At 36.5% G+C, this 144,179-nt stretch overlaps 4 protein-coding genes, 1 long non-coding RNA gene and 1 pseudogene across 25 annotated transcripts; 3 read left to right on the top strand and 3 right to left on the bottom strand.

Moving 5' to 3' along the window:
• The first annotated feature begins 8,554 nt into the window (after positions 1-8,554).
• LOC127088341 (uncharacterized) lies at positions 8,555-12,326 on the top strand. Its single transcript, XM_051029294.1, has 4 exons — positions 8,555-8,877; positions 8,965-9,036; positions 9,136-9,205; positions 12,048-12,326. Exons 1-3 carry the CDS (start codon positions 8,713-8,715, stop codon positions 9,193-9,195), a joined length of 297 nt encoding a protein of 98 aa, XP_050885251.1. The 5' UTR covers positions 8,555-8,712; the 3' UTR covers positions 9,196-9,205; positions 12,048-12,326.
• Positions 12,327-27,080: 14,754 nt separating this feature from the next.
• On the top strand, positions 27,081-114,227 carry LOC127088336 (BURP domain-containing protein 9). 4 transcript variants are annotated; one of them, XM_051029275.1, is made up of 4 exons: positions 27,081-27,243; positions 27,893-29,047; positions 112,419-112,487; positions 112,764-114,227. In XM_051029275.1, exons 1-4 carry the CDS (start codon positions 27,190-27,192, stop codon positions 113,892-113,894), a joined length of 2,409 nt encoding a protein of 802 aa, XP_050885232.1. In that variant the 5' UTR covers positions 27,081-27,189; the 3' UTR covers positions 113,895-114,227. The 4 variants fall into 4 exon arrangements, with proteins under 4 accessions (XP_050885232.1, XP_050885231.1, XP_050885233.1 ...); XM_051029274.1 differs by having other exon boundaries at positions 27,893-28,771; positions 112,419-114,227; XM_051029276.1 differs by lacking the exon at positions 112,419-112,487.
• On the bottom strand, positions 86,252-86,351 carry LOC127088942 (uncharacterized; annotated as a pseudogene).
• Positions 105,162-108,558, bottom strand: LOC127088340 (uncharacterized). Of its 4 annotated transcripts, none has more exons than XR_007790192.1 (3): positions 108,358-108,548; positions 106,105-108,139; positions 105,162-106,010 (listed from the first exon to the last, which is right to left on the bottom strand). It is a non-coding gene; the product is annotated as an uncharacterized LOC127088340 (long non-coding RNA). The 4 variants fall into 4 exon arrangements; XR_007790193.1 differs by having other exon boundaries at positions 106,105-106,581; positions 106,650-108,536; XR_007790190.1 differs by having other exon boundaries at positions 106,105-106,581; positions 107,367-108,535.
• Positions 114,228-119,086: 4,859 nt separating the features above from the next.
• LOC127088338 (BURP domain-containing protein 9) lies at positions 119,087-122,500 on the top strand. 15 transcript variants are annotated; one of them, XM_051029288.1, is made up of 4 exons: positions 119,087-119,254; positions 119,853-120,386; positions 120,456-120,524; positions 120,756-122,500. In XM_051029288.1, exons 1-4 carry the CDS (start codon positions 119,201-119,203, stop codon positions 122,160-122,162), a joined length of 2,064 nt encoding a protein of 687 aa, XP_050885245.1. In that variant the 5' UTR covers positions 119,087-119,200; the 3' UTR covers positions 122,163-122,500. The 15 variants fall into 15 exon arrangements, with proteins under 15 accessions (XP_050885245.1, XP_050885240.1, XP_050885246.1 ...); XM_051029283.1 differs by having other exon boundaries at positions 120,594-122,500; XM_051029289.1 differs by having other exon boundaries at positions 119,853-120,110; positions 120,456-122,500.
• A 1,610-nt stretch (positions 122,501-124,110) lies between these two features.
• On the bottom strand, positions 124,111-125,051 carry LOC127088335 (mediator of RNA polymerase II transcription subunit 32). The gene is made up of 2 exons (XM_051029272.1): positions 124,887-125,051; positions 124,111-124,757 (listed from the first exon to the last, which is right to left on the bottom strand). The coding sequence occupies exon 2, from the start codon at positions 124,750-124,752 to the stop codon at positions 124,330-124,332; it is 423 nt and encodes a 140-aa protein (XP_050885229.1). The 5' UTR covers positions 124,753-124,757; positions 124,887-125,051; the 3' UTR covers positions 124,111-124,329.
• Between the last annotated feature and the right edge of the window lie 19,128 nt (positions 125,052-144,179).

The raw sequence follows: 144,179 nt of genomic DNA, 5'->3' as shown, positions 1-144,179 counted from the left end.
GCGTATTGTGCAATACTTTATGTTTTGAGTTAAATAATGAGCATGACTAAATATTATGACGAATGGTGTGAAGTGATTGTGTGACACCCTTAATTGCATGATTACTCTGATTGATATGTTGTTATTTTAATTAAATATTTGGGGTATTTTAGAAGGGTGTTACAATGTACGCTGTGAGACCTTTCCATTGATATAAGGTTTGTGTGATTTGGTGACAAAAAGTTCTTGAGTGATGAAGGTGATGAACGCGTATGAACACGTGAAATATTTTCCAGATTTCCTCTTTTGATCTTCAGTAGCGCTACTGTACATGAATTATGGTGTTTGCGCACGCTGGATTTTGAATCGGACACGCTTCGATTCCGTGTTGTATCATTTCCACTTTTTTTGCTTTAGCCTTTATTTCAATCATGCTTCATATATTACACATGCTTCCATTTCATTTTTTTTTTCTCAACATGAAAAATCATAACTCCCAAACCACTTGTCCAAATTGAATGAAATTTTTTTCACCATGATCCTTGTAACCTGTAGTATTTTTTGGTGATTTTTAATAAAATTGTGCATGTGTGGATTTCGGGATGGCCTAGGGTTTGTATGAACATATGTTTGCTTGCACATTGCTTGGTGTTTGGCTTGTGAAATGATGATGCTTAATTAGAAATTCCTGAAATTTTGTATGCACATTCTAGACACCTTAAGGAGCATTTTGGTATGTGGTTTGTGATTTTTGAGTTTCTGGATTGTGAGATATGCTATGATCATTAGAGGTGTGACAATTTGTGTCACACCATTTCTTGTGCAACTTCATGATTTTCATTACCATGCCATATAAACATGAATTGCTCTGGATTTTTGCATATTGATAATTATGGATATCTAGTTTGCTTGTGATTTTTCCTAGAATTTTTGAATGCATTTTATATTTGTTTGAGAATTTTCCCTCTGTTTGACCAAAATGTGAACTTCCTGTGAGACATGATTTTATTTGATTTGTGAAATCCTTGTGGTTAATTGGATGGACTTGAAATTTGGCATGTGTATTATAGACATCTTGAAGTTTGCCATGGCTTTAATTTCATTCATTTATCATGTTTGGTTCCTGTTTTATGATTGCTTGAAGTGGATGCATAATTTGGTGCCTTGTATGAGCTTGCTTGAACATGCTTTGAGTTGTTGATTTTAATTGACCTACTTCCACTTATCCAATTGACATGAGTTTTAGTGTGTTGCTCATTGAATGTGTTCTGTTTAAGCATGATTTTTCTTAGAATTTTTTGAGCCATTTTGGTATTGATATGCTTGTGTTCATTCTGTTTACATCAATGTGATTCCAACTTGCCTAGTTTGACATGATTTGCTTAAGAAATGCAATTGGTGAAAGCTTTTGATGTGAGACCAATTAGACTTTGTTCTTGATTGATAAATCTTGATTTTGTTTAAGTTTCATGTTCTGTTTTAGTTTTTTTCCTTATTTTTGACCCTAGGCTTTGGCCTAAGGGTTCACTTCTCACATTTGAGTTTGATTTTCAGGTTGAAGAAGCAATTGCTTTAAGGAGATTAATTCAAGTTGATTGAGTTTGGTTTACTTGGTTGTTATGGACTAACTTAATTTGTTTTGTAGGATGCTAGCTCATTTCATTTGAGTGTGTGATTTGCACATGTGATTGATTGTGTTGACTGTTGGTTCTTATCTTGTCTGTTTTGACTTTGTGATTGGTGTACTGATTATATTTGATTGATTTCAGGTGCATTAAGTTGCTATAGTTCATCTTGAACTTGCTTGCTTTGCTTGATAGCATTAGCATTGAGGTAGAATCTCTTGTCTCCATGTAGTCTGGAAGACCTGGCCTGTTACTTGGCCAGGCACCTGTCTGAAGTCCTCCTTAAGAGGCAATGTTTGTGCTTGTTTATTTTTGTCCCCAAGCAGGAAAAGACCTTTGTTAAGGCAATTGGCAGACACAAGAGGTGTGTAGTCCACCTCCTGCTATTCTGTTGAGTCGTCCCTTGGCTCACATCACATGTTGATGCCTTGTGGACATTAACCCAAGATCAGTTGAGTCAGTGTCATAAGTGTAGAAGGGTTCCCACTTTCTGAACCCACACTTCTTTGTCTAAAGCTCTCCCAGGCCAGGGATAAGAGCTGTGAAGTCTCATCTTCACTCATCTTTCTCAGCTTCACCTTGACTCTCAATGTCAAGGTTAAGAGCTAACCTCACCTTGATACAGAGGCTTGTTTGTCGAGGTTGACATGACCCCTCGACTAAAGCCTAGCCTTGATGTTTGAGCCCCTTGTTGGTGTGTTTACTTCATGCTGTATGTGTTTGTGTGGTGTGATTGTATCCCCTAGGTTTGCTAGACTCCGCGTAGTCTCGTTTGCATGTCAATTAAGGTAGCACGGTTCCTTCGTATAGGACTTCCTTTCTTGCGTGAGCTTTCAATAAAACACAAACAAACATATTCCCCTCTTAAGGATACGTCAACTCCTTCTACTACAGGTGAGTATGTCTCCAAAGGTCGAGCATCCGGTAGATTACGTAGTGACGTCGTCCACTTAAAAAACACAAACCAACAAGATTAGTTTAGCCGAACTACGACAACTCTGATTCTCATGTTCAAATGAGATACGTAGGCACGAGATGCGATGTCTTGTCGAGTTTGACTAACGACTAACACTAACTTCTTTTCTCTCGCCCTCGTTGCGATTGAGACCTTCCTTTTCTCTTACCCTAGTTGCAATCGAGACCCTTCTTCTTCCAGTGTTGGTGTTAGGAGATGGATGTAAGCCCAGCGAGTGACATCTGGTTTCCAGTGTGGGTGTGTTTGGTTCGGAATCTGATGTAAGTCCAGCGATTGGCATTCGGATTCCACGTTTGCCTTTGTGTGGTTTTGTTTGTGTGCGTGAGCCGAGCTACGAATGCTCTGATTCTTCTTCGTCCAAGAAGATACGTATGCAGAGGACGCGACATCCTCGCGAGCATGTTTTTCCCCCAGTCCGAACTACTTCGACTCTGATGTCTATGCCTGATAGACTAAGTAGGCCCAGGATGCGATATCCTGCCGAGTCAGTCTTGTTTGTTTTCTTGTGTCTCTTTCAGCCTGTGTAGATGTTTATTTGAGCAGTGTTTTAGCAACCATTTTCCTTCCTTTAGTGCGTGGATCCCGTCGAGTACGACGGATCCGTAGGGGTGCTAATACCTTCCCTTCGCATAACCGACTCCCGATCCCATTCTCTTTGGTCGCGAGACCATGTCTTTTCCAGGTTTACTCTGAGCGTTTCCTTTCCCTCTTTTGGGATAAATAACGCACGGTGGCGGCTCTGTTGTTCTTGTTTCCCGCCAGTTTTTCGCGTAATGCTACACAACTTAGAAATCTTTCATCTCATAAAAATTGAGCAAGTTATGGCCTTGGGAAGTTGACTTTCAAATTAGGGTTTAGACAAAATGACTTATAATGTTTCAACATAGAAAATGATTTTCCAAGCAAAACTAGCTATAGGTCTCAACATGAAAGTTTTTTGGAATGTTATTTAGAGTAAGTTTCATCTTGGAATCATTTACATATGGTGAAAAGTTTAGGAGATAGGGTCTAGGGAGACCCAATTTTGATTAGATGAATTCATCTGGCCAACCACCATCTGCCAACTTGCTAATTTCCAATTCTCTTGACTTTCTTGGCTCATGGTAGACCATATATGCATGAGATAATGAAATTTGAAGTGTCCCTTGAGAAATTTGATCAATTTTTGAGATAGCTTGTTGGAGAAGTTACTCAAGATACCCAGTCAAACTAGGGTTTCCAAGGCAAATCACCCTCAAACTCTTGAAGCAAACTTGAACAATATAACATGTAGAGAACATTAGGACTCATATATGATGTTCATAACCATTCTTAAATCAATTCTTGGCTGTGCTCTTTGTTCATGAGGGTCTCAAACCCTAGATCTGATCAATGAATCAAGGAGATCATGCCATTCCTACAAAAGAGTTAGATAGATACAAAGACATATTTTTTGATATTTTGGTTAGTAAAATGATAATATACAAGTATGGTATAATAACAAAGTGCTTGGTGATCTCTCCCAAAACAAACCCAATGAAAGAGGGATAAGGAGGATGCCAAGGTATGATCCCAATGTTTATGCTTATGATGGAATTACATGAGGGATCTTAAGGTCAAAATTGGGGTCTTACAACTTCCTCAACAAGTTTCTTTATCATTTGATTAAATATTTCAAGGTATGCTTCATATTACATCATTTTACACATATATGATCCTCCATGAGTCCCAAAAATCAAGAGAATGTCAAGCCAGCAAGTTGGTTCATGGTGGTTGACCAGAGAAAGTCAACTAGTCAAAACTGGGGTTCCTTAGACCCTATATCCTACAATTTTTATCAGATGAAAATTATTCCAAGATAAATGTTACTGAAAATGACATTCCAAACAACTTTCATGTTGAAGTCTAGAGCTATTTTTGCTTGTAAAGTCACTTTTTATGGTGAAAGATTATAGGTCATTTTGTCTGAACCCTAGTTAGGAGGTCAACTTTCCAAGACTATAACTTGATCATTTTTTATGAGATGAAATCCATTAAAATTCCATGATCAAATTAAAGATGTTCTTTTCAACTTTTATATTTGGAAGAAGTTCAGATTCAACTTGCAAACACATGTGCCAAGAGGAAACATTATAGGTCATTTTGGACCATTACCATTGAACAAGTGATTTTCCTCAACTTCTAAAATGCATAACTCCTTCATGAAAAATCTAAATTAGGTCAAATATGTGACCAAATTTAGTAGGTTTTAAAGAGATACAACTTTAATGAAGTAAGTTTTTCCATTTGAAGTCCATAACAAAAGTTATTCCAGGTGGAAGAAGTGAACATTTGACTTGGTACTTGGAAAATTTTCATTTATGTTTGATTTTCCAAACTTCCACCTCAAAATTCATCATGATACAAGATTCAAATGGAAACGTGTTCAACATTAAAGTTGTTCCCCTTGATCTCACCTTTCCAAAAAGTCCAAAATCATCTCATTTGGATCAATATTTAAGGACTTGCATATGGGTGTAATGCATGGTACCATTTGGAAGATTCTTATGATCAAATTCATTTCAACATTGCATGGCTTAATGCATTGCTTTCAGCATGACTTGTGCATGATTTTGGACCTTTTCCAATCATTCTTTGGGCTTTGTACACACCCATGCAAGCTCGTGATGCAAATTACTATTTTTGGATTTCCAATGGAAGTGTGCAAAGAGCATTTGATTTGGCTATAAATACAAGTGCTATGAGCTCAAAACTTCATAAACACCTTGCTCAAGCTTTGCCAGAACAATCCAAACCCTTCATTCTATAGAATTCTTGAAGATTTTAATTGAAATCGAGTTTGAATTTCACCTTCTGTTTTGAAATTCAAACTCCAAGAATTCATTGCCCTTTTCATCTCAATTGATCACTGCAAGCAAGAGGAAGAGGAATCAAGTAAATCCAGATCAAGATCAAGTGAATTTGAAGCAACTTAAAGGTGAAATTTTAGAAACTTTATCTCTTCGATTCTCTCTCAATTCTACACTATTCTTTGTGATTGTTGGTTTGCTGAAGTCCTACCAATGTAGGCAACAAGATTGAGTTGCTTTGAGGTCAAATCGAAGCAACTCAGATCATGAACCTCAAATTTCAAATCCATGTATCTTTCAATATACTTGGAATTGGAAGAAATTGAGGTCTGATTCGTGCTCCTGAGCATTTTTTCTTCAAATTAGTGTATTCATTTTCCATTTTTCATGAAGTTGAGCTTGAACCAGACCGGTGGTGATCACCGAAGAAGATGACCGGAGCTAGGGCTCTGGTGGTGCGTTGGCGAAGCCCAAGCCATCTGATCTGATTCAAATGTTTTAATCTTAAGCGTTTATTGTGATTACCACACGTACAATGCATTGACCAAGGAGCATAATGGAACGCGCGCGTGTGGCCATCAGATATGCCACCTCAATTAAATGACGGAGATCTGATGGCCCTTATTTTTTGAATTTCTTTTAAATTTCTGATTTTATGTTTAATCCATTTATTTTGTTTAATTCATATTAATTTTATTTTTAATCCAAAAAATATGGGACATTCACCAAAAATCTTCAAATATTTTTCTCTTTCATTTTCTGAATTAAAATTATTTTTTGGATTAACTTTGATATTTTTCATGAATTATATGTTTTTGTGCATATTTTTAATTTTTAAAAATACTTCTGAATTTTCAAAAATCATAATTTTTTTTGTCTAAGGTCTTTTGACATTGTTTGACCTAGGATAAATCTCTTGGCCACTTATTTGGTGTTTTGAAGAGATTTTAGGTTTTGACCAAATTAAATTGAATTTAAATGCATTTTTAATTTGATTTTTTATTGATTAATTGTGTAAAAATTATGTTAAGCCATTTTTATGGTCTTATGATGTTTGACTATTTGTTTGGGTCTTAGTCAAGGTTGATTTGACTTTTATTGGATTAAAATCATTGGATTTAGGGGATTTATGAAATGGACATTTCATCTCCCAAAATGAATGAATGATTTTAATTTGATAAAATTCCTCCCATGACCAATTTGTGTTTCTCTTATCTCCCATTCCTCTTCATCTTTATTCCCATTCTTTCCCATCCCTTTCACTGACCAATGAAATCTCAATATCCTAAAGCTAATTGGTTCATTAATGACTTTGTGTCAGATGAACCAATACAAGTATGGATGAGATATGTCCATTCCTTTTGATCTTTTCTTTTAGTGTGTGGTATGTTTTAGGAGTTTGGTTCATTATACCAAATCTCTAACATGCATTAGCACCTAAATTTTTATTGCCCGACCTCAGATAGTTGTGACTTCTACATAAGTCCAATTACGATTGCTTAACATAAAGCTAAATTTGACCCTAAAGGCCTAACATTCTAGTAAGTGAGATTGTAAGTCTCCTATCTTTCATGGTATTGTGTGGAAACTTGACCTTTTTTCTTTTCTTTGGAATATGTCGTGGTTCAAGGATCCATGCTTGTGAATAAATGGTTGAGTGTTCTCCAAAGAATGACTTAATCAACTGAAAAGCAAAACACCACTAACATATAGTTAACCTTGACTAACATTTGACTAATTCTTATTAATATTGCTTTACTTTCAAGTCATTTATTTTATGCAATTTAATTCCAAGTTATTTACCATTCATTTGTCATTTACATATCATTTAACTTGTTTATGTTTATACCATTTTCACTTTGTTCATTTGAGCCATATATTGTGATTGTATATATTTGTTTGTGTACTTTATTTGTGTTTGGGGTCTTAGGACCTTAAAATACCTAATAAACAACAAAAACCCTAAAAAATGTTTGTGTGGACTGTTGGGTTTGATCTGAACTTTTGGACTTAAGATTAGGCAACATTCCCTATGCAAAAGGACTTGGCTAATACCAACATTTTGAGACCAAGTTATTGTGATTTAAGCTTTCATCTGATGCAAGTATTGAGATCTACTTGAACTTATCTGCTACATGGTCTTGATACAATTGTTATTTTGATCTTGTGTGGAGAAAAACCCAAATATGAGTAGTCCAAGTCTTTCCCCAATCGGGTGTAGGAGTGTTCGTGGTGCGGTTTAGGCGGTCTTGACGCTAAAAGTAATATTAACCGCAATATAAAAAAATGCGGTTTGATTTGATTCAGTTGTCTTTTAGAAATAAAATCAAACAAAACCAAACCAAATAAATGCGGTTTGGTTCGTTTTTTTATAATTTTTTTATCAAGTCATACATACACATATAAATGATAACACAACGTTGTATTTAGTCATTCTTATGTTATCAAATAACAAAAAAACTCATTATATTTAGACAACAACTTCCCATTTAATATGTAAAAATCATATTAGACAAAAGTGAAATAAGAAACATAAACAAATATAAAAAATATTATAATAAAAATAAAAATAAAAATTGAGGAAATGAGATAAGTGAAGAAACAAAAGAAATAAGATATTACATAAGAGATGCGATAAAAACGAAATTGAAAGAGATAACATTAATATAAAAATGAGAAGATGAAAAGAAAATAATAGATATTAAAGAAGATGAGTAAAAATCTATCTAACAAAAAAGATGGGATAATGTTAGGAGAGATTTGAGAAAGGTGAAACTGAAACCTTAATGTGAGGAGGAGAAAATCGTTCGTAATTATAAAGCTACAACATAATATATTTATGTTTGAGTTAAATGTGAGTTAAGTGAAATTTGAATTATAAAATCACGCAGTTTGATTCAGTTTGCAAAATACAAACCACGGACTTATCAAATGCATTTTTTTTTTCATTTTATGTAATTCGATTTGCAATTTTTTATTGAATTGGTTCGATTTAACCATCCTTAATTAAACGTGGATTTAACACACTCCTCTTTGTATACACACGTCCACAAAGAACTAGACCCATTGATAGTTTTTTTTAATCAAAAAATAAAAAATAAAAAAAAATTAAAATCTGAGATAAATTTTGATAATACTTTACCCCTTTACCCTTCCCCGGCACACCGATTTTCCTTGTGTTTTACGGATAGTTCTTTGTCCAAAGGTTCTAAACTGAATCCCTCTTACTCCTACTCTCAATCTCAATCCCCAACTTCCTGAAATCTCTGCAACGAAATCGTTACGATTCGATTCGCTTTTCAAAATGTCGAGTAGCTGGAGAAGAACGTTAGGGAACGCAAGATCCTTCGTTAACAATTCAATGGGCGGTCTCAGAGGAGGAAGTAACCTCGCTTCTTGGGTTGTCGCCGGAACCCTAGCTTACTTCCTTTGGATTAAACCCTCCCAAGACCTCAAACGTGAACAACAGGTTCTTCCTTTTCTCTTTTTTGTTTCTTATTTTCAACTATTGCAACGGTGATTCATTGAATTTTTGTGTTGTGTCAATTTTCCGTAGGAAAAAGCGGCTCTTGCTTCCTCTGATTCATATCGATATGTTGAGACTCGAAAACCTGTTCCTGATCCTCAAGTTCGTTTTTTTAACCACTTTTGCTTCTTATCTATTATAGACTCTATAGTTACTTTTGCTATTGTTTTATAAATTTGAATATTTCAATTTTGATTTCAGGTTACAGGTTTGATATATGGAAACAACAACAAAGACAATTCAAATAGGACACAGGATTAGCTTATAGCTTGTAAGTTTCTGGCCTTCTTACTTAATTACTTGTAGTAGTTCTATATAAATTTGTAAAGAATTAACTGAGTTGAGTTATTTGGTTAAGGTTTTGAAAATATTATTGAGTTTAATTCGAATGGATTCTCCCCACTGGAATATCTCGGGTGAAATCTCCACCATCAAAGTCCCATGCAGTGTTGTCGTTGGCCGATGGCGGTCCATGGTGGAGAGCCAAAACCCCACTATTCCAGCCGTTTTGCGGCGCCGTTATAGCGGATTATGGTTGAAAATCGCTGTGTCTATCTGCCATATGGTGCCGCCATGGCGGATATTTGATAACACTGGTGGTTCCATGTACATACTTTTCCTAGTTATTGATTTTAATTATGGTCTGGGGTTCTTACTAAATGAAAATGTCACATGAGAGAATCCTAATTCGAGTTTAGTAATTGTACACTGACTATATGTATAGTCCAATCATGTTTCACGAACTTGACACGTTGCAAAGATGATATTTTGAAAGTAATATTATTACGTGACAAAATAGTGAAACTCTATCGGGTGTACATCATGTAAACCTAATTTACGTTGTTGGTAATATAGTTATTAAATTACTTTATATATTGTGCGGCGATATGCTAATGTTATGGTGATGCACTGATATGTCAATAACCTAATATGGGTATTTTAACAATACTGGGCGTACTTGTATCAGTCATGTTTCACCAACTCGGCACGTAGTAGATGTTCTTCTGAAAGTAATATTATGACGTGACAAAATAGTGGAACTCGATCATGCATACTTGCAGTGTTGTCCATGGTGGATTGCGATCCATGGCAGAGACTCCAAATCCCGCCATAGCGGCGCCGCTATAGCGGATTATGGTTGAAAAACCTGCAATATTGGCCAATATATACCATTGCGGCGAACCCAAAAACCGCCATGTATATCCACCATAGTGGCCATGGTGCCGCTATTTAATAACACTGCGTACTTTTAAACTAAATTTATATTATTGGTAATATAGTTATTATATTACTTTCTAGGCGAAATGCTAACGCAATGGTGCACCAATTTGTCAATACACTGATATGGAAATTTTAAAATTTATGATATGATAGACCTGGGGTATGTGTTTGAATATGCTTAAAAAAGTTCATTGAGTATAACAATTACTGTTTGGATATCTACTTCCTAGATCTTACCTCTTAAAACTAGTACATGGTTTTGGTTGTATGCTGTAGGGTTTGGACTTTGGACTAGGAGAAATACATAAATAAAAGAAAATACAAGTATTGCAACAAACATAATTGCTAAAGAACAAAAACATTCTGCAATCTTTTAAAAGCACACACATACAACAACCTGAAAATTGAGAGTCATGTGTTAAAATCGACCTATGAAACCCAAATGCTTGATACAATACGGGTATGATGATACGACATGAATACGGGAAATTCTTAAGAAACAATAAACAATATACGGTAGATATATTGACACATATTTATTAAAAGTATGCATACTTTACATAATCTGGATAATATTTGTAAAGAGACATGGGTATTTTCCATTAATACACAACTATTTATGCAGATGATAATCACAACTTAGTAAATAATATGTTTAATCAATGTGGTCAAACACGGGATCTTAAGTAAGATCATTAGGCCGGCGTAAGATCGTAACACGACACATTCAATCCTACTGACGGGCAAAATTGTAGTTTCATACACACACACACACACAAAAGCATAAAAATTATAATACGTGGACAAAATAATCAACAAAACCCAACATTCAACCAATTTAATTAATAGTTCATAAGCATCATACCAGAGAACAGAGGGGGAAAGGAAGCTGTCGCGTTTTAGGGTTTAGGAAAGGAAGGGAACTCAGCTTTCAATTCCAAGTAAACCTTTTTTTAAAATCATAACCCAACCCAGTTAAGAAAGGCCCAACCATTGTTATTGAATATCAGCAATAGCGGTGCCATGGCAGAAATCAGTGGCGGTTTTTGGGCTAGCCGCAATGCTAAATATTCCTCTATGATGGCGCCACAAAGCGGCCGGTATAGCGGGATTTTGGCTCTCCGCCATGGACTGCCATATGCCATAGACAACATTGGGCCCAACATGAATCAGAAATCCAACATGGTTTTCCATTAGGGTCGTTCCTGAAGATCTCAATCTTGACCTCGAGGGCGCTAGAAAAAGATCTTGCTCTTATGGTAGCATATTCCGGTAGCTGTGGCACGTAGGATCGTTGATACAATAGTAGGCATAGTTGATACAGTATTGGATGTTGAAACAAAACCATACTTCAACAATTTAGTTTATATGGGCTTCATAAATATTGACTTAAGCAAACAACAAAGTTATGCGTTAGATGGACTTAGTTAAAGAAAAAAAATAGATATCGACACTAGCATATTGTTTGATTTATGGGAAAGCAAAGAAAGGAAATTAGGAAAAACGGTAATGTGAGTGTCCCCTTGTTTGACGGAAAGAGGGAGAATTATACCTGTGGACCCAACCAAAAAATGTTATTGCCCGGTTTGCCCCAATTGACACGACAACAATAGTATATGGTAAAAACAATTCCAATGTCATATTTGTCAATTTCCTTTTCTTCGTTCTCTAATGTCATATATTGGCCATGAAGCACTGATACATGCAATATATGGATACATGAAGAGATTGCATGGATCAGTGCTTTATATATAATGCTCTGAATTTAGAGTTCATTGTTTTTTGTATTTCTGTTTGTGATAGCTTTATTATTGATAGCTTGATTATTTGGGTTTAATGCTCTGGTTCACAAGAATATTGATTTATTGATTCATTTGTGATGATCTTGGCAGGAAACAAACTGCAGCGAGACTTATACTATTTTTGGATACAGGGCCAGTTTCAACTTGCTGTGGCTCTCCCTTAGTTTATCTCTAATAAAGGTTACAATTTGTTGTATAAATGTTGCTGGAAAAAAAACTGTATTAAGGATATATAGTAAGTAAAATTGTCTGTTTTACATATCAGCAGTGCTCTGCTCTTCACTTCAAACTTTACAGTGTAATTTCTTGAGTTTTGAGGATGAATGTTGATAATAGTAAAGTATTAAATATGAAGAAATGTTTGGGATAGGTTCATGGTAATTGTTGAGTTACACACACACACACAAAAAAAAAAAAAACAGTTTCAAGCTAACAAGAGTCCGAAGAGCTCTAGTTAAAGGGGGAAAAATAATATTTATATATTTATTTCATTTCGTTGACAAATGTACTGAGAACTATCTTTAGCACTTTCTCAAAAAATTGTATTATTAGCTCTGCTTCATTATAATTTACAATCACAAAAGCTTTAAACTATACTCCCTTGTCATCTATTATAAAACAAGGAAAACTTTTAAATACAAAAATCTATAATACGTAGTAAAACACACAATACGTAGTTATACATAGTCAACATAATTTTTTATTAATTAATTTTTTTTTTCTCTTTCATATCACAATCATCTTATGTTTCAATTAAAAAAATTAATTTAATAAATTTCAATTTTTTAATGTTATTAAAAATATGGATTTAGGTGTGTTTTCAATGCAAACATTTTTTTAAAACAAATATTCTATTTTAAAATTAATTAAATGAAAAATGGATATTTGTTTATGTTAATTGGAAATCCATGACCCTAACATTTGATGGCAATTATTCTCATGGGGAGAGAAGGTTTCCGAAAATAAATTTGATATTTTTTACAAGAATAATTTTATATAAAATAATAAAAGAGCATTTGTCATTACTATATTTTTAATTTTCAAAATACAATTATAAAATATATTCAATTTTTTTATATAAGTCCTATAAAACCATCATTCAATATAAATTTTAAGTTCTCATAAATGAGAGGATTTTGGTGTTATGGATGAAAGCAAACATTCTAAAATCCTCTTAACCAAAAATCCTTCGATTCTTTCTACTCAATCCTTTTTTCTTTAAGTCATCATCTTCCTTCTCCTCAAACTCTCAAACAAACTCTTAGGATATTATTTAAACATCTAAAAAAAATTTTTATTAAAAAGATTTATATACAATTTTGATCCCCTATTTTGTTATTTTTTAGTTTTGATCCCCTTATTTTAAAAATCATATTTTTTATCCATTTTCAAGTTTTATTTTAGATTTTAATCTCCTGACCGATTTGAAAATAATTTTTAATGATATGACACATGTACAAGTTTACGTCATATTAATTAATGACATGACACAATATTCTAACTAGTAATATTAATTAATTAATAACATGACACAATATTACAATTAGTAATATTAATTATTTCTTTTAGAAATTAAAATATTTAAAAATCAAACTTTTGAGCTAGGCGTAAGACCATTTTCTTTCTACAATAGTCCACTGCGTAAGATGACATTATCTTGTATGGTTGAACTATATAAACACTCATGTTGCTTTTAAGGTAGACAATGTGAAAATTTATTCTATTGTCAATCTCCACTCAATCACAACATCAGAAATTGGTACGGGTGTTAGCTGATCATGGCTTCCTCTACCTACACCTACTTTTAATTCATGAAACATTAGGAAAGAGATAAGGGGATCATTATCTCAAAGATATGGATGTGAACAATGAGTGAAATCTACGTGCTTGAAGGTGATAATTTCCTTCTGGCAAGTTTATCCGTCAAGTCATTACCTAAATAATCTTCCCTTCATGTAATAAGAAAATAAGCTTTTGTGTAGACTAAAATAAAAAATAAAAAATATTTCAAAAGCTAAAAACAGAGTATAGAAATTGATAATGAAGACCAAGCTTACCTTTAGATGGAATAACAAGAGAAATATAATAATGAATAGTGTTAATGTCTCCCATGTTAGAGCAAAAAGACATTAGAAAATATCATTGTCATATTATGACACATATAGTAAGACCCATGTATGTAGCACATGTCTTTAAAGTATAATCAAGGTAACAATTGATTAAAAGCAATTTACATCCACGTCTTGTTGAGAAGAAGTCCTTATCCATATATCTTTGTGTTGTGAAAATGATGCCGGAATTATAAAATATAATTGGTTTATTGATCGGTAAGAAATCCATAAGGGTAGAAAAGAAAAAAAAACAATAAAAACACAATAAAATTGATTATAAACTGTTATTATTTATTTTCTCTTTGAAACAAGATTACAAGTGTTACAAAATAGCAAATAACCTCTCTCACCCTAATTAGGATTTGCATTGTACAATGATGAGAGACTAGTATGTTATTTATAAGAAAACTACTAATGAGCTTTTACACACAAGTACATTACATAAGTTAACTTAGAGAACAAGTTAACTTAAATAATTGGACATAACAAACAAGCCCAATTCGACATGCTAACAATCCTAGCATACTTCGACTACAACATGTGAACAGATTTCGACGACATGCTAAGGTCCTGTTGAATTGTCGAACCAAGAAGCTACCATTCGACCATACTAGAGTTCGATCCAATATCTCACACTTTGAGATAATGATCCCCTTATTTATTTCCTAATGTTCCATGAATTAAGAGCATGTGAAGGTGGAAGAAGCCACGTTCAGCTAACACTAGTTTCAGTTTTTGATGTTGTGATTGAGTGGTGATTGACACTGGAATAAAGTCCCACATTGTTTAGCTTAAAAGCAACATGAGTGTTTATATAATTCAACCACACAGAAGGTAATGTCATCTTATGCATTAGACTATTGTAGAAAGAAAATGGTCTTAGGCCCAACTCAAAAGTTTGGTTTTGAAATATTTTAATTTCTTAATTTCTGAATTAATTCAATTAATATTACTAATTGCAATATTGTGCTATGTCATTAATTAATATTACTAATTGCAATATTGTGTCATGTTATTAGTTAATATGACGTGGAAATAACATGAGACAACTTGGATCTGCCACGTTATTAGTACATGTGCCATTGTAGCGGTGCATTCATGACCATCGAGCTATGGATAAACCCGACATCAATTGAAAAATCAGAATCGTCACAACACTTTATTTGTTTCCAAAGGAAAAGGGAAAAGTACGAACAAAACCCAAAGATAAGAATTTTTCAAATCAAAACTAATAAAATGCCAGAGATTACAGGTAAGGGGGTTGGTTACACAAAGGAAATGTATTAGCACCCAAAGTGTCATAGGGAGCCCTTTTTTGTGTGCAAGTGTTTTTGTTGAAAAGATGTTTGATAAAAATGGAATGAGGAGATGAGAAAAGAATTCATTTATTATATTTTTGTGTTTGACAAGACCTTCGGTCTTATGCCTACGTACCAACATAAAAATGAGGGATCAAAACTCCGTACTTCGTGATAAAAATTTCAAAGAAGTTGGTGGATTGATTTTAGCAAAGGTTTAGAAGAAGAAGGTACAAAAAAGCCAAAAGATTTGAATGATGTTCTTAATTCTTTTTTTTGTCTTTTGAAATTAAAGTCAATATGGTTAAGTTTATTCACAAGTTTGATTGAGAAAAGGTTTGAAAATTCATTGGCATAAGACCAAAGTTTCTACTCATTAAAACATGTCTAAGTTGAAAACATAAACAAAGAAGGTTTTTGAAAATAGGGAGAGATTTTCAAATTTAAGAAGTGGAAGGAGATGAAGGGACTACCCTAGACAAAAAATTAAAAGTTAAGAGTTGAAAAGATCTGACCAGTGAGATGCAATCCACAAGACAAGAATGTCATATAGAAACTCATTTCCTTTGGACTTTTAAGCAAAACAATAAGCATAAGCAACGTCCAAGCAAATAATATGAAGATCAAGGCATCAAATAAAGATAGCCATAATATCCAAGCAAGCACTCCAATAGCAAGTAGTCTTCAATGTCTTCAAATGTATCAGATGAAATATTTCCTTGGCAAACTCACAGAAACAATCATCAAACATCAAATCAGAATAATAGCATAACAATTAAGCACAAAGACAAAGTAACAGATAAATCCCAAGTGGAAATCCCAAGGCTTGCATTAGATGAAAGACACTGTCAAAGATGGTTCAGTCTCAAAATAATGGCATTGGCCAAGTCTTTCAGAGCATAGAGAATGTTGCTTATTCTAAGTCCAAAAGCTCAGATCAAGTCCAACAGAGGTCCAACAGTCCACCAACATATTTTTTTAGGATTTTTGTTGTTGTTAAGTATCTTAAGGTCCTTGGACCACAAACAAAACAAAATTTCAAGCACGCAATATATACAAGCACAAATGATATGGCTCAAGTGAGCAAAAATAAAAATGACTAAAACATAAACATCTTGTATGAAATGTAAATGGCAATGAATGATAAAAGTACTTGAATTTAAATTGCATTAAGTAAATGACTTGAAAGTAAAGTAATGTTAATGAAATGTTAGTCAGATGTTAGTGAAGAGTTTAAGTGTTTAAGTCATTCTTTGGAGAACACTCAATAATCCATTCACAAGTATGAAGACATGAACCAAGACATCATCTGTAAGAAGGGCTCCAACTTGGATAAATCAACAAGTATGCCACTAGATCTCACAAACGGAAAAAGGTCAAGTCTTCACACAATGCCATGAAGAATGGGAGACTTACAATCTCACTTACAAGAATGCTATGCCTTTTGGGACAGATTTAACTCTACGTTAAGCAATCATAATTGGACTTATGTAGAAGTCACAACTATCTGAGACCGGAAAATAATAATATGGGTGTTAATGCATGTTAGAGACATGGTAAAAAGAATAAAGCTCCTAAAACATACCACACACAAAAATAAAAAAAGGAGGGACCTACCTCAGTCAAGCTCATGTTGATTCATCTGACACAAGGTCATTGATGAATCAACTAGCATTTAGACATGTGAGAAGTCATTGGTCAATGAATGGATTGGGGAAGAATAAGGATGAATATGAAGAGGGGAGGGGAAATAGAAACCCAAATTCATCAGAAAAGGAATTTCACCTGGTCAATACTATCCATTCATCTTGGGGGATGAAATGTACATTTCATCAACCCTCTAAATCCAATAGTATTGATCAAATAAAATTTCAAATCAACCATGACCAAGACCAAACAGAAAGTCAAACATCACAAAGTCAATCAAATGGCTCAACAATATTTTTAAACAATTAGACAATTAAAAATCAAATTTAAAATGAATTAAAATTCATTTTTAAATGGAGAAAACCTCAAATCCCTTCAAATCACCAAATAAATGGCCAAGTGATTTATCCTTGGTCAAACAAGGTCAAAGGACCTTAGACAAAAGAAAAATTAGAATTTTTCGAAAGTCAGAAGTATTTTAAAATATTTAAAAACAAGTCCAAAATCATTTAATTCACAAAAAATATCAAAATTAATCCAAAAAATGATTTTAATTCAAATATGGAAGAGAAAAATATTTAAAGATTTTTGGCGAAAGTCCCATATTTTTTGGATTAAAAATGAATTTAATATGAATTAAACAAAATAAAGGGATTAAACATAAAATAAGAAATAAAATAAAAAATAAAATAGAAAACAAGGGCCGTGAGATCTCCCTTATTAATTGAGGTGGTAGATCTGATGGCCATGTGTGTGCAGCCTACCAAAGACCTTAGTCAATGCATTGGAACATGAGTAATCAAAAGCAACATATGTGATTAGAACGTGGAGAGATGATCTGATGGATATGACCTTGCCACCATACCATCGGAGCTAGGGCTCCAGTCATCTTCTCCGGTGGACCTCATCGGACTGATCCACCACCAACTTGCATGAAAATAAAAGATGCATACACTATTTTAAAGAGAAAATTGCCAAGAATCCAAATTTGCCCTTAAAATTCTCAAATTCTCATTATATTGAAAGATACATTGAATTGAAAATTGAGGAGTATGAACTGAGTTGCTTCGATTTGACCTCAAAGCAACTCAATTTTGTTGCCTACATTGGTAGGTCTTTAGACAACCAAAGATCAAGCAAAATGGTGGAAAATTAAGGGAGAATCGAAGAGGAAGAAAATCTAAAAATTCACCTTCGATTTGCTTCACTTGAGCTTGATCTTGCTTCCAATTTGGCTTGGCTTTCTTCTATACACTTGCAGGAGATGAAATGAATGACCAAAGGGCTTGGATTCTTGGAGTTTCAATCTCAAAACAGAAATGAAATTGAAACTCGATTTCAATTGAAATCTTCAAGTTTATCCTTTAATGGAGGTTAGGGAAGATGCAATGCAAAGCTTGGGCAAGAGGATCCCTCTTCTGAGCTCAAGGATCATGTATTTATAGCATGAGGATTGCTTTTCACACACTTCCATTCAAAATCCAAAAATAGCAATGCTCCCATGCATGCTTGCATGGGCGTGTACAAAGCCCAACCAATGATGTCAAAAGGTCCAAACACAATTCCAAATGATGCTGAAACAAAATCATGGGACCATGCAACGTTGAAATGAAAATTGATCACAAATATTTCCAAATAGGGTCATGCATTACACCCATGCACAATTCACTAAAAAATGCTCCAAAATGCCATGATCTTGGATGCTTTAGAAAGGTAACATGAAGGGGAGCAACTTTTCTGTTGAAACTTTTTCCATTTGGAGCTTGGATCATGATAAATTTTGAGGTGGAAGTTGGATAAATCAAACATGGTTGAAAATGTTTCTAAGTTAAAAGTCGAATGACCACTTTTTCCACCTCGAATAACGTTTGCTATGAGCTTCAAATGAAAATGGTTCTTTCATAAAAGTTGTATCTATTTCAATCCTCTTCAATTTGGTCACAAATTTGACACCATTTGAATCTTGCATGAGGGGATTATGGATTTTAGAAGTTGAGGAAAATTGCTTGTTCAATGATGATGGCCGAAAATGACCTATAATATTTCCTCTTGGTACATGCCCTTGCAAGTAGATTTTGAATTTTCTCAAAGAAGAAACATTAGATAAGACATCTTGAAATTAATAATTAAACTTGGATGGTTTTTATATCATAAAAATTGAGCAAGTTGTGGTTCTTGTAAGTTGACCTTCTATCTAGGGCACAAACAAAATGACCTATAATCTTTTACCATAAAAAATGACTTTCCAAGAAAAATTAACTATTTATGCCAACATGAAAGTTGTTTGGAATGTCATGAAGAGTAACTTTGTTCTTGGAATAATTTTCATATGACAAAAATTGTAGGATATAGGGTCTAGGGAACCCCAGATTTGACTAGTTGACTTTCTCCGGTCAACCTCTTTAAACCATCTTGCAAACTTGAAGATATTTTGACCTTTTTTCGTGTAGAATCATATATGCATAATATGATGTATAATATAGTATCCCTTGATATCTTTGAACAATTGTTGAAGAAAATTGCTAAGGAAGTCACACAAGATACCTAGATGAATTAGGGATTCCAAGGCAAACAAGATTCAAACTCTTGATGAACTCTTGATCAAATTGAAAAATAAAGCACATGGGGATCCATATGTGATGCTTAGAATCATTATGAACCTTTTATAACTTAATTCCTTGCACTGAGGGTCTCAAACCCTAGATGTGAGCTTGATAAGGCACACGTGGATACACACACTACCTACAAAAGAAACAAAGTTATACTAGACATATTTTTTTTGGAATTTTGGTTAGTAAACAAACAAAAACAAAGTATGATACAATCAAATGTTCTTGGTGATCTCTTCCAATGCAAACTCGATGAATGAGGGGTGAGGAGGTTACCAAGGTGTGATCCCAAAGCCAATGCAAATGATGAGATAACATGAGGGATCTTAGGGTCAAAATTGGGGTCTTACAGCCACATCATCAAACATTATTTCCAAATTGTTTAGGGGACTAAAACCCAAAGTAAAACATGAAAAAGAGCAAAAAGTTTGGTTTTTAAAATAAATGAATCAAAACTTTGTGGTTTATATCAAACATCAATATTTTACACATTGGCAGAATTAGAATAATACTTATGAAGCATGATTAAATACCTTTCTCTTCAGTGCATTAGGATCATGTTCTTTGCTCTGACATTTCCTTGAAATGTGGCCAAATTTGTCACACTATGTGTATCTATATGCTACACCGGTCCTCCTAATCCTAGACCCAAATTCGTTATGCTCTCTAAACCTCAATTTCTTAGGTCTACATGGACCCTTCTTATACTGAGGTGGCAACATGTCCTCAACATCCACATTTGGCCACATCTTAATACTATTGATTGGAATGACATTGTTTCATAACAGTTTTTATAAGCCTCCCTCATTCCCATGCCTTCTTGTCTAGTTGCTTCAACTCAACCATCTTTTTTTTCAAGCCTAAAAATAAGTAGCTTTGGCATCCCTCATCAATAGGTCCCTTATTGCAGATCCACCACCAAACTTCTTCTTGAAATTGGCATACAAGTGTCTTATATATATTCTATGCTCAATTTGTTCAAACATCTTTTCAAATACACTCACAAGTCCATGAGAACATAAATAAACAAACAATAAAAAAATGAATAAACAAACAGTTAAACAAACTAACAGTCATAACATTATGTACCTTTTACTGATATGAGATAAAAACATATTTTATTTCTTCACCAATGTCTTCCATAAGTAACGGTAAAAACCATTTCCAACTATCCTTTGTTTCAGTCTCCACTACAGCAAAAGCCAGAGCATAGTACTGGTCATTTGGATCCCTAGCTACAACCACCAATAACTGCCCACCATACTTTTTCTTAAGGTGACAACCATATACTCCAATAAAAGGTCTACTTGCCTTAGTAAATCCTTTTTTACAACCATAAAAAAACATAGAACATCCCAAATCTTGGCGCGAGAGTTGGCAATGGACTCTCAGTATCAATCTTCATAATATTCCCATTACACTGCTTCTTCAACTCAATTGCATAACTCCACAACATGTTGTATTGTTTTGTTGCATCTCCTTCAATAATTTCATCTGATATAGATCTAGCTCTCCATGCCTTCCCTTTAGTTATACCAACAGAGCACTTCATCCTTAGTTCAAACATTATCTCAGACACTTTAACTTACCTTATGACTTTCTTTTTTAACCACTAACTTAGATACCCACTTGGCATTGACATATTTGTTATTAATACCCTTGCACATGTGTGGGTCCCCACTCATGTCTTTAAATGGTAGGTGCGTCTGTCACCCAGTTTACTACACAATGCTAGAAACCCACATTTACCCTTACACTCTAACCTAACCATATAACTTTCATTCTTAACAAATGTTATTTCTCTGTCATTTAAAACATACCACTCCCTAATTGCGTATTTAAATTCATACAAATAATTAAATTCCATACCTAGTTTAAATTGGAAGTCCTTGTTCAACATCTATGCTCTAAACTTCTCATACTTAGGCTTAGGCTATTTTTCATTGTCACTATCATCAGGGTCAGAGCTTTCCAAGTCTTCACTATCATAGTCCACATCTTAACTTTCAACATTATTGATATTCCTCTTTGAATTAGCTACCAAAACACTTGTAGGAACAAACATATTCACCTTTCTTGGGTATTTCATCTCTTTTTGACCTTTGGAGCCCATAACCTTGAATATAAGAGACTTCCCATTAACCTCAACTCTATTACCATCAATTGATCTTTCCATTTCAACTTGAAAAAATTATTCCTCTCTTTCACAAGTTCTTTCTTCTTCACTATCATCAAACCTTATTCCCCCATCATCAGTGTTATCATCATCACGACATTCACTGAATTGATCAACATTTGGATTCAACACCATGTTCTACCCCGATATGCCCATTAACATTACTACCAAGGTTGTGATTAACAATTTCTTTAACTTATACATCATCATGAAGTGAATAAACCATTTATCAAGTCCTGGTATCTTTCTCCAAAGTCTAAATCCATCATAACCCCGGTCTTTAACTAAGCTAACTGCCTCGAAAAAAACTCCACTTATCAAAGTCTTGCCCTTCTATAATGGTTTCACTCACCCCTCTATAAAACATGTGCTTGTCATGAACAAAGTTTCCCCCATGATGAAAAATCACACTGAATAACCCCATTTCTGCAATTACAAATATTCCCACAAGTTAAAATAGGATTAACAAGTTTAACATTCATAATTCAAATAAATGACAATGATTTACCCAGACAATGAAAACCTAAATTTGGAATACTAAAAGTTACTGCAACATGCATTGGGACCACTTCAAATTCCATTAACTTATTACTGTCGTACCTTTTTTTCCGCACTTCAGGACCTCTGCAAACAGATAACACGTGAAATATATGAAATAAGTTGTTCGTTGAATGCTTAAATGTGTTTCAATGATAGACATGGAAGAACGATGAAGACGAAAGAGAAGGAATGAAATGTTAGGGTTTTTTGGTAAACTGGGGGATTACTCTCTCTCAACTCTCTAAATATTTTGTTTTAACATTAGGGGCATTTATGTAATCTTACACACCATAATATACATGTGGAGATTAACTTTAATGAGAAAAAAATTGTGTTACATCAGCTTTTTTGATGAGTTAGCCTGACGAAGGCAAAAAGTGAGAAAATCTTCAAATGTTAAGGGAATTCATCAAACTTTTTTTTATAATGGGGTTTTTCGACAATGACTCATATGTCAGGGGACAAAATAGATATTAATCCTTGATTTCTTTTTTAAATGCCACATATGAATTGTGTGTGGTGTTTAAAAAGTAATTAACTAATTAACTCAATAAATTAGAGAAAAAATAATTTTCACATAGCTTCACCTCAAACATTGAAAAAAATATAATATGAAAGACTATAGTAAAGTTATAGATGTTAATTGATGTAATACATAAGAATATAATTCATAATGCTTAAAGATATATGGTGATTTTATTTTTCACCTTTAAACTTCTAAAAAAAAATTAAAATTGACAAAAATATTCTTCAAATTCAAATTCTATAATCTAAAAAAACCCATTATCCATATAAAGATCCTTCTTTCCCTCATTTTCTTAAGTTTACAATTTTTTAATTTTATAATCCAAATTGAATTTGGATTTTATATCTCGAACAAACAAAGACATGTATTATTATTGATATCAAAAACTAATTGAAGAGAATTATTCAATATATTTTCTTTAATTAATAATTAAAATTTATTCTTTATAAAAAATATAAGGCTTAAATAGTTTTTTAATTTTCGTAAATTTATGTTTTTTTTAATATTTTATCCTGTATTATATTTTTTTTGAGAAATAATTTTTGAATATTAAAATTTAATATTTAATAATTTTATTCAAAAAAATTTCATAGACAAAAAAACAAAAATACGTTGATTTATAAGGATTAAAAGAGTATTTAAATCTGAAAGTAATAATGAGAATTGGTTTTCTTGTATAGTTCAAAATTCAATTTGGATGGTAGAATTAAAAATTGTCAACTTAAATAAAAAAACGATGAGAACAAGGTTTTGTTGTTAGAGGAATGTGTTTTAAGAGTTTGAGTTCTAAAATCTGAATAATATTTTTGATAATTATGAGAATGTCTAAAAATGAGAAAAGAATTAAAAAAGAAAATCATAATATATTACTCACGAATCACATATATTTTGGCGTGTCTTCAAATTTATTACCACCTCTGTTTCAAAAAAAAATATATCTTTTCTTTATTTTAAAATAAATATTTCTTTACATGATCAATATAATATTTATTATTTTTTATTATACTTATTCAACTATTATATTAATTATAGTTAAAAATATATATAAATAATATTAATTTATCATTAATATTTAATAAATTTAATTATTTTTTAAAAAACTGCATATATTTTAAATAAAAAATATTTTGAGACATACACTTGTTTATTTTATTTGAAGGGTTTATGTTTCCTTAACCTTTTGACTTGTAAAATTTATTTATCATAAAATTTGAAAATTTAACATTAAACCAAAAAAACTGTAACTTTTTTTTTACTCATTAATGTAAAAACTTTTACTTTATAGGCAAAAGCAAAAATTTAAGTTATCATGTAATCTTACTTTAGGAAGCTATACATGCAAGTCCTTGCATGTGATTGTGTCAGCAAAAATCTAAGTTATCATGTAAACTTGTCACATTAACTTCTTAAGCATGCAAAGTTTGCACACTATTTTAAGAGTTTCATGTGAGACTATTTTGTCTTAAAGCCTGAATTCATTGTTTCCTATGTTGTAAATTTCTAGGACTTGTTAATGGAAGCTTAAGATTTACCAGATGACATAGGATAAGATTTGGCAGATTTGGCCTAGTCTCATGCACAAAATCCAGAAACATAGAATTTCCAAAGTTTCTTAGTGAAGCTATATATGATTGGATTGTTTTTGGATTGAAGGTTGAAAAAAATTATAATAGGAAAGACCATAATAAAGTTATAGTATTAGATGTTAATTGACTAATGCTTAAGAATATATGGTGATTTCGATTAAGCTTCTAAACAAAATTAAAATTGAGAAAATTATTCTTTAAAAGATCCTTCTTTCCGTCATTTTCTTTAAGTTTACAATTTTTTGATTTTTTTAAATCTAAATTGAATTTGGATTTTAAAACGCGAACAAACAAAAAAACATATTATTATAATTATAGATATAAAAAACAAATTGAAGAGAATTGTTCACTATATTTTCCTCAATTAATGATTAAATTTTAGTCTTTATAATAAAAATAATTCTGAGAAGTGTTTTTCTTGTTTGGATTAGAGTTTAAAATTTAATTTAGATTGTTGAATTTAAAATTGTCAACTTAAAAGAAAAATGAGAACAAGAAAGATTTTGCTAAAAGAATGTGTTTTAAGAGTTTGAGTTCTAAAACTTGGATAACATTTTCGTTGATTATGAGAATTTTTAAGAATAATAAAAAAAGAATTAGAAAAGAAAATCACAAAATATATTAACAAACCACTTTAAAATGTCACATATATTTTCTTTATTTTAAAATAGTTATTCTTTTTTATATTATCAATATAATATTTATTATTTTTATTATACTTATTCAATTATTATAATAATTATAATTAAAAAATATTTTAATAATATTGATTTATCATCAATATCTAATAAATATGATTATTTTTGAAAAAACTGCATATATTTTAAATAAAAAAATATTGAGATATATTATTGTTAACTTTATTTGAAGGTGTTGGATTTTCCATCTTGCAGTCACCTAGTCGTCTTAATTGCACCATTTAACTTGCCTTCGTTGCAGTTCTAACACCTACATTATGTTAAATTTAATCTCAGATTACCTTAGTCTTTTTTGTTGAATCTTTTCAATCTTAAATGTATGTATTTCAAACATTTCAAACTTTTGTCTTATAAAATTTATTTATAATAAAATTTGAAAATTTAACATTAAACCAAAATAAAAAACTGTAACTTCTTTTTTCTTTATGTAAAAACTTTTAGTACTTTATAGATAGTAAACAAATATTTAACCTATCATGTCAACTTCTTTAAGAAGCTATGCATGCAAGTCCTTACATTTGATTGTGTCAATTTAACTACGCAAGCAAGTAAGTCTTACATGTAAACTCTACACACTATTTTAAGACTCAGACAACTTATTACAATAACCAAATCATGAGTCATATTCATGATGTATACTATTCTGCTCTAAGTAGACAAAATCCAGAAACATAGAATAAGGTTTTCCCATAGAGACTATTAGTGTGATTTTGTTACAATTTCATGATACTTATTTATTTTATTTGGAGGGTTTATGTTTCCTTAACTTTTTTTTGAGTCTTACGGAGTTTGTTTGTCATATGTTTCATCGTTTTTACTAGAATCAAACCTTTCAAGCTTTTGGCATCTAAATATTTATTTACAATAAAAAATGCTGCTTTATTTAATACAACTATTTAACTTATTATGTGAGCTTAGTTAAGAACATGCAAGTTCTGCATGTGATTGATTGTGTCAGCTTAATTTGTCACATTAACTTCTTAAGCATGCAAACTCTACACACTATTTTAGACACTATTTTGTCTTAAAGCCTGGATCTATGATGTTGTAAATTCCTAGGATTTGGTAGCAGAAGATCATGCAAAACATGAGTCATACTAACAAACATAGCACAAGGTTTCCCTCCTACTACCAAACACCTACTAACATAACACAGGTGAATTCGTAGTTATGTGCAAGAGTTTAACGTGATACTGGTTATTTTTTCTATAGACTAAAAAGATTATACTAAAAACCGAAAATAATGACCATTTTTTACTCGGGCTTACTAGTACACAAATTTAACAACTCTATTTTTATATCAACAAAATATTGACACTATGTATTTGTTTGCTAAATATATATATATATATATATATATATATATATATATATATATATATATATATATATATATATATATATATATATATATGTTTGATTAATGTAATTTTTGAATTAAGATAATAAAGATACAATTAAGAGAAGAATCAAATTATATGTGATTATTTTTATGTCCTCTACTTTTTACAAGCAATTTTAAAAATACATGCAAGATCACATAAACAACGGATAAAGACGTGGACTTGTATTAATGTTTCATACTAGTGTTTATGTCTAAACATCATTTCTATAAGATTAGGTTTTTTTTTATTAAAAAAATTACTCTAGTTATTGCATATGACTAATAAGGTAGTTGTTTAAATTTATAAAACTAATGTAGCTTAAGAATATTAAATGTCACAAAAAATATATGTTTAATTCTTTTTTTATATTTCAATTAAGATTACAGTGATAAGAGTTGAAAGAAAAAAGAAAGTAAATTATAAACTAGAAATAACCGATCAAAATAAGCTATAAATGGATAACAATGAGCTATAAGCACATGACAAATATAAAAAATGAACTAAAAACTTAAAAAATGATTTTGCCAAACAAAGTATTACTTTCCTGATTATTTGTACTTTCTCTTCTTACTTGCCTATAAATAGCTCATCTCACTTACACTCTAATGCATATTTCATAATAAAACAGTTTTCTCATTGAAATATAATAGAAAGAAATGACACACAGAGTTGTTATGTTTCTCCTTCCTTTTCTCTTGCTCTTGTTGATTGTGAGTTATTAGCTTTCCATGCATGCTTCTATCTTTTACACTTCCATTTTTCATCATCTATTTATCATAATAATCTATCATTTTAATCTTTTATCTTTTACACTTACATTTCTTATCATCTATTTATCATAATAATCTATCATTTTCATCTTTATTTGCAATTGTGTATGCATGTTAAATTTCATAAAATTCAACATATTCATAATCTATCATTTTCATCTCTATTTGCAATTGTACATGCATGCTAAATTAAGTGCATGCTTCTAAAATCATTCTCTTTAGTTGTTTTTCATGCATTCAACACATCCAGAATCAAATTTTTCTATATGATTTAACTAAATTATGCATGCCTCTAAGACCATTCTCCTTAGTTATTTTCCGTGCATTCAACACACTCATAGTCGAGTTTTTCTATATGATTTAACTATATTATGATCTTTTTTGCTGTTTGCAATTAAAAATATTCTACTTCCTATTTTTTATGTTTCAAATTATGTATCTATCTCCTGTACACACATAATGAAGATTTCTTCCCTATATAACAAAATGTGTCTCATAACACACTTGTGTTTTTTTAGTCATATATACCATCCAAAACATGTAATTAGTTTGTCACTCATTAATATCCCTTTATTCAATTGTATTGTAGAATGACCATGGAAGCTTTGCAAGAGAAATGAACCAAATTGATCAGCCTTATCTTGATGGGTGGCTCAAAAACACTTCATTGAAGAACCAAAAACCCTCCCCTAACTCCGACCAAGTTTACCTTGATGGATGGTTGAAAGATACTCGAGGTGAGAAAGCAAAAACCAACCCTGACTCCAACCAAGTTTACCTTGATGGATGGTTGAAAGATACCCGAACCGGGAAAGCAAAAGTAAACCCTGACTCAAATCAAGTTTATCTTGATGGATGGTTGAAAGATACCCGGGCCGAGAAAGAAAAAGCCAACCCTGACTCCAACCAAGTTTACCTTGATGGATGGTTGAAAGATACTCGAGGTGAGAATGAAAAATCCAACCCTGAATCCAACCAAGTTTACCTTGACGGATGGCTAAAGGATACCCGAACCGAGAAAGAAAAATCCAATCCTGACTCTAACCAAGTTTACCTTGATGGATGGTTGAAAGATACCAGAGCTGAGAAAGCCAAAACCAACCCTAATTCAAACCAAGTTTACCTTGATGGATGGTTGAAAGATACCAGAGTTGCGAAAGAAAAATCCAATCCTGACTCTAACCAAGTTTACCTTGATGGATGGTTGAAAGATACCCGAGTTGAAAAGGAGAAACCCTCCCCTGAATCTAAGCAAGTTTACCTTGATGGGTGGTTGAAAGATACCAGAGCTGAGAAAGCCAAAGCCAACCCTGATTCAAACCAAGTTTACCTTGATGGGTGGTTAAAAGATACTCGATCTGAGAAAGGAAAATTCAACCTTGACTCTGACCAAGTTTATCTTGATGGATGGCTGAAAGACACCCGAGCTGAGAAAGCAAAATCCAATCCTGACTCCAACCAAGTTTACCTTGATGGATGGTTGAAAGACACCAGAGTTGAAAAGGAGAAATCCTCCCCTGACTCTAAACAAGTTTACCTTGATGGGTGGTTGAAAGATACCCAAGTTGAAAAGGAGAAATCTGCCCCTAACTCTAAGCAAGTTTATCTTGATGGATGGCTGAAAGATATTCGAGATGAGAAAGCAAAATCCACCCCTGACTCCAACCAAGTTTACGTTGATGGATGGTTGAAAGATACCCGAGCTGAGAAAACAAAATTGAACTCTGACTCTAACCAAGTTTACCTTGATGGATGGTTGAAAGATAGCCGAGCTGAGAAAGCAAAAGCCAGCCTTGACTCCAACGAAGTTTACCTTGATGGATGGTTGAAAGATACCCGAGTCGAAAAATTAAATTCTAACCCTAACTCCAACCAAGTCTACCTTGATGGATGGTTGAAAGATACTCAGACATTGAATCCAAAACCGACCCTTGACTCCAACCAAGTTTACCTTGATGGATGGTTGAAAGATACACGAGCAGAGAAAGATAGTTCCTCCCCTAACTCTAACCGAGTTTACCTTGACGGATGGTTGAAAGATAGTCATGTTGAGATTGCAAAATCCATCCCGAATTCCAAGCAAGCTTACCTTGATGGTTGGTTGAAAGACTCGCATGCAGAGAACAACGTGAAAAATGGACAACACTTGGAAGAATCGAACGGAAAACTATCTTCAAAAGTTGACCATACAGAAGCATTCAAGGTAGCTTTTTTCAGCCTAGATGATCTTTATGTGGGAAATGTAATGACCTTGCAATTTCCTATTAGAGAATATGCCCCGTTCTTGCCAAGAAAACTAGCTGACGAAATTCCTGTCTCCAAATCACAAAGTCCAAGCCTTCTTCAACTATTCTCACTCACAAAAGATTCTCCTCAAGGTGAAGACATGATAGATGTAATGAATCAATGTGAGTCTGAACCCAATAAAGGGGAGACCAAGGCTTGTCCTACTTCTTTAGAGTCCATGCTTGAATTTGTTCATGGTGTTATTGGTGCCGAGACTAATTATAACATTCACTCGACTAGCTATCCCACAACATCAGGTGCACCTTTGCAGAACTACACTGTTTTGGATATCTCAAAGGATATATATGCTCCTAAATGGGTAGCATGTCACCCCAGGCCTTACCCATACGCTCTTTACTATTGCCATTACCTAGACATAGGAAGTAAGATCTTCAAAGTTCTTCTAAAGGGTGAATATGGAGACATAATGGATGCTTTGGGAATTTGCCACCTAGACACATCTGCCATGAATCCTAACCATTTTATATTTGACCTACTTGGAATGAAGCCTGGGGAAGGTCCATTGTGCCATTTCTTCCCTGTTAAGCATGTCTTATGGGTGCCAAGCCCCCCACATGCCACCAAATGAATAAAAGGAAACTAGTTCATATTAGCTAGGTGTCTGTCCCAAAACTTTTCATGTTGTTTCTGTGCTTTTAATTTCTGTAATTTTTGTGTACTGTAAGGTCTTGTTTGTGCCCTAAGTAAGGTCTTGTTTCTAGGAACTAGGTAATTGTGTTTTAAAATAAATCTCAATTTAATATGTTAAAGATTGAGTTGGCGTCAGTTTAGTCTTTCAAACTTAGGTAGTTTGTTAGACCTCTTAGTAAGGAGTTTAGAACAATTATCCTAGTGTTATTATGTGTGTTATCCTCCGTATTGTAATTTTGTTTGTATTAATGAATATGAGAAATTTCCTTAATTCTATTATGTAAATAACCAATATCTATCATTTTTCAATCATGAAAATGCGAGTCAAATAATAGGTTCAATATAAACAAAGACTATGGAAAGACTAAGTATATATTATATTCTATTAGGTTAAATTGAAACCAGCTTAATTGATATATTCATTTGAATAATCAATCTAATTACATATTGTGGTTTTTTCTGTCACAATGTGTGACTAAAATGAGAGTCCAAATGTTCAAATATATCAATGAAGCTCTATTGTGAAGAGTTTCAAGGCCTTTATACTTAGTAGGTTGAATGAGAATCACACTCAAACAATTCAGAAAAAAACCAAACCAATAAATTAGCAAAATTTAACCAAATCTAAAGATAGCATGCAATGCTGGTGCATTATAGTCCAATCATAATATATTGAGAAATGGAAAAGAAATAATGATTTTTTGATAGTCCAATCATAATATATTAAGGTCTTGTTTCTAGGAACTAGGTAATTGTGTTTTAAAATAAATCTTAATTTAATATGTTAAAAATTGAGTTGGCGTCAGTTTAGTCTTTCAAACTTAGGTAGTTTTGTAGACCTCTTTGTAAGGAGTTTAGAACAATTATCCTAGTGTTATTATGTGTGTTATCCCCCGTATTGTAGTTTTGTTTGTATTAATGAATATGATAAATTGTCTTAATTCTATTATGTAAAGAACCAATATCTATCACTTTTCAATCATGAAAATGTGAGTATTATAATAGGTTCAATATAAACAAAGATTATGGAGAGACTACTAAGTATATATCGTATTCTATTTGGTTAAATTGAAGCAAACTTAATTAATATATTTATTTGAATAATCAATCTAGTTACATATTGTATTTTTTCTGTCACAATGTGTGACTAAAATGAGAGTCCAAATGTTCAAATATATCAATGAAGTTCTATTGTGAAGAGTTTCAAGGACTTTATACTTGGTAGGTTGAATGAGAATCACACTCAAACAATTAAAAAAAACAAACAAACCAATAAATTAGCAAAATTTAACCAAATATGAAGATAACATGCGGTGTTGGTGCATTATATTCCAATCAGAATATATTGAGAAATGGAAGAGAAAGAATGGTTTTTTGTTAGATTGAAAGAAACATATATGAAAAAAGAGTACTAAGCAATGGTACTTTAGGGAAGCATCCACCTAAACGAACTTTAGTACACTAAAAAGAAGCATGCCCAACTATCACACAACTAAGATGATTCTCACTAATATGAATACTATGTCTCATTTTCCTCCATGGTGAACCTACAAGAAACATAATTCAAAATTCTACGAATCCTTATTCACCTTATTATGCTCGCATCTTACGTGGAACAAAAACACCAAAAAGGATCAAAGGGGAATGGGTCAACCTTAGAATAATGGCTCATATGTATTAACAAAAGGGTGTGTCTATACAAATCCATCTTCAGTTATATTAATTAGAACTCTGGTATAGTCATTTTATGGACTACATAACAATAAAACACCAAACATCACTAACTGAAAACTGTGTGTTGTGTCATGCACATTGCACATAAGTTGCATACTTTAAAATACAGCTACTTACTGCGTAGAAAATAACTAAATTGGAAAAGTCCGTAGTGCCATTTTGGAATTGAGAAATATAAATGTAAGACATATTAAAAAAATTAAGTTAAAAAAATGCAACTAAGCAACATCTTTAGAAAACCTGGTATCAAAAGGGGTTAAGGAATGCGAAAGAGTTGAACAAGAAGAACCGACTCTAGAGCCATGCTGCAATTCAATCAAAAGCCAACAAACCTCCTTACTAATCTATTCCAAGTGAACCACACTGATATGTGGAAGACTAGTCATGGTAGCTTGTCCAGCCTTCTTGCCACATGCCCCATAGCCTCATCTACTAAACACTCCGATCCAATCCTTTACTTCACAGACTCTAGATACTCCTCGGCTTGATCACATGCTACTCTAAATAATTCCCACTTTTACTTAAAGCTTTCAAGAGCGGTAATAGTTGTTGTAATTTTATTTGGGGATGCACTTTCCTTGCATGATCATGTATTCTGTGTTTTATCCATCTCCTTCCCTTTGACTTAGCTTGGTCAAATCTCATTTGATCAACTTGATCCTTTGACTTTACACACATTCCCTTTTGTCTTTGTCAAGTGACCATAAGTATCTTGGTCACTTAATGGGAGTTGTCTCTGTTACCTTAGAGATCAAGCTTCCCAACAAGTACAAGACCTCAAGCTCAAATGAAGGCATCAACCATCTACCTCTTCCCCACAGAGCATACTTGTGAACCAGTTTCAATAATTTGTTAGACATTAACAAGGATTGCATGTCACGAGCCTTAAGAAATAAAGAAGAGGTGAGAGGGAGCATTCATATCCTCATTCTGAATATTTTGGGTACGAGACGAATGACCCAGTTGCTCAGACTATTCACTTCTATTCATAGACTTTAGTGCAATTCAACTCAATTCACTATTAAGTCTGCAACTATCACAGTGGCTCTCCTTTCAAGTTACTTGTGGTTTAAACACCATCTTAAGTTACTTTGTATAAACACCACTTTTTCTTCTTTTCTGGTTTAAACACCGACATTTGGTTTAAACACCATATTTTGCTTCTTTTCCAGTTTTAACGCCACTCTTTTGGTTTAAACACCACTTTTCTTCTTTTCTGGTTTAAACATCGACCTTTGGTTTAAACACCACCCTTTTTTCTTAATCTTTGGTTTAAGCACCATTACTGCTTCTTTTCTGGTTTAAACACTGACCTTTGGTTTAAACACCACCCCTTTTTCTTAACCTCTAGTTTAAACACCCAATCATTTTCCTTTAGTTTAAACATCGCTTCAGTCAGTTTATAGCATTTTCCAAATCAAACACCACCCCCGATCATATCTTTCTTTCAGTTTTAGTCCTCTAAACTATGAAGCACTGACTTCCTTATTACACTATGATGATACGTAGGCGCTGTCGCTACCGGGGTTTCAGGAATGCGAACGGAAACTGGGACTGAACAAAAAAATCACCCAAAAATGAATTGGGCGGAATCAGAAGAGTCGCCACCAAATTTTATTTGGTTTACCTCTATTGGACATGAGAGGGGAAATAGTCGATAAAACCCTCGAAAAGAGATGCGCATAGGAACCACAAAAAGAGAATAAGGAATCGGTCTCACAACCGAGACTTGGGTTCGGAAGTCGGTTATGTAAGGGGAAGGTATTAACACCCCTCACGTCCATGGTACTCCATGAGAACCATTTGGGTTGTTTACGTATGCGGGTATTTATCTCGTTTAATGTTTTTATTTTTGAAAGTGTATACAAAGTGTGTAAAAAGAGTGATGGGACTCTGGGTGTTTTTATTATTGTGCTTGCCAAGGATTGTGACCGTTGTGCCTACGTATCACTCATCGGGGATGATAAATTGGAGCTCCGTAGTTCAGAGTAGAAAGTGTTTGTGTGTTGGTTGATTTTACCTGAGAAAATGGTTTTCGAGGTGGTTCCCTAAGGCACAAAAAATAAGGTTTGACAGATTGTGTTGATTTTACCTCGAATAAGGGTTTATGAAAAGAGTTTGTGATTAGATTGTACTAAAGTTTATGGCCGGAGGTGAATATTCTAGACAACAAGTCAAGCGTCTCCATCCAAAATAATCCGAGTAAGGGTATGAATGCTCCATTCTTACTCATTCTCTACCACTTAAGGCTCGTGGCATACAATACTAATCGTAGTTTTATTGTGTTTTGAATTTGATTAAGAAAAAAACCACTTGACGTTGAATCAAGGGTTTGCTTGTTCGATTATGAAATTGGTTAATGCAACATGCATGCAAAGTAACCAACAAGAAAATAAAGGGACTCACTGTAAGGTAGCCCAAGAGAAAGCTTTGTGGGTGCAAAAGTGACCTAAGCTAAACAAAGGATAATGGTCTTATAGACATGTCCCCTAAGGTGGTGCCATGATGTCATTCTTACAACTGGAATGTAAGTACAGATGAAACCCAAAGTTAACGGAGTATCACAAAGTAATGGAAAAGGCCTCCAAGCAAAATTCCTAAGATAAGATCCAATAAGTCCTAGTTGATTAAGTGGAATTAAATTTTTTTGGTCTTATCATTTTATCCTATTTTTGTTGTTTTTAATGTATGATAACAATAAAGATAAATGACAATAATCAAAATGCATGATGAGTTTGTACAATGAGGATGATGATGAGTACTTAAATGTAAATTACAAAGTAAATAACATCAAAGTAAATAATAAGATAACAATAACAATAACAATAACAATGGTGATCAAAGTTAGTAAAGTTAGGTTAAGTTGGCATTATGGACAATGGACCAACACTTGAGGATCATCTATACTTAGGTCAATAGATTCAAAATATGGAGCACCAGGGGATGACTTATCATTGATGCAAAGTATTGAAGATGATCAAAGGATCAACTTACAAAAGATTTGGACCAATGAAATTTGTACAACCCAAGTCCATATATCAATAGATTGACAAAAGGAAGACTATACCACAACTCAAGGTTGAAAGTTAATGTTTGATTAAGTTGATTATGTTGAACAAGGTATAAGATCAAGGTAAAATAGGAACACTATAATATAGGCAGGTGAGTATAAGATGTTAGTGGGTTAGTATAAACCAAAAGAAATGACAATGTATTAGATGAAATCACAAGTTAGCGTATGTAAGCAAAGCTTTATCTACATGTCAAATGACCCAAGTTGATTGATGTAGGGGTAACATATCCATGCTTCAAAGTACCATGAATGATCGCTTGATAATTCATTAGTAGGTTTGAAGTACGAAAGGTTCAAACAAACCCTAATCAAATCAATGTCATGACAAGTGTAGATTTCATTAGCCTTTTGGATGGTTCTGGGTGGTTGTTTGGAGTTGAAATACTTTGAAACTCAAAAATGCAAACACTGGTTTGGTTGCTTTGGCACAAATGTGAAACAAGGATTTTATGACTTTTCAAGCTTGTCAAATGGTTGGAACACCTTCCCCTATTTATAGGGAAGATGTTGGGATGGATTGGAGGGAAGATTGTGGAGGTTTGCTTCAGAATGGCATGGAGCTCGAAACATGCTCAAGGTTGGACTTTGGGGGAAATTTTTGGTTGTTCTCTGACCTTTCTTGCACCTTAGATCACTTTTCCTTGGTCCTTAGCATCGATTTGGAACAGACAAAGGACTTGGTTTGGCCTGCTATGGATTTTTCTTTTTGCCATTTTAGGCAAAATCAGAATTTGCACTTGTGATCGGGTTTTGCAATTTGAGATGTTTTGGCTACCAAGTTGGCTTCCAATTACACCACACTACCATATGCAGTGTGTTTGGGGATCATTTTGATCATATTGAATTGATTTGATGGTGTCGCAACCTGAAAAAATACAGTGTGCGAAAAACACAACCGGCGAAAGAAAATGACAGAAGAGTCGCCACCGTGCGTTATTTATCCCAAAGGAGGGAAAGGAAACGCTCGAAGTAAACCTGAAAAAAGGAAAGGGAAAGACAAGGTCTCGCGACCAAATATTGGGTTCGGGAGTCGGTTATGCGAAGGGAAGGTATTAGCACCTCTACGCATCCATAGTACTCTACGGGATCCACTTTTGTAGTTCTTGTCTAAAGGGTGTGAGTTTATCTTGTGTTGTTTACTAAAAAATGGGTTAAATGAAAATGACTCGCGCGGATGTCGCATCCACTACATACGTATCTCATATGAATATGAGAATCAGAGTCTTCGTAGCTCGGCTGACCTATGGGTTGGGGGGATGTGTGCTCGGTAAGACATCGCGTCTTATGCCTACGTATCTCATCTGGAATGAGAATCAGAGCAAGCCGTAGTTTGGCTAACTACGGGGTTATGGATTGGGTTTTGGACGAACGACGTTACTACGCAATCTACCGGATGCTCGACCTTTGGAGACTTACTCACCTGTAGTAGAAGGAGTAAACATGTGTTTAGGAGAAGAAAAATCAATGAAGGGTTAGGGTTTGGGATGCTCATGCAAAAAGGCAGTCCTTGACGAAGGAACTGCGCTACCTGCGGGGATATGAACACATACAAAACAAACATGTATAAAGTAAATGAGCCAACAAGGCAATCAGAATAAATCTCCCAAATGGTATCCCACGAGTAAAGTGGAATATCCAGCGAGCTATCCCTGCAAAAGTCATGTGAGCCTTCACAAAAACTCAACAAAAGGGTTAGTGAAACACAATAAGGGTTAAGCATTCAAGGCATTATTTATACATTCATACATAATTATGAACCCGTGGGCAAAAACCTAATGAAATTCATCCATCATACCTCATACATTCAAATGATCCAAATTAAGAGCATAAAGGTAATGGGAATAAGGGCAAACCTGATTGGAAAGCTTGATTGAAATTGAATTGCACCCGTGAGGTTTACAAAACAATCTCTAGGATTTATGTGAGGCAGAGGTGATTCTGTGCAGTTGAGTTCCCTTCAGGGTTTGGAGGCTGCTCTGAGTTCTCTGTTACCTCTTCTCTCACTATCTTTTTCCTCCAGCCAGGGTAATAGGAATAGAATGAAATTTCCTTTCACTGAAACTCTGAATTTATAACCTGATTTTTGTGGACCTGTGGGCTCAGATGAGAGAGGCCCAAGTCCAAAATTTTCTTTTATTTATTTATTTATTTAATTTATTTATTTAATTATTATTATTATTATTATTTTATTATTATTATTATTATTATTATTATTATTATTATTATTATTATTATTATTATTATTTTGAGGTGTAAAGCGTATGCTTCCAGGTAAAATGAAGGGTAAATTTTGGGGTATTACAGCTGCCCCTATTCAATCAACTGGAGACCTGGAAAGAAGATAGCAGCGACTTTCGTGCTTTCGAGGTATCAAGGGATTGAATACAATAAAAGCCCAAAATTTTGCACTGAAGTGAAGTGAAGTAACAATGCCTGTCAGAATCGGCAAAGAGGTGGTCTTGAAAGAAGAATCCGTCTGGTACGGTGAGAGTCAGTCTGAATACCGAAAAAGAATGTTAACCTGGATACCAAAATAAATGGTAACACAGAAATAACCATGGCCTGAATGCCGCTCATCAGTCTGAATACTGGAAATGACTTCGATCTGAACATCGGGAGATATGAGATTATTAATATCGGTTTGAACACCGAGAGGCTGGCCTGAATGCCACAAGTTGCGTCGACCTGAACGTCGGAAACTTCTTCGATCTGAACATCGGAAAATTGGCCTGAATGCCACAAGTTGCATCGATCTGAATGTCGGAAACTTCTTTGATCTGAACATCGGAAAACTGGCCTGAACGCCACAAGTTGCATCGACCTGAACGTCGGAAACTCCTTCGATCTGAACATCGGAAAACTGGCCTGAATGCCACAAGTTGCATCGACCTGAACGTCGGAAACTTCTTCGATCTGAACATCGGAAAACTGGCCTGAATGCCACAAGTTGCATCGACCTGAACGTCGGAAACTTCTTCGATCTGAACATCGGAAAATTGGCCTGAATGCCACAAGTTGCATCGACCTGAATGTCAGAAACTTCTTCGATCTGAACATCGGAAAACTGGCCTGAACGCCACTTCGGTTTGAATACCGGAAACTTCATGCCTGTCAGCATCGGCAGAAATAGGGAACGATAATAGAGGCGACACATGGGCCAATGACACTTGCTGGGGATAACAAAGGTAAGTCATGAACAATCTTCAGTCTGAGTACTGGAAACAACTTCTGGCTTATCACTTGGGATACCGAGAATGTTTTATGCTTACATGCGTATGTTTGAATTTTTCAATGGCGTAATGCTCCATGAAAATGGAAATGCTACGCGATTTGGGAGGATGCAATGCAATATGATTCTACATGCAGGGATGCGAAATGCTGGGTAGAATGCCAAGCTGAGGCAAGGGGATCTGTTGGGGAAATGATCACCATCTTTTGGACCCTAGCAAGGCTTCTAGAGATGCACAGCGTAAAGAATTCTGTGGGGAAATGACCCACCACACAGTGTTCTAGCAATGACGAAATACCGAGATTCTGACTGGGGAGAGAACGACACTGAAAACCTGTTGTTGGGGAAAGCGATAGTGGTTCTGGCAACCACGATCTGCGAAAGATGACTCAGCAGGGGAAGCAAACACCGATACGGTACCGAGATTCTGCTTCAAGAAAAGAAACCACGGAATCTGGCGTCGAGATCATCGATCTGGCCTCGAACTCTGAGGAGCAGCCGCTTCTGTTGGGAAGATACAGTCTGGCACTGTCAACTCCTCTAGGGGTATATAGTCTGACACTGTCAACTCTACTAGGGAGTGTATAATCTGAAACCACCGCTTAGGGGGAGGTACAGTGGTGAGAACCTGATGGGGATTGAAGAATCCAACGCTCTGATCAGCTCTGCAGGGATAAGATACCGAATTCGTCTGTTGGCGAAAAAACATTCACGATCATCTACAGGGGATTTTAAGGAAATGCCCCGAGGGTACCTGTTCTGAATAGACGATCCAAAGCACTTAAAATTTACAGCAATTTTAAATGTTTATTAAGCATGTACCTGTAAAGCTCTTATGTGTCATGATGCAATGCTTATAAAAAAATTCGGACGTCATTTTTGCAAACAAAACTGGAAAATTAAAATGAAAACTGAATAACATGATTTTATTGATTGAACGGCCTCTGAATAGGCATTTACATCAGGAAGCAATCCCTGAAAAGAGGTAATCGCACAAAAGATAAAAACAGACATTAATTTAATGGCAATGTGAAATGGATTTCTATTGGGTTCCAATTCTGCTATGACTTGCTCGTCTTCAAGATCCTCCAGATGATCAGCTTTCTGAAAGAGTGATTGGACTGTTTCCTATCCTTCAAAAGTTTCCAGTCATTGACACGAGATGAGATTCAGAACTACTCAGAACGCAATCATTCGCTTAATCCCTAACTTTTGCCTGGATCGCCCTTTTCAGGTTTTCAATCCACCGGGATACCCATTTTTGCCTAAGTTGCCTTTTCAAGTTTTCAACTTACCGGGTGTACAATCTTTTCACTTTTAATCCCTAATTTTTGCCCGAACCTTTTTCATTTTCTTGGTTCGCCGGTGTCATACGGTGAACTGACTTTTTGTGTTTTTTAATCGCAATGTCGCGGTTAGCAAGAGTCGCCACCGACTTTTCTTTTATCCAATAAGGAAAGGTGGAAAAGAACAGGAAAGACCTTAATTTAGATTCTTAGGTTCGGGAGGTACATTATACAAAGGGAAGGTGTTAGCACCCTTTGTATCCATGGTTATCCATGGGCTCTTAATTGCTCAATCATTTATGTTTTTCTAGTTTGAAAAAGTGGTTGAGAAATGTGTAGGAAATGTTTTGAAAAGGAGAATTTAACTTTGTAATGATTCTTGAATGAATGTATACAAAGTGGTTATCTCGTTTAGTTTTGAAAATAGTTTAGAAAAATATAACTCGGCAATGATTCTAGTGCGAATGTATGCCAAGTGGTGATTTTCTAATGGAGGTTTTGAAAGGTGTAAGGTGTGAAAAGTAGTTTTAAATTGTGAATAAGCAATTAAGAGTTATACCTATCCGAGGTCTTTCCGGGCATTTCCTATCCTTATGAGGGTAAAACTATCCTTACTATTGAGAAGTAAGCAGTTTTATCCTTTGGATGTAGAAGGGTCATCGAAGGGTCATCGATTGGTCATCGATTGGTCATTGAAGGCAACAGTTGTGAGGATACCTTAGCATTCGAAGGGACGATCATCATTTAACCGTAGGCTACACCGAAGGGTCATCGAGGGACAAAGGCAACATTCGAGGGACTATAATGATTTAACCGAAGGGTCTTTGCTAAGTGTATCCCCATATTCGCGGGACATGACCATAATACCGTAATCGTAGGGTAACAAAAGAGAGGTCCAAGATCGCATATTAAAAGGCAAAGTTTTACAATTAATTAGATAGCCGTAGTCGATTAAGTAATTAGGTCCATATTAAAATCAGTACATTAAGATCAATTAAGCCATTAGGGTGGATCTTCACCATGAAATTAATACATTAAAATCAATTGAGTAATTCAGGGTGAATCTCCATAAGGGTATCCCACACATAAAGTGGAATACCTAGCCGGCCATTTCCTCGGGAATATGTAAACCTTTACACAATTCAGCACACGGGTTAGAGCATCAAAGTAAAGTATAATTGAAAATTGCACTACAACACAACAGTCATAATCTCAGGCCAAATGATGCAGAATTATAATAAGTCTTGGTTAGATAGACATAAGGCAGAATAGAAAAGAAACAAAGCAGCCACTGTCCCGTTCGCCTCTGCTTCGCCTAACGAAGGCTCAGCGAAGGCTCGCTACAGGCTCGCTTAGCGATGTGCTAGCGAGCGGCCACGGGTTTGGAGTTTGACAGCAGCATGACCTCCGAAAACCTGAACTTTTATGGCATTTGATTACAGGAATAGCATGGACAAACATTCATGATATTCAAGCATATTTAAATTCGCATGTGAAATCAAATTACATATTCGAAACTTCAATCATGATGCTTTATGTATATAGAGATTACCGATTAAAAGCATAAAACAATAGTGATGCGCAAACCTGTTTGCCACTAAACTGCTATGTTGGAGAGACTGATCACTTTTGGTATCGGATGGAGTTGGGCGGCGGTAGCTTCGGAGCGGAAGAGCGGCCTTCAGGGTTTCTTTATTCGGAACTCTCTAAGGTAGCCTCCAGGGTTTCTGTGCCAGGGTTTCCATCTGTCCTTGTCTGTCTTTTTCGTGGCTGAAGTGCCAGTATTTATAGTGATCGTGGTGACCTAATGGGCTCAGAATGAAGCCCAAAAATTCTGATGTTCGCAAGCTTCGCTAGGAGAGCGTGTAGCGAAGGTTCGCTACGCGAGCGTGTAGCGAAGGTTCGCCAGGCGTGCGTGTAGCGAGCAGGCCAGTTTGGGCCATTTTCTGGATTGGGCCTGTTGTGAGCTGGGCTTTTGTTCCTTTAAGGTCAGTGTCTTGCAGAACAAGTTGGAGTGCTTCGAGAAATGTTTTGCAAGATTAATGGGCAAATTTTGGGGTATGACAGCTGCCCTTGTTCAATATTCTTGAACCGAGAGAGTTAGGATGGCATGTATGCCATTCGTGGTTTGGAGGTGGAAGATTATTGAACACTAGAATGCCCAAAAATTTGCGCTTGTCAATCAGGAGCTAGTCTTGACGGAGATGGGCTTAAAGATGCCATCCAGGGAATTTGATGATGAGAGCTTCAGAGTGCGTCGTACATTAGACGATATCTGAAGACATGGATGTCGTACCGGGTCATACGCTAGCCCGTATAGTGAGTTATCCATTATGCTGTCGACTTCGTTGGGGAGTCAGAGTGTGTTATACGCTGCTGGGGATAAGGGATCAGAATGGATCATACGCTAGACCGCATCTGAATACCAGAGTGAGTTGTTTATTGGGCGGATGACTTCGCTGAGGATGAAAAATCAGAATGGATCGTACGCTAGATTGTCTCTGAGTTGCAGAACGAAACCTCCATTAAGCGGGTGATTTCACTGGGGATAGAAAATCAGACTGGATCGTATGCTAGATCGTATATGAGTTGAAGATCCAAATGGGTCTTATGCTAGACCGTATTGGAGTTGCAGGATGAGTCGTCCGTTAGGCTGTGTCTGATGATGAAAGGGGGTAGTCGTACGCTAGACTACACTTCAGAAATGTACCGTACACTAGGTAGCATCTGAGGAGATGAAGGTCTAACTGGATCGTACATTAAACCGTATCTGAGCAGAATGAGCCGTCCATTAGGCTGAATCTGACGATGAAAGGGGTAGTCGTATGCTAGACTACACTTCAGAAATGTACCGTACACTAGGTAGCATCTGAGTGGATGAAGGTCTAACTGGGTCGTACATTAAACCGTATCTGAGCAGAATGAGCCGTCCATTAGGCTGAATCTGATTATAAAAGGGGGTAGTCATATGCTAGACTACACTTCAGAAATGTACCGTACACTAGGTAGCATCTGAGGATATGAAGGTCTAACTGGGTCGTACATTAAACCGTATCTGAGTTATTGAAGGTCAGAATGGATCGTACGCTAGATCGTATCTGAGTTGAAGGAGTCATATGTTAGGCTGAATCAGAACGAACCATACGTTAGGCTGAATCTGATAGTATTTGTGTATGCTGTATTTGCGATAAATGTCTGGGATGAGCTTATAGATGCCATCGTTAGGAGGATGTCAGAATGAATGTTGACATGGAGTATATCTGAAAGATGTAGTTGATTCCTGAATGTAATTGATAAAGCTGTCCGTCTGAATGGACCTTTGTTTTGATTGTATCAAGAGGATAATTAACCTGAAAAATAAAGTTAGCTTCATGCCATGTCATGATGTATGAGATGCAAATGTTGTATGCATGCGTGTGCTGTGAAATGATGTAATGAGTGAATTATGCGTCTGGAATAAATGAGAGCATTTTATACATGTATATGTTATGAAATGATGTAATGTATATGATGCGGAATGAAAATTGTATGTAGGTATGTGATGTGAAATGATGTAATGAATGCACTATGTGTCTGAAACGTTCTTCCAGGGGACTCTACTGGGGAAATAAATCTCAGTCTTCTGGTCGGAGATATTTGTATTGATGACCCTTCCTTAGCTAGGGGTATTTGACTTTTATCTGATGGCAGAGATATTCAACAGAGCCTGGCTGGGGGTAGAAGAGATGACCAGTCTAGTGATGCCAATTTCTTCTGGGGAATAACTGGCGTTGCCGGGGAATCGAATTAGCAACGGATTCATTGGGAAGCGTGATTAGACCTTCTCCTCGAGCCTGAAGTCGTGTAGTAATTGCTATTACTATTCTAGGCATGCATTTTTGGTAAACATTGATCATATTCAAATGCATAAATCAATTCAAAGTAAATCAATGGACGTATACGCAAACAAAACAGAAAAGGTAAAACAAAAGCATCTTTTTGGAAATGAAATTGTATTGATTTTGAAAGAGGGCCTGTAAACAGGCAATTTGTGTACAAGGATACAGAAATCCTAGTAAGAGGAAATCGTCAAGAAAACAAAGAGAAAGCTATGCAGAAAAGGTCCTATTGATTTTAATTCCGCTACTGTCATTATGTCTTCAAGCGTCTCATCTCCTGTTGTCGGATAGAAGTGATTGGCTTGTTCAGTCCTTGGGACTTGGTTGAAGCTGACTGAGAACGGGACATAGTCTTACGCTTTAATCCCTAATTTTTGCCTGGACCGCCTTTTCAGGTTTTCAGTCCACCAGGATACCCTTTTTTGCCCAAGCCGCCTTTTCAGGTTTTCGACTTGCCGGGTGTACGTTTTTATATGTTTATCCCTAATTTTTGCCCGAACCCTTTTGGTTCGCCGGGATGCCCTTACTTTTACCTAGATACGTCGACCTAGCGGGTCTCTTTTATGCGTAGTATTTTTTAACTATGTCCGCGTTCACGGGATGCGGGAAATCTTCGCCGTCCATTGTAGCAAGTATCATGGCTCCACCAGAGAATATCTTCTTAACCATAAATGGCCCTTCGTATGTGGGAGTCCATTTACCTCTGGGATCACCTTGCGGTAGAATGATACGCTTGATCACCAAGTCGCCAATTTGATATACCTGTCTCTTGACCTTTTTGTTAAATGCCTGGATCATGCGCTTCTGATATATCTGCCTATGACAAACAGCCGCGAGTCTCTTCAATCAAATTTATCTGATCGAGTCGAGTCTGAATCCGTTCATCTTCATCTAAGCCCGCCTCTTTCATGATTCTTAGAGAGGGAATCTGAACTTCCACTGGTAAGATGGCTTCCATTCCATAGACTAAAGAGAACGGAGTTGCCCCTGTCGAAGTGCGCACTGAAGTGCGATAACCGTGGAGAGCGAATGGTAACATCTCATGCCAGTCTTTGTACGTTACTGTCATCTTTTGTATGATCCTCTTGATATTCTTATTAGCAACCTCCACGGCGCCGTTCATCTTTGGCCGGTACGGAGAAGAGTTATGGTGTTTTATTTTGAACTGCGTGCAGAGTTCAGTAATCATCTTGTTGTTCAAATTAGTACCATTGTCAGTGATAACTCTTTCAGGAGACAGCAGGTTTCTCAAATAGATATTTGATAGAATCCATCTTAGAAGTCAATAAAGTGGTATGATTCAACATATACTGTCTTAGTCGACGAGCAGCCCAAGCCAAAGCACAGCAAGCTTTCTCGAGCTGTGAGTATCTTGTTTCACAGTCGGTACCTTTTGCTAAGGCAGTATATGGCATGCTCTTTTCGACCAGACTCGTCATGTTGCCCCAACACACACCTCATTGAATTTTCTAACACGGTCAAATACATGATGAGAGGTCTTTCTTCAACTGGTGGTATCAGAATTGGAGGTTCTTGGAGATACTTCTTGATTTTGTCATTCATCATTCCATACCATCTCTTGATTTTTCTTTTTTAGTAATTTGAAGATGGGTTTGCAGGTAGCAGTCAAATGTGGAATGAATCGGGCAATGTAATTCAAGTGTCCCAAGAAACCTCTGACCTCTTTCTTGTCTATTTCAGTACCCAGATTTACAATTTCAATTGATTCCTCATGCGGCTGTATGGTCTTTTCTTCTTGTAGTACCAGTCTGGCAAGTTCTCCAGGGACTTCACAATCTTCCTCACTTCCATCCTCGGCTTGGTAGATCGGATTTCCAAAGTCATAGTGAACAGTAGTGGAACTATTATCAACAGGATCCAGAGTGGATATGGATACACAATTTGTTACGTGAGTGTGTGCAAGAAAACATAGCTTGCTTGGAAGATGACAAGAAAGATAAAGAGCACAATATTTGAATGCAAAAAGTCCATTGATTTATTGAATGTAAATATGCTTATGAAAATGACAAACCCTTAAAATTAGCTATTATGCCCCGGGTATAGACACAATGCTTTGAAACACAGAAATAGCAATAACAATTACTCCTGGCTAAAGGAAATCGGGATAGTGTCTTCAGCTTTCCAATTATTGAGCCCGTCACCAATTGTCGGGTAGACCCAGCTATCCAGGTCGCAATCGCTGTCAGCATCCTCTATAGCATTAAGAGTTTTGTCATGATTAGACAGAGGAGCAGTGATGACATTAGGAGTCTCCGGAGGATCAAATTCAAATTCCCCAGCGTCGATCATATCCTGAATCTTGTTCTTCAACAACCAACAATCGTTTGTATCGTGCCCGGGGCTATCGGAGTGATATGCACACCTGGCGTTGGGATTATAACTAGGAGAAGTAGTGTTGGGTTTTGCAGGAGGATCTCTGAGGGTAATTAAATTTGCTTTTAGCATACCCTGCAGTGCTTGTGCTAAAGTCATATTGATCTTCGTAAACTGCCTTCTTCCCGGGTTAATGTGACCCACAGATTTCTGGTCCTTTTTCTTCTCGAGCAAGAGAGCCTTCAGTTCTTCCTGCCCCTTGGATAAGTTCAAGATCATCTCCTGGAGTTGAGCATTCTAAGCATGGAGATCTTTGACAGTTTGCTCGAGGTCCATTTTTCTGTTTGGAGGAAAACCGTGAGAACATTGATCCCTTTAGAACACCTGTTATGCAATGTTATGCTATGCAATGTATGAAATGTTTTCAAGGACTTTTGGAATTTAACTTTGCATAAACTACCAAAAAAGGAAACTTTTTTTTTTTTTACAAAATAGAGCAAAGTTAAATCCCTAAGTCCTCGAAATGGTTAGTTCAATGCCATGATGTTATGATGATGTTATGATGTTAAGTAAATAACAAGCACAAGCAAGTCACACAACCATCATTCCTAAGTTTTAAGGCTTGCATGAGTTCCATAGGTAAGTACCCTCCCCACTGAAGTTTGGTTGGTTCAACCTGTCCTAGAATAGTAACCGGGTTCTAGAAGGATCTCAGATCATCGACCTTTCTTTAAGTCCACTTCAGTGCAACGCCAAGTGGTTGACCAAAGCTTCCCTAAAGTCCAATCTCAAAGAGTGTAGTATCGAGTCTCAACCAACCCCAGTCGGAACCGAAGTCAGTTATCTCACTACTTTCTAATGGCTAGGATGAGTCAATTAGGGTTCTAAAGGTCTGGTTAATGCTTTGATGACACCACGCGAATGCCAAATTTTTCCTCAAGTAAACATGAGGAACATCAGGACATCCAAAGTGTCACATTAACCGTAGCCATCATTTTAACCATTCCAGTATACGCCGGATAGTCGCGATGATCTATTGCTACTTACCTAAGGTACACTAGATCCGGGTGTAGGATCTTTCACTCAAGCATAAAATACCCTCAAAAGAAGGAATAGTTTAAAACATAGATGATTTTTAAGGTGACCTCTCTTAGTAAGTCCCCAGCAGAGTCGCCAGTTCTGTCATACGGTGAACTGACTTTTTGTGTTTTTTAATCGCAATGTCGCGGTTAGCAAGAGTCGCCACCGACTTTTCTTTTATCCAATAAGGAAAGGTGGAAAAGAACAGGAAAGACCTTAATTTAGATTCTTAGGTTCGGGAGGTACATTATACAAAGGGAAGGTGTTAGCACCCTTTGTATCCATGGTTATCCATGGGCTCTTAATTGCTCAATCATTTATGTTTTTCTAGTTTGAAAAAGTGGTTGAGAAATGTGTAGGAAATGTTTTGAAAAGGAGAATTTAACTTTGTAATGATTCTTGAATGAATGTATACAAAGTGGTTATCTCGTTTAGTTTTGAAAATAGTTTAGAAAAATATAACTCGGCAATGATTCTAGTGCGAATGTATGCCAAGTGGTGATTTTCTAATGGAGGTTTTGAAAGGTGTAAGGTGTGAAAAGTAGTTTTAAATTGTGAATAAGCAATTAAGAGTTATACCTATCCGAGGTCTTTCCGGGCATTTCCTATCCTTATGAGGGTAAAACTATCCTTACTATTGAGAAGTAAGCATTTTTATCCTTTGGATGTAGAAGGGTCATCGAAGGGTCATCGATTGGTCATCGATTGGTCATTGAAGGCAACAGTTGTGAGGATACCTTAGCATTCGAAGGGACGATCATCATTTAACCGTAGGCTACACCGAAGGGTCATCGAGGGACAAAGGCAACATTCGAGGGACTATGATGATTTAACCGAAGGGTCTTTGCTAAGTGTATCCCCATATTCGCGGGACATGACCATAATACCGTAATCGTAGGGTAACAAAAGAGAGGTCCAAGATCGCATATTAAAAGGAAAAGTTTTACAATTAATTAGATAGCCGTAGTCGATTAAGTAATTAGGTCCATATTAAAATCAGTACATTAAGATCAATTAAGCCATTAGGGTGGATCTTCACCATGAAATTAATACATTAAAATCAATTGAGTAATTCAGGGTGAATCTCCATAAGGGTATCCCACACATAAAGTGGAATACCTAGCCGGCCATTTCCTCGGGAATATGTAAACCTTTACACAATTCAGCACACGGGTTAGAGCATCAAAGTAAAGTATAATTGAAAATTGCACTACAACACAACAGTCATAATCTCAGGCCAAATGATGCAGAATTATAATAAGTCTTGGTTAGATAGACATAAGGCAGAATAGAAAAGAAACAAAGCAGCCACTGTCCCGTTCGCCTCTGCTTCGCCTAGCGAAGGCTCAGCGAATGCTCGCTACAGGCTCGCTTAGCGATGTGCTAGCGAGCGGCCACGGGTTTGGAGTTTGACAGCAGCATGACCTCCAAAAACCTGAACTTTTATGGCATTTGATTACAGGAATAACATGGACAAACATTCATGATATTCAAGCATATTTAAATTCGCATGTGAAATCAAATTACATATTCGAAACTTCAATCATGATGCTTTATGTATATAGAGATTACCGATTAAAAGCATAAAACAATAGTGATGCGCAAACCTGTTTGCCACTAAGCTGCTATGTTGGAGAGACTGATCACTTTTGGTATCGGATGGAGTTGGGCGGCGGTAGCTTCGGAGCGGAGGAGCGGAGGAGCGGCCTTCAGGGTTTCTTTATTCGGAACTCTCTAAGGTAGCCTCCAGGGTTTCTGTGCCAGGGTTTCCATCTGTCCTTGTCTGTCTTTTTCGTGGCTGAAGTGCCAGTATTTATAGTGATCGTGGTGACCTAATGGGCTCAGAATGAAGCCCAAAAATTCTGATGTTCGCAAGCTTCGCTAGGCGAGCGTGTAGCGAAGGTTCGCTAGGCGAGCGTGTAGCGAAGGTTCGCCAGGCGTGCGTGTAGCGAGCAGGCCAGTTTGGGCCATTTTCTGGATTGGGCCTGTTGTGAGCTGGGCTTTTGTTCCTTTAAGGTCAGTGTCTTGCAGAACAAGTTGGAGTGCTTCGAGAAATGTTTTGCAAGATTAATGGGCAAATTTTGGGGTATGACAGCCGGGATGCCCATTTTTGCCTGGACTACTCTTTTTATTGTCCAGCGGGTCTATTTCATGCGAAGTATTTTTTAACTGCGTCTGAGTTCACCGGGGAAGTGAAGTTTTCACAATCCATAGTTGCAAGCATTAAGGCCCCACCATCAAAAACCTTGGTGACAATATACGGTCCATCATAGTTAGAAGTCCACTTGCCCCTGTGATCTGTCTGAGGAGGAAGGATCCTTTTCAACACTAAATCTCCGACTTGGAAACATCGAGGACGCACTCTCCGATTAAAGGCTCTCTTCATCCAACTCTGATACAACTGCCCATGACAAACGGCTGCCATTTGCTTTTCTTCGATAAGACTCAACTCATTGAACCTTGTCCGAATCCATTCAGCTTCGTCTAACTTGACATCCAACAGGACTCTTAGAGAAGGAATCTCCACTTCAACAGGTAGGACTGCTTCCATACCATACACAAGGGAGTAAGGGGTTGCCCCGGTCGATGTACGTAGTGAAGTACGATACCCATGCAAGGCGAAGGGTAGCATCTCATGCCAATCTCTGTACGTAACGACCATCTTCTGCACAATCTTCTTTATATTCTTATTTGCCGCTTCAACAACACCGTTCATCTTAGGGCGGTAAGGGGAAGAATTGTGATGCTGAATATTGAAGTTCTGGCACAACTCCTTCATCATTTTGTTGTTGAGATTAGAACCATTATCAGTAATGATTCTTTCGGGAATCCCATAGCGACAAATGATTTCTTTCTTGATGAATCGGGCAACCACATGTCTGGTGACATTCGCGAACGATGCTGCTTCGACCCACTTGGTGAAATAGTCGATGGCAACAAGGATGAAGCGGTGCCCATTGGAAGCAGTCGGCTCAATCTTTCCAATCATATCAATGCCCCACATAGCAAAAGGCCACGGCGAAGACATCACATTCAAAGGATTTGGCGGCACATGCACCTTATCAACATAAATTTGGCATTTATGACACTTCCGAGCATATTTGAAACAATCAGATTCCATGGTCATCCAGTAATAACCTGCCCTCGATAATTTCTTAGCCATTGCATGTCCGCCGGCATGAGTACCGAAGGAGCCTTCATGAACTTCCTGCAATAACATGTCTGCTTCGTGTCTATCCACGCATCTGAGCAAAACCATGTCGAAGTTCCTCTTATACAGAACATCGTCTTTGTTCAAGAAGAAACTGCCTGCCAATCTTCTCAAAGTCTTTCTATCATTGTTGGATGCCCCTGCAGGGTACTCTTGACTCTTCAGAAAGCACTTGATGTCGTGATACCAAGGCTTGTCATCAACTACCAGTTCAGCAGCAAACACATACGCGGCCCTATCAAGGCGCATCACGTCAATCTTGGGAGCATGGTTCCACCGAATCACGTTGATCATGGAGGATAGAGTAGCAAGAGCATCTTCCATCTGGTTCTCATCACGAGGTATATGGTACAACTTTACTGTTGTGAAGAAAGTCAACAATCTTCTTGTGTAATCTCTATAGGGGACCAGAGTAGGCTGGAGAGTGTTCCAATCACCATTCACTTGATTGATCACCAGAGCTGAACTCCGAAGATGTCCAAAGTCTTGATTCTCAAATCAATGGCTTGCTCAATACCCAAGATACAGGCTTCATACTCAGCTTCATTATTGGTGCACTCGAAAGTCAGACGAGCGGTGAAAGGCATGTGGGCACCTTTCGGAGTTGTAATGACAGCACCAATTCCACTTCCTCTGGCGTTGACGGCCCCATCAAACATTAAAGTCCACTTTTCGTCTGGATCAGGTCCCTCTTCAACAACTGGCTCTTCACAGTCTTTCATCTTGAGGAACATGATGTCTTCATCTGGAAAATCAAACTTCATCGACTCATGATCTTCAACCGGCTGTTGAGCAAGATAGTCTGACAGAATACTCCCCTTGATGGCTTTCTGGGAAGTATACTGGATGTCGTACTCTGTCAGTACCATTTGCCAACGAGCAACTCTTCCGGTGAGAGTTGGCTTCTCAAATATATACTTAACTGGATCCATTTTGGAGATCAGTAAGGTTGTGTGAGACAGCATGTATTGTCTCAATCGCTTAGCAGCCCATGCAAGTGCACAACATGTTTTTTCAAGCATTGAGTATCTCGACTCGCAATCTGTGAATTTCTTACTCAGGTAGTAGATGGCATGATCTTTCCTACCTGTCTCGTCGTGTTGACCGAGAACACAACCCATGGAATTGTCCAATACTGTCAAATACATAATCAGCGGTCTCCCTGGGACCGGAGGCACAAGGATAGGAGGATTCTGCACATACTCTTTTATCTTCTCGAACGCCCTTTGACAATCATCATTCCACCTGATAGCCTGATCTTTTCTCAACAATTTGAATATTGGCTCACACGTGTCTGTTAGGTGAGAGATGAACCTTGCAATGTAGTTCAACCTCCCTAAGAAACCACGGACTTGTTTCTCTGTTCTTGGCTCAGGCATTTCCTGTATCGCTTTCACTTTGGCCGGATCCACCTCAATCCCTTTTTTGCTAACAACAAAACCCAGTAGTTTTCCAGATCTCACCCCAAAAGTACACTTGTTCGAATTAAGCCTCAGCTTGAATTTCCTCAAACGCTCAAACAGTTTCTGCAAATTCACCAAATGTTCTTCTTCTGTCTGAGATTTGGCAATCATATCATCAACATAAACCTCCATTTCATGATGAATCATATCATGGAACAGAGTCACCATCGCTCGTTGATATGTTGTCCCATGGGGTTATGAATGTTGTCTTCTGCATGTCTTCTGGTGCCATCTTAATTTGATTATAGCCAGAAAAGCCATCCATGAAGGAGAATACCGAGAACTGAGCCGTGTTATCCACCAAAACGTCAATGTGAGGTAAGGGGAAATCATCTTTAGGACTAGCCCTGTTCAGATCCCGGTAGTCAACACACATCCGTACCTTTCAATCCTTCTTAGGTACCGGAACGATATTTGCAACCCATGGCGGATAATTTGTAACTGCTAAAAACCCTGCATCCAACTGTTTTTGTACTTCTACCTTTATCTTGACAGCCATCTCTGGTTTTGTTCTTCTGAGCTTCTGCTTGACCAGAGGACAACCTTCTTTGAGCGGAAAGCGATGCACCACGATGTCTGTGTCAAGCCCTGGCATATCCTGATAAGACCAAGCGAAGATGTCAACATACTCTTGCAGCAATTCAATCAACCCCTTTTTCACATTGTCTTCCAAAGCAGCCCCTATCTTGATTTCTCTCTTGGCGTCCTCGGTGCCGAGATTAATCACTTCAACAGACTCTTGATGCGGTTGAATGGCCCTTTCCTCTTGTTTTAATAACCTGGTAAGTTCTTCAGGGAGTTCACAGTCTTCATCACCCTCTTCTTCAGCTTGAAAGATTGGATTTTCAAAGTCGAAGCGAGCCATAGCAGAACCGTTATCAATAGGATCCGGTGATGTGCATCTGCATGAGTGATGGTATGTGCTTATGAGTATGAAAAAGAAAAGTGGAAACTAAACAAAACATTGCCATTTTTTTTGAAAAACTGCAAAAATAGAAAGACAGGGAACGAAATATTTGAATGCAAAAAGACGTCCTTTATTTATGATAAAAAATGCAAGTGTCACATAGATGAGCCCTACAATGAGTCATTACGCCCTGGCGGAACGTAAGACTTGGATATGCATGAATAAACAAAGAAAATTACTCCTCCAGGCAAGTGGCTTGGACAATCTCCTCAGAAGACCAATTGTTGAGAACTTCACCCGGGATCCTCGGACGCACCCAGTTATCGATGTCGCAATCACTATCCTCATCTTCATTGTTGACCGTAGAGACTAATTTGACTTCTCCTTCAACCATGTTAACGTTGGCTCCACCATGCTGGGGCATGGGGTTGTTGACGACATTAGGAGCTGGTGCAAAGTTAACGGCCTTCGAATCAATGAGGTCCTGAACTATGTGCTTAAAAGCTTTGCAGTTCTCAATATTGTGGCCAGGTGCCCCAGAGTGGAAGCTACACCTAGCGTTGGCGTCATAACCCACCGGAAGCCTACCAACGGGAGGAGCCAGAGTGCGCAACTGCACAAGTTGTAGTTGTTGAAGACTAGAAAGCAACTGAGCGTACGACATTGGAAGAGTGTCGAAACGCCGGTCCATCGTCCTTGGCCTCGGTTGATAGGCGGGTCTGTTACCCGGTTGTTGTGGTTGGTACTGAGCTGGTTGACGTTGTGGTTGTTTATGTTGTAGTGGTGTTGCAGCTGGAATGGTCACGACCGCAACGTATGGTTGTTGATGATAGCTCTGAAAGTTATTCCTCCGGTTATCCCTGTTCTGATAAGAAGATATGGCACTTGCATCCCCTTCTCTCCTCTTCTGTCCCTGAATGAACGGCTTTTTCACCCCTGATGAGGATCCACCTTCACTCTGGGTCTTGTATGTCCTCAGGTAATTCTCCACCCTCTCTCCGGTAGAGACTACATCAGCAAAATTGGAGGCATTGCAACCCACCAGGCGCTCCAAATAAGGTCCTGGCAGAGTGTTCATGAACATGTTAGCCATTTCCTTCTCCAACATAGGAGGTTGAACACGGGAGGCTGTTTCTCTTCAGCGTTGAGCGTATTCTCTGAAGCACTCATTGTTTTTAAGAGACAGAATTTGAAGTTGAGTTCTGTCCGGAGCCATGTCTGTATTATACTGATACTGCTTCACGAAAGCCTCAGCCAAATCCCTCCAGCAACGGATGTGGGCTCTGTCCAGCCTCATATACCATTCCAGGGATGCCCCAGCTAGGCTGTCCTGGAAAAAGTACATAAGCAACTTTTCGTCATCGGAGTATGCAACCATTTTACGGAAATAGGCTTGCACATGGGTCTTCAGGCAAGAGTTTCCATTGTATTTGTCAAATATCGGGACCTTGAATTTCGGTGGCACTCTCACACCTGGGACCAGCCCCAAGTCAGCAACATCTACTCCCAGAGGATTCTGTCCTTCCACTGCCTTCAACCTCTCTTCCAATCTTATAAACATGGGGTCCACACCATGACCCATACCAAAGTCTTCCTGTAGCAGGGGGAACTGATCGTCCTGATCATCATGAACGGGCTGTTGACCGGAGGTGACATGTAGGATTGGGATAGGCCCCGGTCCATTGGGTCCATTAGCCTCTCCAGCTAGAGGATCAGTCACCGTCTCTAGTTGAGCAGGGGGACTCCTCTGTATCATCTGCCTGAGCTCTTACTGTCCCTGAGCCACCCCTTGAACCGCATCCATGAATTGATTCATGCGGATTTTCATCTCGGCGAACTCTGCCTATAGGCTTTCCATTACTCTCTGTTGGTTTCTGCGGGTACCGTACCGGTGAATGCCTGGGTCGGCTATCCTGTTGATTGAACACCAAACAAACTGAGAACACTGTGGCGGTACCTGTTATGCAAGACATGCTAATGAATATGTAAATGCAATGACATGTTTATCAATTCCAAAGGTATTCTACCCCCTTGATTCCAGTCTCTCAATAGATAAACGATGTAAAAAAAAGACTGGAAGAGGAGACATCTGTGGGTGCTAAGTTGACAAGGGTAAGGTCAACTGTGTGTGTGCTCAAGAAGGTCACTTTTAGAAGTCTGATCTCTAGAAGTGGAGCTGGTTGAGATGTGACATTGTGCAATTTCCTGTTGTTTGTCTTATTCATGTAGATTGATCAGGGTTGGATAGTTGTTCCCTAAAGTACTATGTTGTGTTAAAAGACAAGTCCCATGGATGTTAGAAGTCAATAATGGGGTAACCTGATTGCTATTTCATTTAAGAGGATTGGGACCATGAATCTTGTTATTCAAACACCACGCTCAGAAGTGGCAGTTCTTTCAAGGAGTGAGAATATGAAGATTCAGAGGTTGGTTGAGGTAGTATGCTCTGGCAATGTATATCTACTATTGACTGGTGTTTTTTTTGTACTTATGGTCAGCTGGAGTCTGATTGGTGTGATTGGAGTATGTATAGGTTTAACTCATAGAGTTAGTTGCCACCGGTAGGGATGTTGTATGTCATGTTGAGACATTTGTGTACAATGCATGGATATTGGTATGGAGTTTCCATGATTGTTAATTTGAGGGGGAGTTTTTGTTTGTTAACCTCCTCATGTTTGGTCAGCCTAGGGTCTGGTTGGCTGTTGACCTGTGTCACATGGGTTCTGGTGGTTGTGTGTCACATTTGCAAGGATTCATCTCTCTCTTTCCTAAGGGTGAATCTAATCTGGAAAGATTCTCAAAACTGTTAAGGTGCTTGCAAGCAGAAGATGTTGACACAAGAAGAGTATTTTCAAAGTATTCTTATGGTGGAAGTATCTGAAAGGAAAAGTGGGAAAGGATTTAAGATCAATGTCTACTTGTGCCAAGTACAAGTATTTAATTGATTATCCTTGGAGCTCAAGATATTTGATGTTTTTAAAGATGTTGAAACATCTCGTCTTCAAGACCCTGTACAGAATCACAGGAAGGATAGTATATTGGTTTATGATCTATCACTTTGGTGGCAGCAAAAGCATATGATCTCTGAAAAGGATTCCTGGCAAGAAACATGTTCAGCCCTGGTATGTACAAGAAGAAGAAAACATCATAGTCCTGATGGTGGTTACTTGGATCAGTTACTTCTGATCTAGGTAAGGAAGTGCATTGGCTAATGCACACTGTGGAGTTAAGAATGAGTGGCAGCATTCTTGACATCATGGAAACAGCCTTGCTTTAGGAAGTGGAATCATTGGTATAGCTGAAAGGTTAGTTTCTAACTGGTCCTTCTGAAGACTCATGCATCAGAGTGTATGATATCTTTGGAGAAGAAGCAGGGATTCATCAAGGTGTGAGCTTGGATGACTTAACTGCAAACCTGCAGGATGGAGGTTGTTTACTCAAACTTGGTTCCATAATCAAGTCTATGAGAAAGTTGAACTCTTGTTCTGTGAAGGGAGGAAGTTCTTTCAAGTGGCAGAAGAAGGAGCTGAATTCAACAACTAGATGTTAAAACACAATGTTGTGACATTTGGTTCAGCATCAGAATCTTAGTTGGTGAAGTGGCACATGAACTTAAGATAGAAGGGTCTACAGAGGTGTAGATTGGGTACTTCAAAAAGATCGTTCTCATTGCAGTTCTTTGGAGTTGCTGGATGGAGAGGATGTTACATGTTCATGTCTTAGAGAATCTAAGTTTTATTTAACATGTAGCTTGAAGTTCAAGTCTCACTTGGAAGGTCAGAATATCTTTGGGAGAAGTCTGATAAACATGGAGAGGTCAAAAAGTGGCATTTGACTTTTTCATATAAGGATTCATGAAGGAGGTAATCAACCAGTGGCATTTGACTTTTTCATATAAGGATTCATGAAGGAGGTAATCAACCAGTGGCATTTGGTCTATCTCAGAAGTGAGTTCGAAGAATCAAGATAATCAACACATGGCAGCTGATTATTCTTGAGGAAAGCCTAAGACAAATTACTTTTGAGAAGACAAGTTGTAAGTTGAAGACAAAAGGAGGTGCTTTTTATTCATCTCTTGGAGCTTGTGGTAGGAGTTCTGAGCTATCTATGAAAGATTGTCTCTAGTAATGGGATGAGAATGTATATGTCCAAATTTGTGTCTGGTTTCTTTTGGATCAAGCTAGTGACTCAGTGATATCTAAAGATTATCAGATGGTGTTTTTTTGTTATGGTGTGAAGGATGTCCTAACTTATGTTAGAACATTTTGTGAAATGGTTTTCTGTTCTGGTTAAAAGAGAGATTGACACAGAGTGTGGATGTGTTCAGCCAAGTGGGTTGAACAGAGGGTGTGCTCTTGAAGACATGAAGATACGTCTTATGTTTTCCTTTCATCAAGTGGTCTGGGTTCTCTTTGAATCAGGAAGTATGTGAAGGTCCAACTTAGGGGTGTTGGATATATTCATGGGTGATCTCCAAGTTTCAAGAGGAGAGTTGGTTGTTCATGACAGGGGGAGTTCTGTATTTGCACTGCAAGTAATCATCAAGCTTGTGGTCTCAGATCACAAGGTATGGCACCTTGTTAATTAGTGGGATGATATGGTGTGTGTCAAGGCTGAGTGAGCAGAAGAATGTCTGACCGGATGTCATGACACTGCCTTGGACAATTTGTGCATCTTACTAGTTGCATCCATAACTAGTAATTCTGTTTGTTGTACAGATTTAGGGGGAGGAGAAGTACCCTTGTGCATGTGTGTATTACTAATAGCCATAGCTAGTAATTTTTTTGCTTCTGCTGCTGATTAAACTTCTGTTATGTTGTTTAACTACTGATAGTTTACCTTGTGAACAAAAAGGGCAGATATATGTTTTAGCCAAAATTTGCCAAAGGGGGAGTTATTTTTTATTCTAAGAGTTGGCAGCAATTTTGGTATAACAAAGAGTGTTCACAAGATGTCATGTGTGATGTCTTAACATAAGATATCCTATGTTCCTGCTGGAAGTTATATAAGGAAATATGGATGTGTGGTGCTAGATGTCAAGCTGCCACTGGAGGTGAGAAAGTGGTTTTAGGAAATGGTGATAAGGAGAATATATGAGGAATGCAGACAAAAGCAGTGTCAAATGTTAAGACATAGGTTGCAACGTGTCTGACAGCATTTATGGAATAGTCTTGGAACTGTCGTTTCTGGAAAGAAACAGTCAAGAGCTAGAAAAGGTATTTAAAGATAGTCTGGGATATTGGTGGTGATTCTCTGACTGATTCTCAGCAAATATTTATGGATCTTGACCAAGTATTTACTCCTACCGTTAATTCCTAAGCATATATTTATGGATCTTGACCAAGTATTTACTGTTACCGTTAATTCTTAAGCATGGTCTGGCCTATTTAAAGGATGTATTAGCACTCCTCTTCTCACAAGAGCGACATTCCATTCCCTCTAAACCATGGGGTTTGTTAAGATTTGGGCATACTGCGCCTGGATCTGGTTTTGTGAAGGTTTCAGTTATAAATGTTTAGCTAAAAAGGGGGAGAGAAACATTGTCCTGAGAATGTACCAGAAGCAAGCAGAATGTGGTAGCAAGGAGAAGTTGGGTTCAGGCACAAAAGTCACTAACTGGGTATATCAATTGTGACTTGTGATCTGAGTTAAGAGGACAGTTGTGTCTTGTGATCTGAGTTACATTATCGATGTACTCAGCATTACATATTCTTCAGGAAGCTCTACTGTTGAGGGGAAGGGTTGTGATACAGCTGATCCGTGTACAACTTCTTCCTCATGTACACCATAAGTGGTGTTGGTAATGGGGCTGACAATGACAAAGAGGAAGTGCAGGCCCATATTGGGATATGGTGTCTAGTGTAATGTTTACTTGTTTTAGCTAAAATTTGCCAAAGGGGGAGATTGTTAGTACCTTAGGATTGGCATTAATTTTATAAAACAAATAATGTAATCACCTCTGTTGTTTTAATATGTTGGGTTGAAGAAGTTCAACATCTGGACCAACATGTCATGTACGATGTCACGACATCGTGACTGTGACATCGCGCATGTGTATAAATCTGGCATGTGCTAACTAATTTAATATTCTGGGATTAGTTAGGATATTTGGTGAATATCCTAACTTCTATGTGGAGATCTTGAAGACTCAATCAGAATATTTGGTGAATATACAGTTTCTAAATATGGAGATATGTTAGGATATTTTAGGAACTAAAAGATTGAAGCCCTTGATTGTAGCAAAAGTTTTCTGCTAGCTTTGTAACAGCAAAGGAGAAGTTTGCTGCGATTTCTGAAGGCCCAAATCCAGTTAGGTGTTTAGGTTATAAATAGCAGATTGTAACCTAGGTTTTGTAAGCCTCAAATAATGTAAAAATTAGGGGTATGTGTGAGGTAAACCTCCCAACCTGTGGGATGGTTACCGTGTGTTTCTCAGTGCTTGAAGGCGTGAGATTATTTGTAACTCAAAGCCTGTAGGTGAGAGTTTGTTATGATCTTAAACGAAGCTGTGAAGCAAGTTCAAGTTGTTTAGCATTACAGTGTATTTGTAGTGATAGGAATGGAAACTGGAGGTTTCTATCTAGGAGTTCCTAGGTATAGATTGCATTGGGTAGGGATTAAGTGAAGAGTTGTAAATGGGGGAGTTTAACTTTGAATTAATACTGCTGATAGTGGATCTTCTTCCTGGCTTGGTATGCCCCCAGAGTAGGTGATGTTGCACCGAATTGGGTTAACAATTACTTGTGTTTTTACCTTCTGCATGTTATAATTTTGTCTGTTATAAAATAAGGTAAACCTGTAATGCTGTAACAGGTGATGTTCAAATCAATGTTGAGACATCATGCTGATAACTGTGCAGGCTCAACAGAAGTAAGGGCTATGGTTGATCTCTGCTGTGTCTTTGTACCAGATGGACAGAACTGGGTGTTCTTCCATACTATGATGATATAGTAGCAGATGTCGTGACATCTGTGAATGTGTGCATATCAGTACTGGATTTTAATTTGTATAAATGTCTTGTTGTATTAGTAACAATGTTGGATCAGATGTCATGACTTGGAGTAGAACATCTGAACTCTGACTACACCAGAATTTCAGCCATCATTTTACTCAAACAAGGATACCATGATGATCTACACATTTTGTACTTGAACTTTGGTTTTTATTTCGTGGCATTTGGTGCACTATAGCGCTTGCATTCTTGAGTGGAAGTTTGGAAAAAATCATTGCATGAGCTGCATTTTCGTGCATGCATGGTGTTAGGGTTTGTCTTCATGAGGAAGACGATGATGTGGCGTTGCATGAGCCGTTGGATCCTTAGCTTGTGTTCTAATCGTGGCCATCCATCAGTATTTGTCTTCTAGTCACTTATACATATGTGACCAATTGATAAAAGTCCACATGTTTTCTTAATTAAAATGTTATTTAATAAGGTGTCACGCTGAACTTTAATATTTGTTTGGACTGGGCCTTGGCTATTCTGCTTTCAACACCCCACGCCTGGCCCATCAATACCAATACATGTCCATTTTTATTTTCTTTTTTTAATTCACATCTATTTTTCTGTTTTGATTTTAATTATTTAAAATATTTTCTTTGTCCATAAAACTACCCAAAAATATTTTTCACTTTTCTTAATGTCTTATTTAATTTTATTTAATTTTTATTTTTGTACTTATTTAATGTTAATATTTTATTTTAATTATTTATTCTAAATGGTCCACTTTAACACACATTTTTTTCTTGATTTTATTTTCATGACTTAAAATTATTTTTAGCTTTTGATTTTTGGGATGAAGGTTGATCAACGTCCCATGGTCAACCTGACCTATTCTTGGAATTTTATTTCCCATTTTCAATTTATTTTGGATTTATTTTTGACCTAGTTTGGTTGGTTGACTTTTGTTTTGACCTCTATTTTATTTCAATTAACTTATGTACTAATTTTCATTATTTTAAAATCTTTTTGGGGATGATGATGTCCTGACCCCACCTTACTTAGTCTAATTTTTCATAATTTTCTTGATTAATTTTCTATTTATTTCACATTTTTTAAGTTGACTTGACTTTTATGTTGACTTTTCTATGATTGATGTTTGACTTAGGGATTGCTTAGGAAAATTGAAGAGATCTTTTGATCCTCCCTTGTTCATCTCATATGCCATCTATTAGAGGCCTTGTATCTTGATTTTATTTGGTCCTTATGATCAGTGCATTTTGATGCACATTCTTCTATATTTATACTTATGCATTTCCATGTTTTAGTTTGATTATTTTTCACTTTTAATGTGTTTTTATAATTTATGTTATTTTTGCACTTATTTAATTTTTGTATTTAGTTTTCAGCATTAGCAGCTTTCGCGAGAAAAATCATATCTCAAGCTAGGAGTATCGGATTGAGATATGCTACCAGTCGATGGAAAGCTAAGAAAAAGATCTACAACTTTTATTCAGAAGTTGAGATCTGAATCAGACTGTAGCAGGGCCAGAAAAGTCGTTGAAGTTGCAACATTAGTTTTATTTAAGTTTTGGATCATTAGTTTTGGGCTTGGGTTATGTTTTCGATCCAGTTGGGTTGTAAACCAAATTCCTTGTTTTCCATATACCTAGCAGCCGCATAACACGGGAAAATCACTATTCACGAAATACTTGAAAGCTTTGGCAAGAATTCTCATGAAGAACTAATCGATCCAAACAATTTGTTGTATTCGGATTCCGATACCTTGAGATTTTAGTAATTCTTATTCAGGTTTTTTATTCCTTTCAATATTAATATATGTATTTTGTTTGCTTAATCTGATTTACATATGCTATATTGATTTAATCCGATTGATTGTGTGATCCTAACTATAGTCACGATTTCGTTTGCTTAATTCGTTATCGAGTCCGTTTAATTCATGTTTGCTTAACTCATGAAACTTAATCTCGTTTGCTTAATTCGGATAATAGGAACATACAACTTATACTATTAATTGCGCTTGTTAGTTGATATTATCATCGAATAGGAATAGTTAATCTGCAGTTGGAATTACGATAGTCGATGATAGGCAAAGACCAAATCAGTAAATTTTTGCTATAGCTTATTTCAATAATCACTTATTTTAATCTATTTTTTTAATTGAATCCTAAACCAACCAAAACCCCATTAATCGTTACTATCATTGGTTAATTCATTCAAGAATCCTTGTGAGAACGATAATCCGAGTCAATTTGTCGCTAACTACGTTTTTGAAAAACTACTCGTTTTTGATCCGCACGCGACAGCGGATCAAATTGGCGCCGTTGCCGGGGATTCTTGTTTCTTTTAATCGTTTTTAGAGTCATAGGTTTAGTGTCTAAGCGTATAGGTCCTAGTTTCCTCGCAATTTCTTCCAACTCGCGTTTTAGGATAAAAAAACTCTGTTTTTTTTAAAGAAAATTGTTTCAAATTATTCCGATTATTTGTCGATTAGCTAAGAAAAAATCAAGGATCAAAAGCCTCTATTTAGGGACTAAATAGTGGGAGTCATCCTAAAAACCCGAAATTCCTTATTTTTCTATTTTTTATGATTTTTTTTTTCTGTTTTGATAGTTTTAGAAAATTCCGAAACAATTCTCAAAAATTGTAATTGACGTCATTAGATTAATTTCGGTGTTAGTTTATTTTTCTAAATTTATTTTAATCGTTTTCCTTCATTGTGTTTGTTTTTGTCTATTTCGGACATAATTGGTATTTCTGTGTTTTTTTTTACATGGATGATCAAAGAACATTAAGGCAGTTTGCTGCTCCTGATGTTAATTATAATGACTTTTGTATTGAATATTCTGATGTTTCGGTTCCTTTTGAATTGAAATCTGGTTTAATACACTTGTTTCCAAGGTTTAGTGGTCTTGCAGGTGAGGATCCGCATGAGCATCTGAAGGAATTTGAGGTTGTGTGCTTTGCACCTTCTGGACCTTCACTAGAAGATATTGTCAAACAAATGGCTGCAAAATAAGCTCCAGTTTCAACAACAAGTAGATTCTACTTTAAAGACTTTGCAAACACAGATTGGACAGCTTGTCACTTTGGTGAATGCCATGCAGCAAGCTCAAGGATCAAACCACAACCCTTGGAAGAACATTCTGTTTTTCAAATAGATTTGATTTCTAAAATTGTTGATGATACTTGTAGTGATTTGTTTGCATCTGATTTTCCATCATTGTCTGATTTTGATGATGTTTATTCTTGTGATATTTGTACTGAAACTAAAATTTGCTCTGTTTGTGCTGAAATTGAGGCTGCCTTGCAAGTTGATATTCTTACTGCAGATGAGGTTGCAAATAAATTTGTTCATGTAGATAAAGCTCTTGATATCCTGGCTGCCCCAAACACTCCTTCTATTAAGCAGCCACCTTTCCTCGAGCTGAAGCAACTTCCTGAAAATATGAAATATGCTTATTTGGAGATGAATGAAAAACTATCGGCTATAATTTCTTCTAACCTTGATTTCGATCAAGAAAATAAGCTTTTGTAGGTTTTAAGGAAGCATAAAAAGGTATTTGGTTGGACATTGGCTGACATTCCAGATCAGATCACCTTCACGTGTCCATTTGACACTTTTACTTTTAAAAGATTCTTTGATCCTGGAATAAGAGGCGAAGATACTAATAAAAATTTCAAGTTCAATGGACATTACCCAAAGCTATTCCATGACAGCCCCACTTTGGAAGAAGAAAATGTAGAATATATCTCTTTGGGAAAGGCTGCTTATGTGATCACCTATCCTCCTTGACTACTCGGGTGTGTTCTTTTCTCTCTCTTCTCTCTCTTATTTTATGTTTGTTTCTTTCATTGAGGACAATGCATATTTTAAGTGTGGGAGAGGGAATATTTTATTTTCTTTGTTTTTGTTCTTTGTTTTGTTTTGTTTTTGTTTTCTTTCTAAAAAAAATTCATTTTTGTTGAAAGTTTTAGGCTATAGGTTACTTTGAGTCGAGTTTGCGGAGACTTGGGAAAAATTCACAAGATCGGTATTGTTTTAACACCATAAGTCTCCTGCATATGGAAATTGATTCGAATTCTTATTATGTTTTAGCCTTAAATTCTCATCCTCTGACAGCTCTTGAGTAGTTTATTTCAGTAGTCAGCACAATCTCACACACACTCTACGCAGGGAAGCCGATGAATATAAGTGAGTGTTCCGAAAAAGAAAAAAAAAGAGAAAGAAAAGGGAATGCACCTTCTAAGTTTGGTGACCCTCACCCGGTCACTTAACCCAACAGTTGTGGAACCTTCAAAATTTTTTTTGAAAATAAGACTAGCTGTCAGTTGGTTCAGCGGTTTATGGTACTGAACTTGGTAGGGCAGATTAGGGTCTGATCCCACGCAACTACAACTGAGTAAGCAAAGGGTTAGGCCACGTAAGTACTAGAATCCCGTGCAAAAAGGATCAGAGTCACTAACCGGTCGCCTTGCTATGGGTGTGTGGAGATAACGGGCTTAATGTGATTGCGCCTGAATGAAAAAGAGCAAAAAGAAGGATGAGTAAGTTAGGCTTTAACATAATAACATGATTCAAGTTGATTTGTGTATTCAGGAGGTTTATGACTGCACAATTATGGATTAGTGTTCCTACGATATCCTTAGTGTGCAAGATTAGTACCTATTGATGCAAACTTAACCGAAGAAGACTTGTAGCCTAGGATGAGTAACTAATGATGTATTTGTGTTTTCTTTATTTTATTTTAAATTTTGCTCGGAGTGCAAAAGTTCAAGTGTGGGGGAATTTGATCAGTGCATTTTGATGCACATTCTTCTATACTTATACTTATGCATTTCCATGTTTTAGTTTGGTTATTTTTCACTTTTAATGTGTTTTTATAATTTATGTTATTTTTGCACTTATTTAATTTTCGTATTTAATTTTCGGATTGAGATATGCTACCAGTCGATGGAAAGCTAAGAAAAAGATATACAACTTTTATTCAGAGGTTGAGAGTTGAATCAGACTGTAGCAGGGCCAGAAAAGTCGTTGAAGTTGCAGCATTAGTTTTATTTAAGTTTTGGGTCATTAGTTTTGGGCTTGGGTTATGTTTTCGATCCAGTTGGGTTGTAAACCAAATTCCTTATTTTCCATATACCTAGCAGCCGCATAACACGGGAAAATCACTATTCACGAAATACTTGAAAGCTTTGGCAAGAATTCTCATGAAGAACTAATCGATCCAAACAATTTGCTGTATTCGGGTTCCGATACCTTGAGATTTTAGTAATTCTTATTCAGGTTTTTTATTCCTTTCAATGTTAATATATGTATTTTGTTTGCTTAATCTGATTTACATATGCTATATTGATTTAATCCGATTGATTGTGTGATCCTAACTATAGTCACGATTTCGTTTGCTTAATTCGTTATCGAGTCCGTTTAATTCATGTTTGCTTAATTCATGAAACTTAATCCCGTTTGCTTAATTCGGATAATAGGAACATACAACTTATACTATCAATTGGGCTTGTCAATTGATATTATAATCGAATAGGAATAGTTAATCTGCGGTTGGAATTACGATAGTTGATGATAGGCAAAGACCGAATCAGTAAATTGTTGCCACAGCTTATTTCAATAATCACTTATTTTAATCTATTTTTTTAATTGAATCTTAAACCAACAAAAACCCCATTAATCGTTACTATAATTGGTTAATTCATTCAAGAATCCTTGTGAGAACGATAATCCGAGTCAATTTGTCGCTAACTGCGTTTTGTCAAAAATACTCGTTTTTGATCCGCGCACGACAGCGGATCACCGTCCCACGGTGTGATTCGCCCATCCACAACAAAGACATTTTGGAATAGAAGATAGTGAATATTTGAAGAGAGTAAATATTTGTGAAATAGACTAAATATTTGTGAAATAGAAATTGAAGGAAGATGATGAGAAAGAATTGTAGAGGAAAGGTCTATTTATAGTGGTAAAAAATATTAAATATATAGGTGAGAATTGTATAGGTTGGTTGGACTAGTAAGGGAATGCATGCAAAAAAAAATTTACAAGGAATCCTGAAGAACGATTCCCATGCTGATTGGAAATTACATTGTAAAAAAGCATGCGCGCAGACTCGTCCCTTTGATGGCCGAGTTAACCCTTGTATTGTGTTGCCTCATCCAATGGAATGACGAGCTTAGCCATGTGACGTGTTGCCCCGTCCAATGAATGGGAGGGCTTGTTCTTATAGGGTTATGACTCGTCCAATGAATGGGCGAGCTTATTCATCTAGAGTTTTCACGTTTTATCTCTCTTCCAATTGAAGGACGAGATGCATGTAATATTTCTTCAGGGTTTGATTTACTAGGATTATGTTTTATTGACTATAAATTGCATTAATATATTCATTCATTCTCATCAAACCAAATCTACTACATTTATATCTTTACTAATTTTCATCAAACCAAATATTCTACATTCATATCTCTTTCATCAAACCAAATATTATTCATATCTTCATTCATTCTCATCAATCCAAATCTACTACATTTATATCTTTATTTATTTTCATAAAATCAAATATTCTACAATCATATCTCCTTCATCAAACCAAATATCCTACATTCATATCTCCTTCATCAAACCAAATATCCCACATTCATGGCTCAAAGAAATTTAATTGTGTCTATCCATTCTGAAGGGTCCCTTTTCACAGATGCAAATGAGGGATTCTCATTTTGCAATACGAATTTGCATATGTTCAAAATCCACATCAACTCCGACTTCCATCATTTAAAAGACCGTATTGAAAAAAAGTTACAAAGTTATGTTGAAGACATCATTTATCGCCATCCATTAATTAATGGAGATGATAATACTGTCTTTTACATAATGACACCCATTGAGACTGACAAAGATGTCAAGTTGATGTTTCAATGTCATATAACATTATCTCAATTACCCACCATTGAGATATGTGTTCGTCTAGTCGAAAATCTTGAAGAGCAACCGAGTCACAATGAAAATCTTGAAGAACAACCGACTCACAATAAAAATCTCAGTTATCCAACGCAATCTATACAGTCACACGAGTACGGAATAAGTCAAGCCATTGACTAAGAACCGACTCAAAATAATGAACCTTTTGTTGGTGTAAGCCCTAGAGGCCAATACTTTTGGTACTTGTATCGAATTATTTATTAATAATAAAAGGCATTTTCTTTATTATGGTTGATTAATAAAGTCCCTGGAATAGATAGTCTGTTTAATGTATTAAGTGTGACTTAATCATGAGAACACATTAAACATAAGGACACTATTCTTAAAGTATCTGTAGTCGAGCTTTAATGTGAAGTGGGATAATGTAACACCCCGATAATAATATGATAATTACTTAAATTAAGTTAATAATATATTTATTAATTTAATTAGATAATTGGATTATTATTATTATTATTTTGGAATTATTATTATTATTATTGGGATAATAATTATTGGAAAATATATAAGTTGGAATTTAGAAAAATCCCATTTTTGGTAAAAAGTTATTTTTCACGTGAAAAGGGAAAAGAGACAGAAAGGGAAAAAAGGGCAAAGAGCCAGAGAACGAAGGTTGAAGGAAGGAAAAGCTTGAAGCTCAAAGCTGCCGGATTAACTCAGGTAAGGGGGGTTTATCATCGATTAATGGGTATTATGGGATAATATGTGATGGGTAGTGAGGAACCATTGATTTGCCTCTGATTTGAATGATGTATGACGAATTTGTGAACTTTTGGGGATGAACGAAATTGGGATTAAAATTGAAGAAATTCGTAGGAATTAGAGGTAGAAAGGTTAGCAATTTGTGAAATCGAAAGTGTATGATTCGTGTTAGATGAGATGAATGAATTGTGTGTAAAATTTGGACTGTGGAAGGTTGAATTGGATAGATCTCGTAGCAGGAAAAGCCATTGCAGATCTGGAAATTCTGGTTTCTGGTCATACGCGTATGGCACTAGGCAATACGCGTATGATATGGCTGGTACACGTATGGATGAGGCCTTACGCGTATGGGTGAGAAAGATGATGTTTTGAACGTGAAATTGTCTCTGTTGGTACGCGTATGGGAGAGTGGTACGCGTAGCATACGCGTATGGGACAGATGATACGCGTATGGGTTGGGCGAGGAAACGCGCCATACGCGTATGGGCATAGGCAATACGCGTATGGGCAGACTTGTGGTTTTCCTGAACTGTTGTTGTGTAGTTTTTGGTTGTTTAGGCTGAGTGATGTAACTTAGCTGATGTATGACGTAGTAGGGATCATTTCCCGTTGTTTTGAGTAGTATAGGTATTAGTAGAGTGTGCTAATACTGTGTTTGATTATGCGGCATGATATGATATGTTTTGTGATAAAATGTGTTGATGTGTGATGGTATGCATGATGCTGTGAATGTATCAGTTATGTATGCATTTGTGAATAGACTGTTTTATGACTTAGAGTATGAGCATATGTCTATTCTTGAGTTGTTATTGTTGTTGCATTGCTAGGTGATTAGCATGCATATTGTGGCCTTTATGGTGGTAGCTAATTCCCATGGTGAGGAATTAGTGATGTTAGTCAATTTGGACTGTTGTTGATATTTGCATGCTAGATGATTAGCGTGCATAGCATGGCCCATTTGGGGTGGTAGCTAATTCCCATGGTGAGGAATTAGTGATGTGAGTCACTAGGTCTCAAATGAGTGGGACTAGTGAGCTTGGTAGCCGTACCTGGATTTGGTCGGTGAAGTTGAACTATATGTTCATGAATAGTCGGTACCGCATGCATGGAGTCTCATTGCATAATATATGTATGGCGTATAATATGAATGGATGTATTCCAATATTATACGTGTGTTTGTGTTGGTGTTGAGTATTATGTTGAGTTGATGTGCTGTTGCTGAATATATGTTTGGATTAGGGTGATGAAATGTGTTAAAATTACTTAGCATTACATAATGTTTTATAATGCTTATTATATTGATTGAGGAACTCACCCTTACAACTATTTTTCAGGTAACGAGCAATGAGTTGAGTAGAAGTTAACGCTTGGAGTCTAGTGTAGTCTCCTTAGTGGGTCGTGCTCTGATAGATGTAACATCGGGATGGGTTGTTTAACTTGTTTTAAACGTTTCACTGTTGGTTGAGAACCATTTTACATGTAATGTTTTACATGATTGATGAAATTATATCCGCTGTGTTTTATGCAAATGTTTAAGTTTTAAATTAATAAAAGAGCATGACCGTTATATTGTTGAACGGTGTGGATTATTGTGTGACACCCTTAAATGGCATAATTACTCTGATGATATACTGCTATTTTAATTTAAATAATTGGGGTATTTTAGAAGGGTGTTACATTAGTGGTATCAGAGCATAGTCGGTCGAGTCGAGTCGTAATTATTCTGTTCCCCTGTACGGGATAGGTGTTGTGTAACCCTATCAGTACTTATTGTTTGGTTTGTTTGGGTTTTCAGAATAGAGATGGCTGGAAGAGGTAGAGACGATGCTGCGATTGCTGAGGCTCTGGGTATGCTAGCTGGAGTACTTGGAGGAAATCAGAATGTTATGGGAATGGGAGCTGCTCGTCAACTGAGTGAATTCCAGAAGAACAATCCTCCAATGTTCAAGGGAGCATACGATCCAGATGGTGCTCAGAAGTGGTTGAAGGAGATCGAGAGAATCTTCCGAGTGACTGAGTGTGCCGATAACCAGAAGATCAGGTTCGGTACGCATATGCTGTCAGAAGAAGCAGATGATTGGTGGGTTGCTACCCGCACTGAGTTGGAATCTGCTGGGAATGCTGAGATCACTTGGGCGGTGTTCAGAGAGAGATTCCTGAGGAAGTATTTTCCAGAGGATGTCAGAGGAAAGAAAGAGATAGAGTTCTTGGAATTGAAGCAGGGTAACCGGTCTGTTACTGAGTATGCTGCTAAGTTCACAGAGCTGTCAAAGTATTATACTCCCTATAACGAGGCTACTGGAGAATTTTCAAAGTGTGTGAAGTTTGAGAATGGGTTACGTCCCGAGATCAAGCAGGCTATTGGGTATCAGCGGATCAGAGTATTTTCTGACTTGGTTGACTGTTGCAGGATTTTTGAACAGGATTCCAAAGCCAGAGCAGAGAGCTATCAGCAAAGGGTTGATAGGAGAGGCAAGAGTCAGAATGATCGTGGAAAACCGTATGCAGCTGGCAAAGGTTTTCAGAAGCAGAGTGGGATGAAGAGGCCTAGTGGGGGAGACTCTAGCGCCCCTGCTAAGTGTTACAGATGTGGTCAGGCTGGACATCGTTTCCATGAGTGTGCCAGTACTGAGAAGAAGTGTTTCAAGTGTGGAAAAGGTGGTCATTTGGCTGCAGAGTGCCGGTCGAAGACTGTGACTTGTTTCAACTGTGGAGAGTTGGGTCATATTAGCCCACAGTGTCCTAAGCCGAAGAAGGAGAACCAATCGGGAGGCAAGGTCTTTGCTTTATCGGGTTCTGAGACTTCTGCAGATGATCGTTTGATCCGAGGTACGTGTTATATTAATGGCTTTCCTCTTATAGCTATTATTGACACCGGTGCTACTCATTCCTTTATATCTTTGGATTGTGCTGTGAAACTTAAGTTAGAGATATCTGGGATGCTTGGTAGTATGGTGATTGATACTCCTGCGAAGGGTTCAGTGACTACTACTTCAGTTTGTTTGAATTGTCCTTTGAGTATTTTTGGTAGAGACTTTGGAATAGACCTTGTGTGTCTTCCACTAGTACAGGTTGATGTTATCCTGGGTATGAACTGGTTGGTGTTTAACCGAGTCTATATCAATTGTTTTGATAAGGCTGTGATTTTTCCTGAGATTGAGGAAGGAAAGAATTTGTTTCTATCTGCAAGGCAGGTGAATGAGGCAGTAGTAGATGGGGCAAAGTTGTTTATGCTGTTAGCGACTATGGAGGCTAAAGATAAACTGGTGATTGGTGATCTAGCTGTGGTGTGTGATTTTCCTGATGTGTTTCCGGAAGAGGTGAATGAATTGCCACCAGAGCGTGAAGTTGAGTTCTCGATTGATTTAGTACCTGGTACTAGAACGATATCGATGGCTCCGTACCGTATGTCTGCTGTTGAGTTAGCTGAATTGAAGAGTCAGTTGGAAGATCTGTTGGATAAGAAATTTATTCGTCCGAGTGTGTCACCGTGGGGTGCACCAGTGTTATTGGTTAAGAAGAAAGAAGGTACTATGAGGTTGTGTGTGGACTACAGGCAACTGAATAAAGTGACGATCAAGAATCGGTATCCTTTGCCGAGGATTGATGATTTGATGGATCAATTGGTTGGTGCGAGTGTGTTCAGCAAGATAGATTTGAGATCTGGGTATCATCAGATACGTGTGAAAACTGAGGATATTCAGAAGACTGCTTTCAGAACAAGGTATGGACATTATGAGTATTCTGTAATGCCTTTTGGTGTGACTAATGCGCCTGGAGTATTCATGGAGTATATGAATAGGATTTTCCATCCGTACCTAGACCAGTTTGTTGTGGTGTTTATTGATGACATTTTGGTGTATTCGAAATCTGAAGAAGAGCATGCTGAGCATTTGAGAGTGGTTTTAGAAGTTCTACGAGAAAAGAAGTTATTTGCTAAACTATCCAAGTGTGAATTTTGGTTAGAAGAGGTGAGTTTTCTTGGTCATGTGATTTCAAGAGGTGGTGTTGCTGTTGATCCTTCTAAGATAGAAGCGGTGTCTAAGTGGGAAGCTCCGAAGTCTGTTGCGGAGATTCGAAGTTTTCTTGGTTTGGCTGGTTATTATAGGAAGTTCATTGAGGGATTTTCTAAGTTGGCGTTACCGTTGACGATGTTGACTAGAAAGGGGCAAGCGTTTGTTTGGGATTCAAAATGTGAAGAAGGTTTCCAAGAGTTGAAGAGAAGGTTGACTACTGCTCCTATTCTGATATTACCGAGTTCGTCGGAATCATTTGAGGTTTACTGTGACGCTTCATTGTTGGGTTTGGGTGGTGTGTTGATGCAGAATAAGCAGGTTATAGCTTATGCTTCGAGACAGCTGAGGGTTCATGAAAGGAACTATCCGACACATGATTTAGAGTTGGCAGCTGTGGTATTTGTTCTGAAATTATGGAGGCATTACTTGTATGGGTCAAGATTTGAGGTTTTCAGTGACCATAAAAGTTTAAAGTATTTGTTTGATCAGAAAGAGCTGAATATGAGACAGAGGAGATGGTTAGAATTTCTGAAGGATTATGACTTTGGTTTGAATTACCATCCGGGTAAAGCAAACGTAGTGGCTGATGCATTGAGTCGGAAATCATTGCATATGTCTATGTTAATGGTTAAAGAATTGGAGTTAATTGAGCAGTTTAGAGATTTGAGTTTGGTGTGTGAGAGTACTCACAATAGTGTTAAATTGGGAATGTTGAAGTTAACGAGTGGTATTCTGGATGAGATTAGAGAAGGTCAGAAATCCGATATGCTTTTGGTTGATAAGTTGACTTTAGTGAATCAAGGTCAAGGTGGTGAATTCAGAGTTGATGAGAATGGTGTTTTGAAATTTGGTAATCGGGTGTGTATTCCGGATGTTATCGAACTTAAGAAGAGTATTCTGGAGGAAGGACATCGTAGTGGCTTGAGTATTCATCCTGGAGCTACGAAGATGTATCATGATTTGAAAAAGTTATTTTGGTGGCCAGGAATGAAAAGAGAAATTGCGAGTTTTGTTTATTCCTGTTTGACTTGTCAGAAGTCGAAGATTGAGCATCAGAAGCCGTCTGGGCTAATGCAACCGTTGGCTATTCCAGAGTGGAAGTGGGATAGTATCAGTATGGATTTTGTTTCGGGTTTACCGAGGACAAGTAGGAATTTTGAAGCTATTTGGGTGATTGTGGATAGATTGACGAAGTCGGCTCATTTCATTCCGATCAGAATGGATTATCCGTTAGAGAGATTAGCTGAGTTGTATATTGAGAAGATTGTAAGTTTGCATGGTATTCCGTCGAGCATTGTTTCGAACAGAGATCCTAGATTTACATCGAAGTTTTGGGAAGGTTTGCAGAAGGCTTTGGGAACTAAGCTGAGATTGAGTTCTGCGTATCATCCGCAGACTGATGGTCAGACTGAGAGGACGATTCAGTCATTAGAGGATCTTTTGAGAGCTTGTGTTTTGGAAAAGGGAGGTGCTTGGGATTGTCATTTACCTTTGATTGAGTTTACCTACAACAATAGTTTCCATTCGAGCATTGGTATGGCACCGTTTGAAGCTTTGTATGGTAGGAGATGTCGGACACCGTTATGTTGGTATGAGTCCGGTGAGAGTGCTGTGGTTGGACCGGAGATTGTTCAACAAACTACGGAAAAGATTAAGGTGATCCAGGAGAAGATGAGAATTGCTCAGAGTCGTCAGAAGAGTTATCATGACAAGAGGAGGAAGTCACTTGAGTTCCAAGAGGGAGATCATGTGTTTCTTCGTGTTACTCCGATAACTGGGGTTGGTCGAGCTTTGAAGTCGAAGAAGTTGACACCTCGTTTTATTGGTCCTTATCAGATTTTGGAGAGGATAGGGGAGGTAGCCTATCGTATCGCTTTACCGCTGTCGCTTGCGAATTTGCATGAGATTTTTCATGTGTCTCAGTTGAGGAGGTACATTCATGATCCGTCGCATGTAGTCCAAGTAGATGATGTACAGGTGAGAGATAACCTGACTGTTGAAACATCACCTATGAGGATCGAGGATCGAGAGTTGAAGCAGTTGCGGGGTAAAGAAATTGCCTTGGTGAAGGTAGCTTGGGGAGGACCAGCAGGTGGCAATGTGACTTGGGAACTTGAGAGTAAGATGAAGGAGTCTTACCCAGAGTTGTTCGCTTGAGGTATGTTTTCGAGGACGAAAACTCTTTTAGTGGGGGAGAGTTGTAACACCCCGATAATAATATGATAATTACTTAAATTAAGTTAATAATATATTTATTAATTTAATTAGATAATTGGATTATTATTATTATTATTTTGGAATTATTATTATTATTATTGGGATAATAATTATTGGAAAATATATAAGTTGGAATTTAGAAAAATCCCATTTTTGGTAAAAAGTTATTTTTCACGTGAAAAGGGAAAAGAGACAGAAAGGGAAAAAAGGGCAAAGAGCCAGAGAACGAAGGTTGAAGGAAGGAAAAGCTTGAAGCTCAAAGCTGCCGGATTAACTCAGGTAAGGGGGGTTTATCATTGATTAATGGGTATTATGGGATAATATGTGATGGGTAGTGAGGAACCATTGATTTGCCTCTGATTTGAATGATGTATGACGAATTTGTGAACTTTTGGGGATGAACGAAATTGGGATTAAAATTGAAGAAATTCGTAGGAATTAGAGGTAGAAAGGTTAGCAATTTGTGAAATCGAAAGTGTATGATTCGTGTTAGATGAGATGAATGAATTGTGTGTAAAATTTGGACTGTGGAAGGTTGAATTGAATAGATCTCGTAGCAGGAAAAGCCATTGCAGATCTGGAAATTCTGGTTTCTGGTCATACGCGTATGGCACTAGGCAATACGCGTATGATATGGCTGGTACGCGTATGGATGAGGCCTTACGCGTATGGGTGAGAAAGATGATGTTTTGAACGTGAAATTGTCTCTGTTGGTACGCGTATGGGAGAGTGGTACGCGTAGCATACGCGTATGGGACAGATGATACGCGTATGGGTTGGGCGAGGAAACGCGCCATACGCGTATGGGCATAGGCAATACGCGTATGGGCAGACTTGTGGTTTTCCTGAACTGTTGTTGTGTAGTTTTTGGTTGTTTAGGCTGAGTGATGTAACTTAGCTGATGTATGACGTAGTAGGGATCATTTCCCGTTGTTTTGAGTAGTATAGGTATTAGTAGAGTGTGCTAATACTGTGTTTGATTATGCGGCATGATATGATATGTTTTGTGATAAAATGTGTTGATGTGTGATGGTATGCATGATGCTGTGAATGTATCAGTTATGTATGCATTTGTGAATAGACTGTTTTATGACTTAGAGTATGAGCATATGTCTATTCTTGAGTTGTTGTTGTTGTTGCATTGCTAGGTGATTAGCATGCATATTGTGGCCTTTATGGTGGTAGCTAATTCCCATGGTGAGGAATTAGTGATGTTAGTCAATTTGGACTGTTGTTGATATTTGCATGCTAGATGATTAGCGTGCATAGCATGGCCCATTTGGGGTGGTAGCTAATTCCCATGGTGAGGAATTAGTGATGTGAGTCACTAGGTCTCAAATGAGTGGGACTAGTGAGCTTGGTAGCCGTACCTGGATTTGGTCGGTGAAGTTGAACTATATGTTCATGAATAGTCGGTACCGCATGCATGGAGTCTCATTGCATAATATATGTATGGCGTATAATATGAATGGATGTATTCCAATATTATACGTGTGTTTGTGTTGGTGTTGAGTATTATGTTGAGTTGATGTGCTGTTGCTGAATATATGTTTGGATTAGGGTGATGAAATGTGTTAAAATTACTTAGCATTACATAATGTTTTATAATGCTTATTATATTGATTGAGGAACTCACCCTTACAACTATTTTTCAGGTAACGAGCAATGAGTTGAGTAGAAGTTAACGCTTGGAGTCTAGTGTAGTCTCCTTAGTGGGTCGTGCTCTGATAGATGTAACATCGGGATGGGTTGTTTAACTTGTTTTAAACGTTTCACTGTTGGTTGAGAACCATTTTACATGTAATGTTTTACATGATTGATGAAATTATATCCGCTGTGTTTTATGCAAATGTTTAAGTTTTAAATTAATAAAAGAGCATGACCGTTATATTGTTGAACGGTGTGGATTATTGTGTGACACCCTTAAATGGCATAATTACTCTGATGATATACTGCTATTTTAATTTAAATAATTGGGGTATTTTAGAAGGGTGTTACAGATAACATTAAAGCATTAAGACTATTATGTTTGTAGACTGATGATCACATCTCATGGATCATGGATAAAGAGTTATCAAGTCTTAAACATAGGTATGAATATTAGGAGTAATATTTATACCGGATTGACCCGCTATGAGAATACTATATAGAAAGTTATGCAAAGTGTCATAAGTTATTCTCATGGTGATAATAGTGTATACAACTCTTCGACCTGAAACCACTATGGATCCTAGATGTAGAGTCGAGTGCTTTATTGTTGATCCAACGTTATCCGTAACTGGACAACCATAAAGACAGTTGATGGGTACTCCATGAAGCATGCTGAGGGACATGAGTGTCCTAGATGGAATTTGCCAATCCTGCGTAACAGGATAAATGTCTATGGGCCCAATATTGAACTGGACAAGGGTGACACGGTCTATACCTTGTGTTCAATATAGACATAAGGGCAAAGGGGTAATTATACACATAATTATTATCACAGGAGGTTTTGTCAGATCACATGACATTTTTGTGACTTGGGTAGCAGTGATGTGTTGCTAGATACCGCTCACTGTTTATTATGTTAAATGCGTGATTTAATATAATTGCCAACGCCGCGAAAACCTATAGGGTCACACACAAAGGACGGATTGATGAGAGATAGAATAATTAAGGAACACCGTAAGGTACGGTGCACTTAAGTGGGAGACGAAATATGGTAAGGTACCAAATACTTAAGTGATTTTGGCATATTATGAGATATGGTCCAAAATGCACTTAAGTGGGCTTTTTGGCTTGAAGCCCACACAAGTGGTTCTATAAATAGAACCCCTTGGGTAGAAGCATTGTCACTCTAATTCACTCAGACAGAAATTCAAGTAGAGACTTGGAATTTTGTTTCCCTCTTTCTCTCACTCAAAGCCTTCATTCATAACAGCTAGCACTGCGATTGAAGGAATCCGTTCGTGTGGACTGAGTAGAGACGTTGTCATCGTTCAACGTTCGTGATCGCCCCGTGGATCTGTATCAAAGGTTTTGATCATTATCAGAGATCTGCACCAAAGGTTTGAATCGCCACAAGAGGTAACGATTCTATCACTGATCATGCCCATTCGTAAGGATCACTAAATGGAGAAATTTTTAAATTCCGCTGCGCCTTGGATGGCTATTCTCCAACATTGGTATCAGAGCCACTTACGAAACCATGAATCTGATATCTGTTTTTGTTCTGTAATAATATGATTAAAACAGAATGAATCAAAGGTTAAATTGAGATCGATCAAGTTACATATATGTGATATATGTGATCCTGATGCAAAATACATTATATATGATATAGTGTTCTCGTTTCGTTCATTCAAACCCTCGATGATTGTTTTCCTTTGAGCGATCAATGGTCGTTTGCTTCTTGATCCGACATTAGTATGGTGAAGCAATGACGTGTTGATCAATCATACTGAATTAACAATCGAGATGTGTTTGACGGTCTGAAATTGGTGCATCAGGGTTAGTGATGACACAAGGGTTGTGTTGTCAGAGAGTTATGCGATTGGGGCTTGACTGCACAAGAGTTGTGCGTTCTAAACACTTTTCCGAACAGTGTTAATCGGTTAACGCGTATGGTTAACCGGTTAACGCAATACGAAATATTTTTTTTTTAATTTTGGAACAGTGTTAACCGGTTAACGCATACGGTTAACCGGTTAACGGAATGCGAAATAAAAATTTTGAAATTTTCAAACAGTGTTAACCGGTTAACGCATTTGGTTAACCGGTTAACGCAAGGCGGAAAACAGTTTTCCAAGGCATTTTCAAACAGTGTTAACCGGTTAACGCATTTGGTTAACCGGTTAACGCAAGGCAGAAAAGAATATTTTAAAAGTTTTCAAACAGTGTTAACCGGTTAACGCATATGGTTAACCGGTTAACGCAAGGAAAAATTCACACGTTCGGCTAGAAAAAGTGCTTTGAAGTATCAAGTGTTGATACGAAAAACGACGTCAATTTTAAATGAATTGTTCATTAAAATTTTCGAGCAGGGCTAACTCTGCGTAGTGTGATCGGTCGTCGAAATTTAATTTGATTTTAATTAATTAAAGGAATTAATTATAATAATAATAAAGTGTTTATTATTGCCTTGTGGTGATCGGTTATGGCCTTAGTTTTCCTTTGTTTGATTTTGGGTTTTAAAATACGACCTGCGTGTCGTGCCTCTCTCTTAATCTCCAAAATGTAACTTCTTTTCTCATCTCACTCCCTCGTATGTAAAACGAGTTTCTTTCATGTAATGTTATGATATGAAGAAAGCAAAGAAGTCAGTGCCAAAGGAGGACAACCTTGAAGATCTTGCTTAGAGAAGCTTAGATCGTCGTAGGTTAGCTTAGGTTCTCTCATTGGCTTGGGAGAACAATTGCGTTAGGGGCCATAACTGTTTCATTTTGTTTGTATGTATGTTGATGCATGTGAATGTATGTTGATGCATGTGAGAGACGGTTTATATGATAAACAAGCCGGTGAGATCAGAAAATTGCAATTCCCTCAAAATTAAATATTAAGTTTATGCTTTCCAAGTTTTAACACTCATCAAGACTAGTAATGGATAATGTAGGTTTCGCCTACGCGAGGTGCATGATCTATATATTAGTAAGGTGCGATGGGATAATTGTAATATCCAACTGTTAAAACAATGGGTCAAACTTAACTAAACAAATTATAATAAGATTATATATATGTTTAGAAGCAAGAGTTGGGAATAATCCATATGATGGATTAGAATAAGGAGTTATTCACCCAACTGAATTTTCGAGAGTTGTATGAGATACAATTGGAAGGAGTTCCTACCTAAAATAACCTAGTTTTGTGTAATCCGCCTACGCGGACTTAGAACGAAGTGAAATATGGATCTCGACCCACTAGAAAATCTTCCAACGAGATTTTCCGAATCAGATGATGAGGGTCATTTGTTTTGAGTAAAATAGTGGGAGCATGTTTAATTAAAGGCCTAATTAAATATGTCAATGATACTTATATTTTCATTAATCCTTATGTAGATTACCATGACAGCAAACACCTCTAACAACATCCTGCGATCAATCCTTGATAAGGAAAAATTGTCTGGGACAAATTTTCTGGATTGGCACCGAAACCTGAGGATTGTCCTCAAACATGATAAAAAGCTGTATGTCTTGGAGACACCTATTCCTGAAGAGGAACCTCCTAGTTCTGCACCTAAGGCAGAAAGAGATGCTTATAAGAAGCATGTCGATGATGCCAATGAAACTGCGTGTCTCATGCTGGCTACCATGAACTCAGAATTGCAAAAGCAACATGAGAACATGTCAGCGTTCGATATGATCGAACACCTGAAGTTGCTCTATCAAGAGCAAGCAAGGCATGAGAGGTTTGAAGTTTCAAAAGTCCTTTTTCAAAGCAAGTTAGCTGAGGGAGCCCCTGTAGGTCCCCATGTACTCAAGATGATTGGGTATGTAGAAAACCTTGAGAGATTGGGTTTTCCCCTCAAAAAGGAACTTGCAACTGATTTGATCTTGCAATCGTTGCCAGATAGTTTCAGTCAATTTGTCCTAAATTTCAATATGATTGATATGGACAAATCTCTTCCTGAACTGCTCGCCATGTTAAGAACTGCCGAGCAGAATCTGAAGTCAAAAGGGAAGTCCATTCTGATGATCAGAAATGGAAAGAGACAGAACAAAAGGCCCACTAAGCAGAGTGATAAGGGGAAGGGCAAGGAAGTTGCCAATCCCAGACCCACTGCTGCTTTGAAGCCTAGTGGAGGTATAGCAAAAGAAGGCACCTGCTTCCATTGCGGTAAGACCGGACACTGGAAGAGGAACTGCCTAAAGTACCTGGAAGATAAGAAGAATGGAGTAGAGACTTCAACTTCAGGTATTTTTGTTATTAATTTATCTATTTCTGCATCATGGGTATTAGATACTGGATGCGGTTCTCACATTTATACAAATGTGCAGGGGCTGAAAAGAAGTAGAGATTTGGCAAAAGGTGAAGTCGACCTACGAGTTGGCTATGGAGCAAAGGTTGCTGCTTTAGCCGTAGGAATATTTGTATTGACTTTACCTAGTGGTTTAATAATTCAGTTAGAGAACTGTTATTATGTACCTGCAATTAGCAGGAATATTATTTCCATTGCTTGTTTGGACAAGTTTGGTTTTTCATTTATAATAAAGAACAATTGTTGCTCAATTTATTTGAATGATATATTCTATGCTACTGCACAAATGAACAATGGACTATATGTCCTTGATCTTGAAATGCCTATTAATAACATTAATACAACTAGGTAAGAATATTAAAACTCTTCGATCAGATCGAAGTGATGAGTATTTAATCCTAGAGTTTGATGACCATCTGAAAGAGTGTGGGATCCTATCCCAACTTACTCCTCCTGGAACATCCCAATGGAAGGGTGTACCTGAGAGAAGAAATCGAACCTTGTTGGACATGGTCCGATCCATGATGAGTCACACCAATCTTCCAAACTCCTTTTGAGGACATACACCATTGACATTAGCTTACACACTTAACCGTGTTCCATCCAAAAGGTTGAAAAGACACCATATGAGATATGGAGTGGTAAGAGACCACATATGTCTTACATGAAGACTTGGGGTTGCGAAGTTTATGTGAAACGACAAATTTCAACTAAGCTTAATCCCAAATCTGACCAATGCTTATTTGTGGGGGTATCCTAAAGAAACAAGAGGATATTACTTCTACAATCCTTCAGAGGGCAAAGTGTTTGTCGCTCGAACTGGAGTTTTCCTATAAAAGGATTTTAATTCCAAAGGAACCAGTGGGAGGAAAGTAGAGCTTGAAGAAATTCAAGAATCACAAAGCATCGATACACCTATGGAGGAATTAGAGCAGGAAACACAAGTAGTTGTGTAAGAGCAACCTGCTCAAGTAGAACAAGACCAGCGTAGGTCAGGCAGGATACGTCACCTACCTGAGATATATGGATATCTGATCAAGGTGATGTATTACTCATGGATCAAGATGAGCCTGTGACCTACTCATGGAATCTTCGCCTTGATGAAACAGTAAAACTGTATGGATTCATCAAGAACGAAGATGAGCCTTGTGTCTACAAGAAGGTTAGTGGGAGCATGATCGTATTCCTGGTATTATATGTAGATGACATATTACTCATTGGAATCGATATCCCTACCCTGCAACAAGTAAAGTCTTGGTTGGGGAAATGCTTTTCTATGAAGGACCTGGGTGAAGCAGCCTATCAGGATCTATAGAGATAGATCATGAAATGCTTGGCCTAAGTCAGAGTGCATAGACAAAGTGTTGAGACGCTTTAATATGAATGATTCCAATCTGGTTATGTGTTTTGCTTAAATGGTGGCACTGTGAGCTTGAAAAGTTCAACGCAAGATGCAGTTGCTGATTCTACAACTGAGGCTGAGTATATTGCTGCCTTAAGTGCAGCAAAGGAAGTTGTTTGGATCAATAAACTTGGCATAGTCCCTAGCATTGTGGATCCCATTGGTCTCTATTATGATAACAATGGTGTTATCGCACAAGCTAAGGAGCCTAGATCTCACCAACGATCCAAACACATACTTAGGCGTTGTGCGAAAATATGTAAAGTACCTACACTTGACAATGTTGCTAACCCACTGAGAAAGCCTATTGCGCAGCAGAAGCATGATGGCCATACTAGATCAATGGGCATACGGGGTATGCCTGATTGGCTCTAGTGCTAGTGGGAGATTGTTGGTGTAAGCCCTAGAGGCCAATACTTTTGGTACTTGTATCGAATTATTTATTAATAATAAAAGGCATTTTCTTTATTATGGTTGATTAATAAAGTCCCTGGAATAGATAGTCTGTTTAATGTATTAAGTGTGACTTAATCATGAGAACACATTAAACATAAGGACACTATTCTTAAAGTATCCGTAGTCGAGCTTTAATGTGAAGTGGGATAACATTAAAGCATTAAGACTATTATGTTTGTAGACTGATGATCACATCTCATGGATCATGGATAAAGAGTTATCAAGTCTTAAACATAGGTATGAATATTAGGAGTAATATTTATACCGGATTGACCCGCTATGAGAATACTATATAGAAAGTTATGCAAAGTGTCATAAGTTATTCTCATGGTGATAATAGTGTATACAACTCTTCGACCTGAAACCACTATGGATCCTAGATGTAGAGTCGAGTGCTTTATTGCTGATCCAACGTTATCCGTAACTGGACAACCATAAAGACAGTTGATGGGTACTCCACGAAGCATGCTGAGGGACATGAGTGTCCTAGATGGAATTTTCCAATCCTGCGTAACAGGATAAATGTCTATGGGCCCAATATTGAACTGGACAAGGGTGACACGGTCTATACCTTGTGTTCAATATAGACATAAGGGCAAAGGGGTAATTATACACATAATTATTATCACAGGAGGTTTTGTCAGATCACATGACATTTTTGTGACTTGGGTAGCAGTGATGTGTTGCTAGATACCGCTCACTGTTTATTATGTTAAATGCGTGATTTAATATAATTGCCAACGCCGCGAAAACCTATAGGGTCACACACAAAGGACGGATTGATGAGAGATAGAATAATTAAGGAACACCGTAAGGTACGGTGCACTTAAGTGGGAGACGAAATATGGTAAGGTACCAAATACTTAAGTGATTTTGGCATATTATGAGATATGGTCCAAAATGCACTTAAGTGGGCTTTTTGGCTTGAAGCCCACACAAGTGGTTCTATAAATAGAACCCCTTGGGTAGAAGCATTGTCACTCTAATTCACTCAGACAGAAATTCAAGTAGAGACTTGGAATTTTGTTTCCCTCTTTCTCTCACTCAAAGCCTTCATTCATAACAGCTAGCACTGCGATTGAAGGAATCCGTTCGTGTGGACTGAGTAGAGACGTTGTCATCATTCAACGTTTGTGATCGCCCCGTGGATCTGTAACAAAGGTTTTGATCATTATCAGAGATCTGCACCAAAGGTTTGAATCGCCACAAGAGGTAACGATTCTATCACTAATCATGCCCATTCGTAAGGATCACTAAATGGAGAAATTTTTAAATTCCGCTGCGCCTTGGATGGCTATTCTCCAACACCTTTCATACCAAATGAAGAGGTAGGCGAGAATAATGAGGATGATCTTGAGGAGGTTCGATTTGAAGATCTATTTGGGGTTAGCGATGACGATGGCAATGAAGACATCTTCGACACACCGACCGTTGCACTAAGAGCACAACCAATTAGTTTGTACAACCCACATGTGCACATGCAAAACATAAGTTTGGATGATGCTGAACCAATCTCCGTTTTCGGAAGTTTCATACCAATGCTGACGAAATAGAGGAGGGCATCGAGTATGAAAATAAGGAAGAGTGTGTTCTGACGTTGCAACAATGGCATATAAAATGTAGTCTAGATTTTTCTGTGGTTAAATCTGACAATGTATGTTATGTCATCAAATGTAGAAATTCAACATGCAAGTTCAAATGCAGGGTCTCTTTGCGTAAGGGCAACTCAAGGTGGAGAGTTGGTAACTCTGGTGGGCCTCATACGTGCACAACCACTTCCATGTCACAAGACCATACAAAACTCAGTTCAGAAATGATTAGTAAGAGCATAATGGAGCTTGTAAATCGGAACGCTTCTCTTAAGGTGAAGGTTATCATCGCTCATGTTGTTGAGAAATACAGGTATATCATATCCTACAAAAAGGCATGGATTGCAAAGTGTAAGGCAATTGAGTCACTGTATGGAAATTGGGAGACATCTTACAATGATCTGCCGTAGTGGATACTGGTAATGAAAATATATCTACCAGGTACCATTATAGAATTGCAATCCTTACCTGTGATTTCAAATGATGGTACACACTTGGGTGACCAAAGGATATTTCATCGTCTGTTTTGGGCGTTTCGACCATGTATACGTGGTTTCGCGTATTGTAAACCTATTGTACAGGTTGATGGAACATGGTTGTATGGCAAGTACAGAGGGACTCTGTTGATGGCTGTGGCACAGGATGGGAACGGGAACATTTTTCTAATAGCGTTCGCATTGGTTGAAAGTGAGACAAAGGAAGCTTGGAGTTTCTTTCTTAAGAATTTAAGAATACACGTTACTCCCCAAGCAAATTTGTGTCTAATATCAGACATGCATGAATCTATAAAGAGTGCATATAACAATTCAGAAAATGGATGGCAGTATCCTCCATCATCACACGTCTATTGCATTAGACACATCGCACAAAACTTCATGCGTGAGATTAAAGACAAGGATCTGCGCAAAATAGTTGTTAGCATGGGTTATGCGTTAACAGACAACGACGCTTTACCATGGATAGACAACATCCCTCGGGAGAAGTGGGCAAGGGCATTTGACGGGGGCAACGCTGGGGTCACATGACAACTAACCTAGCAGAAGCAATGAACTCGGTGCTAAAAGAAACCTGAAACCTTCCAATCACTGCATTGGTCAAATCTACGTACTATCGATTAGGATCATGATAACACGAAATTATATCATATTTTAGGACTTAATTCCATTAAATTCTATGACTATTTATTTCGGTTTACTGCATTTTATGAGATATTACGTGGTATTTTCTTCCTATTTGTCTCAGGTAGTCTATTTTGAAGAACAAGTGAAAATGGAAGAAAAGGAGGTGCAAAAAGGAGAGAAAAAGAACCAAATGCCAAAGCCCAGCCCAAAGCGCAAAACATAAAGGCACTACCTGTGACGGACGTCACAAGGTGCGTGACGAGCGTCACGCAAAGCAGCCTTGTGACGGGCGTCACACACGGTGTGACGAGCGTCACACCATTCCACTATCTTTTTGGCGCAAGTAACGCCCTCAGAAGACTTGAAGAGACGTTGAGGAGTTTGTGTCCTATATCCACGCCATGCATTTAGCCACGTTGAAGACCCTTGGGAAACGAAAAGCAGTTACCAACACCAATATAAATAGCTACTTCAAAAACCTAAAAGGGTTCCTCGGTTTTTCCACGCTCACACTGCCGAAGCTTTTCCAATTTTCTTTCTTTTTTCGCTTCTGCAATTTTCTTTTCCAGCAACTTAACATTGTTTATTTATTTATTTCTTTTGCAAGTTCTACGTTTTTTCCCTTGCAATTTACCTTTCCCTTTTTAGCATTTAGATATTTTTCGCATAATAGTTTCTACACCGGAAACTATTGTGTAACTTTTTATCGGATCTAACCTTACGTTAGATTCTAGTTTTATTTCCTTGGTTTAGTTTATTGTTTAATTGAAGAATCCAAGAACAAATCCTACCGGCTTGTGGTGGAGTGTTCAAGACTATTGTATTACGCATTCAGGTTCTTTAATCATTATTTAATGTTTTGTTTTATTATTTATTTATATTATCTGCATGGAATGAGTCTGTTTATGCATGATATGTATTCTGGTTCGTTTAGCATGTCTAGCTAATTCGCCTAGATATCGGTATGTAAAGTAAGCAGAATAAGGGATCAAGACTGAGTCGGTCTATTTAAACTTAAAATTAAAATCAATCTTTTTACGGTCTCAACTTACAGGTTTAATAACAAGATTTTTTACAAAAGTAAAGGACATAAAGAAGTTAAAATCAATAGAGCGAGAGTTTGAGGTTTTAACTGGACAGTGTAAGTTAGGCATTAATTCTAGATCAGGGCGAGAGCAAGTTTTAGAGTTAATTAAATTTTGACCTTTTCCAAAAAGTATTTTTAAAGATTGAATGTGAGGACGAGAGTTAAGCATTTGGATTTAATCATATAACCTAAGTCAACAGAGCGAGAGTTTGAGATAAGGGTGTTTAAAACGGTCAGTGTTTTCTTAAGAAGAGTTTCTGCAACTTTATTGCTTTCAAAAAGTGGTTTTTGACTTAATTATAAGTGACAGCTACATTAATATAAAATCATGGTTTATTCAACAGAGCGAGAGTTTGAGATAAAACCTTTAACCAATAAAGTTAACCGAAACGATTTATTTTAAAACCAAGAAACCGACAAAGACTTGATTCCCTAGTTTTGACGAACTACATACCGATATCCGTTTTATTAATATTTAAGCTAGATCTTAGTTTAGCCTTTATTTTTTCCCCAAACAATCAAACATTTTTCACCTTAGCTTTACGTAGTAACCTTAGATAACGGTATATCGATTCATAAGCCCCTGTGGGATCGATATCTTTTAAAACTACGCGATAGAACTGTGCACTTGCAGTTTGTATCCCATTCTCGACTCACACAGTCGAGCGATCAAGTTTTTGGCGCCGTTGCCGGTGACTTTTATTTAATCGATATCGTAACTCTTCCGTTACGCTGTAGAGACTAAGGTTTCTTTTTCTTCTATTCTTTCTTTCGTTGATTTGTATGCCACGCACTCGCTCACAAGGCGAACCGCTCTATTTACGAATCAACGATATCGAACTGTATCTCCGAGTCTTACGACGAATTCGGGAATACCGTGCTGAAAACAATCTCCCTCCTATGGAATTTCCTGATCTCAAAGATCTTCTTCTTTCACCCGAGATGGCAGAACCAGCTCGTGCTCTTAGAGATTACGCCGCTCCATCGCAAGATGAGCCGCATTCAAGTATTGCTCCGCCCGCAATCGAAGCAAACAACTTCGAACTTAAACCTTCGCTGTTGCAGGCTGTGCAACAGAACCAATTCTCTGGAAATCCTACCGAGGATCCAAACCTACATTTATCCGTATTTGTCCAATACGCTGATATTGTTAAAGCTAATGGTGTCACTTCAGAGGCAATTCGACTTCGTCTTTTTCCTTTCTCATTAAGAGATAGCGCTAGAAGATGGCTTCAATCTCTCCCCTCCAACTCAGTCACCACCTGGAACGAGTTGAAGAAAGTTTTTCTTGCCCGATATTTTCCGCCAAGCAAAACAGCTATGTTAAGAGCCCAGATAAACGGATTTAAACAGAAAAACAACGAGTCTCTTTTCGAAGCATGGGAAAGATACAAAGACATGATGAGACTTTGCCCACACCATGGTTTGGAAGACTGGTTAGTAATTCATACATTTTATAATGGTCTCTTATACAACACAAGGTTAACAATAGACGCCGCTGCAGGTGGTGCACTAATGAACAAACCTTATGCTGATGCCTACCAGCTTATCGAGAGCATGGCCCAAAACCACTATCAGTGGGGAACCGAACGAACAACGGTGGAAAAACCTCAAACAAAAACTGGCATGTACGAGATAAGTAACCTTGATCACGTTAATGCAAAAGTGGATGCTTTGGTCCAGAAAATTGAAAGTTTAAACGTATCACCCCCAGCCGCCGTGGTTGCTATAACTCAGAATTGCGAGGTCTGTGGAATCCAAGGTCACACTCCTGCGGAATGTCAACTCTTGACTGGAATCCAAGCAGAGCAAGTGAACTATGCTCAAGGAAGCCCCTATTCGAACACCTATAACTCAAATTGGAAGAACCATCCAAACTTTTCATATAAGAGCAATAATGCTTTGTACGCACCTGGACAGTCTCCAAATCAAGCCCCATCTATACCTCCGGGATATCAGAAACCGAATCCATCCATGCCTAACAATAACACCCCTAGGAAATCCAACTTGGAAATCATGATGGAAAACTTTATAGCTTCCCAACAACAAACCAATAAAGATTTCTTAAACCAGAACATACACACTGGCGAACAACTTAAACAACTAGCAAGCAAAGTAGATGCCTTGGCTACCCATAACAAAATGCTGGAAACACAAATATCACAAGTAGCCCAACAACAAGCACCTACTGCTGCCCCAACTGGTACATTCCCTGGACAGCCCCAACCTAATCCGAGAAGCCAAGCTCATGCAATTATATTAAGAAGTGGAACGGAAGTGGAAAGACCGTCTGATCCAAGGATAGAAAACCAAAACCCTAAGAAATCAACTGAGGAAAGTGAACCTAAGGAAAAGGAAGAGAGTAATAAGGAAACCCTAGAAAAGAAGGAACCTTATGTACCTCCACCACCTTACAAACCACCTATACCTTACCCTCAAAGGCTTGTTAAAACCAAAGATGCGGGCCAATTCAGAAAATTTGTTGATCTCCTTAAACAATTAAACGTTACAATTCCGTTCACCGAAGCTATTACGCAGATGCCCTCATATGCTAAATTCTTAAAAGAAATTCTTTCTAATAAGAGGAAACTTGAGGATAGCGAAACCGTTACACTCCCTGCCGAATGTAGCGCTATAATCCAAAACATGCCTCCTAAACTCAAGGATCCGGGTAGTTTCTCTATACCCTGTCACATAGGAAAATTTGTCATCCACAAAGCTTTATGCGATTTAGGAGCCGGAATTAGCGTTATGCCTTTATCCATATGTAAGAAACTGGAAATGGGAGAATTAAGACCAACCAAAATGTCCGTGCAACTAGCAGATCGTTCCATTAAATATCCTGTAGGAATCCTTGAAAACGTTCCCGTACGCATAGGCCAATTCTACATTCCCACTGATTTTACAATTATGGACATTAGAGAAGATGATATTACACCCATTATACTGGGAAGACCATTCTTAGCAACTGCAGGTGCAATCATAGACGTAAAACGAGGACGACTCACCTTCGAAGTAGGTGAAGAGAAAATTGAGTTCATTCTTTCCAAATTCTTGAAAGCACCTGCAATAGAAGATACATGTTACTTCATGGATATCATCGATGAATGCATAAAAGAAGCAGAGTTAGGAGAAGACAAATCACCTGACTGCCTTGTAGAAGACAGATCTAACCAATGTTTAGCAATAACACCGGATCCTACGCAATATCTTAACAAACCAACCCCTGACCTGAAAACACTTCCCAAAAATCTGAGATATGAATTCCTAGACTTAGAACTTGAACGACCTGTGATAGTTAATGCAGACCTAGGAAGACTCGAAACAGAAAAACTCCTACATATCTTAAGGAAGTATCCCACCGCACTAGGATACCACATCACCGATCTTAAAGGAATAAGCCCTTCTATTTGTATGCACCGCATCATGTTAGAAGAAGACTGTAAAACCTCTAGGGAACACCAGAGAAGACTAAATCCGATCCTAAGTGAGGTAGTAAAAAAGGAAATAACCAAGTTATTGGAAGCAGGTATTATATATCCTATATCTGATAGCAAATGGGTTAGTCCTGTACACGTTGTACCAAAGAAAGGAGGCATAACCGTTATTGAAAACGAAAAAGGAGAAACTATAACTAAACGAATCGAATCGGGATGGAGAATGTGCATTGACTATAGGAAACTAAACAAAGCAACCCGAAAAGATCATTTCCCTTTACCATTCATTGACCAAATGTTAGAACGATTAGCAAAACACTCACATTTCTGTTATCTAGACGGTTATTCAGGCTTCTTTCAAATACCAATTCACCCTGATGACCAAGAAAGGACAACGTTCACATGCCCTTTTGGTACCTTCGCTTATAGACGAATGCCGTTTGGTCTGTGTAATGCCCCTGCGACCTTTCAAAGATGCATGATGGCAATTTTCGCCGACTTTCTCGAAAACATCATGGAAGTATTTATGGATGACTTTTCTGTATACGGACAAAGTTTCGAAGAATGCCTTGAAAACCTGGAAAGAGTTCTTGAGCGATGTGTAAAAGTAAACTTAGTACTTAATTGGGAAAAGTGTCACTTTATGGTACAAGAAGGAATTGTTTTAGGACACATCATCTCGAACAGAGGAATTGAAGTAGACAAAGCCAAAATAGAGGTAATCGAAAATCTTCAACCCCCAAGAACCGTGAGAGAAGTACGAAGTTTTTTAGGACACGCCGGTTTTTACCGACGATTCATCAAAGACTTCTCTAAGATAACTAAACCTTTAACCGGACTGTTGATGAAAGATGCTGAATTCATATTCGACGATAACTGTTTAAAAGCATTTCAAACTCTTAAACAAGCATTGATCTCCGCACCCATAATGCAGACACCAGACTGGAATGAACCATTCGAAATAATGTGCGATGCCAGCGATTATGCTGTAGGTGCTGTGTTAGGACAACGAAAGGATAAAAAGCTTCACGTTATATATTACGCAAGCAGAACCCTGGATGAAGCGCAAATGAATTACGCCACTACCGAGAAAGAACTCCTAGCAGTGGTATTTGCGCTAGATAAATTTCGTTCTTACTTGGTAGGAGCCAAAATAATAGTCTACACTGATCACGCTGCTATCAGGTACCTTTTAACAAAAAAGGATGCTAAACCTAGACTCCTAAGATGGATCTTGTTGCTACAAGAATTCGACTTAGAAATCAAGGACAAGAAAGGAACTGAAAACGTAGTAGCAGACCACCTCTCTAGACTTGAGAACCTTGAACCGGAAAGAACATCAATTAATGATGATTTCTCGTACGACAAACTTATAGCTACTTTGGAAGAGAGCAACTCCGACAAACGAGTAGAAACCACCTTAGCTATATCCGTCACACCGTGGTACGCTGATCTAGTCAATTATTTAGCTGCCGGAATAGTCCCACCTACTTTATCTTACCAGCAGAAGAAACGATTCTTCCACGATATAAAACACTATTACTGGGATGATCCCTTACTTTTCAAAAGAGGCCCCGATGGTATTTTCCGTCGATGTATACCCGAAGAAGAGGTAGAAAATATAATCCAACACTGCCACTCCGCTCCTTATGGTGGACACACAAGTACATCCAAGACCTGCTCTAAAATCCTACAAGCCGGCTTTTATTGGCCAACTATATGGAAGGACGTACATACAGCTATTAAGGAATGTGACAGATGTCAACGCACGGGAAACATATCTAGACGTGACGAGATGCCACAAAAAGGTATTTTGGAAGTAGAGATCTTCGACGTGTGGGGAATAGACTTCATGGGACCTTTTCCATCCTCTTTCGGTAACAAATACATACTCGTGGCAGTTGACTACGTATCAAAATGGATCGAAGTTGTAGCCTCCCCAACAAACGACACCCGAGTAGTAACTAGACTCTTTAAGAATATAATATTTCCGAGATTTGGCATCCCAAGAATAGTAGTCAGTGATGGTGGATCACACTTTATATCCAAGGTACTCGAAAAATTATTATTTAAATATGGAGTGAGACATAGGATAGCAACACCTTACCACCCTCAAACCAGTGGACAAGTGGAAGTATCTAACAGAGAAATCAAGCAAATACTAGAAAAAACGGTCGCCACTTCAAGGAAAGATTGGTCATCGAAATTACCAGAAGCTTTGTGGGCATACCGAACTGCTTATAAAACCCCCATAGGGACGACCCCATTTAAGCTCATTTATGGAAAATCCTGTCACCTCCCGGTAGAGTTAGAACATAAAGCCTATTGGGCTATTAGAAATCTAAATTTGAACTATAAGGCCGCCGGTGAAAAGAGAATCCTTGACATAAACGAATTAGAGGAACTCAGAAGAGACGCCTATGAAAACGCCAGAATCTATAAAGAAAGAACAAAACAATGGCATGACAAGCGTATATCAAGGAAAATCTTCAAGCAAGGCGACGCAGTACTTTTATTTAACTCTAGACTAAAGTTATTCCCGGGAAAACTACGATCCAGATGGTCAGGACCTTTTCATATCACTAACATCTTCCCCAGTGGAGCAATAGAAATTAAAGGCAAATCCACAGAACCGTTTACCGTAAACGGGCAACGTCTAAAACACTATCATTATGCGGAAACCAATGGAGATTCGCAAATCCTACACTTAGACAAAATGCCCCCAGGACCTATAGATTATATTTAACAGTTTCTTTGTCGAGCTTGCGACATTTAAACAAAGCGCTTAGTGGGAGACAACCCACAAATTAGTTTGTTATTTTCTTATTCTATTATTATCATTCCCCTATTTCTTTCTTAATTATTCTTTTAATTTCTGGTTAGTATTAATTCCTGATTTATTTTAATTCAAAAGAAAAAAAAAAATATATATATATATATATAATAATAATTTTTTCTTCTTTCGGCATTTGGCCAAATCCTGACTAAAACTCATGTTTTCTTTTCTCTAGCTAACACTAACCAAATGGGACATTTTGATCGTATGAGTATCAAATTCAGAGGAATGGCTCAGAAACAAAAGTTTGAAGAACTAGCCACTAGAGAGATGCTACCTAGTTTATATGCTGATGATTGGGCTATGACTGCCCTTGGACTGAGACAGAGTGTCCTGTATTTGCTGAATCAGATAGGATGGGAGACATCCCCTATCCTGAGACATTTCACCACCTACCGGAGACTCACACTAGAATTCCTTAGCTCATTAATCTATCTACCCAGCCATGGAAAAGGAATTAGCAGAGGTTTTATCCAGTTCAGAATGTTCAATATGGAGTACCAATTCAATATTAGAGACTTCACCAACCTTTTGGGTTTTCCTACCTCCTTTGATACATTCACTGTAAGCCAGGAAGAACTTTTTGAACATAGAGAACTTGAACACTTTTGGGGTAAGCTGACTGGAAATGATGAGCCCGAAGAACATGAGTTTCTCTCTGGAAACATACACAACCCGGCCTTTCGCTATTTCCATAAGATCCTGACCCACACTTTATTTGGGAAGAAGCCAAATAGTACTTCAGTTTCACGTGATGAACTCTTCATCATATTTTGTGCTTCCCAGAACCGTCCAGTGAACGGTGCCACTTTTATGTTAGCTAATTTGGACCACCTTATCCAGGATGAGAGAGCACCCATTAGAATAGGCGGTTTGATAACTATGATAGGTAATGCTATTGGATTACGTCAGTCTATGCTTGACCTAAGCCCTTTTTGTGGCATTACTACTATGAGTATACCCTTCCTCTTCAACACTATGTTTATAGCAAACCTTGGGACTGATGAGTTTGAGCTTATAATTAATAACCAAGTTCTCTGCCTATTCACCATGCCCGATCCTAGGACTAGCATTCATAACCGCAGTAACTGGCTCTATAACCTGAACGAAACTCCCACTCCTGCTGGATCCACTGAATCCATCCAGGACTATGAGATTTGTGATGACTATGAGACTTATGATGACCAGATCCCTCATGCTGAATCTGACCCTCAGACACCATCCGGCTATTATGATATTGACCCTCCTCCTCAGCCTGTTCAGACCGAAGAATCAGCCATATCCGACCTCCGGCATCATATGCCCGGAACTGATTATAACACCGCCATTGAAGCTTTGATGTCAGAACAAGACGCCCTCAGAGGAGAATTTACTAACATGAGACACGAAGTTCTAGGATACATGAGCAGTATGACAGATCAGTTTCACGAGTTGCTACATCATGTTAACTCTTTCGCTCCTCCGGCCAGAGATCGTACAGAGGGATAGAATTTAGTTATTTTTCTAAGTTATTTAGTTTTAAGTTAGATCTTGCATTAATGTTATTTGAATTCATGTTCACAGTTATTTCTCTTTCATTTCATTGTTTTCCTTTCCTGTATTACATTATGATCATTTTATTGAAGCTGTTTATTTAATTTTATTATGCAATAGCTATTATGCTCTACTGTTGCTACCTATGACTTATTATTATGCAAAGCAGATTAAGCATGCACGATAAATTAAATTACAGAATAAACCAATCATAAGCAAAACAAAACAAAATAAATAACAAAAATAAAATTCATTACCTAAGTAATTCTGTGAAACGCTACAGAAGCCTTGCCAAAATGGATTGTGTGACGAGTGTCACACAACTCCATAACGGACGGCACACCAAGTGCCTGTTACGAACGTCACACCCCTGTGACGAGCGTAACACTCCTCAGACTAGTGAACGTTAAGGAGCCGTTGGAGACGAACGTTACACCTTTAACTTTTTACCTTCCCCATTCATTTTTCATTTAACCACACTTAATTACTTTTCAACCACTTTCTCTTTCCACCTTCCAAATTCTACTCCTATAAATACCCACCAAACCTTCCTTCATTCACCACAAACCATTCTCTCCTATCAAATACATTTCTTTTCTTTCCAAATCACCCCCTCAAAATTCATTCATCACAATGGCGGGAAATCAGAATTTTGGAAATATCATCTTCCGATCCGAAGATGAAAATTATCAAAGGGAGCAATTCGAGCGTTTCCAACAGCGAGGCGTCGTTTCCACCAGGTACCCCGATTTAACTTGTTTACAATAATTAGGATTACTCCAAGGTATCGAATGGATGCTCCGTCAAGCCAACTTAACCTTCCTTTGCACTCACAATCATCCCACCTACCCATCCCTAACCTTAGAATTCTTAAGTTCATACGACTACACCACTCCCGCCGGTAAAGACGAATTTCTAACCGGTACCGCAACCTTCCGTATGTTTAACACCGAGTACACCCTAACCCAAAACCAATTGAGTACCATGCTACAATTTCCCACAGAAGGTCTGCTGCACGCCAGAATCCCTCCAACCTCAAACTGGAACACAGTTATAGTTTTCGGCCTTTTCAAGAAAATTACCGGTATAGACACCTACAACTGGGAAGAGCTCCTTCTCTCCCATATACATAACCCCACTATCCGGTACTTTATCCGCATCCTGCAAAACACAGTTTTTGGAAGGCCAAACAACAGCAAGGTCAACTCAAAGGAGCTATTTTTCCTCCAGTGCGTCTTCGAACCAGATACTCAGGTAAACGCCGCCTCCATTCTATTTCATCATATCCGCACCTTATGTGCTAGAGGCCGGCAACCTTTTATAATTGGTGGATTAATCACCACCATAGCACTTGGCCTAAACCTAGGGGATAAACTCCAAACTTTAGAATCTCTACCTCCCCTATCTATGGATATCAGCTACTGTCGATCCAGCCGCCTGATTAAGAACAGAGTAGGCGGAGGATATTATCTTATGGTGAACAACCAGGCAGTCCCAAGTGTTGTTCTACCAAATATCGCCCTAACTGATGTCACAAACCCCGACCGCCACCTCTACGATCTAAACGCTCCTGAAACCACCGAGCCTTTACAAACAAACCCACAAACAGATGAGTTTGAAGCAATGGAACAAGGTGATCATCCGCCTACACAACAGTCAGTCCCGCTCAACCCTTCTAGTAATGCAACTGGCCCATCCTCCCAACGTCGTCGACGTAGAAGGCCTGCAACCAACGACGACATTATGGATGCTATCGATGGTATGCAGGCACAGAATGTCGAAATGCTGCAGATGATGCGTCAAATGCAACAGCAACAGGATGCTAGGAATGCCATAACCGACCAGCGGTTTACTGAGTTGTTCAGCAGGTTCGACAACTTAGACTTACGTCCGAGATCACCAGGTCCAAGAACCAGAGGCGGAAGACAACCTTAGTTGTAGTTTCTTTTTCCTTTCCATAGTGTATTTCATTTCCTTAAAACATTGGGGACAATGTTTAATTTAAGTATGGGGGGGAAAACTTGTTCTTCCTATTTCCATTTTTCAAGTATGTACTTTTCCTTTTAATGTTATTTCCCTCTATTATTTGTTTAAAATATATATATATATATATATATATATATATATATATATATATATATATATATATATATATATATATATATATATATATATATATATATATATATATATATATATATATATATATATATATATATATATATATATATATATATATATAAAATTTTAAGTTAAGTCCCGAGTGTGAACATTTCTATTATCTATTCCCTCAAAAATTTTCATGAGCCATAACAAAAATTTAACACACCCAATAAGTACAAAAGTTGCTTACTTTATAAAACTTGAGTGAAATCAAGACAAAAAATCATTACCATAACAACGCTCTGAGAACCTCAACATGTTAGATCAGGACAAGTACCTATTATACCAATCCCTTGAACTTTTAGTTTTATAGTAACCCCGAGTAGTTTATACGAGAAGTCAGCACCATCTTAATAGCAAACTACGTGGAGAGCCGATGAATATAAGTGAATGATCCCCAAAGTAACATAAAATATACGAATATATCAGGAAATGCACTGATTAAATTAGGTGATCCTTACCAGATCATTTAATCTAAAGGTTGCAGATCGTGCAAAAACACAATATGAAAGATCCATTATGAGTTGGTTCAGTAGGTATCTGGTACTGAACTTGGTAGGGCGGACTACGGTTCGATCCCCCGCAATTTGCAATGGACTGAATAACGAAGTTATCCGACTTATGTACCAGAACTTCTAGCTAAAAGCGGATCATAATCACTAACCGGTTACTCCACTATGTGCGCGAAAAGATAAAGGGCTTAATGTGATTTCGCTAGAATGAAAGCGGGTGAAATAAAAGTAAAGGAACTAGGATAGCTATAATGGCATTACTTGAACTGATTTGCATAAGCTAGGGTTATCTAAGTTGTAACGGTAGTTGTTGATGTCAAGATTAAACTCAAGTTGCTTCTAAACAAAATCCACCTGCAACCTATTACGAATTGATGTGTGTTTTGAAACTTCACCTGGCAAAATTTTTGAAAACGATTTCTATACTGAATTTTGCTAGAGGACAAGCAAAGATCTAAGTATGGGGGAGTTTGATAACACGAAATTATATCATATTTTAGGACTTAATTCCATTAAATTCTATGACTATTTATTTCGGTTTACTGCATTTTATGAGATATTACATGGTATTTTCTTCCTATTTGTCTCAGGTAGTCTATTTTGAAGAACAAGTGAAAATGGAAGAAAAGGAGGTGCAAAAAGGAGAGAAAAAGAACCAAATGCCAAAGCCCAGCCCAAAGCGCAAAACATAAAGGCACTACCTGTGACGGACGTCACAAGGTGCGTGACGAGCGTCACGCAAAGCAGCCTTGTGACGGGCGTCACACACGGTGTGACGAGCGTCACACCATTCCACTATCTTTTTGGCGCAAGTAACGCCCTCAGAAGACTTGAAGAGACGTTGAGGAGTTTATGTCCTATATCCACGCCATGCATTTAGCCACGTTGAAGACCCTTGGGAAACGAAAAGCAGTTACCAACACCAATATAAATAGCTACTTCAAAAACCTAAAAGGGTTCCTCGGTTTTTCCACGCTCACACTGCCGAAGCTTTTCCAATTTTCTTTCTTTTTTCGCTTCTGCAATTTTCTTTTCCAGCAACTTAACATTGTTTATTTATTTATTTCTTTTGCGAGTTCTACGTTTTTTCCCTTGCAATTTACCTTTCCCTTTTTAGCATTTAGATATTTTTCGCATAATAGTTTCTACACCGGAAACTATTGTGTAACTTTTTATTGGATCTAACCTTACGTTAGATTCTAGTTTTATTTCCTTGGTTTAGTTTATTGTTTAATTGAAGAATCCAAGAACAAATCCTACCGGCTTGTGGTGGAGTGTTCAAGACTATTGTATTACGCATTCAGGTTCTTTAATCATTATTTAATGTTTTGTTTTATTATTTATTTATATTATCTGCCTGGAATGAGTCTGTTTATGCATGATATATATTCTGGTTCGTTTAGCATGTCTAGCTAATTCGCCTAGATATCGGTATGTAAAGTAAGCAGAATAAGGGATCAAGACTGAGTCGGTCTATTTAAACTTAAAATTAAAATCAATCTTTTTACGGTCTCAACTTACAGGTTTAATAACAAGATTTTTTACAAAAGTAAAGGACATAAAGAAGTTAAAATCAATAGAGCGAGAGTTTGAGGTTTTAACTGGACAGTGTAAGTTAGGCATTAATTCTAGATCAGGGCGAGAGCAAGTTTTAGAGTTAATTAAATTCTGACCTTTTCCAAAAAGTATTTTTAAAGATTGAATGTGAGGACGAGAGTTAAGCATTTGGATTTAATCATATAACCTAAGTCAACAGAGCGAGAGTTTGAGATAAGGGTGTTTAAAACGGTCAGTGTTTTCTTAAGAAGAGTTTCTGCAACTTTATTGCTTTCAAAAAGTGGTTTTTGACTTAATTATAAGTGACAGCTACATTAATATAAAATCATGGTTTATTCAACAGAGCGAGAGTTTGAGATAAAACCTTTAACCAATAAAGTTAACCGAAACGATTTATTTTAAAACCAAGAAACCGACAAAGACTTGATTCCCTAGTTTTGACGAACTACATACCGATATCCGTTTTATTAATATTTAAGCTAGATCTTAGTTTAGCCTTTAGTTTTTCCCCAAACAATCAAACATTTTTCACCTTAGCTTTACGTAGTAACCTTAGATAACGGTATATCGATTCATAAGTCCCTGTGGGATCGATATCTTTTAAAACTACGCGATAGAACTGTGCACTTGCAGTTTGTATCCCATTCTCGACTCACACAGTCGAGCGATCAGATCACTATTTGGTAGAAGAGACCATCAATGGATAAAAATGTTAGCCTCTGGGCAGGTTTTCACTTGTAACTGCAACAAGGGGATGGCTGAGGAAGTCATGAAAGCTAACACGTATAACGTCATGCAGTTTGATCGCGAGAGATTCTATTTCATGGTCCAAGAGAAGATTAATCATAACGACGGTCGACCAACCGGAACATTCAGCGTTGATCTGAGGAAACAACACTGTGATTGTGGGAAATTTTAGGCATTTCACTTACCTTGCTCCCATGTAATCGCAACATGTTCGAGCATACGCCAGGACTACTCCATTCACATTTCAGACGTCTTCAAAATTCTTAACGTGTTCAAGGTATATAAGGAGAGTTTCCTAGGACTTCCCCATGAGGAGAATTGGCCACAATATGAAGGATTTACTCTTTGTCGCGACGACTCTATGAGAAGGAGGAAGAAAGGGCACTCAAACAGCATCGAGATTAGAACCGAGATGGACGACGTTGAGAAGGAAAAGAGAAGGTGTGGAATTTGCCGTGAAATAGGACACATGCGTAGGAAATGTCCTAATGTTGCAGGACCGTCCCTGCGACCATCGAGATGATTATGTTGTTATTTTAATTATCCGTCCAGATGATTATGTTTTTTTTTTTTAATTATTAACTACTATGCACGTACTATATATAAACCATTGTGTATTTCTAATGTCTTTTGGAAACAAACAATTATGAAATACATTTGATAATCAAAGGCTTCTGGTCACAAAGTACAACCACATCAACTAAAGAACAACAACAACAACAACAACAATCAACAAAAGTGGTAATTAAAAAATTAATCAACAACAACAACCAACACAAGTGGATCTTCATCGCCTCTATTAACTTCACCACTATGTGCCGAAAACATACATTGAACATCTTCATCATTTTCTATATGATCCAGGTAATACATGTACGTACCATCGGGGCTTGCATTAGTCAACGTTATGTATGGACAACGATACTCTACTTTCCTCACCTTCATGCGACGTCCGCCCAACTGTCGGAGACCAGTGTGGATGGCTGAAATCAGTGTTCTGAAATTCCATTGCGGATCAAGGCAAACACTGATTTTTTCACCATGTCCATAAAATATAAGACCCCAAACAGACATTTTTACCAAAATAAAGGATTTTGTGCTCTGAGTTAATTTTCTACAAGTCCTGCTATTTATAGAAAATTAATATTTGAATATTCGACAAATCATTGGCCGAGGCAGTACAAACACAAAGCAATTGCTCGGTCATTGAAATTTTGGAGGAAAACATATCATTCGAAATTTTTTGGAGAGAAACATATTACTCAAAAAAATTATTAAAATTTTGGAGGAAAATATATCATTTTTATTATTAATATTTAAAAAACAAATTCATTTTTATTAATAATTAAAAATAAATAAATTATTTTTATTATTAATATTATAAAAAATAATCATTTTTATTAGTAATATTTTAAAAAAAACAATATTAGAAAACTATTATTAGTATTTTATAAAAATATTACTATTATTTTAAAAAAAAATCAATTTTATTATTTAAATATAGAATTAATTAGAAAACTATTTAATAATAATTTTAATAAAGTTATTTAATTATATAATAGTATTTAAAATAAATATAAAAAAACCTCATTCACTAGCTCGTTCAACCAATGGTCAAGCCTAGTCATCAAATGGCGCACATCATCCTCTCGCCCATTTATTGGACATTGGACGAGCCCAAATAAAAAAGTGGGATATTCTGAAAAAAAAATCAGAATGAGGCATTGAACATTGCGGTACGGTAGAAAATTTGTCTATTTTTTAGCATCCCATATCTCTAAAAACTCTGCTAACAACCTATAAGGTAACAGAACTGATAACCTCCTAACCGCATTGCACTGACCTCGATCCCACAGAATAAGTGAAAACCAATATAACAACCTTCACACTAGATCCAACCAACCGCTAACTGAATCGAACTTCCCTTAATAGACGGTATAACGAAAGCTAACAACAGAAAAACAATTCCAACGAGCTTATAATAGAAAAAGAAGGCGAACAGAAATAACAAAACCACCAACCGATACAACCGAAACACTCTTCCATTCATCACCAACCGAACCCTCTTCTTTACCTTTAATTACGGCAGCCGACAATCCAAGAAAAAAATCCACAACCTTGCAGAATTTTCCTCACCTTCGTTACACAAAAACCTCACCATCATCTTCCATTCACGAAAGAGAAAAAGTGAGATATAACAGAAAATCAACGTCGCGTGGAGGTTGGAGGTCGATGCATTTCAGCGTCGTGTTCGGTAGGCCGTGGAGAAGGTTTCACGAGAAAGATCCAAGCGCCGGCGGAAAGGTTTTGCTTCGCTTTCGACGAATGGTTCTCACTTTACTGTGTTTGTTAAGAGCGTGAGGGATCCTGGGTTGTCTGAACCCGGTTAGAGTTTTTTGGGGAGCATGGGCCAAAGGCCCAAACGTTTTTTCTCTTCACTCCCTGAACCATACCACCCCTCCATGGATCTCACCCCTTAGCCCAAGATGTTCTTAATTAAGATTTCCCAATTAATCCTTGATTAACCCTCGCTTAATTATTTTAATTCCAGTTTTTTCGGTATTAATCTTGTTGACTAGATTTGTTAATCTATGTTGAAATTAGGTTTTTCTTGATTTATGTATTAACGTAGTCTTGGTAATTCGGAATAGTTAGAATTAATTAGGTAATTAGATTCAAAATTAGGTTTTAATCAATTTCGTCAATTGGACTTAATCCCTGATTTTTTCTCAGAATTAATTCAACTATTGTTAAATTTTCCACGATCAGAATAATTGGTCATTAGGGTGGATTCTTGATTTTTGTGGGTTAAGAATCGATTATGGTTAATTAGGTTCGATCAAGATTTGTAGTTTAATTAGATCAATTAGACTTAATCATTTTTTTGTCCTCAAAATCGATCTTGGTCATGTGGTTAGAAGTTAGGCTTTGGACTTAACCTTGCCCTGCTTTGTTTTTAATTTTAGCCCTTTGTTGATCTTGGTTACGTTTTAGTGGATTTGATTAACATGGTTAAATGTAGATTTTTTTTCATAATTCGTTATGGTTGATTTCACCGTGATTAGATATTAGGTTAAGTTTTGACCATTAGGTTTACTCATAGATTTGAATAATGACTGTTTTGCCTTAGGTTAGAAATAGTCCAATTTTTGCATGTTCCCTTAGTCTTAGGACTTAGAAAATAATTCAAAACAAACACTAACCCTTTAGGTAGTTGCATCCACTTTCATTTGTTATGTTGAACACATTTTCATAATCCTAAAATAAATACATGTGATAATACAAAACATTATAGGTCACTTTGGACCAAAGTCATTGAAATGTGAAAAAGTCCAACTTCAAGTGCCCATAACTTTCTCATAAAAAATCCAAATGATGCAAAATTTAAGTCCAAATTGATTGTCCTGAAAATACCTACAACTTTGATGTTGAAGGTTTTGTCATTTGAGGCTTGCATCATTGAAACAGAAGGGCTTGAAGTTGGTCCATTTTGGCTAAATTTCCATATACATGTTTTGTACCTTGAACTTCATGGCTTGTTTTCAATAATTTCCCAACACCAAATGGATTTTTGTTCAACATAACATTTGTTCCTTATGTCAAGACCTTTCCAACCATTACCCACATGGCTATGTTTCAATTTGGCCAATGGTATTTTCAAAGAGGTGAAGTTTTGTGATCATTTATGGAAACCATGTTGAATCTTTGTGCACAAGCTAAAATAATGAAATTTGCACGTCCAAACCACCTCACTTGCATCTTAGCTTGCATTTTCCATTGCATTTGGGCCTCCCATGCGCCTGTACAGGCCCATGCATGGAGGACCCAACTTCACATGCACATGAGTTTTCTCCTTGCTTGCATCAGCCTTGCCTATAAATAGAAGCTTCATTTCACTTCAAAATTCAACCTAAAGGCGCCTGAAGTTCTGCACAAGTGAAATCTCAACCTCCATTAAAAGGAATTCTGAGTTTTCTCTTTCAATTTTTAAGTTCAATTTTCAACTTCATTGGTTGATCTTTGAACTTTAATTCCTGAACCTTGCTTCCTTGCTACCTCAAGACCAAACTGCATCAAAGAATTGGAGTAGATCAGGCATTGTAAAGCTGCACTTCAAAGGTTGTTACTCAAACTGTTTTGATTCGAAACTCCTTGGATATTGATCATTTCTTGCATTGCTTGGTACCTCTGAAGTCCTCATGTGAGAGGCAATTGATTTGAGCTTTTAATTTCATGAATTGAATAAGTTCAGTTTGAACACCACAAATTTCAATCTCAGATTTCTCTCTCTATAGAGATCTTGAGTGGAAATCAAGGGTACAAGGGTGATGTACATCACCCCATCTTTCTAAAGATATATAGATCGTGCATTTTGGTGAAGGTTTTGAAACCTGTAAAATTTGGCCGGAACTGTGAGTCTTGCCGGAGAAGACGGTGGTTTCCACCACCGTCCCCACGTGGACGAGTTCATGGCCATTCGATCTGTTGCTCTGATCTAATCTGGACGCTTGGTTGTTATGACTTTCATTTAATCCATGTGTTTCGCTGTTGACTATGGTCTACCATGCGCGTGCGTCTCTCAGCCTTGTGATCAGCCACGTCAATTAATGAAGTGGGATCCAAGCGCTGTGGATTTTGGTCATTTTTAATTTCTGATTTAATTTTCTTTTATTTCATTTTATTTTAAAAATTCATAACTTCTTCATTTTTAATCATAAAAATATGGGACCAATTGCAAAATTTTCCTTTTAAATTCTAGTTTCCAAAAATGATTTATAATATTTTTTATGATTCCATTTGATATTTTTTGTGAATTTTCTTTTTTTTGGTTATTTTTAATTCATTTAAAATACTTTCCAATATTCAAAAATGCCAAAAATATTTTCTTAACATCTTTGAATGATGATGAATCTATGAAAAATATTCTCATCAATTTCTTAATTGATTTGAGATTTATTTGAGATTTTAGTTCAATTATGTTATTTTTCTTTATTTTTAATTATTTAAAATTAGTTTCTGTTTTCAAAAAATGATGAAATTTTTTGTCAAACCTTGTTTGACCATGTTGAACTTATGATGATCCAATTGGACTTTTCCAAGTTGATTTGAATTGGATTTGAGGTTTGACCTTTATTTGTTTATTTTAATTCAAGTATTATTTTAATTCCAAAAAATACCAAAAATATTTTTATAGTTTCTTGACTTCTAAGCTTCATCTCACTTCTGTTTACCATTGATTGATGTTGATTCCATTCATGTTTGATCAATGTGTGTTGGTTATGTTATTTGAATTTCAATTATATACATTCCTTTTCCATCTTCTTCTTTTTCTTTTTTTCTTTTTTGACCAATGAGTTAAAGATTGGTGGTTAGCCTTGACATATGAGGGGCTTAATCTTCCTTGATTCAAATCAAATTCATCTTGATCAAAGATCAAGTGAATTGCTTTGCATTAAGGATAGGTTGCTTCTTGGTCAAGCAAAAAGCCTAAATCCATACAAGGTCATTCTTCTTTTCTTTTGGCATGACAAGTTGTAGGAGCTTGGCTTACTAGTCATAGTCTCTAACTTGTGTTTGTTGCCTATAGTTTTATTGACCGAACTTAGATAGGTGTGACTACTACATTAGTCCACTTACGATTGCTTAACATAGCGCTAAATTGCCTTATGGCACACTAACACTAACTACTAATTACTAACTTTAAATTCAAGCATTTAATTCTTGCAATTTACTTTAATGCAATTTAATTTCTTGCTCGTTAATTCATTTGTCTTTGCCCTTTGCTCACTTGAGCTAATGTTTATGTTTATGCAATTTGCCTTTTGCTCACTTGAGCACATTATTGTGTATATACTATTGCCTTGTGCTTGTTTTGTTTGTGAGAACCCAATGCAAAATGGAGAAAGAACTTAGATTTAGGACCTTACCTATGCTAATGGAGTTTCAAGAGCAACTAGGCCTTATGCCTTTAGAATGCTAAACATGTTGAAGAGCAACTAGGCCTCATGCCTTTAGAATGCTTAATCTTGAAAGATAACTTTGAAAGGACCCCTAATTCTAAACTCACTCTTGTCCATTCTTTTATTGCATTGTGGAACTTTTTGATTTGTGTGTTCTTGTGTTAGGGATCCTAAACTTGAGTCAATTAGAAGAACCATTATCATGGACATCCAAGATAAGAGATACAAAAGCCAATTGGAAGATTCCTAGGAGCTTGATTGAATATTTGCTTGATTGCTTGAGTTAATTGCTTATTGCTTGCTAAGTCCAAAGGAAAGGAGAAACTTGGATCATCTTTATGATCTCAAGAAGGGAACTCCAAGTGGTTTTATTTCTCTTCCCTCATCTTTTCATGTTTAGGACCTAGCCCTTCTCTTCTTCTCTCCACTCTAACCTAAGCCAAACTTTTGTGCAAACATTAACATTGTTTTCAAAAATTAGAAACCTAGGCATTATGCCTTTGATTTTTCAAACTCTTTTCATAACACTTATTTTGAATTGAACTTTAAGTCAACTTTGACCTTATTTTGTGAATACTTTTCATTTGTAAATACAACTCACTCAATTGTTTTTATGGTTCCAATGACCATTTGTGTTGAAGCTTTTCATAAATATTAGCTATTAGGTTTGAGTTATCATAGAGGTTGATATAATACTCACCTATATCCTTAGTGATAGACTATAAGTCTTCCATGCTTATTATAGGGTTAACCCCTCACTAACATGTTGAAGCTCTTCTCACATGGTGGATTTGTGGTTTTAGGTTGAGTTTTCTCCCTTTGATAACAAAAGACCTTAAGGCTTTTGACCAATCAATTCACCAACTTCTTTTTTTGAGATTTTTACCCTGAACTACGAGGTTTTGATCCTACCTTTTTAAGATGGTACGTAGGCAATGGGTTCATCCATTCAAACACAAAAATTGTAAATAAATTGTATATTCTTTTCTCATCTCTCCAATCATGTTTGCACAAATATTTTTCACAAATACCAACCTACCTTACAACATTTGTAAAAAGGGCTCCCTTAGAATACTAAGGATGTTTTGGATGCTTAAAACCTTCCCATTGCATGACCAACCCCCTTACCCAGATCTTTGACATTTTTATTAGTTTCTGATTTGATAAAACTTCTCGATTTTTGTTCGCTTTCTAACCTTTCCTTTGGATAAATAGAAGTGCGGTGGCGAATCGAATTGTATGATTTACTTTTGATTTAGTCAATAAATCTAAAGGTAACGAATATCCCGCTACAATATCTATCTTAACCGTTCAAGTACTTTATTTACTTTATTCGCTATTGTTTTTATAATTTCATCAAACCAATCCCAAACATCCAAGATTTTTTTAATTGAAATTAATCCATAACTCTATATCGCCAAACAGTCCTTGAGATCGATATTAGGCATTTCCCTTTTTTGTTACTACATTGGCAGATTAGTACACTTGCTAATTTACCGATCACAAATCGTATAAGAGTATAACATATTGCGCATAACATAGAAGTTACAAAATCATTACATGTTGATCCAAAATATGCACCTAGTGTGCATTACAAAGATGTTCCCAAAGGTATAACATATAGTGCATAACATAGAAGTTAAAAAATAGATGTTTCTTAGATAAGAATTGTTGAGCCATTCTCCTAATAAGTTATAAACTACCTAATAATAAGCATTATTGAGTCATTATCCTTGAAATTTCCTCCCATGACCGCATTTTCTTTACGTAAGGTTTCTCATCAACTACCAATGGTGCATCTGAAGTTGAACCATGCCTAACATTATTTTTAGATCTCGAAACAGATTTCAACCTATCACTACTCCTCTTAGGTGTCTGTGTATTCTTCACATCTACTTTTTTTCTTCTTCTCAACTGCCTTGGCAACTTGTTTCTTCTTCACAACTTCCTTGGAAACCTTTTTGTTCTTCTCAGTTGCTTTGGAAACTTGTTTCTTCTTCTCAGATGCATTGAAAACTTGTGTCTTCTTCTCAATTGCTTTGGTAACTTTTTTCTTCTTCTCAACTACTTTGTCAAATGCTTCTGCTTATGTTAGTGCAGTTTGTGCAACATTAAGGGTGGGATTGCACACTTGAGATTGTGGTTGCTCAGTTTGTGCAGCATCAGGTGGCTACTCAGTTTGTGCAGTATCAATTTGGTCTTCAAAAGTTGTCATCATCTCTTCAAGCAGTGCATCTAAATTTGGGTCATTTATTCCATGCACACTTTCAGGAGCATTTGTCTTAGACACCCCTTCAGTTTAAGCAACAGTTGAAGTGGTCTTGGTCATTGGTGTTTTCCTCTGCACACAATGATATTACAAACATTTATTTTAAACTTCAATGTTTTACACATTGTTAGAATTAGAATAATACTTAAGAAGCATGATTAAATACCTTTTTGTTCAATGCATTAGGATCATGTTCTTTGCTATGACATTTCCTTGAATTATGGCTAACATTTGTCACACTTTCTGCATCTATATGCTACACCAGTCCTCCTCATCTTAGACCCAAATTCATCATGCTTTCTAAACCATAATTTCTTAGGCCTACCTGGACCCTTCTTGTACTGAGGTGGCAACATGTCCTCAACATCCACATTTGGCCACATGTCCATACCATTGATTGGACTGACATTGGTTTCATAACAAGTTTTATAAGCCTCCCTCATTCCCATGCCTTCTTGTCCAGTTGCTTTAGCTCAACCATCTTTTTTTTCAAGCTTGGAAATAAGTAAGATTTGCCATCCCCCATCAATAGGTCTCTTATTGAAACTCCACCACCAAACTTCTTCTTGAAATTGGCATACAAATGTCTTAGACATCTATGCTCTATTTGTTCAAACATCTCCTCAAATACAGTAGCAAGTCCCTGAGAACATAAATAAACAAACAATCAAACAAGTGAATAAACAAACTAACAATCATAACATTATGTACCTTTTGCTGATCTGAGATAAAAACATATTTTATTTCTTCACCAATGTCTTCCATAAGTAACTGTAAAAACCATTTCCAATTATCCATTATTTCAGTCTCCATTACACCAAATGCTAGAGCGTAGTACTGGTCATTTGGATCCCTAGCTACATGCCTTAGTAAATCCTATCTTATAACCATCAAAGAAAAAATAGAACCTCCCAAATCTTGGTGAGAGGGTTGGCAATGGCCTCTCAGTGTCAATCTTCACAGTATTCCCATTACACTCCTTCTTCAACTTAACTGCATAACTCAATAACATGTTGTTTTATTTTGTTGCATCTCCTTCAATAATTTCATCTGATATGGATCTAGCTCTCAATGTCTTCCATTTGGTTATACCAACAAAGTACTTCATTCTTAGTTCAGACATTATCTCAGACACTTTAACTTTACCTTGTGACTTCCTTTTTTCAACCACTAGCTTAGATACCCAATTGGCATTGAGAGATTTTTTATTTAATACCCTTGCACATGTGTGGGTCCCCACTCATGTCTTTAATTGGTAAGTGTGTCTATCACCCAATTTACTACATAAAGCTAAAAATCCACATTTACCCCTACACTCTAACCTAACCATATAGTTTTCATTATTAACAAATGCTATCTCTCTATCATTTAAAATAGACTACTCCCTAATTGCATATTTAAATTCAGACAAATAATTAAATTATATACCTAGTTAAAATTGGAAGTCCTTCTTTAGCAGCTCTGCTCTAAACTTCTCATACTTAGGCTTAGGTTGTTTTTCATCGTCACTATCATCAGGGTCAGAGCTTTCCAAGTCTTCACTATCATAGTCCACATCTTGACTTTCAACATTATTGGTATTCCTCTTTGAACTAGCTCCCAAAACACTTGCAGTAACAAACCTATTCACTTTTATTGGGGATTTCATCTCTTTTGGACCTTTGGAATCGATAACCTTGAATCTAAGAGACTTCTCATTAACCTCAACCTTATTACCATCAATTGGTCTTTCCACTTCAACTTGAACAAATCCTTACTCTCTTTCACAAGTTATTTCTTCTTCACTATCATCAAACCTTATTCCTCCATCATCAGTGTTATCAACATCACCGATGCTATCATCATCACTACATTCACTGAATTGATCAACATCAGGCTTCAACACCTTGCTTAGCATGTCTTCAACACCATGTTCTACCCAGATATGCCCATTAACATAATTACTAAGGCTGTGATTAGCAATTTTTTCAGATTGTACATCATCAATGAACTGAATAAATCTTTCATCAAGTCCTTGTATCTTTCTCCAAAGTTTAAATCCATCATAACTTCAAACATTAACTAAGTTAATTGCCTCGAAAAAACTCCACTTATTAGAGTCTTTCCCTTCTACAATGGTTTCACTCCCCCTTTGTAAAACATGTGTTTGTCATGAACAAAGTTTCCCCCATGGTGAAAAAACACACTGAATAACCTCATTTCTGTATTTACAAATATACCCACAAGTTAAAATATGATTAACAAGTTTAACATTCATAGTTCAAAGAAATGACAACGATTTACCCACACAATAAAAACCTAAATTTGGAATACTAAAAGTTACTGCAACATGCATTAGGACCACTGCAAATTCCATTAACTTATTACAATTGTACCTTTTTTGTCGCACTTCAGGACCTCTAACTTATTACAATCGTACCTTTTTTGTCGCACTTCAGGACCTCTGCAAACAGATAGAACATGACAGATATGAAATAAGTTGTTCGTTGAATGCTTTAATATGTTTCAATGGTAGACATGGAAGAACGATGAAGATGAAAGAGAAGGAACTAAATGTTAGGTTTTTTTCGTGAACTGAGGAATCACTCTCTCTCAACTCTCTAAATATATTTGTTTTAACATTGAGGACATTTATGTAATCTTACACACCATAATACACATAAGAAAATTAACTTTAATAGAAAAAAAACAGTGTCGCATCAACTTTTTTGATGAGTCGGTCCAATGAAGATAAAAAGTGAAAGAATCTTCAAATGTTCAGAAAATTCATCAAACTATTTTTTACAATGGGGTTTTTCAAAAATGACCCATATGTCAGGGGGAAAATTAGGTATTAACCCTTCATTTTTTTTAAATGTCACATTTAAATTGTGTGTAGTTTTTAAAAAGTAATTAATTAATTAACTCTATGAATTAGGGGGAAATAATGTTCACGAAGCTTCAACTCAAACAATATTTGGTTTCCTTGGAACACCTTCGGCTACACGTGAAGCTTTCGAGATATGATTCGAGATATGATTGTGTTGTTTTTGGATTGAATGTTAAATAAATATAATATGAAAGACTATAATAAAGTTACCGATGTTAATTGATCTAATGCTTAAGAATATAGGGTGATTTTATTTTTTCACCTTTAAGCTTCTAAAAAAAATTAAAATTGACAAAATTATTCTTTAAATTCTACTAAAGAAACTCGTTATCCATGTAAAGATCCTTCTTTCCCTCATTTTCTTTTAAGTTTGCAACTTTTTAATTTTGTAATCCAAATTGAATTTGAATTTTATAACGCGAACAAACAAAAGACATATTATTATTATTATTATAGATATCAAAAACTAATTGAAGTGAATTATTCACTATATTTTCTTCAATTAATGATAAAATTCCAGTCTTTATAATAAAAATAATTCTGAGAAGTGTGTTTTGTTAGAAGAATGTGTTTTAAGAGTTTGAGTTCTAAAACTTGGACAACATTTTTGTTAATTATGAGAATTAAAAAAAAAATAGAAAAGAAAATCGCAAATATATTAGTCTATGATGTACCATTTTAAAATGTCACATATTGGTTTCTTCAAATTTAATACCACCTCTGTTTCAAAAAATATATATATATTTCTTTTTTTTATTTTAAAATGATTATTCTCTTCACATTATTAATATAATATTTATTATTTTTATTATACTTATTCAACTATTATTTTAATTATAATTAAAAAATTATTTTAATAATATTAATTTATCATTAATATTTAATAAAATTTTTTTTAAACTGCATATATTTTAAATAAAAAATATTTTAAGACATATATTTGTTAATTTTATTTAAAGGGTTTATGTTTCCATGATTGTAGAGTTTGTTAGTTTTCATATATGTTTTCTTACTAGTACTACTTCAAACATTCAAGCTTTTGGCTTTTAAAACTTTTTTATAATAAAATTGACCATTTAACCTTAAACCAAAAAAAGACTATAACTACCTAAGCTATGCATGCAAACCCTTACATGTGATTGTGTCAGGTTAACTACCTAAGCAAGCAAGTTTTACATGTAAACTTGTCACATTAACTACTTAAACAAAAACCCTTCACGGTATTTTAGAGTTTCTTGTGAAACTATTTTGTCTTTAGCCTGAATTCATTGTTGTCTATGTTGTAAATTTCTAGGATTTGGTAGCAATAGATTCAAATAGCTTATGGCTGAGACTTACTTGTTTATTTTATTTGAAGGATTTATGTTTCCCTAACTTTATGGTTGAATCTTAGTGAGTTTGTCTGTCATATGTTTTATCTATGTCTTTTTACTACTACTACTTCAAACATTTGATAAAAAAATGTACTACTACTTCAACCCTTTCAAGCTTTTGGCAAATAAATATTTATTTACAATAAAATTTGACAATTTTAGATTAAACCAAAAAATGCTGCTTTGTATTAATACCATGTACAGTAACTTCTTCCTTTGAGTCATTAATGTAAGAACATGCAAGCTCCTGCATGTGATTGTATCAGCTTAACTTGTCACGTTTCTTAAGCATGCTAACTCTACACACTGTTTTAGACACTATTTTGTAAATTTCTAGGATTTGGTGGCAGAAGATTCATTAAACTCATTACAATAACCAAAACTATTATTCATGATGTATACTAGTCTGGTCTCATGCACAGCATAGGTCAATTTAACAAAATTAAACTATTATTGTGATTTCATAGTTTTGTTACTTTTTCTATAGACTAAAAACCGAAAATAATGACCATTTTTTACTCCGGCTTACTACTACACAAATTTAACAAGTCTATTTTTATATCAACAAAAAAATTGATAAAATTATTGTAGTTTAAGAATATGAAATGTCATGAGAAAAAATATGTTTAATTATTATTTTTTATATTTCAATTAAGATTACAGTGATGGAATTGAAAGAAAAAAAAAGGTAAATTATAAACTACTTAAACAACTTATCAAAATAAGCTATAAATTGATAACAATGAACTATAAGCACATGACAAAATATAAGAAATTAACTAAAAACTTAAAAAATGATTTTTGCAAACAAAGTATTATTGTCCTGGTAATTTGTATTTTCTCTTCTTACCTGCCTATAAATAGTTCAGCTCACTTCCACTCCAATGCATATTTCACAACAAAACAATTTTCCCACTAAAATATAATAGAAAGAAATGACACACATAATTGTTATGTTTCTCCTTCCTTTTTTCCTGCTCTTGTTGATTGTGAGTTATTAACTTTCCATGCATTCCTTTATCTTTTACACTTATATTTTTCATCATCTATTTATCATAATAATCTATCATTTTCATCTTTTATCTTATACACTTACATTTTTCATCAAATATTTATCATAATAATCTATCATCTTCATCTTAATTTGCAATTGTGCATGCATGTTAAATTTCATAAAATTCAACATATTCATAATCTATCATTTTCATCTTTATTTACAATTGTACATGGATGCTGAATTTAATGCATGTTTCTAAGATCATTCTCTTTAGTTTTTCATGCATTCAACACACTCAGAATCAAATTTTTCTATATGATTTAATTAAATTATGCATGCCTCTAAGATCCTTCTCCTTAGTTGTTTTCCATGCATCCAACACACTCTGAATCAAATTTTTCTATATGATTTAACTAAATTATGATGTTTTTTGCTGTAATGAAATTAAAAATATTCTACTTCCTATTTTTTATGTTTCAAATTATGTATCTATCTCATGTATATATATAATGAATATTTCTTCCCTATATAGTAAAATGTGTCTCATAAGACACTTGTGTTTTTTTAATCATATATACCATCCAAATATGTTATTAGTTTGTCACTCACTAATATCCATTTATTCAATTGTATTGTAGAATGGTCATGGAAACTTTGCCAGAGATATGAACCAAGGTAATCAACCTTATCTTGATGGGTGGCTCAAAAACACTCAATTGAAGAACCAAAAATCCTCCCCTAACTCCGACCAAGTTTATCTTGATGGATGGTTGAAAGATACTCGAGGTGAGAAGGAAAAAGTCAACTCTGACTCCAACCAAGTTTACCTTGATGGATGGTTAAAAGATATCCGAGATGAAAAAGAAAAATCCAACCCTAACCCCAATCAAGTTTACCTTGATGGATGGTTAAAAGATACCCGAGCTGAGAAAGCAAAATCCAACCCTGACTCCAACCAAGTTTACCTTGATGGATGGTTGAAAGATACTCGAGGCGAGAAAGAAAAATCAAACCCTGACTCCAACCAAGTTTACCTTGATGGATGGCTAAAAGATGCCCGAGCAGAGAAAGAAAAAATCAATCCTGACTCCAACCAAGTTTACCTTGATGGGTGGTTGAAAGATACCACAACCGAGAAAGCCATAACCAATCCTGATTCAAACCAAGTTTACCTTGATGGGTGGTTAAAAGATACTCGATCCGAGAAAGGAAAATCCAACCTTGACTCCAACCAAGTTTACCTTGATGGATGGTTGAAAGACACCCGAGCTGAGAAAGCAAAATCCAATCCTGACTCCAACCAAGTTTACCTTGATGGATGGTTGAAAGACACCAGAGTTGAAAAGGAGAAATCCTCCCCTGACTCTAAACAAGTTTACCTTGATGGGTGGTTGAAAGATACCCAAGTTGAAAAGGAGAAATCTGCCCCTAACTCTAAGCAAGTTTATCTTGATGGATGGTTGAAAGATATTCGAGATGAGAAAGCAAAATCCACCCCTGACTCCAACCAAGTTTACGTAGATGGATGGTTGAAAGATACCCTAGCTGAGAAAGCAAAATTGAACTCTGACTCTAACCAAGTTTACCTTGATGGATGGTTGAAAGATACCCGAGCTGAGAAAGCAAAATCCAGCCTTGACTCCAACGAAGTTTACCTTGATGGATGGTTGAAAGATACCCGAGTCGAAAAATTAAATTCTAACCATAACTCCAACCAAGTCTACCTTGATGGATGGTTGAAAGATACTCAGACTTTGAATCCAAAACCGACCCTTGACTCCAACCAAGTTTACCTTGATGGATGGTTGAAAGATACACGAGCAGAGAAAGATAATTCCTCCCCTAACTCTAACCGAGTTTACCTTGACGGATGGTTGAAAGATAGTCATGTTGAGATTGCAAAATCCACCCCGAATTCCAAGCAAGCTTACCTTGATGGTTGGTTGAAAGACTCGCATGCAGAGAACTACATGAAAAATGGACAACACTTGGAAGAATCAAACGGAAAACTATCTTCAAAAGTTGACCATACAGAAGCATTCAAGGTAGCTTTTTTCAGCCTAGATGATCTTTATGTGGGAAATGTAATGACCTTGCAATTTCCTATTAGAGAATATGCCCCGTTCTTGCCAAGAAAACTAGCTGACGAAATTCCTGTCTCCAAATCACAAAGTTCAAGCCTTCTTCAACTATTCTCACTCACAAAAGATTCTCCTCATGGTGAAGACATGATAGATGTAATGAATCAATGTGAGTCTGAACCCAATAAAGGGGAGACCAAGGCTTGTCCTACTTCTTTAGAGTCCATGCTTGAATTTGTTCATGGTGTTATTGGTGCCGAGACTAATTATAACATTCACTCGACTAGCTATCCCACAACATCAGGTGCACCTTTGCAGAACTACACTGTTTTGGATATCTCAAAGGATATCTATGCTCCTAAATGGGTAGCATGTCACCCCAGGCCTTACCCATACGCTCTTTACTATTGTCATTACCTAGACATAGGAAGTAAGATCTTCAAAGTTCTTCTAAAGGGTGAATATGGAGACATAATGGATGCTTTGGGAATTTGCCACTTAGACACATCTGCCATGAATCCTAACCATTTTATATTTGACCTACTTGGAATGAAGCCTGGGGAAGGTCCATTGTGCCATTTCTTCCCTGTTAAGCATGTCTTATGGGTGCCAAGCCCCCCACATGCCACCAAATGAATAAAAGGAAACTAGTTCATATCAGCTAGGTGTCTGTCCCAAAACTTTTCATGTTGTTTCTGTGCTTTTAATTTCTGTAATTTTTGTGTACTGTAAGGTCTTGTTTGTGCCCTAAGTAAGGTCTTGTTTCTAGGAACTAGGTAATTGTGTTTTAAAATAAATCTCAATTTAATATGTTAAAGATTGAGTTGGCGTCAGTTTAGTCTTTCAATTTTAGGTAGTTTGTTAGACCTCTTAGTAAGGAGTTTAGAACAATTATCCTAGTGTTATTATGTGTGTTGCCATCCGTATTGTAATTCTGTTTGTATTAATGAATATGAGAAATTTCCTTAATTCTATTATGTAAATAACCAATATCTATCATTTTTCAATCATGAAAATGTGAGTCAAATAATAGGTTCAATATAAACAAAGACTATGGAAAGACTAAGTATATATTATATTCTATTAGGTTAAATTGAAGCCAGCTTAATTGATATATTCATTTGAATAATCAATCTAATTACATATTGTGGTTTTTTCTGTCACAATGTGTGACTAAAATGAGAGTCCAAATGTTCAAATATATCAATGAAGCTCTATTGTGAAGAGTTTCAAGGCCTTTATACTTAGTAGGTTGAATGAGAATCACACTCAAACAATTCAGAAAAAAAACCAAACCAATAAATTAGAAAAATTTAACCAAATCTAAAGATAGCATGCAATGCTGGTGCATTATAGTCCAATCATAATATATTGAGAAATGGAAAAGAAATAATGATTTTTTGATAGATTGAAAGAAACATATATGAACAAAGAGTAATAAGTAATGATACTTTAAGAAAGCAGACACCTAAACGAGCGCCGAGGAATAGACCTTAACACACTAAAAAGAAGCATGCCTAGCTATCACACAACTAAGATGATTCTCACTGATATAAATAATATGTCTCATTTACCTCCATGGTGCACCTATAGAAAACAAAATTCAAAATTCAACAAATCTCTATTCACCTTATTATGCCCGTATCTTACATGGAACAAAAATACCAAAAAAAGATCAAAGGGAAATGGGTAAACCTTAGAATTGTGGCTTATATGTATTAACAAAAGGGTGTGTCTACACAAATCCATCTTCAATTATATTAATTAGAACTCTAGTATAGTCATTTTATGTTTAAAAAAAGGATGTGCAAGATATATTAAAAATATTAAGTTAAAAAAATGCTACTAAGGAGAATCTTCAAAAAACTGGCATCAAAAGGGGTTGAGGAGTGCGAAAGAGTTGAACTAGAAGAACCGGCTCCAAAGCCATGCTGCAATTCAATCACAAGCCAACAGACCACCGTACTCATCTATTCCAAGCGAACCGCATTGATAGGTGGAAGACTAGTCATGGTAGCTTGTCCAACCTTTCGTGCCACATGCCCCGTAGCCTCATATACTAAACACTTTGATCCAATCATTTACTTCACAGACTCTAGATACTCCTGAACTTGATCACATGTTACTCTAAACAATTCCCACTTTTGCTTAAAGCTTTCAAGAGCGGTATCAATTGTTGCTATTTTATCTGGGGTTGCACTTTCTTTGTATGATCATGCATTGTGTGTTTTATCCATTTCTTTCCCTTTGATTTAGCTTGATCAAATCTCATTTGATCAACTAGATCCTTTGACTTTACACACATTTCTTTTTTCTTTGTCAAGTGACCATAAGTCTGTTGGCCACTTGATGGGACCTGTCTCTATTACGTTGGAGCTAAAGCTTCCAAACAAGTAAAACACCCCAAGCTCAAGTCAAGGCATCAACCATCTGCCTCATCCCCACATAGCATCTCTGAGAACCTATTTCAACAACTTGTCAGGCATTAACAATGATTGCATGTCATGAGCCTTAAACAATAGAGAAAGGGTGAGAAGAAGCATTCATATCCTCAATTTGAATATTTTGGGCACAGGACGAATGACCCAGTTGCTCAGAGTATTCAACGTTATTCATAGGCTTTAGTGCAATTCAAGTCAATTCGCTGTCAAGTCTGCAGCTAGCCATGTGGCTCTCCTTTCAAGTTCCTTGTGGTTTAAACACCATCTCAAGTTCCTTTGGTCTAAACACCACTTTTTGATTTAAACACCACTTTTGCATATTTTTCGCTTTAAACACCAACCTTTGGTTTAAACACCACCTTTCGCTTATGGAGGAACGATGAAGACGAAAGAGAAGGAATAGAATGTTAGGTTTTTTTTTCGTGAACTGAGGAATCACTCTCTCTCAGCTCTCTAAATGTTTTGTTTTGACATTTAGGACATTTATGTAATCTTACACACCATAATACACATATGAAAATTAATTTTAATGGAAAAAAAACATTTACACGTAGCTTTTTTGATGAGTTGGTCTGACGAAGACAAAAAGTAAGAGAATCTTCAAATATTCAGAGAATTCATCAAACTATTTTTACAATAAGATTTTTCAAAAATGACTCATATATCAAGGGACAAAATAGATATTAACCTTTGTTTTTAAATGCCACATCTAAATTGTGTGTGATTTTTAAAAAATAATTAATTAATTAACTCTATGAATCAGGGAAAATAATGTTCACAAAATTTCACCTCAAATAATATTGGTTTCCTTGGAACACCTTCTCCTACGCGTTAAGCTTTCGAGATATGATTGGATTGAATGTTAAAAAAATATAATATGAAAGACTATAATAAAGTTACAGATATTAATTCATCTAATTCTTAAAAATATATTGTGATTTTATTTTTCACCTTTAAGCTTCTAAAAAAATTAAAATTGACAAAATTATTCTTTAAATTCTATAATCTAAAGAAACCCATTATCCATGTGAAAGATCCTTCTTTCCCTCATTTTCTTTAATTTTGTAATCGAAATTGAATTTGGATTTTATAACGCGAACAAACAAAGACATATTATTATTATAGATATCAAAAACTAATTGAAGAGAATTGTTCACTATATTTTCTTCAACTAATGATTAAATTTTAATCTTTTTTATAAAAATAATTCTGAGAAGTGTTTTACTTGTTTGGATTAGAGTTCAAATTTAATTTGAATTGTAGAATTAAAAATTGTCAACTTAAAAGAAAAATGATACCGAGAAAGGTTTTGTTAAAAGAATGTGTTTTAAGGGTTTGAGTTCTAAAATCTGGAAAACATTTTCGTTAATTATGAGAATTTTTAAAAATAATAAAAGAATTAGAAAAGAAAATCATAAAATATATTAGTCACATATATTTTCTTTATTTTAAAATAATTATTCTTTTTATATTATCAATATAATATTTATTATTTTTATTATACTTATTTAACTATTATAATAATTACAATTATTATTTTTTTAATAATATTAATTTATCATTAATATTTAATAAATATTGTTAGTTTTGAAAAAACTGCATATATTTTAAATAAAAAATATTAAGACATATTGTTGTTAATTTTATTTGAAGGGGTTGGATTTTCTGTTTTAATTGTGGTTTTCTAGTAGTCTGTATTGCAGTCCCAACACCTTCAATATATTGAATTTGAAGGGAAAGATTTAATCTCATTGCTCACATATATGACCGGAGGGATTATGTTTTCTTAGACTTTTTTTTTTTTGTCGAATCTCTACCGGTCGTAGTCATATGTTTCATCTATGTCTGTTTATTAGTGTACTATTTCAAACATTTCATGTTTTTGTCTTATAAAATTTATTTATAATAAAATTTGAAATTTTAACATTGAACAAAAAAAAGAAAAACTGTAACTTCTTTTTTGTTTACTCATTAATGTAAAAACTTTTATTTTATAGACAGTAAAAAAAAATTGAAGTTATCATGTGAGGTTCCTTTAAGAAGCTATGCATGCAAGCCCTTTCATTTGATTGTGTCAGTTTAACTACCTAAGCAAGCAAGTCTTACATGTAAACTTGTCACATTAACTATTCAAGCATGCAATCTCTTCACGCTATTTTAGAGTTTCTTGTGAAACTATTTTGTCTTTAAGCCTGAATTCATTGTTTCCTATGTTGGTAGCAGAAGATTCTTTAAACTCATTACAATAACCAAAACATAAATCATATTCATGATTTATTTTATTTGGAGGATTTTATGTTTCCTTAATTATGTCAGCTTAGTTGAGAACATGCAAGCTCCTGCATGTGATTGTGTCAGCTTAACTTGTCACATTAACTTCTTAAGCATGCTAACTCTACACACTGTTTTAAGACACTATTTTGTCTTAAAGCCTGGATATATGATGTTGTAAATTCCTAGGATTTGGTAGCAGAAGATCATGCAACTCGTTACAATAACAAAAAAATCAGTCATATTCATGATGTATACTAGTCTGACCAGAAACATAGAATAAGGTTTTCCCCTATATACTAGCCTGATCTCATGCACAAAAACCAGAAACATAGGATAAGGTTTTCCCCTACTAACACAGCATAGCATAGGTGGTTTCATAGTTATAGTTTTGTTACTTTTTCTATAGACAAAAAACTGAAAATAATGACCATTTACTAGTACACAAATTAACAACTCTATTTTATATCAACAAAATATTGACACTATATTTGATAAACTACCTTTCAGCTAACAGCTTTTTTTTAATAAAAAATATTGACACTATGTAAATTTTGAATTAAGATAATAGAGGTACAATTAAGAGAAAAAAATGAAATTAGGTGTGATTATCTTTATTTCTTCTACTTTTTACAAACAATTTTAAAAATATAAAGAAGATCACAAAAACAACCTATAAAGGTGTGGACATGTATATAGTAATCTTTAAATGTCCAAACATCATTTTTTTAAGGGTAGACTCTTTTTGATTAAAAAAGGAGTTTTTTGATTAAAAAAGAGTTATTAGTCGATGAATTATTTTATGACTCATAAGATAGCAACTTAAATATATAAAATTAATGTAGCTTAAAAATATGAAATGACATAAAAAAAAATATGATTAATATATTTTTGTTATATTTCAATTAAGATTACAAATGATAGAATTGAAAGAAAAAAAAAGATAAATTATAAACTACTTGAAATAACTTATCAAAATAAGTTATAAATTGATAACAATAAGCTATAAGCACATGAAATATAACCGTCACCAAGTAGATTATTTCTACATACACATAAATTGTAAGAAATGAACTAAAAACTTATAAAATGTTTTTTCCAAACAAAGCCTTACTCTCCTGGTTATTTGTACTTTTTCTTCTTACTTGCCTATAAATAGTTCAACTCATTTCCACTCCAATGCATATTTCACAGCAAAACAGTTTTTCCACAAAAACATAACAGAAAGAAATGGCACACAGAGTTGTTATGTCTTTACTCCCTTTTCTCCTACTCTTGTTGATTGTGAGTTACTAACTTTCCTTGCATGCTTCTATCTTTTAAACTTACATTTTTCATCATCTATTTATCATAATAATTTATCATTTTCATCTTTTATCTTTTACACTTACATTTTTCATCATCTATTTATCATAATAATCTATCATTTTTATCTTTTATCTTTTACACTTACATTTTTCATCATTTATTTATCATAATAATTTATCATTTTCATCTTTATTTACAATTGTGCAGGCATATTAAATTTAATAAAATTCAACATGTTCATAATCTATCATTTTCATCTTTATTTGCAATTGTACATGCATGTTTCTAAGATCCTTCTTCTTAATTGTTTTTCAGGCATTCAACAACACTCATAATCGAGTTGTTCTATATGATTTAGCTAAATTATGATGTTTTTTTTATGTAATGAAATTGAAAATATTCTACATACTATTTCTTAAGTTTCAAATTATGTAACTATCTCCTATATATACACAATGAATACTTATTCCAATGTGTCTCATTACACAATTGTGTTTTTTTAGTCATATATACCATTAAAAACATGTAATTAATTTGTCACTCACTAATATCCCTTTATTTAATTGTATTGTAGAATGACCATGGAAGCTTTGCAAGAGATATGAATCAAGTTGATCAGCCTTACCTTGATGGGTGGCTCAAAAACACTCCCCTGAAGAACCAAAAATCCTCCCTTAACTCCGACCAAATTTACCTTGATGGATGGTTGAAAGATACCCGAGATGAGAAAGCAAAACTCAACCCTGACACCAATCAAGTTTACCTTGATGGATGGTTGAAAGATACCCGAGGTGAGAAAGCAAAAGCCAACCCTGACTCCAATCAAGTTTACCTTGATGGATGGTTGAAAGATACCCGAGCCGAGAAAGAAAAAGACAATCCTGACTCCAACCAAGTTTACCTTGATGGATGGTTGAAAGATACCCGAGGTGAGAAAGCAAAAGTCAACCCTGACTCCAACCAAGTTTACCTTGATGGATGGTTGAAAGATACCCGAGCCGAGAAAGAAAAAGTCAATCCTGACTCCAACCAAGTTTATCTTGATGGGTGGTTGAAAGATACCAGAGCCGAGAAAGCCAAAGTCAACCCTGATTCAAACCAAGTTTACCTTGATGGATGGTTGAAAGATACTGGAGCCGAGAATGCAAAATCCAACCTTGATTCCAACCAAGTTTACCTTGATGGATGGTTGAAAGATACCAGAGCCGAGAAAGCCAAAGCCAACCCTGATTCAAACCAAGTTTACCTTGATGGATGGTTGAAAGATACCCGAGTTGAGAAGGAGAAATCCGCCCCTAACTCTAAGCAAGTTTACCTTGATGGATGGTTGAAAGATACCCGAGTTGAAAATGAGAAATCTGCCCTTGACTCTAATGCAAAATCCAACCTTGATTCCAATCAAGTTTACCTTGATGGGTGGTTGAAAGATACCAGAGCCGACAAAGCCAAAGCCAACCCTGATTCAAACCAAGTTTACCTTGATGGATGGTTGAAAGATACTCGAGTTGAAAATGAGAAATCCGCCCCTAACTCTAAGCAAGTTTACCTTGATGGATGGTTGAAAGATATCCGAGTTGAAAAGGAGAAATCTGCCCTTGACTCTAAGGAAGTTTACCTTGATGGTTGGTTGAAAGATACCCGAGTTGAAAATGAGAAATCTACCCCTGACTCTAAGCAAGTTTACCTTGATGGATGGTTGAAAGATACCCGAGCTGAGAAAGCAAAATTGAACTCTGACTCTAACCAAGTTTACCTTGATGGATGGTTGAAAGATACCCGAGCTGAGAAAGCAAAATCCAGCCTTGACTCCAACGAAGTTTACCTTGATGGATGGTTGAAAGATACCCGAGTCGAAAAATTAAATTCCAACTCTGACTCCAATCAAGTTTACCTTGATGGATGGTTGAAAAATACTCAGACTTTGAATCCAAAACCGACCCTTGACTCCAACCAAGTTTACCTTGATGGATGGTTGAAAGATACACGAGCAGAGAAAGATAATTCCTCCCCTAACTCTAACCGAGTTTACCTTGACGGATGGTTGAAAGATAGTCATGTTGAGATTGCAAAATCCATCCCGAATTCCAAGCAAGCTTACCTTGATGGTTGGTTGAAAGACTCGCATGCAGAGAACTACATGAAAAATGGACAACACTTGGAAGAATCGAACGGAAAATTATCTTCAAAAGTTGACCATACAGAAGCATTCAAGGTAGCTTTTTTCAGCCTAGATGATCTTTATGTGGGAAATGTAATGACCTTGCAATTTCCTATTAGAGAATATGCCCCGTTCTTGCCAAGAAAACTAGCTGACGAAATTCCTGTCTCCAAATCACAAAGTTCAAGCCTTCTTCAACTATTCTCACTCACAAAAGATTCTCCTCAAGGTGAAGACATGATAGATGTAATGAATCAATGTGAGTCTGAACCCAATAAAGGGGAGACCAAGGCTTGTCCTACTTCTTTAGAGTCCATGCTTGAATTTGTTCATGGTGTTATTGGTGCCGAGACTAATTATAACATTCACTCGACTAGCTATCCCACAACATCAGGCGCACCTTTGCAGAACTACACTGTTTTGGATATCTCAAAGGATATCTATGCTCCTAAATGGGTAGCATGTCACCCCAGGCCTTACCCATACGCTCTTTACTATTGCCATTACCTAGACATAGGAAGTAAGATCTTCAAAGTTCTTCTAAAGGGTGAATATGGAGACATAATGGATGCTTTGGGAATTTGCCACTTAGACACATCTGCCATGAATCCTAACCATTTTATATTTGACCTACTTGGAATGAAGCCTGGGGAAGGTCCATTGTGCCATTTCTTCCCTGTTAAGCATGTCTTATGGGTGCCAAGCCCCCCACATGCCACCAAATGAATAAAAGGAAACTAGTTCATATCAGCTAGGTGTCTGTCCCAAAACTTTTCATGTTATTCCTATGCTTTTAATTTCTATAATTATTGTGTACTGTAAGGTCTTGTTTGTGCACTAAGTAAGGTCTTGTTTCTAAGAACTAGGTAATTGTGTTTTAAAATAAATCTCAATTTAATATGTTAAAGATTGAGTTGGCGTCAGTTTAGTCTTTCAAACTTAGGTAGTTTGTTAGAACTCTTAGTAAGGAGTTTTGAACAATTATCTTCGTGTTATTATGTGTGTTATCCTATGTATTGTAATTCCGTTTATATTAATGAATATGAGAAAATGCCTTAATACTATTATGTTAAGAACTAGTTTCTATCACTTTTCAATCATGAAAATGACATTAAAATAATAGTTTCTATATAGACAAATTATAAAGACCAAATCTATATCATATTCTATTGGGTTAAATTGAAGTCAGCTTAATTAATGTATATATTTATTTGAACAATCAACCTACTCATATATTGTACTTTTTTCTGTCACAATGTCGGACTAAAATGAGAGTCCAAATGTTCAAATATATTAATGAAGCACTATTGTGAAGAGTTTCAAGGACTTTATACTTGATGGGTTGAATGAGAATCACACTCAAACAATTAAAAAAACCAAATCAATAAATTAGCAAAATTTAATCAAATCTAAAGATAGTGCATTAGAATAATGGCTTATATGTATTAACAAAAGGGTGTGTCTACACAAATCCATCTTCAGTTATATTAATTAGAACTCTAGTATAGTCATTTTGTGGACTACATAACAGTAAAACACCAAACATCACTAACATAAAACTGTGTGTTGTGTCACAAGAGTATTGGTTAAGATTGGTTAATTTGCCACAAGAGTATTGGAGAGTGAAAACCCTTTTAGAAATTGCAAGTGGGGTAGGGGTTCCAATAGCTGTAGATGAATCAACTATGCAAAGAACATTTGGCCATTACGCCAGAACTTATTGTGGAATTGATGGTTCAATAATCTATGGAAAAAACTTCTAGCTATTAGCACAGAGGAGGGACAATTCTCTGTAGTTAGCAACAAAAACCAGTCTCAGAAACTTCATGGAAGCAACAATCGTGTTCAGGGAATAAGAATTCTAGGAATCCAGCTCGTACAGGGAACGGTCAAACAAGAGAACCAAGTCTCAAATGTCTTGATCATTAACCAATTTCAGCTTTTAGCTAATACAAAAGATGAGGATCAACAGAGTCTTAAATTGGGAACACAAAATGCAGAAGCGGCTGATGAAACATGCTTAACAGTACAACAACATTACCAACAATCACGAAAGACACCAATGGTGGCAGCAGCAGCATAAGGATACAATTCTGGTAAATTCATCATTGCAAAGTAATTGTGAGACCAAAGCAAGGACTCGGTGACAAGGCAAAGTCATCACTCTCTTTAAAGGGGTAATTAAAATCATCCAACAAGACCAACTTCAACCGAAAGGAAATAATGAACTACCGGGAATTCTGGAAAATTGGATAGTTGCAATGATGGAGTTACAGAGTAAAACAAACCTAGAATCTGGACAAGTTAATTCTTTTGCGCAAATGTGTGACTAAAATGAGAGCCGAAATGTTCAAATATGTCAATGAAGCTCTATTGTGAGGATGAGTTTCAAGGACCTTATACTTGGTAGGTTGAAGGGGAATCAGACTCAAACAATTCACAAATAAACCAAACCAATAAATTAGCAAAATTTAACCAAATCTGACACGGAAACGAGCGCGGGCAATAAACCTTAACACACTAAAAAGAAGCGTGCCTAGCTATCACACAACCAAGATGGTTCTCACAAATTTGAATATTATGTCTCCATGGCACACCTACAAAATAAGAGTTCGAAATTCTACAGACCTCATTTTACCCGCTGTCTTACATGGAACAAAAACACCAAAAAGCCTTACACAAATCCATCTTCAGTTATGTTAGTAATTTTGTGGACTACATAACAGTAAAACACCAAGTAGTCTTGTGTCATACACATTGCACATAAGTTACATACTTTAAAATACACCTACTTACTGTGTAGGAAACAACTAAATGGGAAAAAGCCGTAATGCCATTTTGGAATTGAGAAATATAAATACAAGACATTAAAAACACTAAGTTAAAAAAAATGCTACTGAGCAGCATCTTCAGAAAACCTGGCATCAAAAGGGGCTGAACTAGAAGAAGCTGCTCCAGAGCCATGCTGCAATTCAATCACAAGCCAACGAACCGCTTTACTCATCTGTTCCAAGCGAACGGCACTGATAGGTGGAAGAGTAGTCATGGTAGCTTGTCCAGCCTTTCCTACCACATGCCCGGTAGCCTCGTCCACTAAACACTCTGATCCAATCCTTTGCTTCACAGACTCGACATACTCCTCGGCTTGATCGCACGCTACTCTAAACAATTCCCACTTTTGCTTAAAGCTTTCAAGAGCAGTATCGGTTGCTGCTGTTTTATGAGGGGTTGCAGTTTCTTTGGCTTCAAGAACAGTCGCTGCTGCAGCAACAAAATCTTGATAGGCAGTATTTAGAGAGTCAACCACACTATCCATCGAGCCTGTTTAGTCATGTTAAACAAGGAAATTGCAGAAAAAAAGACAATAAAAAAGAATGAAGAGAAATAAGATCTAATTCTACGAAAGCTATAAGAAGGGAAAATTGAAATTGAAAACGGTAGAAATGGAACCTTGGTAGTTGAGATTGAGTTGGGGGTTGGGAGTTGAGTTAAGTGAAAAAGGGAACTTGTTGTTTCTCTTACACCAATGCCACGGCGGTCGGTACCCATCCAAATGTTGGATTGCTTTGTAATTATCTGTTTTTCTTTTTTCTTTTATAATAAAAAATATAGGCAGGTTTGTAAATTATATCTTCTTCTTTTTTTAAGCAAATTCTAATTGTCTTTTGTTTTATAAAGAATTATAATTATTAATCTAATTAGAAATGAGTTAGTATCTACTTGAGTGTAAAAAAGGTTTACATGATTTAATTGATCACTATCATTCATTTGTATTTCTTTAAAGATGATTGAAATAAAAGTTAAATTATTTTCGATATACGTGTAAGAACATTGAAAATATGAGCGTGGACTTAACTTAAAAAAAGAATTAAAATTATTATTATTAAATATATTAAAATATATTTTAAAATAATTGACAGTAAATTAAGTTAAAAAATTGGTTAAGAAAAACTTTTCTTAATATGTGTTAATCAATAAATATAAAAGTTATACTAGGTTTAGTGTTATTTTTTATATTAAATTATGTTATTATCAATTTAAAATAAATCAGTCTTTTTTTAAGCCATATAGCCACAAGTAAAATATAACTAAATTAAAAGTTAATGTTATTGAATGTGGTGGCTCATCTTGACTAAAATATTACTAACGATAAATATAATTAAAATATTATAATTTAAATTAACTAAAAATTAAAAAAATTTAATACAATTTTTTCAAATATTTAAAACAACTTCGACAAAATAAAATTAGAATATATAAAAGGAGATACACAACTTCGAATTAAAGTACCGTTTTCCTCTCTTTTAAACACTTGAACTCATCAATAATTAAATCAATGGTGAAGTGTCCGGCTATTTCTTTTTCAATATACAACATTATATTATCAGCAAGAAATTCATCTTCCATCTTATTGTGCAATCTTGTCTTTATTATTAAGAATGATCTTTTTGTAGTGGTTGTAGAAACCGGAAGAGTTAAGATAAGACGGATAAGTCGATCAATTAAATAATATATATTTGTCTTCCCTGTCTTTTTAGAGCTTCACAAAATTCAGACATAATTGACAGGTTATTTAAATTTGGATGACCAACAACATCAAGATGGAAGTGTTGAAGTTGATATCTCAAAGTAATTTTCTCATGGTCACTAAAATCTATAGGATATAATTTATCTACAAGAGCACATATATTATTCATATCAAATGCTTTGTAAATATCCTTAGGAATTAAACTATTGCTTAGACTTAAAAGGTTCTAGTTTGCTCACAAAACTTATGATTCAATTCTTGTAGTTGTTGATCGATTGTAACACAAAAGATATCCACTCACTACGCCAAAAACTGGAATAGACAGCGCACCTTAGAGGGCGCTTTCTTAAAGAAGCGCACTCTAAAGTGAAGAGAAAAATAAGGAGGAATAGACAGCGCACTTTAGAGGGCGCTTTTGAAACAAAGCGCCCTCTAAAGTGAAGCAAAAAAATAATGAGGAAATGGAGGGACACCAATAGAGGGCGCGTTTATGAAAGCGCCCTCTAAGGGTACCCTTAGAGGGCGCTTTTAAAAAAGCGCTCTCTAAGTCCATGTACAACAGCGCACTTTAGAGAGCGCTTGTGTAACAAAGCGCCCTCTAAAGTGAAGCGAAAAAATAATGAGGAAATGGAGGGACAACAATAGAGGGCGCGTTTATGAAAGCGCCCTCTAAGGATACCCTTAGAGGGCGCTTCTAAGAAAGCGCTCTCTAAGTCCATGTACAACAGCGCACTTTAGAGGGCGCTTTATTACAAAAGCGCTGTCTAAAGTGAAGCGAAAAAATAAGGAGCAATAGACAGCGCACCTTAGAGGGCGTTTTTTTTCCACAAGCGCCCTCTAAGGTCCCCTTTAGTAAACATTAAAATTATAACATACTGCGCGTTTTGTTATTTCACTCTCTGTTATTTTCGTTCTTTTTCACGTTAGGGTTCTAAGACGTTCTCCTTCCACCTCTGTTAGATCTACGACGTTTCCTCCTTCTGGCACCAAAGGTACGTTTGTTTCGTTTTAGCTTTGCCCTATTTCTTGCTTTGTTTTAGCTTTGCCCCATTTCAGTTTTATGTTATTGTTGTCTATGCTACGTTTGTTTCAACCTGTAAAGTTTCAATATTCATAGTCATTTTAAATTTGATAGCGCATGCGTTAAATTTCAAGCCCTACGTTTGTTTGGGTTTATTAGGCAATTTCAAGCCCTATGAATATCTGATTTTGTGTCAACACCAGTATCATTAGAAACCTAGGTCCGAATGTGTTTGAACTCTTCTGAAATTGTTTTTTGTTTATTCTAATTAGTAATGGATAATACATGGATGTCTTCCAATCGATTGTCGAGAGAGTACGAGAATGGGGTATTAGAATTCGTTAAGTTTACCGTTGCGCACGCCGAAGACCCCAGTAGAATGATATGTCCTTGCTTGGGTTGTTGTTATGGGAAACGGGTTGACGCAGTTCAGTTGACATCGCATCTAATGAGGCATGGAATTGATCGAAGTTATACATGTTGGAATTTGCATGGTGAGAAAAGTAACGAGAATGTTGAACCGGGGGATAGTACGACCTATGCCTCAAACTATAGTGGCGCAGATACATACGATTGTGATCGAGTTGAAGAGATTGCAGAAGCACTTGAAGGAGATCTTAAGGATTGTCCCGAAATGTTTGAGAGGTTGGTAAGTGATGCAGAGAAACCTTTGTATGATGGTTGCACTAAATTCACAAGATTGTCTGCGGTATTAAAGTTGTACAACTTAAAGGCGGGCAATGGGTGGTCGGATAAAAGTTTCACAGAGTTATTAGCCCTTTTGAAAGATATGCTTCCTGAGGATAATGTTCTTCCCAATCGAACATATGAGACCAAAAAGATGTTGTGCTCTATTGGCATGAGCTATGATAAGATACATGCATGTCCAAACGATTGCGTTTTGTTTCGAAATGAGTATGCATCGTTAAATGAGTGTCCTAAATGCGGTGTCTCGCGATATAAGAACAAGTTGTCTCCAGCAAAGGTCTTTTGGTATTTTCCTGTTATTCCGAGATTTAGACGCATGTTTCGTAGTGAAACCGATTCAAGACACTTGACCTGGCATGCAGATGAAAGAATTATAGATGGAAAGTATCGACATCCGGCAGATTCACCACAGTGGTTGAAAATTGATAATGATTATCCTGAATTTGGAGAAGAATCAAGAAACCTTCGCTTGGCATTATCTACTGATGGAATGAACCCACATGGTATCCAGAGTATCTCACACAGTACATGGCCTGTGATTATTATGATTTATAACCTACCTCCATGGCTATGTATGAAGCGTAAGTACATGATGTTGTCTATGTTGATTTCTGGACCTAAACAACCAGGGAATGACATAGACGTGTACTTGAAGCCCTTAATCGAAGATTTAAAGATTTTGTGGGAGACCGGTGTGGAGGTTTATGATTGATATAGGAAAGAAAGTTTCAACTTGAGGGCGATGTTGTTTGGCACAATTAATGATTTTCCAGCATACGGAAATCTATCAGGGTATAGCATAAAAGGTCAATGTGCGTGTCCTATTTGTGAAGATAAAACAGATTGGAAGCGCTTGGAGTTTGGTCAGAAGAATGTCTTTCTCGGTCATCGGAGATTCTTAAATTCAAATCATCACTACCGTGGATGGAGAAAGGGGTTCAATGGAGAGACAGAACAAGGCAGAGCTCCACCTATATTGACGGGTGATCAAATTTTTGAAAAGGTGAAAGATTTGGATACTCAGTTTGGCAAGCCTTTTGCCCACACACTTGTCAAAAGTGGGTGGAAGAAGAGGTCAGTTTTTTTTGAATTGCCGTATTGGAAGTCCTTGTATGTGAGACATTTTCTTGATGTTATGCATATTGAAAAAAATGTATTTGAAAGTGTTATTGGCACGTTACTCAATATACAAGGAAAGTCTAAGGATGGCCTTAAGGCAAGAAAGGACTTGATAGCGATGGGAATAAGAACTGAATTAGGACCCTTGAAGAAAGGAAAACGAACATATCTACCGCCTGCTGCTTATACTCTATCTAGAAAGGAGAAAAAAACATTGTGTAAGTTTCTAAGTGAAGTTAAAGTTCCAGAAGGGTACTCTTCAGATATTAGAAGACTTGTGTCTATGAAAGACCTCAAGTTAAAGAGTTTAAAGACCCATGATTGCCATGTTATAATGGAACATTTTCTCCCAATAGGTATACGTTCTATTCTTCCAGAAAAAGTAAGAAGCCCTATAACTAAGTTGTGTTCTTTCTTCAAGTCAATTTGCAGTAAGGTGATCAATCCTGCGATCTTACCAATGTTGCAAAAAGAAATCGTTATTACTTTGTGTGAGCTTGAAATGTTTTTTCCTCCATCATTTTTTGACATAATGGTACATCTAGTTGTTCATCTTGTGAAAGAGACACAATTGTGTGGACCAGCTTATATGAGATGGATGTACCCTGTTGAACGTTATATGAAAATATTAAAAGGGTACGTGAAGAACCAAAGTCGACCAGAAGGTTGTATGGTTGAAAGATACATTGTTGAAGAAGCGATTGAGTTTTGTACTGAATATTTGTCTAATGTTCAGTCAATCGGACTCCCCAAGTCTCAGCTTGTCGAAAAGAAAGAAGGAAAAAATCTAATTGGAAATAAAATCGTGGCAGTATCAAGGGTCGAACGGGATCAAGTGCATTTGTATGTTCTGCACAATGAGAATGAGGTTGAGCCGTATGTTGAAATTCACAAGGATGTTCTCCGAGGTTTAAATCCCAATAGAAATGAAAATTGGATAGTACGAGAGCACAATCGATGTTTTATACCTTGGTTTAAGGATCATATTTATTCAAAGTATTATTCAGATCCCGCTTCAATAACAGAAAGGTTGAGATGCTTAGCATATGGTCCAAGTTTCCATGTTTTTTCTTATAGCGCATACGCGATTAATGGATACACATTTTATACCAAAGAACAAGATGATAAAAGTACTATGCAGAATAGTGGTGTCACCGTGGTAGCTGAAGCAATGCACATATCAAGTGTGAAGGACTTAAACCCCAAATTTGCAAATCTGTCGTATTTTGGTGTTATCGAGCGCATTTGGGTGTTTGATTATGAGAAGTTTCAGATTCCTATATTTGGTTGCAAGTGGGTTGAAAATAATAACGGCATTCGAATGGATAAGTCAGGATTTTTGCAAGTGAATCTTAATAGGGTGGGATACAAAGATGAGTCTTTTATTCTAGCCTCTCAAGCTAGACAAGTGTTCTATGTCAATGATCCGAAAAGTACGAAATGGTCTATAGTTCTTTTTTCCAACAAAGTAATTGATGAAAACACTGGAGATCAAGGTGATGATATTGATGTTGAGATTGAATCGTTTACCAGAAATGATCAAGATGAGAATAATATATCAAATGATTCATATATTAGAAATGATCATAATGAGGGTATTTGGATCAATCCAACCGTCCGTGTTGTTAAGAGACATGTAGAACATATTCCAACCAAGAAAAGAAAGAGAACTTAGTGAAAAAGGTACAGGTCAAATGATTTTAATTGTTTTCTTTATTACAGGTAAAATGACTTTTATGATTTTAATTGTTTTTACATTTGTCATCTGATTTTAATTGTTTTCTTTTTTACAGGTAAAATGGCTATTATTCGTGCAAGGGGCAAGGGATGCTCGAAACATATATCAATTCTATCTTCAAAAGATAAGGGTTCAATGTTGGCAAGTTACATTTGTTTCCTTGTTCGACAACATATTCTGATTACATGTGATAATTGGAGAAGTCCGGACTTGAAGGTTGGCAAAGAAAAAATATGGTCGGAGATACAGGCTTGTGTCTCAATAGAGGATGGGTATCTACCTAAAGTTACTTTTGTAGTGGTCCAAAAGAGACATCACACCCGTCTCTTTCCTGTCAACCCCAAAGAGGCCGATAGAAGTGGAAAAATTATGCTAGGTTTTTTCAATATATTTCTCAACGCAGCTGGTATATATTATCATTTGAATTTATCACTTTTTGCTGATTTTGTTGTTCTAAATTGTCAAAGGAACCGTGGTAGACACCGGCATTTGTCACCCTAGGGAATTTGATTTTTACCTTAACAGCCATGCAGGAATTCAGGTAATATTAGCTATGTCATTTAACTTTATGCCATTGTTTACTATTTGTTGCTCAATCGCCTTTTGACAGTTCTGTGTTATTTGCATTTGGACGTGTTCTTTTTGCAGGGGACTACTTATGCTGCCATCTGTTGTTTTGGTTGAGCCTTATTTTGTATGGATGTGCGATAGAACTACTAGACAGCTTTTGGATATACAGAACATGTTTGCCACCATGGGTGGATGGGCGTTTTTGTTTAGTATTGGTTAGAACTACTAGACAGCTTTTGGATACAGTGGTCACTGGGTGTTGGTTGCTATGTTTTATTCTCTTAATTGTAGTACTTTGAGAATATGTTGTTGTATATTGTTGATCAAAGAATCATATATTAATGTTGTATATATGGAGGATTAATGTTGTATATAAATGGATTCATGTTGTATATATCAATGGATTAATGGTGTATAACATTGGATTAAAGGATGAAATCAATATGAATTTTACACTTTTGCAGCATGCGAACAGGTTACCAATTAAATATATATCCACTGTTTTTCAAACAAATTTTTTTAAAATAACTAACACTTTAGAGAGCGCTTTGTCCAAAAAGCGCCCTCTAAACACTTTACATTGACAACTTTAGAGGGCGCTTTTTCCTGAAAGCGCCCTCTAAACACTTTACATTGACAACTTTAGAGGGCGCTTTTTCCTGAAAGCGCCCTCTAAACACTTTACAATGACAACTTTAGAGGGCGCTTTTTCCTGAAAGCGCCCTCTAAATACTTTACATTGACAACTTTAGAGGGCGCTTTTTCCTGAAAGCGCCCTCTAAACACTTTACAATGACAACTTTAGAGGGCGCTTTTTCCTGAAAGCGCCCTCTAAACACTTTACACTGACAACTTTAGAGGGCGCTTTTACCAGAAAGCGCCCTCTAAGGTGTCCCTGTATGGACCACTCCAGAGGGCGCTTTTTTCTTAAAGCGCACTATAATGTGGCCACTTTAGACAGCGCTTTCTCCAGGAGAACAAAGCGTTGTCTTTACCTATGCCAGCGCCAGATTAGAGGGCGCTTAAAAGCGCTGTTATAGGCCAAAATAAGCGCCCTCTTTTCCCTTATTTGGCGTAGTGACTCTTAAATGTTGAACCATAATGATGTGATCCATTTGATGACATGCACGAGCTTCACGCTCTATATAAACTGCATTACAATCAGGAGAATCAATATCATATTTTTCACAAAATAATATCATATCTTTCAATAAATCATCACATCCATCTTCTCTCAGCTTTTGAATTAATGTCTTTGTAGTCGTGACTAACTGCATATCATTAAGTATATCTTGAGATTTTTGTTGTAAAGCTTGACACAAACGATATGTAATTCTTATAAGTTCTTTCATCATGTGCAAAATTAATGTGAACTCAAATGATTTTATAAACTTATAAGCAACATTAGCATCCCCACGTGTAGCATAACTTCTCCCTTTTTTCTAATATATGCAAGAAACACACAAGTTGGATTATGCAAATCTATCATACTACAAATAGAAGAAAAATGTGAGCTCAAACGTGTATCTCTGACTCGTTTCAAAGTATCAATCTGATTTTGTCCTTTACCACTATAAAGCTCATCAATCTCTAACAAATGTTAAATCTCCTCAAAAATGGCATTTTGAAACTCATCATGACGCTTACTAGAGCAACATACAACATTGGCAATAAGAGTCAAGTGTGAAAAGAAATCATGAACAAGACAAACATCTCTTGAAGCAGAAACCAAAAGCAAGTTGTAATCTATGTACAAAACAATGTATGTAATAAGCATAAGGACAATCCTTGATAAATAATGCTTGCAATCCATTCCACTCCCTCTCTCATATTACTAGTATTGTCATACCCCTCCCCACGAATATCTGAAACATTTAGATCATGTCAATAAAGAACATCATAAGTTGCATTTCTAAGAGTGTTAGCCATATTGTCGTTAACATGCACAAGCTCAAAAAGTCATTCTTGAATATACTCATTTTTATCCACAAACCTCAAGATAATAGACATTTGCTCCCTCAAAGATTCAACAATAATTATGCAAATTTTAGATCCTCAATCTCTTCTCGAATATAATTTTTCACTTTCTTATACATGATATGCAAAATTTATTTTTCAATTTAATAAGAGGTATACTTTGAATTATATGGAGCATTCACTAGTACTACTTTAGCAAGTTTATCATTGTATGACGCTAAGAGTTTTACCATTTCAAAAAATTCACCTCTATTTTTTTATCCAAGTGATTCGTCGTGGCCCATTGTAGACCGGTAAAGGATTAGTCTTTACATTTGGCTGCTCTTCTGAAGAAGACATTAACTTTTGATCAATAAGTTCCTAAACCTTGGTCTTGAAAATCAGGAAATCTTTTAAACCCTTAACTTTTAATTTTGTGCATAGGATTAGTCTTTTCATCTCCTCCTCATTTCTTTAACTTCAAAATCTCTCTCTCCTTTAAAAAATCTTCTTTGTTTGAACTAGTTTTGTTCTAAACTCTGACCACTTTGCAAACTAGAAACTTTGGCCTTATGCCATTGCTTTTTCAAACTTCTTTTCTTAATCAAACTTGTAAATAGACTTAACCATACTTGACTTAAACTTTCAAAAGGCCAAAAAGAACTAACTCATTCAAACCATTTTTAGGCCTTGGTGCCTCTCAAACAAATTTTTTGTTAAAAGCTATGCATCCACTTTGAAATTTGTATCACGAACTACGAGGTTTTGATCTCTCATTTTTATGTTGGTACGTAGGCACAAGTCTGAAGGTCTTATCAAACACAAAAATATAATTAATGAATTCTCTTCTCATCCCCTCACTCTATTTGTTTATAAACATCACTTTATACAAAATACATATGCACACTAAAAAGGGCTCCCTAGGAGTACCTAGGACACTTTGGGTGCTAACACCTTCCCTCTGTGTAACCAACCCCCTTACCTGTAATCTCTGACATTTTATTAGTTTTGATTTGAAAACTTCTTACTTTTGGGTTTTGTTCGTACTTTTCCCTTTTCCCTTGGAAATAATAAAAGCGCGGTGGCGACTCTGGTTGCTTATCCATAACTTGATGATCATGAATTTACCGCTACACAATGCAACCGTTATTCATCACATAATAGCATATTATCCTGTGTTTAGCCATTTCTGCTTCGTCCATTTCTTCGGTCTCTTCGACCTTTGTTACCTTATCATATTCTCTAGGTAATACAGATACCATGTTGCAATTGATATTCAGAGATGAATCTTATCCTAAGTTGATGTCATCAGTTAACATATCATCATCTTTTAGGGGTTGCTGTAATATCTTCTCTTTGGGTTTCTTCATTCTAGGAGAAAAAAGCTTCCTTCCCACTGGCTTTTTGTCTTCAACCTCCTTGTTAAATTAAGGTTGGTTAGTGCTAGACTCCGTCATGTCTTTCCGAGTCGCTTATCTTTCCACCTTATTTCTCCTTTGCTATCTCCTTTATTAGGATATTGACATATAATTTTTTTCCTTTGTAATCCCCAGATCCATAAACCTGATGTTTCGTCACCTGGAACTTTTTCCGATAAGCAATGGCAGATCCTCGACCAAACTGGAAGCTCTTCCACTTCTCCTGACCTTGGCCATGTTTTTTAGTGGGCCTCACCCATTTGTCCCTAGGGACATCAGCAGTGGGCTTGAATGAGGGTTGCCTATTTGTATAGATATTTCGGCCTCCCTGTTGTTGCCTTCGAGGGATTACCTGTTTGTCTAAGACATACTGGTTTCGAGCATCCTTTTAGTTTCCCCTGTGACAGGCAATTCGAACTCTCTCTATATTCTCAGTAACCTTTTTGTCAAAGATGGAACTGCACCTTGGGAACAACATCACTTCATACTTCTTTCTTTGGCAACGGTGGAGAAATCCAATTAAACTTTCGTCCTCTTTAGATAAGAAATCTTCACTTGATCTTCACTTTGCTGGGTGCTTTCCTCATGTGCCCCAATGTCAACATCTTCACCCAATTTGACCATGTTGACCTTCCTGTTGGGACCATCAGTAATCCCAATCTTCTGCAATTTAACCCTGAGACCTTCAATAGCCTCAGTTATTTCTGAAGGTGAGAAAAACAAGAAAGGGGGGTTTGATTGGAAATAAAAGATTTTTCAAAGAATAAGAACACACATAATTTTATACTAGTTCGCTTAGAAAACAAAGCTACTCCAGTCCACCCGGCCAAGGTGATTTCACCTTCAAAAAGGACTTAATCCACTAATCTTGAAAGATTACACAACCAATCGTCTAAGAGAATAATCTCTTAGCCCTCTCAAGTATACAGATTGCGCAGAGTCACTTAAGGAACAAAAATAATTTAAGCAAAATAGAGTTATAATGTAAAGCGCTTCTAAGAGTAAGCAAGTATTACAGAAAAGTATTAGAACAAGAGTTTTCACGTAAGAGCAGCAGCTCGTGAAAAATGAGAGAATATGAATGAAGTTTCTGTGCGTTGCAGATGATGTCTCTCTAGTGAGGTAAACTGTCCTTTATATAGTAGTTGAGAAGGACCGTTGGAGTGATGACAGAATCTTGGTCTTTGATGAGTATTCAATGTCATTACTTCTGTGTTTCTTGCTATAACCATTTTGTCTGCCGTTTAAATTCTTTCTAAAAATACTTTCTTTCCATAGTGAGATTTATTTCCGTTACGCTTTCTGGACTTATGAATTTTCATCAGAGTCTTGATGTACCAAAGTTATTCTTCAGAGGATGATCACGTCTGACTTTATCAGAGCTTCTTAGAGTACTAGTCTTCTTAAGTATCAGAGTCTATGACCAGTAGTTTGTTAGAGCTTCTGGTTCTTTTTGCTGTCTTTCTTTGATCAGAATCAGAACTTCTTGGACGTACTCCTTCCTTAGCGGCGTCTGATCCTCTAGCACTTTGTATCTGACAAATGTTTGTATCTGATAAATGTTTGTATCTGATAAATGATCAGAATCCTTCATAACTGTTCAGAGTCCTGCATGAATGTTCAGAGTCCTGCATACTTAGAAAAAATCTCGTTAGAGTGCCATTTTTGGTTTCATCCTTTGTTATCATCAAAATCTTAGAAATCTATTGTAGAACCAGTTTTGTTCTTACAATCTCCCCCTTTTTGATGATGACAAAACAATTTTAATTTAGTGATGAAACCTTTTCAGAAAAGAGTCTTAGATCAGATTTGTAGTGAGCTCCCCCTGAGTTAGATCTGGGATTTCAGAAGTTCTTACCGGACCTTCCATGGTTTGGTGTTTCTAGTTACCTTCCTGCATATCTTTAAGTCATAATGTTTGCAGAGTTTGAAAGGAATTATATATGTTTTCATCAGAGCTGTTTTTAGTTCTCCCCCTTTTTGTCAGAATAAAAAAGACTTAGCAAAGAAGGATATTAGCAAAAAGGTTGATATTGACAAGTAGCATTTATAGGAGCCAGAAACACAGAAAGTAAACATGGAAACAAAAAGCAACAAGCAGAGCAGATAAAAGCAACAAGCAAAGCAGAAAGATCAAAGAAAATCCTAGGTGCCTAAGGGTTTGGAGGTGGAGGCATCCTCTGGAGCAACTGGGACAGCATGTTCTGAACGTTGACATTGACAGAATCCTGTTGTTTCAGTCTCGCTCGAACTACCTGTTGTTCTTTCCACAGCTCTTCAAGGGTCTTCAGGACCAGATGGACGAAGGTGGAGGACTCCCCCTGGGTCAGTGCATCGTTTCTGACTCTGGCAGCAGACTCTTCAGTAAGACGGGTTGCTTCTTCAGCGGCATCTTTGGCTTTTACATCATCTTCGGTAGCTACAGCAGCATCAACAAGGGCTTTGGCTTCAGCTTCTTTGATCCTCTGAAGTTCTTCTTGCCTTGCTTTCTCTTCAGCTTCCTTTCTTGCCCGCTCCTCAACTTCTCTGGCTAGACGTTCCTAGAGTCTGATCTCAGCGTCTCTGATGAAGTCATTGCGGACTTGTTCAGAGAGGCCTTTCAGTTTGAAGGTGTAGCACCTCAAATTTGCACCTATCATTGTACATACATTTTCATATTAGGTCATAGCATATCATGGTCCATTGCATAGCATTGCATTGCCTCTTTTGCCTCAAGTGCAAGCCAATCAAGAAATTAGATCAAACTGATCAGGAGATCAGTCAGTCAATCAAGCAAAGGTGTTTCTCAAGGAACCAAAGCCTTGGGGTTGGTCCAACAAGTTCACATGACTTGGAGGTCTATTTGAAGTGTTCAAGTCAAGGGTTGAAGGCTCAGAGGTCATCAGTTCATACACAGACAGTCAAAAGTCAAAGAAAGTCAACAGTCAGTCAAAGCAGTGGATGGTGGCCATTCTTGCAGAACTTGGGCACCATGATCAATAATCAAGAGTTCATACAACTTGGGACATCATTTGAAATCAAGTTCTCAAGGAATTAGGGTTTGGAAGTCATCAGTCAATGCACAATCAGACAGAAACCCTAAAAGTCAACTGTTGGTCAACTGTCCATTTAATCAGTGATTTGATGATTGGGATTGGTTTGTGAGAGATCATTCGTGGCCAAATAGTCCTCATACATCATGCCAAACACCATCATGGAAGAATTTGAAGCCAGATCAAAAATTTCCCAAAATGGAAACTGGGCCTGTAACTGAAACCTGCCATAAATGGAAAGTCTTGATCCTCAAACTTACATCATGATACAAGCCTCAAATGAACTTTTTCCCAACATGAAAGTTGAAGATCTTGTTCTCCCATTTCCAAAAAGTCCAAGAACTCTCAATTCCCATGTGTGGTTGGCAAGTTATGATCGAATCGATTTCAGAAAATCTTGAACTTCAAAGGGCCATATCTCTCAAACCGTTTGGCCAATTTTGGTGGGGTTTTTTCCTACAAGTCACATTTGATCCCCTCTTTCCAAAAATATAAATTTCATGAGCCAAAACTTCACCAATCAAAATGGCATTTTTTGACTTTTCTCATTTAAATGCAAGTTTGACCAAGAGTTGACTTTTTGATATAAGCATTTTTTTAACATTTGGCCAATTGGAACAGCTCAGGAATATCATTTAGAATGTGTTTGCAAGCTCATTTTATGCAGTACATGTGAATCCATACTTGGTTGCTTGAATTGGAAGAAAAGTACAAGTTTCACTATGCTACTCCATACTCCTTTGAACCTTGCCATGCTTGGTACCTCTAGCAGCATTTTTGATCATTTTTCTGTCAGTTTGGAGCCTCAATTTACAGCCATAACCAACAGCAAAACAAGGGCCATTCACTACTTGCTTGATTTTTGGAACAAAAGGACAAATGTAACCATATCCTCCATACCTCCATGCCATAACTTGTACTGTCCTACAGCAGACCTAGCAGCATGGTGCAGCATATTTTTCTGTTATTTTGGATACACAAGGCTGCACAATAACACAGAACTTCAGGCTGCAAAAAAATCACACCTTGACACTGTTGGAAGGAACTGTCAAATTTCCAAGGTTGCAAGACATTGCCTTGGGCCAAAAGCAACCATGACAGCATTTTCACCATTATCTTTTCTGTCATGGACACACACATAGGACAGTAGCAGCAACAAAAACCAACAGAAAACCACACTGTCAAGAACCAGCAAAAAGGGCCTTGCATTCATTCCAAAGAGCAGCCATCAAAATACATTGGCATATTGAAATTCATTCATGCTCACATCCTAAAAAACTGACCCTGCCATTTTGCACTTGATTCTTCTATCCAAGCACCCAATGAAACTGCCTTGCTTAAATGTTTCTCCACCATTTCCTGTCATAAACAAACCAGTAGGAGCACCCATCAAAAAACACATGTTTGCATACAGAAACTGACTTTGCCTATCATGAAAAACCAGTAGCAGACCAACCAAAACCCTTGATTATTTGCGTTTGATCTTCTCTGTCCAAAACCCTAAGGTTGCCAAGCCTTGCACAGTTCTTCACCATCATTTTCATCATGTTAAACTACTAGCACCATCACACAACAGAACCATTAATTTTCTATCCATTTTCTGTCATATTGAGGAGCCATCAAACACCTTCCCAAATCCATTCACTTTGCTGCTTGCATTCCCATTTTTCCTGTCAAACTGTGAAGAAGGCATGGCACAGTACAAAACAGCAGACCTTGTGCATGTTTTCTGCTATCATTTCTGAGATGCAAATTGCAGCCACATAGAAAACCAGCTTAGCTCCCTCATCCTAAAATGGCCCTCACCTTGCTATTTGATTTCAAATTTTTCTGTCCAAACATAACAGACTAAGCCTGGCTTGACAACATCCTGCATCATTTTTCCTGCCACTTGTAGACAACAGCATACATCAAAAAACACATTGGCATATGGAAATCCATTCTGCTCACTGACCCTGCTACTTGCATTTCATCTAAACTTCCAATGGTTCAACCTTGCCTTGCAACCAACAAACCAACATAACCAACTAACTCACCTGGCCATTTGCATTTTTTCTGTCCAAAACAAAGAGCACCAAAACCCTGCCACAAGCCACAACACAGCATAAGCACATTGTCCTAAAAAAACTGCACTTTGGCCATTTTTCCAAAACTTGCTAGCAGCAAACCACCCATTCACCTTGCCTTGACATCTCAAAAGAAGCAATCCAAAAACTCCAAACCCTGCCTTGCCAACCATTTGTTTCATCTCAACTTTTCATCATTGCCAATCAACTAGCCAACATGACACCAAAAAAAAAACACACAAGAATTCCCAAACTCACCATTGCAAAAAAACTCACTTTCTACTTCAAAATCCAAATCTTCAAAATCATATTTCCCCCAAGTTCCTTGTAAACCATCCATTCAAACACCTTCCATATAACATATAGAAGCTACTATGGACGGAAAATCGCATCTGTAATCACTAAATCATCATATCCAAATCTCACATTTTCACTCTTGCAACTTGAGTTGGCCAGAACAGTTGAGGAGGTTTTAAGGCAAACTCTCAATGGCATTACATTCCTGGAGCATCAAAGGTGCTAAAGGGATCTTTTAGCACCATTAAAAGTGCTTGAAATAGAATCTCCATTTTCACCTACAAGCAAGATCAGTTCAGTGGCCATCTGCATTTCCAGCTTGGTGCAAGTTCAAGTAAGGAGTCAAACAGCTTGCCTTGGACTCTTTGAAGCTATTTGGATACCTGTCAAGCATTGAAAGCACCTCCAACATCACATTCAACATTGCCCTGTTCAGGTTAGCAACTTGCCTTCGAAATGCTTGATAGAGTGGTTTTCTTGTCTTAATGTGTGAATGAGAAATGCTATATTCAACCCCCTGAACATGATTGAATGCCTATTTTTATCAAATTTTGCTTGTGTGTGATTTTGAGTTTTGCTGCTAGGGGGTTAGGGTTTCTGTGTTCATCATGATGTATCTTTATGCACAGTGCACCATTTTGAATTTCATGACCATGGTTGTGTTAAGCACATGAAATAGATGAATTTTGGTTTTTGTTTCATTTGATTTCGTGCACTGTAGAGGAAGATACATGTTGTTGAAGTTTGAAAAATATGTTTGATTTTGGGGAGGAAGATGGTGCCAGGGCGCGCGAATTTTAGGTTTAAAATTATTGCTTGGCTTATTTTGACTAGAAGCAGAAAAGAATCACCAAGTGACTCATAGCCCAGTGGTGGGCGCGCTGAGTTGAATCACCAAGGGGAGGGGTTCGAATCCCATCTCCCCCCATTTGTGTTTTTCCTTTTAAAAATGCATTTTTCAATGTTTTCTTTTAAGAATTTCCATTTTTGATTTTCATTTTTGATTTTCGTTTTACTTAAACATGAAATAAATATGTGAACATGAAAAAATGACAAAAATATGAAGGTTTGACTTTGTTGACTTTTTAGACCATTTTGTGAATTTATCCCGATTTTATGAGTTCTATCGATTAAATGTCATCTTGTGTGTTTCATGTGGTTATTTTGATCTTTCAGACCTGGGATTTTTGTGTGAAATCAATTTAGGGTAGGAACATGTCCCCTTAGACACTTAGGATAATTTTTCACACAATGCTCGATTTAATTCTGACAAAGTCCCGATTAAATGTTTTTGACCTCCTAAACTTGTCCAAGTGAGATGAAATTTGACATGCTTACCATGCTATGTGTTAGGTTTGATCATGATTTATTTGGTGATTTTTGGAAAATGTTTAGATTGCTTTTGAGTTAAGTCTTTCTGTTGACTTCTATGAGCTTCTGTTTGCCATGTTTTGACCTAAATGGTTCATGAAATGATGATATTGATTGATATGAATGTGAACCCAATTGGTTTTGTTTCCTAATTGTTTGAACATGATTTTGGATACTTACCCCTTGCTGTTTGGACTTTCTCATTCATTTTTGACCCTAGGCTTGTCCTAGTGGTCCTGTTACTCACCTTTGAGCTTGTGTTTTCAGGTTGACCATCAAATGGCCATTGAGACCAATTCTTTTGATTGAGCTTGCTTAGATACCATTGTCTAACTTGTTTGTTTTGTAGGTGGCTTGGCTCACATGCCTTAAGCCTTGTGCCTTGCACATCCATGTGCCTCCAATTAACTGTTGGTGTCTGTTTCTGTTTGTTTTGTTTGAAGTTGCATGCTAACATCTGCTTGACTGTTTCAGGTGCTTTAGTTGCTTAGTTCCTTGTGAACTTTTTGCTTTGCTTTGCTTGTATAAGCAATTTGCATTGAGGTATGTCTCTTTTTCTTCATGTAGTCTGGAAGACCTGGCCTGTTACTTGGCCAGGCAACTGTCTGAAGTCCTCCTTAAGAGGCAATGTTTGTGGTTGTTTCTTCTTTTCCCGCATAGAGTCAAAGTCCTCCTAAGTGAAGAGGCAATTGGTGGAAGGTAGGGATATGCAATCTATCCCCCACTATTCAGTGTGTCATCTGCTTTGCTCACACCACTGTGTTGATGCATTGCAGATACAAACCCAAGATCTTGTACAATTGTACAGTTGAGTCAGTTTTAAATGTGTAGAAGGGTTCCCACTTTCTGAACCCACACATTCTTGTCTTAAGCTCTCCCAGGCCAGGGATAAGAGCTGTGAAGTCTTATCTTCACTCACCTTTCATCTGCTTCACCTTAGCCCCTCAATGGCAAGGTTAAGAGCGCATTCACCCCATTCCAGAGGTTTGTTTGTTGAGGTTGATATGACCCCTTGACTAAAACCTAACCCTTGTTTGAGCCACTTGTTTGTGTATAGCGTGTGCTATCTGTGCTGGTAGGATTGTTTGACTTGCTTCCTGTGCAAGATAGGATTGTTTGACTTGCTTCCTGTGCAAGTTAGGATTAGTTTAGACTTGCTTCCTGTGCAAGTTAGTTTTTTGCTTGGCTTGCTTCCTGTGCAAGTTAAGTGTGTGTGGCTTGCTTCCTGTGTGAGCCATGCTTAGGATAGGTTGGCCCTTGTGCCATTTAGCTAGAAACCTTAACTTAGGGATGATTTGCATGATAACATCTAGGCTCGAGTCGTAGTCTCCCTAGTTGTGTCTCCCTCTGTTATCTGGTTAGGCTAGTCCTTTATCCCTGCGTAGGGGAACTACATCGCCCTGATCTTCATACCAGATGAAGTATGTAGGCAGGAGATTGAGCTGATCTCTCCGGGCGCCTTTTTTTTCTTTTTTTGTGCGTGTTTGGCAACTATTAGGCTCGAGCTCTAGTCTCCCTTTTAGTTTATCCTTTCAACCTTTTGTGTTCCTTTCGACGTCTCAGCGTCTCTTCTTGTGGGTGTGACAACTATTAGGCTCGAGCTCTAGTCTCCCTTTTAGTTTGTTTGTTCATCCTTTTCCCTGCGTAGGGGAACTACATCGCCCTGATCTTCATACCAGATGAAGTATGTAGGCAGGAGATTGAGCTGATCTCTCCGGGCGCCTTTTTTTCTTTTTTTGTGCGTGTTTGGCAACTATTAGGCTCGAGCTCTAGTCTCCCTTTTAGTTTATCCTTTCAACCTTTTGTGTTCCTTTCGACGTCTCAGCGTCTCTTCTTGTGGGTGTGACAACTATTAGGCTCGAGCTCTAGTCTCCCTTTTAGTTTGTTTGTTCATCCTTTTCCCTGCGTAGGGGAACTACATCGCCCTGATCTTCACACCAGATGAAGTATGTAGGCAGGAGACTGAGCTGATCTCTCCGGGCGCCCTTTTTCTTTTTTGTGTGTGTTGTTTGACAGTTGCTAGGCTCGAGTGCCTGACTCCTTAGCAATTTGCTGTCTGTCTGTTTGAGTGTGTTTGACAGTTATAGGCTGAGTCCCCGACTCCCTATCAACCTGTTGTTTTGTTGTGTGCTTGGAAGCTGATGTAAGTCCATCAAGTGGCAGTTAGGTTCCAGTGTGCGTGTGTTTGGTTCGGATGCTGATGTAAGTCCAGTGATTGGCATTCAGGCTCCATGTTTTCCTTCTTGAGTGTGTTTTGGTTCGGATGCTGATGTAAGTCCAGTGATTGGCATTCGGGCTCCACGTTTGCCTTTTCCAGTGTTTGTTTGTGTGTGTGTCAGCCGAGCTACGAATGCTCTGATTCTTCTCTCGTCCGAGAAGATACGTATGCATAGGATGCGATATCCTAGCGAGCATGTGTCGTTTCCCCAGTCCGAACTACTTGGACTCTGATGTCTATGCCTGATAGACTAAGTAGGCCCAGGATGCGACGTCCTGCCGAGTTCAGTTTCAGTCAGTCTCTTTCGTTTCTTTCAGCCAGTGTGTGTGAATATTTGAGCAGTGTTTAGCAACCAATTTCCTTTCTAGTGTGCGTGGATCCCGTAGAGTACTACGGATGCGTAGGGGTGCTAATACCTTCCCTTCGCATAACCGACTCCCGAACCCATCCTCTTTGGTCGCGAGACCATGTTCTTTCCCAGGTTTACTCTGAGCGTTTCCTTTCCCTCTTTTGGGATAAATAACGCACGGTGGCGGCTCTGTTGTTCTTCTTTTCCCGCCAGTTTTTCGCGTGATGCGACAGCTGGCGACTCTGCTGGGGAAATAGAGAAGTTGACCTATGCTGGTCCATCTTCCCTGAGCGAGTCTCTCCTAGCGCTCTCTAGGTTAGGGTTTTGGTTGCTTTGTGCTGTTATTTATTGC

Source organism: Lathyrus oleraceus, chromosome 5 (genome assembly GCF_024323335.1).
Source record: "Lathyrus oleraceus cultivar Zhongwan6 chromosome 5, CAAS_Psat_ZW6_1.0, whole genome shotgun sequence".
Taxonomy (NCBI): Eukaryota; Viridiplantae; Streptophyta; class Magnoliopsida; order Fabales; family Fabaceae; genus Lathyrus; species Lathyrus oleraceus.
This window is presented reverse-complemented; position numbering and strand designations above follow the sequence as displayed.

Excerpts from the sequence above, each read along its gene's own strand:
- LOC127088341 (XM_051029294.1), top strand. The coding sequence starts at position 8,713 with ATGTCGAGTAGCTGGAGAAGAACGTTAGGGAACGCAAGATCCTTCGTT. Across the intron at positions 8,878-8,964 it reads ACCTCAAACGTGAACAACAG|GAAAAAGCGGCTCTTGCTTC; the intron begins GTTCTTCCTTTT and ends AATTTTCCGTAG. Across the intron at positions 9,037-9,135 it reads AACCTGTTCCTGATCCTCAA|GTTACAGGTTTGATATATGG; the intron begins GTTCGTTTTTTT and ends TTTTGATTTCAG.
- LOC127088336 (XM_051029273.1), top strand. The coding sequence starts at position 27,190 with ATGACACACAGAGTTGTTATGTTTCTCCTTCCTTTTCTCTTGCTCTTG. Across the intron at positions 27,244-27,892 it reads TTCTCTTGCTCTTGTTGATT|AATGACCATGGAAGCTTTGC; the intron begins GTGAGTTATTAG and ends ATTGTATTGTAG. Across the intron at positions 29,048-112,418 it reads CTGACTCTAACCAAGTTTAC|CTTGATGGATGGTTGAAAGA; the intron begins CTTGATGGATGG and ends AACCAAGTTTAC.
- LOC127088338 (XM_051029277.1), top strand. The coding sequence starts at position 119,201 with ATGGCACACAGAGTTGTTATGTCTTTACTCCCTTTTCTCCTACTCTTG. Across the intron at positions 119,255-119,852 it reads TTCTCCTACTCTTGTTGATT|AATGACCATGGAAGCTTTGC; the intron begins GTGAGTTACTAA and ends ATTGTATTGTAG.
- LOC127088335 (XM_051029272.1), bottom strand. The coding sequence starts at position 124,752 with ATGGATAGTGTGGTTGACTCTCTAAATACTGCCTATCAAGATTTTGTT.